The 143153-nt window shown below is 46.4% G+C and overlaps 1 protein-coding gene across 1 annotated transcript; it reads left to right on the top strand.

Annotated features, from left to right (window-relative positions):
* The first annotated feature begins 30178 nt into the window (after positions 1 to 30178).
* GPC4 (glypican 4) lies at positions 30179 to 137050 on the top strand. The gene is made up of 9 exons (XM_045996015.1): positions 30179 to 30346; positions 102157 to 102315; positions 116432 to 116823; positions 127774 to 127939; positions 132766 to 132896; positions 133010 to 133156; positions 133923 to 134059; positions 134694 to 134869; positions 134971 to 137050. Exons 1-9 carry the CDS (start codon positions 30187 to 30189, stop codon positions 135171 to 135173), a joined length of 1671 nt encoding a protein of 556 aa, XP_045851971.1. The 5' UTR covers positions 30179 to 30186; the 3' UTR covers positions 135174 to 137050.
* Positions 137051 to 143153: the final 6103 nt, after the last annotated feature.

The following is a 143153-nucleotide window of genomic DNA, read 5'->3' as shown; positions in this document are numbered from 1 at the left end:
GTACGAAATAACATATGTAAATTGCCCAGCATAGACCAGGGCTTTGATAGTGAGCAGCTGCTGTTACAATTATTATTACTCTTATTATTATTATTACAAAGCAGGAAAGGATAGGGGAAGACCCTTAAGAGGAAAGCTTTATCATTCCTTTCCCTGCCCGGAATGCTGAGCTCCAGATGGGTGGACCTCAAAGGCCCATTCAGTCATCTCAGCACGATATTGAGATATCCCCATCGAAAGTCAATGAAGTCCGCACAGTCGTCAACTGGATCCCGGAGCCAGAAAGAAAGAGGAGGCTGGCCGGCCTAAAGTTCCTTTTAAAGGCTCCAGACAAAAGGTTAATAAGGAAGTGGGGAGGCCCTTCCGGGAGGGACACAAAGGCAAGGCCCTCCCCTCAAGGAACTTAGACTCTCCCCTTGGCTCACTTCTCTCCCTATTATACCCACTTGTATGTTGTTTTGTAAGTGTCCTTCAATCTTTTCTCAAGAGAGTCACTTGGAGATCCCTAATTAGGCCTGTAAACCGGGTGGGGACAAGGGCCCCTGGCTTTTACTTCTTTTGTTCCCTGTGGCTCTCACAGCAGCTAGAACAGTCCTCAACACAGGGCATAGCCTCCATCGAAGCAGCAGACTGTCTGACCTTGGGGACCTGGTCAGCAGGCTAGTTAGAAGCCTCAGCTTAAGTTGTGTTAAGTGGCATTCACTGGTGACTGGGGCTGGCCAGCCAGACTGGAGCAGGTGGGGGTGGGGGAGGGGGCCGAGGGCGGTGGGGGCGGGGGGCTCAGTCGTCTCCGGCAGTAGATGGGAGATAATTACCTCTACAACACGTGCCCAGATTACCTTCTGTGGCATTGAGTCTTTGACAGCAAAATGCCTGTTCAGAGTGATAGAAGCCGAAGGGAGGGGGCAGGAGGAGGGGGGAGGGGTCTGTTCACACTTGGAGCCTTTCAAAGCCTGACCTTTTCAGGTGTGTTTAAGACTGTAACCAGCTGATACCTTCTGCGTGCTCCCACCACCAACCCAGTAAAGGCACTCACTCTACGGGACTTGCGTGACATCTGCTTCTGGTGGCTGAAGAGTCATCGACCATAGGAGCCGAAGCACAACATTCGGTTGACACTGCAAATTCAGGGCCCCCTTTTCGTCTTGGGGTGGAGGAGAGCTCACCCGGGGTCAGGAAGGACGCCCAGTGGAACCCCTGAGATGGCATGTGATTTAAGGACTGTCGCATCTTCTCTCGGGGGGCCAGGGAACAATGCTCCTCAGGCCTGTTGGGGGTGGGGGGACACAGATTTCATCCCCGTGGTTCCTGAAGGAGCGACGGTGGAAGCTACAAGGAGGCAGATTTCCACTCTATATAAGGAAGAGCTTTCTAACCCACTAGAGCTGTTCAAACCTAAATGGGTTGCCTGCTAAGGTAATGAGTTCTCCGTGTGGGTGAGTGTTTAAGTTTCTGATTTTGTCTTCCTAACCACATATCCTGCTGCTTTGCCCAAATTTGCAAAACTGAGGCCCTAACCACCCACGATTCAAAAGGACTAAGCATGAGACCGTGGCATCCTCACCTCAGTGGCCCACAGGTCCGCCGCCAGTCCTGGCCCAGAGGGTGGGGATTTCTCCCCCTAGAAACCGAGGCTGGGTCTCCTAAGCAGGGATCCCGGAGGAGGTGAGGCTCAGACCGAGCACGTCCTGGGGTGAATTAGGATGGTCCTGCTTTGACCCTGGGGGAGTTGGGCACTCCAGGTGCGGGGCCTTCCTTCTGCTGTTGGACTTTCTGGGTGCCAGGCGGGCACGCTCGTGAAGAGTGGTTTGGACTTGCATTCTTCGGCCCCAAGGAAAAGCTGCCACTGAGCAGGCTTGACAAGTACATACAAGACATTTATAAACTGCCAACCATTTTTCATTAGCTCACCGGTCCCCTAAAGGATGTGAAATTAGCATTCTTGACCTTTGACCCCACACAAATCATCATTCCCTGAAAGAGTGGCTATTCACAAAGCGGAATTCAGCCACGCGGGCCAGAGAGACTCCATCTGGAGATGTGGGCTTTGAGAGGCAGATTTGGAGCTCTGTCTGGAGTGCCATCAAGTTGTAAATGCATTCGGCCCCTAAATGTCTATTTTAAAGAAAACATTTAAGATTTTTGGGTGCTACTTTCAATAATAATGCTTTACACTTGGGAGGGAGTATCCATCTCCATTGACAATTCACAAAGAATTTTCAAGAACCTGGACTTATTAATGAAAGGAGCAAAGACTCAGGCCACCACCGGAACACACGTGCTCTGTGAATCTGAAGATCTCAACCGATTACTCACTGAGGCCCCTTGATTGTTTATATCCTCTCTTGCTGGCTCAGGACCCATTTCGATGCACTTCCATGAATGGGTACAAAGACCCTGTGGGTCCCCTTCCGGCCACCACCCATCTCCCCTTTGGCCACTGAGAACATCAAGAGTGCCCTTTCCATGAGATTGTCTGAGAGTATCAGGGCTAAGGTGGCCGTCCAGGACTGAGCCCTCTGCGAGGGGAGCTGAGAGGGACCTCACTCACCTCTACTCGGGCCCCAGATGCTAATGGGCAAGGGGGGGAGCAGGAGTGGGACAACTGTCTTGGGGCGTAACTGGAAACAGACTCAAAGACAAGAATCAGGGGAGAATCTACTGAGGAAGTTATCCCCTTTCATCCTCCCGCCAGCCCCCTGAAGTTGATGTTACTATCCCTAGTACATGGACGGATGAAGAAACAGGCCCTGAGAGGCACAGGCACCTGCCAGGGGTCACACAGTCACTTGCTTTCCAGACCTTTCTGTTCCTAGGGCTTCGCTGCGGCTCGCCAGCTGCCCCAGCATCACCTGACAGGGAAGAAGGAAGAGACAGATGACAAGAGATGCTTTCCCTTCCAGAGCGTCTGCGGTTCCCACGCACAACACTGAGCCAGGGACTGTCTGGAGCGGCTCTGCTCCCCCCACCCCTGCCCCATACCTGTTGCCTCTTCCTGCACTGACTGCCCCCCCCACCCCCGTACCCCAGGAACACACAGTCTTTAGTTTGCATGGCTCCCTCCTCCCCCTCCCCCATCTGGGACAAGCTGGAGCTCTTATCCTAGAATTCAACCCTCCCTGGAAGCAGGAATCTATGTGCTAATGTGTTAATCCGCCTATTCAAAAGGTCGCTACTTCCCTACTGTGGGGACCAGCAGTGGTGTATAACCCGCCCCATACAGTATTTCTGTCCTGGGGTGAGCCTTGTTCCAGCCTAATTATAGCACAAAGGGGAGTTTAGACCCACTCATGCAGTTGTTTAAATTTACTGGGAGCAAACAGGGCTAGGGGATTTGGAAGGTAGCAACAGGGTCCCGACTTCCAAGTTACTGGAGACCACGAGATGGCCAGAGCGGTCAGGGAAACTAAGGGGACACGGGAGAGTCGTGCCTGTGTGGCCTCGCCAGCAAGATCCCCTGAAGGGGCAGGGGAGCGTGGGCAAATTACCCTACCGCCTAGCTGGGGCCACAGCTGGCCTCCCGGAGGACTGTGGCCCTTGGTCTGGAGTGCCCTGGGAGCCTGGAAAAAGGTTGCCTCCATTGTGGGAACCTTTCCTTCCTGTGTGGGAAAGAACTGGGCTCAGGTTTCAAGCAGGCCATTCTGAGAAGGCCTGGGAAAAAGAAAGCCCAGAAAGAAGGGAATGGCGGGAGCAGGCAAGCGGGCTTTCCGGAGTGATGGTGACGGTGACCTCCCTCACTCACTGGCTGGGGCTTCCAAGTGACACAGGCCAGGTACAGTGACGGGCAATGGGCACTTGCTCCTACTTTGCTCAACAAACAAAACAGAGGAGACTATCTGGGAGAGGATAAGTACTTGGCATTCGCCGCCCCACCCCCCCCCACCCCCGCCCCCTCAATGGGTCTGGGTGGGGGGGGAGGGAGGCAGTGGCCCTCCTCACTGGGCCTGGGAAGCTTCTGAAAGGACCAGTGATTGAGGGGAAGGAGCCCTGGCCTGGGAGCCCTGGCCTGGGAGTCAAGAGGCAGGGAGCCCATCTCTTTCAGTCCCTGGCCCTCTGCTAGGGAACTTCGCAGCTCCATTCTTCCAGAGTTTACCTCCTGAAGAGAGTCTTTAGAAGTTAAAAAACAGGACAGGACAAGAAACTAGAGCACACAGAGGACTCTCCCCACCCCCATCCTCCCCCCTCACCTCAAAACTAGGCGCGCCATGACGGTTGGGCTTGCGGTGGTGAGCAGCCTCACCCCCATGGACACGCTTGTGTCCGGTCATAGATGACCATCCCTGGCTGCTCCTGAGGGTCCCTGGGGGCAGCTGAAGAACACAAGCCTATTGTTGCCCTGTAAGGACCTTCTGACTAACAAGAGACAAGTGCCTTTGAAATCTTAACTCTGGGGGCACCTGGCTGGCTTAGTCTGTAGAGCGTTGGACTCTTGGTCTTGGGGTCATGGGTTTGAGCCCCATGTTGGGTGTAGAGATTACTTTAAAAAAGGGGGGGTGTCGAGATCCTCATGAGCAAGCTGGGCAGAGTGGGGAAAAAAATGCACCAAAATGCATCAGTGGTCATAATAATCTTGGGATGGGGGATAAAGAAGTTTCCATTTTTCCATACCTTTCCAGCTTTTTCAAGGACGTGCCTATGTCAGTTTTTCTAAAAACTGCTTTGCTCAAAGTAAGCTGGCCAGAGGCTCTGATCTATGTGGCAAGGTGACTGGGGCCTTGACAGGGCTGACCTTTAATTTGGAATTGTAATAATCACTAGCTGCACATAGCTAGTTAAATGTAAATTAATTGAAGTGCAGCAAAATTGAAAATTCAGCTGCTCTGTTGCACTAGCCACACCGTGGGGGCCTAAGTGGCTCCCGTACTGGATAGCACAAATATAAAATATTTCCAGCATCTCAGAAAGTTCTACCAGATCGTGTTGCCTTGGAACATCTATGGAAATGGGTTTGAATGGAATGGGTCTGACCTTACTACAGAAACAAAAATAAATTTTTTTTTAAGATTTTATTTATTTGAGGGGCGCCTGGGTGGCTCAGTGGTTTAAGCCGCTGCCTTCGGCTCAGGTCATGATCTCAGGGTTCTGGGATCAAGTCCCGCATTGGGCTCTCTGCTCGGCAGGGAGCCTGCTTCCCACTCACTCCCTCTGCCTGCCTCTCTGCCTACTTATGTTCTCTCTCTGTCAAATAAATAAATAAAATCTTAAAAAAAAAAGATTTTATTTATTTGACAGAGAGAGAGAGAGATCACAAGTAGGCAGAGGCTTAACCCACTGAGCCCCCAAGCACCCCCAGGGACCAAATGTCTTTAAAGCATCTACTTAAGGGGAGCCTGGCTGGATCAGCCACTGGAGCAGATCTTGGGGTGGTGAGTTTGAGCCCCATGTTGGGTGTGGAGATTACTTAAAAAAAAATCTTAAGGGGCGCCTGGGTGGCTCAGTCCGTGAAGTGTCTGCCTGTGGCTCAGGTCATGATTTCAGGGTCCTGGGAGCCTGCTTCTCCCTCTCCTTCTCCCTCTGCCACTCCCCCTGCTTGTGTTCCCTCTTGCTGTATCTCTCTCTGTCAAATAAATAAAATCTTTAAAAACAAAACAAAATAAAATAAAATCTGAACAAAATGAAGCACTTGGAATCCTTTGCTTATAGTAATGGATTGTTCCACTTTATTTCTCGTATTTATTCAAAGAGGCGAACTCAACCTCTTTGGGCAACACTGTGTTAGTTGGCACTGTATGATCGAAAGTGGTAAAACATTAATTGCTGAAAGCATATGCTCTTACTGCTTTTCAGATAGTAGCTAGCCTTGGCACATCGTTCTGGATCCCAGCTTTCGCTCTCATTCTAGAAGACCATCAGTCCGTTCCAGAAGCTGCCCTTTTGCAGGATGTGTGAGATCTCCTAAGAGATCCTGTAATGTCTGATAGGATTCCAAAGCAAACTGTTGCCCCCACAACTTACTCACAGAAAACTAGGCCTTACTGGGGGGGGGGGGTGGAGGCGGGGGCAAGAATGGAGGTAGACAGGAGGGATGGGATGGGTAGGGGGAGAAGCCCAGGCAACGGTGACATTTTGACTATTAGCTGAATGTTTCCAGAAAATGGAAAAAAAAAATTCTTCCTTCTATGGAGATCTGGAGTCCCTAGAGATCCTAGTCTTTCCCTCTGGTTCCTCCCGCAAGTAAGATGCTGGGGTCTCATCCATTAGGTTCAATGTCAGTAGCTGGGCTAGGCTACTCTGGTCAGGCGCTGTGCCAGGCACGAGGGACTCAGAAATGATCAAAACTCAGTCGTCGCCCCCAAGGAGATCCCTCTTGAGCAGGGGGCACAGACTTCTACTGCATCCAGTATGCTGGGTGCTACATACAGACACCGACAGAGTGCAGGGGAGCGGAGAGGAGGGAATGCCGCACTCGGCATGCCAAAATGAGAGGTTCCTAGAGGAGATGCCTTGAGAACTACAGAAAAGATGAGTAGAAGGGGGCACCTGGGTGGCACAGTCGGTTAAGCGTCAGAGTCTGGGATTTCGACTCTGGGTTTTCGACTCTGGTCGTGATCTTAGGGTGGTGGGACAGAGCGCTGCATCAGGCTCCAAGCTCAGTGCAGAGTCTGCTTGGGACTCTCTCTCCCTCTCTATCCGCCCCCCTCCCATATGTGTGTGTGCTCACTCGCTCTCACTTTCTCTCCCTCTCCCTCTAAATCAGATAAATAAATCCTTAAAAAACCAGATGAGTAGGGGCACCTGGGTGGCTCAGTGGGTTAAAGCCTCTGCCTTTGGCTCAGGTCACGATCTCAGGGTCCTGGGATGGAGCCCCGAATCGGGCTCTCTGTTCAGCAGGGAACCTGCTCCCCCCTCTCTCTCTGCCTGCCTCTCTGCCTACTTGTGATCTGTCAAATAAATAAATAAAATCTTAAAAAAAAAAAACCAGATGAGTAGAAGTTAACTGGCCAAGAAGGGGTTAGAGGGGGGTATTCAAGGGAGAGGCCTGGAGCCATCTAACTTCTGGCCTTGGGGAGTGGTGAGCAAAGACAGAAAGCCCATGGCTTCAGCACAGGGCAGAGGTGGGTAGGAGTTGGGGGACACCTGGGTGATGGGGTAGGCATGACAGGCCACAGAGGACCCTATGTGGACTTTGGAATTGATCCTGATGAGAATGAGAACCTACTGAAAGTCATACTGGCCAGAATGGACCAGAGGGGAGTCAGTCTGGACAGAAAATGCTAGTGGAGTGTCAGGGTCTGCTTCTGCTCCCAAGGTACTTAACTGGAATCACTCACTCAAGGTCTCTCAGCTTCCAGCCCCGTTCTATCTGTCTCTACAGCCCATTCCATTGTCTCTGAGCATGTACGGCAGGAAATAGCCTATGAATTAACCAATAGGCTCATTTCCATTTCTTTAACTGGTTTATACAATTGGCATAAGGCGCCAGGCACAGAACTATAAAAGAAGAATAAGGCATGGCCACTGCCCTTAACTCTCCTACTTTTTAAATTTAAAAGCAAAAATGAAAACAAAACCCAGAGGGGTACCTGGGTGGCTCAGCTGCTTAAGCACCTCTTGATTTCAGCTCTGGTCATGATCTCTGGCCTGTGAGATGGATGGGTATCGGGCATGGAGCCTGCTTGAGATTCTCTCTCTCTCTCTCCCCCTCCGCCCCGAACCCTCTCCACATGCACAGTCACACACTCTTTCTCTAAAAACAAAAAAAACAAAACATGACTTCAATAATGGAGAAATATATCAGAGGGTTTGACTGTAATTTCAACAGCAGTGAGTATAACACTGCTCTAAGACCTCTAAACATGTTCAGAATTATAATGACTTCTAACCATAACTTTGGTAATACAAACACCTTTAGGAATTTAGATTTGCTGATTTGCCCCGAGAAGTGAGCCCATAACCAGAAATCCAAGTTAGCCAGTTCCTTCTCTGGCCTTGGGTGTATTCCAAGGCTATGCTAGAAAGTTTACTATCGAGGCCCATTAACTATTTCCATACACACTCATCTACACAAAACATTTCGCCTTTCTGTTCTTTTTTTTCTTTAACCAAAAAATTCCCCTTACTCTATTTCTCAGGAAGATTTGGTTCTCTTTCCCCCTATGATTTCCAGAACATTTCAAAACTCTTCAAATGAAAATATGCGAGTCATGACTTGTGGGTAGCAAGCTAGGACTTGTGGGGACAGTTAGGGGGAGGGCAAACTCTGAGATCTGCCAGCGATTGTTTTCTCTCTTGATTCGAATGAAGGAAAAGATCATGTTATTTATACAGCATAAGGTTCCAGATTTTCAGGAATGAAATTTGAGCCCAGCATGTCAACATATTGGTCTGGTCTGTCTTGGAATCTACAGTAGATGGATTTCTTTGTGCTGGGAAACATTAGGAAGGTCAATATTCTTTTCGGATTTTTTTCTTTTAAGAAAAGAGTTCATTCTCACACTCTAAAGTGGTGGTATTAGATATCATCCAGATAATACGCTCAATGGTCGTGCAGACTTCAGTTTCAAACATAAAGCTCCAGGGCAAACAGCTTTTACGTATTCAGTTACATGTTCTTTACTTTACCGATAATGTTTTTCCACAAATACTCCCAGCCTGGGAGGAGATACAGAAGTGAACAATCCAATGAAATAAAAATAATGGTGCCGTTAATAACAGTGAGTCCCAAATCGCAAGGAACCCAGAGAGGCACCGAGACCGGGGCTTCCCGATCAGGGGAACCTGTTAGAAGCAGGTAGGTCAGAGGCCTTGGGGGGCGGGGCGGGGCGGAAAGAGCGCTGGGCCCGGATCACAGGACAGGACTTCCAGGTCCTGGCCTCTTTCTGATGAGCTCTGCAACAACGTGTATAATCACTTACCCTCGATGGCTTTCAGTTTTCTCATCTTCAAAAGGAAGGAGTTGGCCTGGACCTAGAGGAATGAGCCCCCAGAGCCCAGCACAGCTGGAGGCCTGCCCCCTGGTTCTGCCACTGGCCAATGTGGAACCCTGGACAGACAGACGTCTCTGAGCCTCAGTTCGCCCCTCGTCCCTGTAAAATCAAGGACAATAAACTTTCCTGACGGAGGTACGCTGGGTATTAACGGGATAATGTTTTCAAAGCGTCTGGCCCACAGTAGGCAGCACTCTGGCTTCCTCTAGAATTCCCTTCCAGCGCTCAAACACCCCGGGCCCCCATCCAGTTCCACTGTCTCTAAACTCCAGTCCGGGGCTTAGCAACAGCCCTCATTCACAATCACAGCAGGGGCACACACACCTGAACTGCTGCTTTCAGTTTTCCAAATTGCCACTAAAACTTGCTTCCCGCGAAGTATTTGCCCCAATTGGGCATCCCCTGAAGTGCGCGCCCACACATTTTTGCTTCCCGGACTCCGCTTTCACTTCCCTTCCCCCAGGCAGTGGCGGAGCGGCGCCCGGGTCGGGGCCGGGGACCGAGTTCGGCCACCCATTTCCGCCCCTCCAGGTGTTTCGGGGCCGGCCGGGGATGGGGCGAGTGTTTCCCACGTCCGGAGGGCGCAGACCCGGCCCATCTTCCGGGCACGGGCCTTGGGATTAGCAGATCCCAAAATAGGGTCCCTTGGGGGGTTGGTCTGTTGGCGGTTTGACTGACGTGGCCCGGGGAGAGGGCTGCTGCCTGGTGGTCCTTCTTTGGGACGGGAACTCCTTGCTCGGAATTCCTTAATTCCAGGGAGGCTTCAGATACGTACTTATAAAAGTAACATATATAATTTACATATATTTATAACAGGATTGTAACCACATTAGAGAAACTTTGAAAAGCAGAGCAAAAGAAAACCCCTTCCCCATTTATAATTACAACTGCCAAATACAGCCGCTGGTAGTATTTTGCTGTGTGTTAGTTCTGTTGTGTTCTTTGAGTCCTTTCTCAAAGCTTTCATTTTCTTAGCTCAGTATTCTCACACACACACACACACACACACACACACACACACTTTATGTACCTTGTTTTTCACACTGCAAACTTTTCTACCTAGATGCATCATGGTCCTTATTTTAGCAACTGCAGACTACACCTAAGGGATTCAGTAGGATGTGTGTTACAATTTTGTTGTTGTTGGCCCTTTGAGTGGTTGCCGATGTTCTTCTATTGTAACTAACACAACCAGGAATGCGTATTAGCATAACATCTTGTCTTTTCACCCAAATTTCTTTTCTTTTTTTTTTTTTTCAGATTTTATTTATGTATTTGTCAGAGAGAGCAGGAGCAGGAGTGGCAAAAGGAGAGGGAGAAGCAGGCACTTCTTGCTGAGCAAGAAGCCTGATGCAGGACTGGATCCTAGGACCGCCCCCCCCCCCCATCATGACTTGAGCTGAAGGCAGACACTGAACCCACTGGGCCACCCAGGCATCCCTTCACCCAAATGTCTTACCATTCCCTTAAAGTCACCTCATAGAATTGAAATATAAGGTTAATGAGTATGAACATGTTCATGGTTCCATCACTCTTGCCCGGATGCGTTCCTAGAGGTTGAACCAATGTAGGCTCTTAGCTAATGGCGGGTGAGCATCCTCTCAGCCCCCGGTCCCGGCGTGGGCTCTCACCTCTGTAAAAATGTTAGTTGATTTTTTCCTTCCAGGGTAACTATGCTGTGATTTACAGGGAGAGGAACACTTTATCCCCCTTGAGTTTGATTACTAGTTGTCTGTGTTTTAATTTTAAGCAAGCCTTTTGAAGTGAGTGGGATTTGAATGAAAAAAGATGGCTTAGTGAATAAAGCCTGGGAGGTTGTCCTGTCGTCATATTTAGGGAGACGTGGTGAGTGTGGGGAGGAAGGGACCAGGCAGTGTGGGATGAGTTTGGGAGGGAAAAATGGCGGTGCCAACCTCTTCGATGTGACCCAAGTCACAGGTGCAAGAAGGATGGATTTTGAAGCAGCAGGTTGGACCAGTTAAAAGAAAAAGAGCCTGGGCTCCAGGCATGAGACCAGCATCAAGGATTTGGTGAAGGGATGGAGGAGGCATGAATTTTGGATAACAGAATCTGTCAGGTAATGGGGAGGGAATCCTGCACTCTCTTGAATACTTTCCCTGTGCCCATGGTTTGGAGGCTATCTCAATGAATAATAACCCAAGGAGGGAGGTAATATCATTATCCTCATTTTACAGATGTAGAAACTGAGGGTCTGAGGGGTTCCATGTCGCAGCCAAGGCCACAGATGTATATTACAAGTGGCAGAAAGGAGGATTTGAAACCATGCCTTCCTACTTCAAACCTAGGGCCTTCAGGATCAAGAACAAGATTTGGACAAAGGACAAAAGAGAAACAGCATTTATCCTGGCCATGAAAGCCTGGGGTCAGGCCTAGGTGGAGAAAGACCAATGGTCAAGAGACATGCTTTCCTCTCCCCTAGATCAATGAAAGAATGTGTCTCCTGCTCCATTTCAAGTGCCTCCTCTTTCTGTCCCAATTAAAGTAGAAACCGTGTGGGCTTAGAGGGCCTGTACTAGACAAAGCCAGAGTTAAGTTTTTTTTTTCTTTCCTTTTTTTTTAGAAATTGTATTTTATTATTTTTTTGAAGCAAGTTCTCCACCCAACATGGGGCTCGAACTCATGATCCTGAGATCGAAAGTCACACGCTCCACTGAATGAGCCAGCCAGGCGGCCCCAGAGTTAAGTTTTCAAAGGCACTTGTCTCCTAGCCCCTTATTTCAACTTCTTGTTATTTCACTAGAAAATGCCTTTGGGTTTGAAACATGGATTGTGTCAGACGGGTCACCAGTTCAGATGTGTTCTTATCCCCCTGCTTTCTATCTGGCGTATTGTCTTCGAAAGCACGGTTATGTAGTACATACCACATGGAGATCTCAGGGAACCGGGGAAATGTCTTAGTGTGGCTGGTATCGAGGCCTGGGTTTCCAGAGGAAAGGGCTCAGTGCTCAGGGAGGAAGGAAACCCAGCTGGCCCCATTGTCTTCTGAGACCAACAAACTTTTATATAAAATAACAGTAATAACAGGTAATTATTTTGATCTCCATATTCAGATACTCCCTCTCTTTTTAAAGAAGTTTTTCTTTCTTTCTTTTTTTTTTTTTTTAGTAACCTCTACCCCCAAGGTGGGACTGGAACTCACAACCCTTGAGAGTCGCTCCCTCCACTGAGTGAGCCGGCCAGGTGTTCCCCTCCACCGCCTCTGTATTTCTATTCTATAAATATCAAAGAGATAATAATATTTATATTATATAAATGTAAGAGAGAGAGAAACAATGGAAGGAAATATTCCAAAACGTTCGCATCAATATGGTCTGTGGCTGCCCGGTGGTATGATAGCAAATTGTAGATTTTGTTTTGTTTTTCCTTTGAGGAACAAGAGCCGATTTTTTCATTTGTTCATTTCTTGCATTTGAAGTAGCCCTCAATGGCATCCTTGGCCCAAGACTCTTTGCCCTCGTCCTTCACTATAACACAGCTGCAAGCCAGCCCTTTGCGGGGGGGCTCTCCCCCTGTGTCCCTTCCACTGAGGCCTCCTCTCTCCCCTCGTCTCTTGTTGTCATCAACCTTAATTAGGTTGATTTGGTGTTCAGCACAAAGGGCCTCCCCCAACTTGACATACACAGGCTTGTCACAGTTGGATGCAAGCGCACAAAGGTGGGCTTGGCCTTGTGGAAGGCTCTGGCAGCTTTTGTGAATTCCCGGGGCTAGGGCCATCCTGTACCAGGGCAGTCTTCTGCACCCCCTTGTAAAACAGTATTAACGTCCAAGATGCCTGCAGCTGCAGAGCCTTCCTCCAGGCCAGGCCTGGAGCTGAGTCTTGAATGCACCAGAGTCCAGGCTTCGGATCTGCAAGGAGAGAGCTAGCTCTTTATCATACTTTCCTGTGTTTCCCAAAACTGTCCATAACAAGGACGATGAAGTTGATATTTGGAAAAACAGTTACGAAAACGGTAAGTTATTTTTTTTTCCCAAGATTTTATTCATTGAATTGAGAGAGGGAGAGGAAGGAAGAGAGAGCATGATGTGGGGGGAAAGGCAGGCTTCCCACGGAGCAGGGATCCCGATATGGGGCTCAAACCCGGGACCCCGGGATCATGACCTGAGGCAGACGCTTCACCAACAGAACCACCCAGGTGCCCTGTAAGTTATTATTGTTATTTTTTTTTTTTTGCAAATTTTCAACAGGTTTCATTTTATCAATAAAAAGATTAATAATAAAAATAAATTTACTAACTACTGTGTCTTTAATTTTGTGCAGAAATTTAAAGAACTTTCTAGATTAACCTTAGGCTATAATCCTTTTATTTGCATGATTTTTTTTCTAGTCTTTTATAGTTGTCTATCATCCTGATACCCAAAATATGGAAAACGTTTACATCCGTTTTCTAATTTAACGTACACAAGAAGGTTAATATGCCGCATCAGGGCTATCTTGAAAATATATTCTGAAACCAGTCACTTTGCTACACCTCCTGTTACGACCTGAGTCCAAGCAGTTGTAAACTCTCACCTAGATGGCCTTCAGAACCCTATAGGCATCTCTGGCTAAAACTAGCTCAACTCCCTTGAGTCCTAATCTCCTCAGTGCCTAAAGGCGCTTTTCTTGTTTTTGTTTTTGTTTTTTTGTTTTTTTTTTCATTTAAATTGCATTACACCAAAATTCTGCTCAAAAGATTTTTTTTAACCAGCAGGAGTTTTTATTTAAAATGCAGTTTATTAAGCACTATTTAGGGGATCCATCACCTAGCCTATTGTTAGTTACTTAGCGTCTTTTTATTTACCTGGTCTATTTTTTTAATTTTTAATTTTTTCATTTTTAATTTTTTTTTTACCTGGTCTATTTTTATTTAGCATTTAAAATGTGCTGACCTGGAGCTACGCACAGGAGGGAAAGGAGATTCATAGGGAAAGGTGTAACTGTTTCATTGAGTGCCTGTTATTTTGGTATATCTTTTAACTTATTTATTTTATTTTTTTAGATTTTATTTATTTATTTGACAGAGAGCACATGAGTGAGTTGGAGGAGGGACAGGGAGAGGGAGAAGCAGACTTCTCACTGAGCAGGGAGCCCGACCCTGGGCTCAATCCCAGAACCCTGGGATCATGACCTGAGCCAAAGGCAGATGCTTAACTCACTGACCCACCCAGGTGCCCTACGAGGTCCTTTTTTTTTTTTTTCCCAAAGTAATCTCTACATGCAACATAGGGCTGGAACCCACCACCCCGATATCAAGAGTCGCAGGCCATACCGACTGAGCCAGCCGGGCACCCCTAAAAGGTACATTTTTGATGCTTACTCATTTCATCCTTCAATAATCCTGGGAGGTCGGTTTTTACTACTAGATACAGATGACCACACTCGGGGTCCCAAAGACCCTGTGCCATGGCTGAGACCAGACAGTAAGTTAGTGGACATTCTGGGCCAGGAAGGCAGGTCCACCTAGTTCAAAGCTTGTGCTAATTATTGCCGTTTTTCTCCCATAGTATATACACTCATACAGTATGATTCCCGGTCTTTTAGACCTTACAGTCTAGTTGATGATGAGATAAACACACACAACAATACCCAGCAGCCGCTGGTTACTGTTGGTTACGGACACTCATCACCGATGTCCTTGTGTAGCCCAGCGGGAAGTTCCACCTCGTGAGTGTTTGGGGAGGTTGCGCTGGGCTGCGGTGAATTTGGCTTTGCTTGACCCCGGCCTGGCCTCGGAAGTTTTTAGGCTTTGACGGTGTCTGGAACCACCGTTGCTACCCCAGATCATCCAATTGCAAATGGAGGTTTTATTCCGGTCTGCCTTTAACAATTCAGGCAGGGCTGCTCCAGCCGGAATGCACATACCAATCACCTGGGGATCTTATTAAAATGCAGATTCTGAAGGAGGCGGTGTGGGGGTGGGGGCTGGGAGTCTGCATTTCTTTTTTCCGTTTTTTTCCAAATACCAGGACTTTTTTGTTTTGTTTTTGCAAGACTTTTAAAAATTGTATTTACTTCTTTTTAAAGTAAGCTCGATGCCCAATGTGGGGCTTGAACTCAAGACCCCTAGATCAAGGTCACATGGTCTATGGGACTGAGCCAGCCAGGTGCTCCTGGGAGTCTGCATTTCTAGGAAGTTCCCAGGTGATGCTGGTAATGCTAGCTTGAGGGTTGGGGAGGAAACACTAAATGGAGTTAAAGGGACTAACCCAGACCCAGACCGCCATCCTATTTCTGAGCTCCAGGCGGAGTGCTGAGCTGCTCTTCGTCTCCCCACGGGCCAGAGGAAAAGCCCCCAACCCTGAGCAGCAGAGGGAGGGGCCTCCCTTCTCTGAGCCTCTTCTCAGTGAAAGGGCAAGGGGTTGTCCAGGTTGGAGTTGGGGCTGGAAAGGCAGCCCTGTCCCAGCAGAGACACCCAGGCTCCCCTTGGCCCACACGCGTACCAGGCCGGCTTCTCCAGCCCCTCCGCAGCATGCTACCATGGCCGCCAGGCCACAGACAAGGACAAGGAGGCCGCCTCCTCCCTGGGGCCCTCCCTGGTGCGTCTGGGGCGGCACCTGTTGGGCCGTTTCGGCTCTGTGCCCAGTGTCTGGCGGGGCCGCTGGCCTCTCCCTTGACATCTTCAGCCCCCGCCTGGGTGGGTGGTTGGGTCCCGGACCCGCCTGACCACAGGGCACGGGCCCTGGTGACTCTCTGAGGCCCCTTCTCGCACCGTGAGTCAGACTTCCCGAGGGTCCCCCAAGCCCTGGGCGACAGGCAGGCCGCCTTGCTGGGACCCCAGGGGAAGCCGAGGTTGGAGGGCCACGGGCCCAGGAGGCGGCTAGGCAAGAGGGTACCGCCAGAACAGAGGGGCACCGTCTAGCTTGCTTCTCTTGATGCAGAAGGGATCGTAATTATAATACTTGGAATGGGTGGGAGGCCTGCCTTCCAGAAGCTCCAAGCCCAATAAGAGTACTTTAGCTTCTCAGTCAGTCTCTCACACACAGAGGCACGCACACACACTTTAAAGAGCTGGCCAAAAAGTGTTATAAATAAAATTCTAGAACATGAGTGGGAGGAATAAACAGGAAAATTTCACTGTAAAAGATGAAAATGCACTAACTTCTTGAGGGATGGCATCCCTCAGCCAACCCACAACTGTGCTATTAACCAGAACCCAGGGGGCGCCTCGGTGGCTCAGTCGGTAGGCGTGGGCCTTCGGCTCAGGTCATGATCTCAGAGTCCTGGGATCCAGCCCCATATCCAGCACCCTGCGGGAAGCCCGCTTCTCCCTCTGCCTTCCGCTCCCCCTGCTTGTTCTCTCTCTCTGTGTGTCAAATAGATAAATGAAATCCTTAAAAAAAAAAAAAAAAAAAAAAAAGGAACCCAGGCTGTGTATGCTGTTGCTCTGCTCAGGTTCTTTCCTTTCCTTGTCAGTATGTGCTAGAGACCACATAAACCCTGTTGGTTCTCAGGGTAAGGCTAGCAAGAAGAGAAAGAAGACGGCCTTTATGGGGACGGTGTACCCCCATGGCTCACACTTACGTTGCCTTGCCAAGCATTCTTTTGGTCCAGCCCGACAGAGATCCGAGCTGCCAGACACACAGGTGTGGCTCTATGCCCTTCCCTCTTCTCTTTCCACTCTTCCCCAAGCTGAGTAGCCCCGCCTCTGCCCATCTCCCAATTCACATCCTCTAGACCTTTGTGCACACGTGCTGTTTATCTAACAGGTCCACCTAGCCCTTTGAGAACTTCGGTGTGGCTATCTCCCCTCGCTGGGACCCGCCCCCAGAAGGCCCAGTGACCTTACCCCTCCGCCGATTATGAGGACCCCAGCTATCTGGAGCCAACACGCCCTGCCTGCCTTGTGAATTAGTGGTGTGGTCCCTGCCGACAGTGGATGCTTCTGGATTACAGTCCAGCCCTGTGGCTTATTCCCTGCTCATAATATATACTTGACACGTGACCTTTTCCAGAACTTTAAAAAGCAGAGTTGTCCAGGAGGCAGTCCTTGTTTTGATGACTTTAATTGGAGAAGCGTAATTCACTAGATGGCTGTGTAGATGATTCATAACTCCTGTGACATTTCTCCATCAGCTCATTCTCCTCTTGGTCTTTTCTCTCCCCACCCCACCCCCATTTTTGGTTTAGTGTTTGTGATGGGTTAATAATTCATATTTTGGGGGTCAAGGAGTATTCTCCAGAATAATATTCATAGTTCTAGAACTTCTTTCGATTCTTCTACAAACTCAAGAGACGCACACACAGAGGTTGCTAGGAAGGAGAAAGGCTTTTGCATTGGCCTCCACGAATTAGAAATAAAAGAGCCCTTGTGAAAAGATTTGTTCTGAACAGCTCAGAAGAACTCTTAGAGAATCTGCGAAATAATATTTTTGTCTGCTGTTTGTAAATGTGACTCGCTTTGAAACCATCTGTCATGCAGTCCTTTGCAGAGAGCTGAGAAGTATTTAAATCTGTGAAAATGAGTATATTTTTGTATATACCAAAGCAGGATTTTAATGGGTCCCTGCTGCATGCTGTCCAGTGCATTCTTTGAAACATGATTTTACCCAATTGTCAAGTAACATTGAAAACGGAATTCAAAGAAGGGATGTGGCAGTGAATGGAGAGGGTGTGGTGCGGGTTGTAGCTGTGTTTCTGCACAGACGAGCCGAAAGGCTGCAAGGCAGGTGGGGGAACAGGGTTTTTTCATGAGTCAAGGGGCCGGGTTGGAGTTTTCCTCCTGCTTAGGGAAGCGGCCCTTTCCCAGGATGGGCAGGGGGGGGCGGGGGGGCGGGGGGGGCGGGGGGGGGCGAGGAGGGAAGTGGGGCGGGACACTATGGCCAGCTGCTCCTCATTTCCTAGTGAAGTTCTAGCTTTGTGCAGCTGGCTTTGGGCATTACTGGCAATTCAGTGCCCCCACCTTTAATGACATCGCTGTTTTCACTGTTGCCCTTGGTCCCTGTGGCTAATACCCCAGCCGAGCAGAACCCAAGATGCCTAAATGAATGGCAGTGGCTGCAGCTGTTGCAGCAGAAAATTGGAACATCATTGAAAAGTCTTCCTCATGTTGAATGGAGAAAGTAGGCTCGAAGGAAAATTCTCTCCAAACAACTGTGAGGCGAATCACTGGTGTTTCACATGTGCTGTTGTGGGTCATGAGTTGTCTCTCAGGGGCTATGTCTTGTCTGCCCACTAAAATTGTAAGCTGCAGGGTGCCCAGCTGGCTCAGTCAGTAGAGCACACGATGCTTGATCCTGGGGTCATGAGTTCAAGTCCCACATTGCGGGGGGGGGTGGTGGTGGTGCTGTTTACTTGATAAAAAAAAATTTTTAGATAAAATTGTAAGTTTCTTGAGGGCCAGGATCTTGTCTAGGGCAAAAATCAGGTATCAGAACTGGAAGGAACTCCAGAGCCCCAGTCGCACAGGTGAGAAAATTGGAGTCAAGAATAGTAGCAAAGTTAGGACTCAGTCAGAGGACTCTGATTCACAGCCCAATGACTTCTTTTTTTTTTTTTTTAAGATTTATTTATTTATTTGACAGAGAGAGATCATCAGTAAGCAGAGAGGCAGGCAGAGAGAGAGGAGGAAGCAGGCTCCCCGCTGAGCAGAGAGCCCGATGTGGGGCTCAATCCCAGGACCCTGAGATCATGACCTGAGCCGAAGGCAGAGGCTTAACCCACTGAGCCACCCAGGCGCCCCCACAGCCCAATGACTCCTTATCGTGCCATTCTCCAAGCTCTGCCAGAGACAGCCTACTCCACCACTGCCATACCAAAGGCAACAGGATAGAACCTTCTCTTAACAATGCCCAGCCATGGGGCAGCTGGGTGGCTCAGTTGTTAATCCTCTGCCTTCAGCTCAGGTCATGATCCCAGGGTCCTGGGATGGAGCCCGAGCCAGGCATCCTGCTTCCTGCTCAGCGGGAAGCCTGCTTCTCCCTCTCCCACTCCCTCTGCTTGTGTTCCCTCTCTTGCTGTGTCTGTCTCTGTCAAATAAATAAAATCTTTAAAAATTTTCACCTCTTAAAAAACCCCAAAACAAAAAACAATACCCAGCCACAATCCATGATAAAAAAATAATATGTCAAGGGGCACCTGGGTGGCACAGTCAGTTAAGTGTCTGATTCTTGGATTCAGCTTGGGTGATGATCTCAGGGTCATGAGACTAATCCTTGCATCAGGCTCCACACTCAACATGGAGTCTGCTTGAAATTCTCTCTCCCTCCCCCTCTCGCTCTGCCCCTCCTGCTTGTGTGAGCACAAGCTGTCTCTCTCTAAAAATAAGTAAATAAATCTCTTAAAAAAATAGCAGGTCAATACCCAGAAGAATCGGAAATCAGAGGATGAATGGATTAACAGATTATAGTATATAAACACACACTGAATAGCCTTGTGATGATTTGTGCATCTCCTTCGTTATTTCCTTAGGATAAATTCCTGGGTATGCAAAAAATGGAAACACAAATATCCACCAAGCAATAATGGATAAATAAAATGTGTGTATCCATATGAGAGAGTATTATTCCACCATAAAAAGGAATGAAGTATTGATGCCTGCTACAACACGAATGAACCCTAAAGGCATTGTGCAAAGTAAAATGAGCCACACAGGGACCCAAACTGTAGGATTCCACTGCATTAAATGTCCAGAACAGACAAATTTATAGAGACCCGAAGTAGGTTAGAGGTTGTAAGGGGCTGCTGTGGGGCGGGGGAGGGGGTAAGGGGGAGTGACTGCTTAATGGGGATAGAGTTTCTCTTTGTGGTGATACACATTTTTTGCACCTTAGTAAAGGTGGAAGTTTTACAACCTTGAATGCTTTCATTCATAGTACCTAAAGTATCTACTAAAACCAGCAATTTTTCAAGATCATACCATTTGTATACATTTATTAAAGATAAATTAAAATGAATCCAAACTCTAAAGGAAATAAAGTCAGGAGTATAGAAATTAGATTTGATTATTTAAAATCAGAAATTGGACTTCTGAAAATTAGTTTTCTTTTCTTTTATTACTTTTTTTAAAGATTTTATTTATTTGACAGAGATCACAAGTAGGCAGAGAGGCAGGCAGGCTCCCCGCTGAGCAGAGAGTCCCGATGTGGGGCTCCATTCCAGGACCCTAGGATCATGACCTGAGCCGAAGGCAGAGGCTTTAACCCACTGAGCCACCCCGCCGCCCCTGACTTTTTTAAAAGTAGGCTCCACACCCAGCACAGACCCCCCCAGTGCGGGGCTTGAACTCACCACCCCGAGATCAAGACTTGAGCTGAAATCAGGAGTTGGAGGCTTGACTGACTGAACCCTCCAGGCGCCCCAACTTCTTTTTTAATGTAAGGTCTGCACCCAACATGGGGCTTGAACTCATGACCCTGAGATCAAGAGTCACATGTTCCACCAACTGAGCCAAGCCAGGCACTGCTACAAGTTTCTCTTGATAAATTTTTTTTTTTAAGCTGCCTCCTTCCCTTGACCCTGAGAAGTCAAGGAGAAGAAAGGCAGGGTTCTCTTAGAGGTGGTGGAAGTGAGCGGGCATAAGCCCCTTCCTGGGTTCTACCCGCTTTTGCCATCACCCCCCCGCCCCCCGCCAAACCCTGCACGCTGGAATACAGCACTGGGTACTCTGAGAAGTAAGACCATGTCGGTTTCAGGGGTGTCTGGGTGGCTCAGTGGGTTAAAGCCTCTGCCTTCAGCTCAGGTCATGATCCCAGGGGCCTGGGATCGAGCCTCTGCTGAGCAAAGAGCCTGCTTCCCCCTCTCTCTCTGCCTGCCTCTCTGCCTAATTGTGATCTCTCTCTCTGTCAAATAAATAAATGAAAATTTAAAAAATGTTAAAAAGAAAAAGAAAAAAGACCATGTCGGTTTGAATTATCCAAAGTCAGGCTGGGTAGGAGAAGTGTGTATACGTGAGCATGAGCAGGGAGGGACATGGGAAAATCCAACCCCCACCCCCATGCTGTGTGCGCAGCCTGGATTCAGCTAGATGCTCGGAAAGTCTGTGCAGGTTCCTAGTTTCCTCGCTCATTTGAATTCATTATTGTTATAGCAACAGTGCTGTAGACATCACCCATCAGTGGTTAGAAAATGACAAATGTCAAACTATGTCTGACCCTGACTCTCTTCAGCTCTTTTTATCCGTGGTATCTCTTTGGAATAAAAATGCCTACTCCCTGCTGCGTCTTCTTAAAAATGCACATTGTCTCTTCACATAAAGGCAGGGATGATGGTGCTATGGAAAAAGAAGAAGAAAAAGAAGAGGAGGAGGAGAAGAAAAAAGAAAAGGAATGCCATCTGACTTTGCAGGTTTAAAGTGCAAGTCTCACTACCTGTAGGGCTCGACTGGCATTTCATTAAGGACTTTCTTATGTCGCTTAAAACGTTCTGTCACTTTCTAACGGAGCCTGGGTTTTGTGGCTGGGTTTTCTGATCCTCACAGCAGGGCAAGGGAGTGGGGTGGCGGGCGGAGACAAGGTTTCATGATGTTCAGGGCCAGAGTTGGGGAGGACACTCTTCAGATCCTTGGAGTCCTGTAAGTGGGGGGGGGGCAGGGGTGCTGCCCTAGATCGCCTGTTTTTCCAAACAAGGTAGAGAATGGACATAAAATGCAGCTTATGCTGCCACGTGTCCTTTGCAATCTCGAGGAGCAACGTGCTTGAAACCTAGAAACCCTTGTTCCCTCTGAAATCCTGACTAGAAGGAACAAGGATAGAAAACACCATCACTATTGCCCCGGTTCTAGTCAGAACCTATGTTTTGCCTCTGACTGTCTTTCCCGGGCTTGAAATTTCAAATGCAAAAGGAAAGGTCAAGGTTGAGGTGGATGGACCAGATAAATGTCAAGGTCCCTTCCAGATCTCACATTCGAGTAGCCTCTGCTTGGGCAGTGCTGGGCTGCCGGCCTCTCCTCTGTCCTTTCGCTCATGCAATTTTCTCATTGGCTGCTTGCGATGTGAACAAGCTGTACAGACAATTTTGAAAAATGAATGTTTCAGAAGTACCTTCGCGTGTACTGGTAGTTTTATTGAATCAAAAGGATATGAAGAAATAATTTTCTTCAAATGAATGTTCTATTTATGTCCGATGGGCAAATTAGAGAAGAAACTCTCCCAATTACATTGAAACGCATGTTTTACATTTAAAGCTGTAGGTCAAATCGTAGGCCACAAGCTAGAGTAATGAATATCTATGGCAACTGTTTTTGCCATCATCAGGAAATGCACCCACTGCAAAGTGAGTCCTTTTTTTCAGTGCTTAGAAATGCCCTTTATAAATAGACTATAGATAACAGCTTAGGGATGGAGAAGACTAACCGGCTTTCCATGCAGAGTTTGGTCTTTGTTCTCCCATGAGCGTGAGATATGAGTCGTCATTTTTTACAGAAGTTACAAACTTCCTGAAACCTTTGCCCCAGTAGTAAAGTATGAGAACGTATCAGTAACAGCGACATGAGAATGTCCATTTTACTCTTTGGGCCTCTGGTATCTCACCGGGAAAATGGGCACAAGAAACATCTTTCCTGTAGTGAAAGAACCCTAGCAGATAAAAGTAACTCGATCCCTTTGTGTTCAACAACTCGTATCATACAACGCTAACTGTGGAGACCAATACGGATATAATTCATGCGTTCTGATACAAAATTATTAGACCAAGGGGTGCCTGGGCGGTACAGTCCATTGAGTGTCTGGTTCTTGGTTTCGGCTCAGGTCGTGATCTCAGGGACGTGAGATTGAACCCCAGATCGGGCTTCAAGCTAAGTGGGAGTCTGCTTAAGTTTCTCTCTCCCTCTCTCTGCCCTTTACCACATCCCCCCATATTCTCTCTCTCTCTCAAATAAATAAATCTTGAAAATTATTAGACTAGGGGGTGCCAGGGTGGGCTCAGTCGGTTAAGCATCTGCCTTGATTTTTTTAAAGATTATATTTATTTATTTGACAGAGAGAGAGAGACAGCGAGAGAGGGGACACAAGCAGGGGGAGAGGGTGATGGAGAAGCAGGCTTCCTGCTGAGCAAGGAGCCCAATGCGGGCCTCAGTCCCAGGACCCTGGGATCATAACCTGAGCAGAAGGCAGATGCTTAACGCCTTAGTCACCCAGGCACCCCAAGCATCTGCCTTCAGATCAGGTCATGATCCCGGAGTCCTGAGATGGAGCCCCATGTCAGGCTCCCTTCTCAGCAGGGGAGTCTGTTTCTCCATCTCCCTCTGTGGGCTCACAAGTGCTCTCTCTTTCTTTTCAATAAATACATACATCTAAAAAAATTATTAGACAAATATGCTATCGTACTAAATAGCATTTCAATGCTGGCTGGGCTGGGTCTGAGCAAACTGTGAAGTGGATGGAATGTCTAATAACCATAAGGAGAGTATTAGCTAATATTTACTCTATTGAGCCCCAACTTTTAGGCCCCATGAGAGAAGGGATACTGTTTTATTCGTAACTGTGCTCCCAAAGCCTTAAAGAGTGTCGATCCCAATAAATACTTGTTGAGTGAAGGAATGATCAGATGGATAGCAAATGAGGGCTTTGTACCGGGCACGGTGCTAAGTGCTTTCTGATGAAGTCCCTGTAGTTTCTCCTCCATGCCTTGTGCTGAGGGCATAGAAATGCTTTTCATATGTTTTCTCTTGTAATCCCCGAGGGGTAGGTGTGAGAAAAAAAGTGAGGCTCGGGGAGGGTAAGTTACTTACGTAAGGACCCATGGTCAGTAAATGGCAGAACCAGGACTTAACTCTCGAGGTGGGTGGGGGGTAGCCCCGCCACCTCACCTCTTTCACTACCTTTCCCTTTGTGTCTTTTATGCATTCATTTTCTGGTCTTCATCTGGAATCCCTGGATGAAGAAATGCCGGGCCCTCACCACCGCTGCGGCTGCTTTCAGTCCATTCCGTGCCCCCTCGCCGCCTCCCCAGATCATTGTTTCTAAGGCACCACTTCTGTCTTCTCAGGCTCTGTTTATATATCATCAGTGTTGATGGGATCAACTGGCACCTTCTGTCGTGCTAGTCTCTCAGATGAACCTGGACTCAGCTAAAATCGGGTCTTCACTGGCCCTCACTGGCCCCCTACATCCCCACTCCTCTGCCTGGTAATTTCTCCCCGTCCTTCTGGGTCCAAAGGCAGTCCTACTCTCTCCCATCTTTTACCCATTAGCCTTGCACTGTCTTCTAAGTTTTCCTGGGTCTGTTTTGGGCTTGGGGCACAGTGAGAAGTGACTGTAATTGAACTTGGACTCAGAGGGCCTCAATTTAAGGCTCTGAACCATTTTCCTCACCCATAAATTATGGAAAATAATACATATTTCACAGATAATACATGTGGAAGCAATTCTTAAACTCTGTAGTACTAAGCAAATATCAGTTATTATTATGAGATTGGCTTCCCACGGAAGAGTTTTTAGGCAAGGAATGGGAAGCTTATAAATGATGCTATTAGGCTGATTGTGTGACAGCCCCTGGGTGGATGGATGGAGAGAGAGAGAAGGGTCAGAGGCTAGAGGACCTGTTAGGAGGTTGGCTCTACAGTCCAGACAAGAAATAATGGAACTGGACAGACCCTCATCGCCATGGAGTGAAAAGGAAGACTTGAATTGTCCAGGTGATTACAGAAGAAAAAGAGAGCACAGTGGGGACCAAACAGGCACAAACAGGAAGTAAGGTGGCTGGGTACCTGCTGCCTATGTTTAAAGTTGTGAACACAGATGAGCTCTCTGAGGGAGAAGGAAAGGTAAGGCAGACTTCAAGTATTAGAGAAACTGAAGGGAAGTATGAAATTAGGAGCCAGGAACAGACTACACACATCAACTCTTTCCAAGTGACTGATCCTTCAATTACTGGTACTTCTGTAAATTTCCAAAGGGACCGAGAGGAGGTTGACAACCATAGAACAAGGAGTGGCTTGGGATGACCCATCCTGGGGGACAGGCATTGCCCTGTGTTACCCTCACCATTTCTACACGCACACATAGATCTCACCTCCTCAAACAGGCCTTCTCAGAACCCACCTTGGTACATAGCAAGTGGTCAGCAGGTATTACTCTCTTGGCTGCTTGAAAAGGAAAGTCACGGTGGTGGGGGGTGGTGGTGGAGAGAAGGTTACTTGGTGAAATCTAGGCTGAAGACAGGCATAGTTTATCTGGCAAACTTTCATGATTTTTTAAGATTTTATTTATTTATTTGACAGACAGAGATCACAAGTAGGCAGAGAGGCAGGCAGAGAGGCAGGCAGAGAGGCAGGCAGAGAGGCAGGCAGAGAGAGGAGGAAGCAGGCTCCCTGCTGCTCAGAGAGCCCGATACGGGACTAGATCCCAAGACGCTGAGATCATGACCTGAGTCGAAGGCAGAGGCTTAACCCACTGAGCCACCCAGGTGCCCCCAAACTTTCATGACTTCTTAAGTGGTCACTAACATTTAAAAATCAGGAGATTTCAAATACATGTCTAGGTCTTTTATTCCCGTGGGAGACTGGCCCGGCAGGTGAACCTGTACTCTGCAGGCAATAAGCATTCAAATAAAAAAGAAAACCTGAGAGAGGGCTTGCGGAGAAAACATGGACAACGCATAGTCGTGCTGGTGCTGAACTGTTTGGGAATTGATCTGGAAAGCGATGGGGTACCATGGGGGGAGGGGCAGGGCTCAGCAGCGGAGGGCACCGTTCAGGGGCACCGTTCAGGGGTTCGGGGGTGGTGTCAGAGGCTTGCTCAGATGGCTGGGGGAAAGAGGGATTGGGTAAAGGGAGAGGCTAGAGGGCTGTGGGACAGTACCTACCCTAGGAAAGGAAGTCATGTTCTACTTGCCATCCCTGTGTTTGGCAACCAATCTAGCTCCCATCAGGCCAGGAGATGTAGCCCCAGAGCCGAGAGAGTGGACCTGATTGAGCTCGTTCTTGGCTTGGAGGAGCGCAGCGGGCAGTGCATACGTTGTTCTCTGCCAGCCGGTGAGCGTACCCCAGTGCCTTATCAGGAGAAATGCCTTGCCTGGGAGAAGCAGGTATACCGTAAATGTATTCTACCTAAGCGAGCCTTTGCGTGTGGGTCTGACCCAGTGCATTCGACTGTAAATGCCTTGTGGTGTGTATGTCTTCCCTCCCTCTAGGGATGGGCAGCATTTGGCACATAGTAGGTGCTCAGTGAACATTTAATTGTCAGAAATAGGGATGCTCCTGTGGGATGTAGATAGTTACACTTTCACAGCTGACCCTAAATGAGACCCATGGGATTTGGTCAGAGGCCTTAAAATTTTCAGTCTTGGTTCAGCTACTCAAGATTTCTGTGGCTGTGAATGAGCCACGTAACCTTGCCGAGACCGTTTGCTCATCTATTTTTATTTATTTTTACTTTGTATTTTATTTTATTTTAAAGGTTTTATTTGTGAGGGAGGGAGAGAGGGAGAGAGAGGGAAAGAGAACAGGAGCAGTGCAGGGGAGAGGGAGAAGCAGGTTCCTGGCTGAGCAAGGAGCCCGATGCTTGATCCCAGGACCTTGGAATCATGACCTGAGCCGAAGGCAGAGGCTTAACAACTGAGCCAACCAGGCGCCCCTATTTTTATTTTTTAAAAAAGATTTTATTATTTGGAAGTGAGAGAGAACCCAAGCAGGGGGAGAGGCAGAGGGAGAGGGAGAAGCAGACTTTCTGCCTGAGCAGGGAGCACGATGTGGGGCTTGATCATGGCCTGAGCCAAAGGCAGACCAGATGTTTAACCAACTGAGTCACCTAGGCGCCTGTGCTAATCTATTAAAACACACACACACACACAAATTTTCTTTTTTTTAATATTTTATTTATTTGTTTGACAGAGAGAGAGGTGACAAGTAGGCAGAGAGGCAGACAGAGAGAGAGGGAGAAACAGGCTCCCCACTGAGCAGAGAGCCCGACGCGGGGCTCGATCCCAGGACCCTGAGATCATGACCTGAGCTGAAAGCAGAGGCTTAAACCACTGAGCCACCCAGGCGCCCCCCACACACAAATTTTCTAATAGAGGAGTGCACCTGAAGGGACTGTGCAAACGGTAAAGTACTATATGACCCAATGTAGCCTATCTATAAAATGGAACACCATCCAGCCACAGAAAGGAAAGAAGTCCTGATATCTGCTCCCACATAGATGAGTCTTGAAGACCTGATGCTAAAGGAAAGAAGCCGGACACAGGTCACATATGGCAAGACTTCATTTATACCAAACGTCAGAATAGGCAAATCCATAGATCCATAGAGCAGATTAGTGGTTTCCGTGGGCTGAGGGGTGGGGAGAAGGGAACAGACTTTCCTTAATGTGTATGGTGTTTCCTTTTGGGATGATGAAAATATTCTGGAGCTACATGGTGGTGATGATGGCACACCTTTGTGAGTGTGCTAAATGCCACTGAACTGGATACTTAAAAATGGTGAAAATGGTAAAACTTACGTTTGCGTATTCTACCACAATAGAAAAGCTCCCACAAAAGTGCTATATGAGAGTTAATCATCTTGAGAAGCTGTTGGTTCTTATATTCTAAGTGCAGTATCCAATCCATTTTTTTTTTTTTTTTTGGCATTCAGATAACTTACAGAGTAGAGGCATCTCCACTAAGGAGCCTCTTCCTAAGAGAAAAGCTGGAGTGGGGGTGGGGGGAGGAAAGGAGGAGCAAGGGGCCATCTGAAAAGGGAAGCTGGATGGTATTTGTTTCGTAGATTGCCAGTTGTTCACCCTGTTTGTATTTAAATGAAAGGAGGCTTTGAAGTGGGAGCCGCCTCTGAGCACGGCTTGGGGTTCCTGTCTTGTGTGGTAAAGTTCAGACTTGTCCAGATCCGTTTCTAGCCAGGGGTTACTGTTTCTGGTGGAAAAGACTCAAGTTTTGGTTAATAATACATGAGCAGGAAAAACAGGAGTAAATTGGGCAGGACGGGAGAGGGGGGCAAGGAATGAGTTCTCCCTGGACTTTGGAAAAAGCAGCTTTCAGATTTGGGCTCCATGGTTTTGGGGAGGATCTTTTTTTCACTTATGGTCACTGGATTTCATTTTATTACCGTCGGCTGCTTCTCAGATTGTATCATCTTTGGTAAAGAACATCTTTCAGTAAATGCATCCATCAGTGAAAGTTAAAAGTGCTGGGCTAAGCCCTAGCGATAATCTGAATGGTATCGGTTGAGAAAAAGGTGGACTAATTGAAAGTCTCTTGAAAATGGCAGGAAATTCACCTGGAGGGGAGTTTGCATATTTAGAAAAACTCCTCTGCTAGTTGCAGGGTTAAATGTTCTGCGGACCCACAGAAATTGTAAGTTTCATAATAGGTCACAGATCTGTTTACCTTGATGATCTCCAAGAGTTAATAAAATCTAGAAGAGTGTGCAGTGGGCATCCCAAACAATAGCTGACCTAAGTTTCTACAACTCCACAGAGCCAACATGTCAATGTGGTTTACAACCAGCAGTGGACGAAGTCTCAACAAACCCTATGAGGGTGATAATTGTAATGATGGTTCATATCTTCACCCTATGTAATTTTATGGGAATTGAGAGTCTAGCCAAATAATAAGTTCCAGCCCCTTTTATCTGCCCAGTTCCCAGCACACTCCCGAGGTGTCTGAGGCACTTCTCACCCTAACCTCTTAAAGCAGATTGTAACAATAACAAGGGTAATGACAAGTTCCCAATCTGCACAGTTCCCTTCATTAAAGGAGCCCTGGGAGCTTCAAAAACACTCATTAATGGAATCTGACAAAGCTGGGAAGGTGGGAAGACTCGCCTATTTCCAGTTTTCTGGTGGCTAAGTGGAGACTGGGTCCCAGAGAGGTGTGAGTCTCTCTCAAGAAGCTTGAGGGCAGAAGGGGCTTGGGGTCTTGGGCTACCTTAACTCCACGTGACCTGGGAGAGTAAATCAGGGTTCTGGACCCACACCCCAGCTGCATGCTATTAGCAAGTCTCTCCCTTTATCTACGCCTCGGTTTCCCTACATTTACGAAGAGGATTTGGGCCAGGTTTCCCAAGTCTCGGGGGTCATCCCTGAATGTCCCAACGCCTCGATCCTGGGGTGAGGGGGGAGGGCTCTCCCACTTCAGGGTTTGGTTAGACTTGTAGCAGAACCAGGCGTGGCAGGGGGAAGGAGGGGGAGGAGAATGCCTGCCGGGGGTTCGGAACAAGTCGGTGCTCATGGAGCACCGTTGGATGGGAAGCAGGTCTGAGAGGGCCAGGTGAGGGTCTAGTGCTAGCTGAGAGTCCGAAGTCCCCTGGTGCCTGCAGCGAAACAATGCGATTCATGCCAGCGCCTTCCGCTCCTGGCCCAGGAGCTGTTAGGGGCGTCTTCGGGGCTGCGGGGCGGCTGGGAGGACAGGTATCGAGGCGGGAGGGCTCACCCGCCTTTGGCCCACGGTCAGCGAGTCAGGTGGCCGCGCGCAGATAGCCTGTGACTCGGCCGTAGGCTTCGGAACAAGTGCCCAGGCGCGCAGTCCCCCCAGGACTTCGGCCCTTTACCCGGGAGAAGTTAGCCCCCCCTCTTCGGGTGGTGGGCGGCGGGCATCTCCCGCCTCCCGGGGGAGGGGAGGAGGAGCGGAGGGAGGAGCCCCGCGGGGCGTGTCGCGCGAGGGAGCGCCGCGCGCCCGGTGCGGCCCCCTAGGAAGTGGATTTGGCCGCTCCGGATCCCAGCCCGATTCCAGGTTTTCTCCCGTCCCGGCCCTGCGTGCTCCCGCCTGTCTCCGGCCCCCCCCCCTCGCCGCCCGCCCCCCTCCCCCTGAGTGCCGCCCGCTGGGCCAAGTTTGCCGAGCGTCGCCGCGCACGCCGGCCAGTCAATCAGCGGCGGAGCTGAGGAGGGCACAGTCGCGCGGCCGAGGGCAGAGTGAGCCGAGCGGAGCCGAGCCGAGCCGAGCCAGGAGAGCGGACCCGCGCCGGGCAACCCCGAGCCGCGCGCAGCGAGTGCCCGCCGCCGCCCACGCCCTCCGCGGCTCCGGCGGCGCCTGCCACCTTCCCCTCTTTCCCCGCGCTCCTGTCCCGCTGCCGGCCAGCGCGCCCCGTCCGCCGCCCCGCGGAGCCCACCGGCCCGCGCCTCCGCTCGCGTGGGCCGCGCACCGCCTCCACGCCCTCCGCCTCCTCCCCGCCCCCCGGCCGGGAGCCTGGCACCGGGGACCGTTGCCTGACGCGCGAGGCCCAGCTCCACTTTTCGCCCCACGTCTCCTCCCGCTGCCCTCCCAACTCCTACCCCAACTCCCTCGCCCTCTCGCTCCGCTCGCGAGTCCCCGGCCCAGCGCCGCTCGGCCTGCGCTCGCCACTCTCCCCCGGTTCCCAGAGGTGGGAGCGCGTCAGCCCCGGCCCGCACCATGGCCCGGTTCGGCTTGCCCGCGCTTCTCTGCGCCCTGGCCGTGCTCTGCACCGCGCTGCTGGCTGCCGAGCCCAAGTCGAAAAGTTGCTCGGAAGTGCGACGGCTTTACGTGTCCAAAGGCTTCAACAAGAACGATGCCCCCACGCACGAGATCAACGGTAGGTGGGGGCCCTCGGGAGGCGTGCGCGGAGGCAGGCACCCCGGGGAAGGGGCCGCGGAACCCCCGCGCGGCCGCAGGTAGCCCGGGGCGGCGGCGGGGTGGGGGAAGCCATGGGCAGGCGGGAGAGAGCGCGAGAGCGAGCCCCGGCGCAGCGCGGCCCCCCGGGACTGCGAGGCGGGGTGCGCCGCCGCCGGGCCGGGTGCCACTCCGCATCTGCTCCCGCCCCACCGCGTCTTCCCGGTCCCGGGGAGTCCCGAGGACTCTGGCCCGCAAAGTGCGTGTCACCGGCTCCGTCGCCTGTTCCGGGTCGAACTCCTTACTGGGCTCCCCGCTTTGTTGTGCGGGTGACGAGAGGCCGGGAGGGGGTGAGGGTCGCCGGTGGGGTGTTTGTGTGTGTGTGGGGGGGGGGGGGGTGGCGCAACCTACAGCGTGCCAGCTTTCCGGGGACGCCAAACGTGGAACTCCAATGGAGGTTTCATTGATGTTCTTTTAAAAACCCTCTCCCCGCCTCTCCTCTACCGCTGACGCGGATTAGGAGTTTTAGTAGCTACAGCGGCTTTAGAAGTCGCCTTTAAAAAGCAAACGACTCTCCACCCCTCCAAACCCTGAATTTTGGGAACTCTCCTGCTTTCCAGAAGGTCCTGGACGGGAAGGGTACTTCCACCCCCCCCCCCTTTCTTTTTTCTCACCTCATTTTCAGGGTTAATTGCACATTCAATTACAAACCTTTGAAAGGACTGACTACAGGAAACCTGAATCGCAGTTTGGAGATGGTTATGCAAATGGAGAAGCCTTAGCCTGTGAAAAAGTTCACCGGATTTGGGCGCTGGGGGATGCGTGGGGTATTGGTGAAAGCCCTTCTCGGAGTGCCGGGGAGGCGGCTTTTCGGCGGGCGCCCTTCGCCCCTCCCTGCGAGGCGGCGGCAGCGGCCGCGGGTCCCCTCCGTGTCGAGGTCTCTCATTTGCGGAGGGCAACTGTTGCGCGCAGCCTCGCCGGCCGCACTGGAGCCGGCGGCGGCGCAGGTAGCCCGTTCGCCCTGAGGGTTCGGAAAGAACCACGGATCTAGCTGGCGACTGGCCAGCGTAACCTAACGGAGGAGAGAGCAGTTCGAGCCCCCGGGGGGCCAAGCTTCCATTCCGAACCTTTCATGGAAGTGAGGAGAGTGTGCCTTTGCCTCGCGGTGCTGGTCACCCGGGTGGGGCGGGCAGGGGGCCGGCAGCCAGCAAAGGAAATACTGTAATTTTAACCAGGCGCTTCCAGAGGCTTAGGAAGACGTGGGGGTCATTTTTTGGAAGGGCTATTAATAACCTTGGAGATTAAGTGCAGTCATCAATTACATATAAATTACAAAGGTAATTGAGGGAAGTCGCTGGGCACTTTCCCAGTGTATTCAGCATCCGTCTAGAAATAGAAGTCAAGAAATTGCCGGAGCAGCCTAGGAGCCCGCTGCACCTTGGCAGTTATCAAATGACTCGCACACGACTGATTAGAGACTATTTGCCCTTGAGCTGCCTGTCTTTTTGGGAACTCAAGTATGTCCTCACAGCCGTACGATTTTATTGGTTGTGGAGCCCTGAAAAGCTCTCTTTCTTTCCCCTCTCCCTCCTTCCCCGCCAGAAGAAGTGAAGTGAACCAGCAGCCACTGAAGCTTGGGGGCTCCACAGGTCAGACCTGGGGTCTTTGTGCCCTGCACGGTTTGGGCCTGGGCCCAGCAGAGATGATTGGCGTGAAGGTTACAGTTGTCATTCCCACATTTTGAAGGGCTAGAGGCAGCGATGCACTTAATGGGAATGTGACAAGTTTTCATCTGCTCCTGCAAACAATATGTGCCTTTGAGAGGGACTGGAGGCATTCAGGGAGTGGGTTGTGAGATTGCCCTCCCCGCTTTCTCCAACTTGGCTCTGGGCAGGCTCCTCATGGCAGGACACCTTCGCAGCCAGCATCTCAGGAAAAAAGGAAGTTTGAAGGGTGCTCAAGGACTCTGCTAGGTGTTCCCTTTGATTGCCCTGGTGGCCAGCAAACACCTGAGCGGTATTTTTGCATGTATGTCTATCTGGATATTTCCCCCAAAGATGGGAGAGTTATTAGTGACCAGCAGCAGGAAATGGAAGCTAATGTGCTCACACCCAAAACATTTTATTCTTTTTGTCTTGTCCTTCATCTCCCTCCCAGGGCTGCTGCTTTTATTTCCCCTTTTGAATGACCTACTGGACTGCATTCTCCTGAGGAACAAAGGAAGTGCCTTTTTAGCTGGAATCCTTGGAAGACCACCAAGGACTTTAGCTCATGCAGTGCAATTTCGCACCACTTTCAACAATAACAAAAATGCATGACTGAATGGCTCAAAAATGTGGAGTGTTAGAGGCATTCATTTGAGTCTAGGACACTGTCACAACACAGACAGACCCAAGTAAATACCTTTAGATGGCCAGTAAAGAAACGGGGGGTAATCTTTACCATCACCCTGGCCTGTCCAGATGCATATACATGAGCCTTGTCTTCCCTGAGCTACGCTCAGATAATTTTGGTCATTTGGGGGAGCGTAGTCCATACGGTGACTTGTGTACAGCCCATGTCTGAATGAACTGCCAGGCACTTTCCCTGGCCAGGGGTCTGTGTCAGTGGTGATGGTGCTGGTGGAGGGGGGTGGGATGGGAATGATGATCTATTTTTTTTTTCCTATGTGAAAAGTTCAGGATGGTTTTTCAGGCAAAGGGTCATAACACCTGGCTGCCTAGCACCAGACTTAGCCCAAGTTTAAGGTTTTATTTCTGACAGCCTTGTACTTGCCTTCTAGAGCTTTGAACAGGCTTTAAGAATACTGTGTTTTTAAGGAGGCTCAGTCTTTTGAGATCATAATTAAGATAATTTTGATGTGCTCTCAAGGGTGTCAGGGAGTACATCATGCCAACAGGGCTCTGGGACCCAGGTGAGGTCCCACATTGCCTATCCGCTTGACCCCTGAACTTCCCAAACAGTGGGGAGTTCAGAAGGGATCTTGAACACAAAGGATAGGTATTTGTTCAGCTTTCAATGGGCATATCTTTTTGGAGCACTTACTATGTGCAGCATTCTGTGCTGGGCATTGTGGAGGCAACAAGAAGGGCCGGAGGGGCCTCCGGCACTAGGACCTTTCCAGGCAGCAGAGGGACAAGCCACACGTGCAGAATCCGAATGTGACATGGAGTAAGAGAAGTACCATCTAAGTGGCACAGATACGGAGTAAGGAGCGCCCACAGACTTCCAACGGAGAAAGGATTTGGGGCCAGATTACCAACTCGGTAGTGCTAGTTCACTAGTAAATTTCAAAATGTAACCATTTTCATTGTGCCTCCCTTCCATAAAGACAGGGTTAGAGGGAGGCAACCGTTGGCATTTAATTTTATTTGTAATTTTTAAAAAAAGTTTTTATTTAAGTGATGTTTACCTCCAACATGGGGCTCGAACTCACGACCCTGAGATCAAGGGTCACGTGCTCTACTGACTGAGCCAGCCAGGAGCCTCCTCAGCCATTGGGATTTTATTACTAATCTGATGTATGCCAAAATTGTCTTTAAGAGCAAGGCAGTTGGTTAGGGGTGTTCTTAAGCCTGCCATAGGTCTCTTTCAGAGGGACGTTGAAGGATACCAAGGAGAACTTTGTGCCATGGTGGTGATAGTTTTTTTTTTTTTCTTCCTGTTCCCATTCATGTTTGTGAGCAATGCACTTGCACACGTACCACACGCACAATGTATGCCTCAGAGGGTTTGGGGAATGACAAGCTATGTTAGGGTTACGTGGCAGAAGGTGTTTGTGTGTGCTGGAGAGGTAGGCATCCTTTTTGATGTAGAGTTGCTTACTCCGTGTAAGACACAACATATGTCCTCAAGATTTGCATTTCCTCTTTCCCACTTGAAGTAGGTGGGTTGGATTTTGCAGGGAACTTGTGATCTTCTATTCTGTTGGAATCTTCAGTTTGGTTCCCTTCGTTTTATTTAAGAAAGAGGGTCTAACTGAGCCCCAGGACCTGTCAGCATAGAGATCGTCCCAAGCAGTATAGGAACTACTTCCTGGACATGCTCAGAAAAAGACCTTAATAAAAAGTTCTGCCTTATGCAGCGCAATCTCTAGTTAGAACATACAAATACAAAATGTTTGATTCAGCATAATTACTATTTTCCTTTTTTATTTGACTCACATTGGGTTGCATGCAATTTCGGGATTAGCCAGAGACTAGACTGAGGAATGAAAAGGAAGTTTCTTGTTGTCTCTACAAGGGAAACAACATCGGCGTTAATCTAAATCAGTTGGAAGGGAGTGTCTGGCTCCCCAGGAACGTTAACTGTTTTACCACTGAGATTTTTCCTGCATATGTTCACAAAAAATACATTTTGGCCTCAAGGAAAAGAGCTTGCAGCTATTGGTTGCTTTCTCTGGACCTGGTCCTAAGCTAAGAGCTTTACATATTCTGTTAAAATCCGCAACAACCATACTAAGTCAGAAGTATTATTCTCTTCATCATTTTCCCCCATTTTATGAGATGAGGAGTCAGAGATTCAAAGGGATTTGGAAATAGGTTCACTGGCTCACAGCTGGTCAGTGGTAGAGGTGGGACCTGAACCCAGGTCTTTTTTGGCCCAGAATAGCGGTCCATGCATTGTTGTATAGGTCATAAGACAGAGTGCCTTCCCGAATCCCATGGAGGGCTGGCTTCAAAAATAGAAGCTACAAGAGGACCATCGAACAGCAAAAGACCATCCCAGCCCTATTCTGATGCTGTGGTAGAGAGCGGATCCAGCCCTGTGCTTTGCAGCCAAGTATTAATACCCAGACACAGACAACCTAGTGTTAACAGTAGAAGGAATATAAATTGTATTTCCTGGGCCATGGGGAGCCGGTGATGGTTTCTGGGGGCGGGGGGAGGGGAGTGTCCTTAGTGAGAACTGTTTCAGGAAGAGAACTGCTGTCCCTGCGTGTTAAGGGTCGGTGAGGCAAGGGGAATAAAGGCAGTGAGAACTGTTTTAAGTACGCAGTTCTCTTTAAAAAACGATTTATTTTAATTCCAGTAGAGCGAACATACGGTGTTCTGTTCGTTTCAGGTATGCAATATAGTGATTCAACAGAAGGATGCAGTTCTTGCCTTCCTCTCGGCTTGTTACCCTCTTATTCCATGCTGAACAGCACCAGCTTGGTTTCCTTGCCACGCAGCTTTGAATGGAGTCCTTCCTCTGAGCTTTGGTGGCTTCAAGTATCACAAATGATACTTTCATTAAGTCACCTCTGAACTCCCCTTCCTCCTAGCTCTTTGCTTGAATCAGATCGATGGTCTTCGTGCAGACTGTGTTGTGTTCTAGTTAATGGTGCGTGTGGTCACCTGTGTGCCTTATCAGCTGTAAGCAGCTGGAGGACAGAGAGGGCAGCTCCTGGTGTTTGGAGTACTAAGTGGGACAGCTCAAGGCAATATTTGGTAAATGCCTGCGGGGTGAGGGGTGGGGGATAGCATAGATCATTCTTTCGCTTTCTCTGCCAGGATCCCAGTGCCATGATGGGGTTTATGCTGCCTTGATGATAGATTGTCATCCCATGGTCTCTTGCTGTCCTGGGAGTCTTCTGGAGCTAAACATTTGAGGTGAAATAAATTTACAGTAAATCTCCATGATACGGCGGTATAGCATATAATAAATGTTTTTATTCCTTTTTTGGGGGGAGGATGGAGTGTTCCTCTTAACCACTTCTTTAAAATCCAAGTGCTACAGGAATTTTTCGACAAGATCCAGAATTGTTTTTCTCGCTGAGATCTCCTCCTCTAAGGAATAGATAACTGAGACTTCTGTGTTAGGCAATTTGGAGCGAATTTAGAAGAGTGATTTAGCACATCGGATTTGGCATGTAGAGCTGTTCAGTGCACACTGGTTACCTTTTAGAAAATAAAATCTGAAGTTTATTGTTTTTACCAAGCAGAAGGACACAGGCTTAAAGATATCAGGATATTTTATATAAGCAGACCCACTAAAGCACCCACAGGTAAGAACTAGCATTTCAATTCCACTTGGCTAAGCATCTGTTGCTTACTACAGAGAACATGAAAGTGCAGAAAATTCATGAAGCGATTCCATCCTGGAGGTAATTTGAAATGTTATATTTAAGTTCTGATGCATTTAATTCAGCAATCTGGTGGGAGAGAAAAATCAAAGCGATCCATCAGGCAGGTATTCAACTTTTGAAAAAGAAACTCTAACAAATGTTAGAAATTAGGGAAAAAATTGAATGGGAGAGGTATCCAAAAAAAAAAAAAAAAAGTCCATAACCTCCAGGAAGCCTGGAAACTATGTAAAAACATCTTATTGGAAGCCCAGATAAATGTGTGCCAGACATCAAAAAGACCAGCTGCTTGGGGGAAGAAAAAAAGAAGGCGGCATGACTAACTGGCAGAGTAAGAGAGGCTGCTTCAGGGGAAAAGGAATCTTCCACAAAATGGAAAGAGCTTTGGCCAGGGGGATAGGGGGAAGGCCACGAGGTTCGGCAGGGCAGGTACAGACTAGAAAGTGAGCTAGCCGAAAGAATTGGAGGTGCACCTTGCAAGGGGTTTGAAAGAAGGCCTAGTGACACATGAAAAAAAGGGTGGGCTGAGGGAGGCCAGCCCATCAGAGGCAAAGCAGGAAGGCTTCTTTAAGGGTAAGCCATGCCTGATGAACCTCTCCACCAGAAGACATAGTTTAGGTTTTCACGAATTATGCAATGGGATTCCAAGGCAAAGAATAGTCAGAAAACGCATTTCCTTTGGGATAGGTGTAGGAGTAGTTTTTACACAAGGAGGATGTGGTTTCCTGGCAGGGGCAGTCCTAGTTTGGCCTTGACAGATTCGATGTCTGATACCTTTGCTTGGGTTCTTTCTCCATTGTCTGAAAAATGGGAGCAGGGATTGTTGACACTGGCCACACCTTAGAATCACCTGGAAAGCTTTGAAAATCTAACGCCTGGGCACCACCCCCAGACAAATTAAATCGTACTTTCTGGCAGTGAGGCTAGGCCGTGATCATTTTTAAAAGCTCCCCAGTGGTCCCAGTGACCCAGCTCCCCAACACAGCCCTGGTTGAGAACCACTGCCCTAGATTATGTCTGAGTCCCTTCCATCTCAGATTCTACGATTCTAAATTTTCCAATGAAATTCATCATAAAGTGTTGTCTCAGAGGAGAGCTTTAATTTAGATGCAGTGTGCACTCATTTTAATTTTGGCTAACTTGGATTTAAGAGGAAGGTCTGAACTTGGAAAAAAAATATTTTTTAATCAAGATGCAAGTGACGCATAGCCTGTGATGCTTTGCTGCGGGCAGAGAAGTAAGCCTAGGCCATTGAGAGTACTTTGGAGAGAATTAGAAAGGAATCCAGTCTTGCTTGTCATTTATTAAGTGTCAGTGTGCTAGGTGATATTTCTTCCCTTTCTCTTTATTGGTAAAATAAAAAATCTCTTTATCCCTTACTTTAATGTCCTCTTTGCCATGTGTTTATTCTCTTCAAGTATCTTATCAAGAAATAGAAGTACAGTAAATCCCTAGGCTTCTGGCCGGCACAGCCATCCAGAACACAGCTGGGAATGTGGAAGTAAGCAGAAAAGCTACAGGATGGAAACAGCTGTCATAAGGCCCGTGCATTCTACTTGGAGACAAGGCCTTCGGGAATTTATCATCAGCAATCAATGATTGAGTAGCTCTTCTATCAAGAGCAAAATGCTAGGTGCTCGGGATTCAAAGAGGTTTAAAAGGAACTAAGCTTTTGAGGTGCTTGAGTTCAAATTGGGGGGGGGGGATGGTGAGAAGATAGAATGGTTATCTGCCTTCCCAGTCCCTGGCGGATGAGAAGTAGCCAGTAGTGCTGGTTGGGGAGTGGAAGGGTCATGGGGTTGCCGGGGTGGGGGGATGATTTTAGAGACAGGCAAGACTTCTGGGAGAAGTGAGAGTGAAACAGGGCAGGGACAGACCCAGGACTTGCTGATCTTGGCCGTTCCTTTCAGTCCATTGAGTGCTTCTAGGATGGGGCCAGTGGCAGAGGGAGCTCCCTAAGCCCTGGGGCACTAGGGTGTTTGGGGCAGTATTAAATCAGAGTGCTTGGTATCATTACCTAGTTAGAGAGTAGACCAGAGAAAGAGTAGGCCTATTTGAAATGCAGACTTGCCCTTGAAAGAGAGGAAGGTTCAGTTCACTTACACATTCACCCTGATAGGGCACCTCGTTTCCCAGCGCTGGATCGATAAGGAGTCCATTCTGTGTCACTTTGTCCTTTTCTTAAAAAAAAAAAAAGTTAAAGACTGTGTATTATTAATTTAGTGGCTTATTCACTTCAGAGCTTTTGGTTGGTGCTCTCCTAAGTCCTCTAGAACATCCAGGTTCCATTTGGCTCCTAACTAATGCTACTGCCTGGGGGGCTCTGCTTGGGACACAGGCATTCTGACCTGAAGTCAGAAGAGGCAAGAGCTGGTTTTTGGTTAGAGGGGACAGGTTTAAATATTTGAATATTGACTTCCCTTTTAAACATTTACCAAAGTGAGTAAATGGATAATGATAATTAGAGAAGCACTAGAAGTTACGGATAGGAGTACACACATTGCATGGTCCTTGTCTTTGACCATGTGCCTCATTTGAACCTTTAAAAAAAAAAAAAAAGCTCTTCTTTGCCCCATTGTGCCGATCTAAGGCCATGGATCTCCAGTTTCTGTCACAGGGCAGGTGTTCGAGCCACGTTTGTGGCTCGAAGATAAGTTCGAGTGAGCTTTTTGACTTCTGTGTATTTTGAATATTTTCCTATATCTCCCTTTTCAGTGAACTCATGCGAAGCTGTTTATTTTAAAATTTCTGCATTCAGTCCAGATGCCTAATAAGAAAGGGCAAAAGACCGAATCGTCTTTTCAAACCTGGAAACTGAGTGTTACTTCTTGCTGGGAGGTGGGAGCGGAGTACTTGATGTGGTTTGTTTTAATCCTGGGGGACAAATGGTTACTTCTTCTACCGTCCTTTCCTGATGTTAAGAGGAACTCCGCTGTACCTGCGGCAGTGCCTTTAGGAAAGGGAGGCTGCTTTGGCTCCTGGTCCTTGCTTCCAGCTTTCTACCGGGAGCTCACTTCCTGCCACATCCTCGGGACCGGGGCGGGGGCGGGGGGGGGGCAGCAGGCCCCTGGGCAGGCTTCGTTTCATCTAGTCTACCTCAAGGTTACCTGTCCTCACTTCATCCCAGCCATCCTTTCCATTCTAGTCCTTTCTTTCCCCAGCTACTCTCTCCCTTGACTTTTGCCAGCCTCCTTAAGCCTGGCTTCTTTCTTCTCTGCGGGGTTTCTGGGTTGCATGGAGTGCGGGCTGGAAAGTGGTGGCTTTTGGACCACAGAACTTTCCTTCATTCTCCAAAGCCTTGACGTGGGCATCCCAGCGAGCCTTAAGGCATAGGACTACTCTCTTTTCTTCCTTCAGTCGTTTCTATCCCACCACAGAGTCTGTCTCCCGTTTGCGTTTTCAGCCTGGGGTTTGGTTAGAGACTGAAACAAAGCGCCGTGTCTTTGCAGACTGCAGTGTAAAGCGTGTGGTTAACAGTTACTACTTGCCATGGTCCAGTCTGAGTGGGAGTGTCATTTTTCTTGGCAGTCACTTCACAGAAAGCCCTGCTGCTTTGGTGCCAGAATAAGCAGTCATTACATTCCTTACAATTTATAGTCAAATTATTATCTGCTATTGTTAAAATTGCCTTAATTATAGAATATTTCCCCATGCTAAGATTCTCAATTGCGAAACAAGGCAACTTTTCGCGGGTGGACTCTGAGAACCCGTGCTGCATAGTCGCTCCCCAGCCGGGATGCTGGAGGCGCTGAGGAGGAACAGTGTTTTGTGTCGATGGGGTTCCTGCAGGGGGTTCGCTTTTGACTGACTTTGAACCGAAGGCCCCCCAGTTGGCTGCTTCGTTATTGGTCGGCCTCATGTTTTCCCCAGTTGGGAGCTAATTCTTTCTTTCTCCTGCCCCTTCAGGTCCGCGGGGGCCTAGACAAACTGGGGAGAAGGCTCTGCCGGGTGGGCATTAAGCCGTGTGGCAGTCTCAGTAGATGGCCTTGGAGGGCAGACCAGGAAGTCACAGCCTTCCGAAATAAGGGCCTGGTCCGTTTTCTCGTGATCTGAGCAGAGTCAGGGTGGGAAGCGGGTTCTGTGGAGACGCTCTTGCATAAGCTCTACCTTTGGGCACCGCTTTCGGGATGCGTCCGGCACCTGGCCTCCTCTCACCACCTGGGCGGCTACTGTCCTGGCCGCCTCTGCCATCCCCTCTTCCCCTGTCCGGTCTGTCTCCGCACGTCAGCCAGTACCGTCCTTTTCTGTTAACGATGACTTAGACCATATCATCCTCTCCTCAGAGGGCCTCAGGGGGGCTCCCCTTGCCATCCAGAGGGAAAGCCAAAGCTTATGAGACCTTATGGCATCTACCCATGGCCCCCTCCCATGCCAGTCCACACTGTCTTTTCTGTCATTTCCCCCAGTACCCCCCCCCCCCCCCCCACATGCCAGCCTCTCTGTTTCTTTGCCCTTATCTTTGGCACCTAGAACACCGCTCCCACATAGCAGCATGGCTCACTCCCTCAAATGTTTTGGGGCTTTGCTTACCTATTCCATCAACTAAGAAGCCTTTCCTGATCTCTGTGTAAAGTTGACCCCCCACCCCAAACACACACACTTCCTCCCTCTCTGCTTTAGTCCTGGCAATTACAGTTGGGACAACTGTTTCCAAGGAGAAGGCCTTGGTCTTGGGAAATGATGATCAGGGTGGAGCACAGTTCAGCATTTATCCCTGTAGGGCTCTTCTCGCGTCCAGGAGTAGTACTTTGGACCCCATCAGGAGAGCCCCCACCAGACACGCGAATGGCCAGGGTCTTGTTTCTGTCATTGGGTCCCCAGGTGAACTCTGGAGTACTTGGTGAACAGAACAGGGGAGAGGGGCCAGGCTGGTAAGGCTTATGTGGAGCACTGTTCTCAGGTAATAAACCTCAGCCATCGTTTTAGGGATTGGGGTGGCATGCGCACCCCAAAATGCAGATGAGCTCTTGTGTCCTTCTTTTTCCGTCCTCGGAGTGGGCTGCAGAGGAACCATGCCAGTACTGAGAGTCCTGAAGCCTTCAGGTTTCTGGGAAAGTTTGGCGTCCATTTTTAAGCCCATAGAGATCACAGAAATATAAGATATTTTGAACGACGAGTGGCCCAAAATGAAGCCTTCTGGGCCAGCTGTGATTGCTACAGGATTCTGGTTCAGCAAATTGTGGACCAGGTGCGCCTGTCAATTGCTAGCAATATTCCTGCCCTCTCCAAGGGTGTGTCAATGGTGACCAAGCATGCAGAAGTTGCCCAGAGGGAAGGAAGGAGCCGGCTTGGGGAGCAAGTGCCCAGGGAGATAGGATTATAAGCAAATACAGCCCCAGCAGTAAATTTGGGAAGGAGCATCCCTACTGTGCACCTCAGCTCTGAGAACAGGGCTTTCTTCATTTCAAGAAAGATAGGTTTTCAGATGACTTATTATTATTATTATTATTATTATTATTATTTTTAAGTAGGCTCCAAGCTCAGCGTGGAGCCCAACTCGAGGCTTGAACTCAAAACCCTGAGATCAAGACCTGAGCTGGGATCAAGAGTCAGATGCTTAACTGACTGAGCCAGCCAGGTGCCCCTCAGATTACTTGTTTTTAAAATTGAAATATGATCAATATTTTTCAGAAGTTTATTTTTAAAATTAATCTCTGTGCCCAAAATGGGACTCGAACTCAGAACCCTGAGATCAAGAGCCTCTTGGTCAAAAGAGAAAAAAAAAAGCCACATGAGACAGCCAGTTGCCCTGTGATATTTTTCAGAAGTTTAGATTAACATGGTAAATAGGACCCTGTTTTTGTTAGTTTGTTCAGAAGCTTAGAGGCCTGATGAGGAACTGAGGCTTGGAGTGTGTATGGGCTTGACCTGGCGGGTTTACTCAGAGGGCTATGAGGAGTCATGAAATGCCAGGATTCTGTGTTTCCTGGTGACAAGCCAGTGTTTCTAGCCATCTTCTAAGTCAGACCCATCCAGTTGTGAAGGGCAGTCTGCATGGCAGTGACACAGAGAACTGACTGCGCTGTAGTAAATTGGGGGCATATGTTTATACGCAAGGGCCAAGTCCTGCTTGGACACGGAGATTAAAGTTGCCCTATTTTACTTTATTTTTTTATTTTTTCAAGTAGGCTGTATGCCCAACGTGGGGCTTGAACTCATGATGCTGTTGAGAGTTTGCTCTACCAATTGAGCCAGCCAGCTGTCCCTAAAGTTTTTATTTTTAATATTAATTAATTAATGGAAAGCACACAGGTTGAGAAGCAAAGAGAAAACATTAAAAAAAACTTTTTAAAGATGATATTTATTCATGGGGCACCTGGGTGGCTCGGTGGGTTAAGCCTCTGCCTTGGGCTCAGGTCATGATCTCAGGGTGTTGGGATCAAGCCCCACATTGGGTTCTGCTCCCCTGCTCCCCCTCCCCCCCGCCTGCCTCTCTGCCTACTTGTGATCTCTGTCAAATAAATAAATAAAATCTTTAAAAAAAAGATTTTATTCATTTGACAGCACAAGTCAGGGAGCAGCAGGCAGAGGCTTCTGCTTGCTGAGCGTGGAACCCGACATCGGACTCGATCCCAGGACTCTGGGATCATGACCTGAGCCAAAGGCAGATGCTTAACTGACTGAGCCACCCAAGTGCCACAGAGAAAGTAATTTTTTAGAATGAGGATGGGACATCTGGCAGGTTCAGTTAGTAGAGCATGTGAGTCTCGATGTCCAGGTAGTGAGTTTAAGCCCCACATTGGGCACAGAGCTTGCTTTAAAAAAAAAAAAGTCTGAAAAATAAAATTGCCCTATTTTGAATATGAATTTAAATATAATGATTATGCTCTGTGCCCTATTTAAAATACTTTGGCTTGCTCTCATTATAAGGAAAAGTTGCCTGATTAAGGCTAGAAATAAGCGTTTTGTTTTTTTTTTTCTTGTGTGATCGATCAAATGGTCTCTGTGCTATCAAGTTCTCCTGGTACGGGCTAAGATGCATGAGTTCATGATAGGGCAAGCCAGTCCTTAGCGGTCTAAACATAGCTTTAACTTTGGGGAGGAGTGATCGTCTCTGCTTCTCTTTATTTTTTTAGAAAAGATTTTATTTATTTATTTGACAGACAGGTATCACAAGTAGGCACAGAGGCAGGCCGGGGGGGGGGGGAGCAGGCTCCCTGCTGAGCAGAGAGCCTGTTGCGGGGCTCTATCCCAGGACCCTGAGACCATGACCTGAGCTTTAACCCACTGAGCCACCCAGGTGCCCCTCTGCTTTTATTTTTTAAAGCAGACACAACATGTACTGTTTTCACCAATAACCTTTTAGTGTTTCTCTTGGAGCCCTGAGATTTCCTTGGTTGCTTCTAAGCTTAAGAATGAAGTAAACCTACATGAGATTCTGGGATAGTGGGGGCTGAAGCCAAGCTTGTTCAGCCCAGCTGGGTCTCTAATAAAAAGTTTTGTTAGGGCCACCTGGGTGGCTTAGTGGATTAAGCCTCTGCCTTCAACTCAAGTCATGATCCCAGGGTCCTGGGATGGCGCCCCGCATCAGGATCTCTGCTCAGCAGGTAGCCTGCTTCCCTTCCTCTCTCTCTGCCTGCCTCTCTGCCTACTTGTGATCTCTTTCTGTCAAATAAATAAATAAAATCTTTAAAAAAAAAGTTTTGCTAAAAGCACATGAATAGCCTAGATAGAGTATTAGGAGATGTTTGACTCCCTAGAGAGAGGAAGGGAGTATTTCTGAACACTTAGGAACAACTGTTTTAATTGAAACCGATGTGTTACCAGTATATCTCTGCTTGTTAACGTAAGTCTCTAAGTTGCTTCGGTTGCGCCTGCTTCCAAGGGCAGGGGTCACTTAGTGCTTGAAAGTGATAAGTGTGCATTTCTTTTTTTTTTTTTTGAAGATTTTATGTATTTGACGGAGAGAGATATACATGGAGAGAGGGAACACAAGCAGGGGGAGTGGGAGAGGGAGAAGCAGACTCCCGCTGAGCAGGGAGCCGGATGCGGGGCTCGATCCTAGGACCCTGGGATCATGACCTGAACCCAAGGCAGCCGCTTAACGGCTGAGTCATCCAGGTGCCTCAGACAAGTGTGCATTTCTTTGTAGAGATATTGTATAATTGTAGAGGTATTGTAAAATATTAGATAGCTGAGCCCATATTCCCTTTAATTAGCCAAATGTATAGAAGGCATTTCTATAATTGACTGTATTAACAGGAGAGACTTGTGGCACGTATGCTGTTAGGATAGAGGATTTGTTTTCCTTCTTAAACTTCCCGCAGCTGTTATAGCCTCGTATTTTGCAGAAAGGGAAAACGGCCCCCAAATTGAGATGTGTTTTTAATGCGAGAGGAATGCAAGCTGATCACTAAGAATAAAGGGAAATGATTGCATTTGGCACAGTTATTAATTTCAGAAATGTCTTTGAATCTGTGCTGTATGTTTGAGCATTATGCCAATGCTTTGTGGCTTCCTGGGGTGACATTTAAGAAATGTAGATTTAGAACCTACATTTCACCAAATAGAAATTGCCTCAGGTATTAAGTATTTTTCCTAACAAAAATTGGTTGTAAAGGCATTTTTTACCATTTGCAACAGTTAATTTGATGCGTGATCAGAAAGTATGTCAAACCTTAAATTTGTATAATGTTGTGTATTTAGTAGTGCTCTTGTGGAAGAAAGTGTAACCCCCAACTGCACACAGTTTCCAAGGGCCCATTAAAATGTACTTTAAGTATTTCAATTATGATTATCATTTTTTGAAATGAAGGGAAATTTTGGTCAATTTAAATAAGGAGGAATAGCAGGGCATTTTACTCCAGATAAATGTGAAATGTTGGAAATTTCTTCAGATGCCATGTAACATAAGTGTGTTTTTTTAGTTGTATTGAATTTTGTCCACTGAAGCATTCGGTTTAGTGCGGGTGTTCCTTTTTATACAATTTATCATAAACCTGACTGGGCCTTTCTCATCTCTCTTCTCTTTCTCTCCTCATATTTGTTTCGTTTAATCAGTCAATATTGATCATCTTCCCCCATTTAACAAAAACAACCAAGAAGAGACTGGCATGATTTCATCAGCCTTCTAATTGCTTTACTAATGAAATCTGTTGGTCCTTAAACATCAAGGGTGCAGTTTTAAAAGGAGCTAGTGACCCATCCCTTCAACCATATGTCATTAATTTTTTAAAAATCTGGCAGGGCCTGACACTTTAAGAAGTTGTGTCATTTTCTTCCAAGGTTTTTGAATTTTTAATTGTGATATAAACCCTACCTACTTGAAATTATTTGATCCATATTCAACAAGATTCCTACAATCCTGGCGATGAGAGTTGTTGATAAGGGTTGTTAATTATTATCTTAGTAACCATAGATAGCATTTACTGAGCCCTCACTGTGGGTCTTTTTTGAATTCATTATGTAGATGAACCTATTTCATATAAACAGAAAAGAAAAAGACCCATGGAGGGAAGATGGAATAAAGAACTTGATAAACAAGGCCATCATTACAGGGAATGAACCATCCACACTTGACCCGTAGGCTTTGCAGTTAGCAGGCTTTGCCGTTAGCAGAGGTTAAGACATTAAGCCAGTTCTGCATTCTCTGTTTATCTGATCAAAAGAAACCTTAACAGCTCCTTAGGCGAGACATTTCCTCCTTCTTGCTAAATCTAGAAAGTATTTGTTACAGAGATTCTTAGGTCCAGCAATAAACAGTGTAAAATCAGTGTCGTCAGTGATTTCATTTCTTGTACCGTAAAAACCCCAAGAAACAACCCTTGAGAAGTCCGGTCAGGCTTTCTAGTCCACGTCACTGTCTTCGGTCTAAAGAATCAAACTCTTCTTATCTTTATTGGTAACTGCTTTCTTTTTGTGTATGAATTCATATCTCTTGATCTCTGAGTCCAAGCTCTCATGATCATGATAACAGCAAACACAGCCACCTGGAATGACCAGAAAACCAGAGTCGCACACCAGGGGAAAGGTGACCTGAACCCGCAGGCTGAAGCCACTTGAGATCTAGGAATTCAAACTGTTTGGGGGATGTGGATAGTAGTTCCTCTGCTCCTTCCGCCGTTTTTCTTTTCCTTGCCCCAGCTCTGCCCTCTGGACTTTGAACCTGGCACTGAGTTCCTGCAGTGTCTTGGCCTCCAGAGTTTATGGTTTATGGTAGGTTACGGTTTTTTCCAATTGAGAAGATGGGATGACAGCCATGACAGGGAGCAACTTCTAGATCCTTTGCTTATCGCAGTCTGTTCCCTCGCACGTGTATCCATTTGCACTTGGTTTAAAGTGTAGACCTCAAGATTGGGTGGATCTGTTCTTTTTTATTATTTTTTAAAAGATTTTATTTATTTATTTGACAGAGAGAGGGAACACAAGCAGGGAGAGTGGGAGAGGGAGAAGCAGGCTTCCTGCTGAGCAGGGAGCCCGATGCGGGGCTCGATCCCAGGACCCCGAGATCATGACCTGAGCTGAAGGCAGACGCTTAACGACTGAGCCACCCAGGCGCTCCATAGATTTATTCTTTTTAACATGATATGAAAAATGCCTCAATAGTTCTGTACAGTTACAGTTCGAATGGCTGCATAATATTCCCCAAAGTAAATCCACCATCTACAGTCCTCTATTTTGGGCTCCCCATATGGACGTTGAGATTATTTCTGGTGATTTGTAGGTGTTCATGTTTGTGTGTGTGTGGTTTCATACCGATCACAACAGCGAAGATCTTTATTCCTCCGTGGTTGGCTTCTGTTGCGAAACTTCTTGGAAGTTCAATTTTATGATGAGTTTCTTGTTTGCTTTTTGTTTTTGAACTTCCAGAAGGTGTAAAAGCATGCAACTTCCTCTTGAGCCCAAAGCCTAGGGCAGCCCAAGCCAGGTCGTTGTGCTCCAGGTCTTGCAGGGGGAGAGAAAGGGGAGGAAATCAGGTTTCACTCAGGTTGTTGGTCAGCTCTAAGAGTTCGCTTTTTCCCCAGCATTTCCCAGATGCACCCTCTCTGAGCTCTTGCCAGGAAGGAACCTGCACCTACTTTGGTTCCTAAAAATTTCATTCAGCAATATTCCCAGAAACAGCTGAAATGTTGGCCGGCGGGAGGGGATTCAACCCGAAGGTGAGTACACATTAGTTGCCTGAAAGGCAGGGCCTTTATTCTGTGGTTCTTCTTCCCTTTGCAGCAGAATTTCCCACATGTCTGTGTGTCTCCCTTTAAAAAACAAAACACAACAAAGGGGGAAAAAAAACAAACAAAACTCTTCCTAAAACATTTGTCATCTAAACAGAACTTCCTAGAAAGCAGTGTCATTGTTTCTAAGAGGAGGCGCTCGTAATAACTCTCCATTCACCCTCCTCCCACTTTTTTACAATGAAAAGATTTTATGACTATTAGTTGTGAAATGGCTTAATTCAGCTTCTTATTCTTTATGGAAAATAACTTTGCTATGCCTAATGTCTGCCTCTGGTCAAAGGGCGTTTCCTGTGTCATTGGCTTCCACGGTTTGTCTGCTCGCAGCTTTGTGATGGGTAGGGTACAGTCTCGCCTTTTAAATTGTCTGCTTCGTCTTTTATCTTTCAACAGGTCCTGGAAAGAAATCGTCCAACGGCTTCTTTCCAGTGTCAGTTTTTGAAAGATCCGTGGCTTGCTTTATTTTGACAGGTGGCTGGTGAAAGAGGTGCTTTTAAAGGGGGCAGGGTGGGGGAGGAGGGGGAAGGGGGTGGGGGGAGGGCGAGGAGCTGGTGTAGCTGCTGCTTTGGGGGCTGTCTGACAAATGGCGGGTGATTAGTATGCTCCTTTCCCTCAATGCAGCCTTGAAAGGGAGTTTGCCATTAAGGCCTGCAGTTGGAAGACAGCTGTACCCTTTTAGGACTGGCTTTTCTGCCTTTTACCGGGGGACCCTGTGCGGAAACAATGAGGACCCAGGAAAGGCGACTGGGTAAATGAATTTCCTGTAATGCACAGGAGTGATAAGTCCTTCACAACCTCAGTATCCTTATCAGGAGGCGCTGTCCCCTTGGGATTCCAGGCCAGCATGGTGTCCCACTTGGTGCCATAGACCCTGGTGTTCAGGGCCGTCTCCCAGTAGCCCTGACTTGCCTTTAGCTGTGCTCTTTTCAGTTGAGACTACCTACCAGGGATAGCCAACTGGCAAATGAGTGGCTCCTGGATGAGATAGCACTTCTTTGTTAAAAGCGAAAGCACTCCCCACCTCTTGGAACCTTTGGTTGTTGGTAGCCTCCTGAGATCGTCATAATTGTTTGTGGGACTTAATGATGTCCTAAGAATTGCAACTATGTAGGTATCCCTTTAAATCTTCCCTCCTGTGCCAGACTGCCCCCACCCCACGCCTCTCCTGAGCCATTTATGTTCAATTTACGTCTTGTTTTATGTGCACAGCACAGAATTATACAATAATAATCCAGGTGGCTTGAAGAAAGGTTGAATTTTTCTGATTCCTGTGTCCTTCCTCTGTACGCGATCAATTTTTTTTTTTTTTTTTGGGGACCGTGGACTACGGTACATTTAACAGATTAAAGCCTGTTAATAATTAAGAGCAGGATGTAGGGTGTGAGCGGAGTTAAAGAGGGAACCAGGAGAAACCACAGCAGCTATACTAGTGCATAGTAAATAAAAGGATCTGGGATCCAGGCAGTTCTTTTCCAGACCCCCTTTTCTTGTGCTCTCCCAACCCTGGCTTACCGGCGGCCTCTTGGGAAAAAATGGAATGCTCAGTGGGGGTGAATATAGGGAGTGAAATCTGTCCACATTTGCCTTTTTTGTGCTAGAACTCGGTTGCAACAATGAGTGGAAAGGGGGCCATCTGCTGAGGCCAAGAAAGCTCTCTGTCCTTGAAGGGAGGCTTGTTGCATGGTGTTTTTGAATTCACTGTAACTTCTAGAGCCCCAAAACTAAAGATGTCTCCGTCTGGTAAGTGAGGGCAGTTGATAGCAATAATAATAAAAAGGTGATTAGGGAGGGGGTTCTAGGAACTTGACAACATATATAGAGCTTTTAATTCTTTGTACTGACCTTTGCAGAAGGTCTAAGCTACTGTCTTTCCAGTTTGATGATGAATTTCAGAATTGTTACACTCTAAGCAAGCTGATTTTTGTCTTGTTTTGTTTCGCTGTTCTTTAAGTGGACACAAGCTATAACACAAGCACATAAGCATATCCCTGCCAGGAAGGAGGAAGCTTTGGGCCTGGAGCCAGGAGACCTGAGTGCTGTTCCCTGCCCTGCCACCCACCGGCTGGGTGATGGGCATTCAGGAAGTCAGCGTGTTAGGGCCCTGTTCCTGGTGTTCAGAAAATGAGGGCTTTGAACTTAGCTGGTCACTAAGATCCCGGCCAGCTCTGATACTCTGGGTTTCACTGCAAAGGCGTTGAGAGCTGATGAGGTGATCTGGAAAGATAAGAGGAGTCGAAGGAAAGCCCTTTCCTCATTGCATATGTATTCTTGAATACAATAAAACCTTGAAATGAGCAGTTCTGGGTAGCTGAGCTTTCTGAATGGTTTTTGTCTCCCTCCTTGCCGTCAGCTGTCATTCTGCACTGCTGTCAGCGTGCCTGCTTTTAGCCACTTCTGTCCCTCCTTCTTGGCTGCTTCCCTTGTGGTTTCAGAAACCATAGCATTAAGCTTGGCAGAACTCTATGCCAAGTAAGCGCACATAGGTTGTGAGGAAGGGACTCTCCTATGACTCCAGCCCTTGGACTTGGGCTGACCGGAGCCTTTGGGGGTTTATGTTTAGGCTCCAGAGGGTCACTATATCCCCATCTGTCTTAGGCTAGACATTAGTGTAGTTAACAAGCATATTTCTCCTCTGTGCTAATTAATTAAGAAGGAGAGCAGGTGGGTAAGAGTAGGCAGGGGAACAGACCCAGGAGAGGGGGCTTGGTGGGGGGAGCAGGACGCAGCCTGTCCCTGGGGCCAGCCCTCTAGCTAGACCCGCATCAGAAGACACCTCGTTTCATAAAAGAGTAAAAGAAAAAAAAAAGTTTGAGGTGAAGAGCTGGGCCAAGGAGCTCTTTGAGAAAGCTGGAGGCCCACTTTTGAAGCTTGGATTCTAAAGAGAAAGCTGGCTGGGGGGTGTGGCTCTGCCTAAAGCCAGGCGCTGGGCCCTGCAAGCTGCCCCAGCTAGTGTGTGTGTTCATGGTTTGCTTATCTGGCTGGTGCCTGGCCCTTCCCACGCAGGCTTCCCAGAGGCGGCGGAGACCCCATTCCCCTTGTCTCGGGGCGTAGGCCCGAGTGGGAATTGGAACCAAAGTCCTCTTTCTTCAGAAAGTTATAAACCACAAGGCATCAACATTCAGATACGTACCCCTATTCCAGAGTTTCTTTAAATTGCCCGTGCACGAAACCAAACTCAGATGGTCAGCCACTGTGTTCAGAATAGTCTCTCCAGCCGTCGGACCCGTCGCAGGATGGACCCACCAGCTGTGGTGCTGGCCACGTGTGTATTTTGTGGTTGCCAGAGTCGCCCTTTACTGCTCCCCCCACCCCTGATCTTCCTACCTTTCCAGTTTTATGTTCCCCTCTTCCCACACCTCGTACTCTGTCTACACGTAGCCAAGTCAGACTGCTCATTTCCAAGGACTAGCTGGGACTGTCGCCTCTTCCTGCTTCTGCCAGTGAAACACTTAGCGTGTCACACGTAGACCTTGACCTCCCATTTTCTCTGATACCCCTGAGTGGACATCTCATTCACAGCAATCTGCCGTGAATGAGTAAGTGGAGAAATGAATGGACATCAGGATAGTGAATTGTTCACTGATTCTGCAAAGATTTTATTAAACATCTTCTGTGTGCCCTGCTAAGTGTCCGGTACTTGGTATATAAAAACAAATAAGATATGTGCTGTATGTTAGCTACCAAGATTTAAATAAAAAAAATGAATAGGACAGACACGGTCTTGGTTCTCAAGGAAATAATACGTTAAATTTGAAATTTGAAAATAATACGTTTTTTACGTATTTGAAATAATACGTTAAAATTGACTGTTGGTTTTTTGTTTTTTTTTTTTAAGATTTTATTTATTCATCTGACAGATAGAGATCACAAGTAGGGAGAGAGGCAGGCAGAGAGAGAGAGAGAGAGGAGGAAGCAGGCTCCCCGCCAAGCAGAGAGCCTGACGCGGGGCTCGATCCCAGGACCCCGGGACCATGACCCGAGCGAAAGGCAGAGGCTTTAACACACCGAGCCACCCAGACTGTTGGTTTTATTGCCTCTACAGGATCGTAAGCTCCCTGAAGTTCGGTATCGTGTCTTGCTCTGCTTTATAATCCCGTTGCGCCTTGCGTACAGTGCAGGGACTCACTAAGCGTGTATTAGCTTGATCTGAAAAGTATCCATCTTCTTTCCCATGACAACAAAGGGCATACATTCCCAGAAGCCCTTTCCAAGGTGACATCCTTGGCGGAGTGCTTTGATCTTACGGTGGGGATGTTAGACTTCGAAGCACGTTCTTCCCTCCATATCGAGTGGACTGAAAACACTGAGGATTAAGACTGCTCATTGCCAGGTAGAGGCAAGGTCCTCTTCCCAGTGTGAAGCCTCAGAAGCAAGGACTTCTGCCCATTTGTGCTCCTGTATAAGTGTATATTCCAGCCTGCCACCTAACTTGTTGCACCCAGAGTTGCTAAAGTGCCTTTAGCTGCAAACCTATGTTTATCCTTTGAAAGGATCTGATGTCATCTACAAAGATGCAGGAGAGCCCAGCTGTAGAATCTTCCCAGGAAGACAGTGGCTTTTAGACCACATGTGGGTGTTGGAAGGCAGCTCCTGATCACCTAGCTCTTTTTTTTTTTTTAAAGATTTTATTTATTTGACAGACAGATCGCATAGTAGGCAGAGAGGCAGGGAGAGAGAGGAAGGGAAGTAGGCGCCCTCTGAGCAGAGAGCCCGATGCAGAGCTCGATCCCAGGACCCTGGGATCATGACTCAAGCCGAAAGCAGAGGCTTTAACCCACTGAGTCACCCAGGCGCCCCGATCACTTAGCTCTTGAGCTTGAGTCTACCATGAAGGCGATAGAACTGGGGATCATTCACACTGAGTGTAAATGGATGTTCAGAGTTAGAAAAGGGACGAGCTTACTAGGGGAACTCTGTTCACGCATTTGAGCCCTCCTGTATAGGGAACATGCAGGGCTGCAACCTCAGAAGTCTGGCGTACCATGTGATTAATAATCAACAAACATTTCAGAGTACAAATGATAAAATTAAATCCAGCTCTCATTTATAGGAAACCCTGCCTCTAGTACAAATTATAGACTTATTAGGTTTATCTGGCCGTGCCTGTCCTTTAAGTGGTGTGTAATTATTCCTAAACCTTTCAGGAAAGAATTTGAGAATAACATTTTAAACCCATAAGCCCTAATTCACTAACAAGGTGGAAATCTCATTTAGTCTTCTTGGACTCTTATTTATTTACTTGATATTCAGATATTAACTTTTATTCACCAGACTCACTTCCCATTCGCTGCTGTTTCCACTCTGGCGGTGATAAACAACAAGGAATTAATATCACTACAAAATGCTTTAGGAGGGGCCCCTGGGTGGCTTAGTCGTTAAGCGTCTGCCTTTGGCTCAGGTCACCATCCCAGGGCCCTGGAATCGAGCCCCCTTTGGGCTCCCTGCTCAGTGGGAAGCCTGCTTCTCCTTCTCCCACTCCCTCTGCTTGTGTTCCCTCTTGCTGTGTCTCTCTGTCAAATAAATAAATAAAATCTTAAAAAAAAAAGAAAAACAACCCGAAATGCTTCAGGAGAATTATTTGCAGTATATAATTGGAACCTACTGCTGTCTTTCATGCAGCAGAACTACAATAACAGGAAATACTGCGAGACCAAAGGAGAACCTTTCAGCCCACCCCCAGGATAACTGTAGGCTTTCGTCCATGAAGCCACTTGCTCTTGTGAATGGAGGCTGATGGCCTTGTGAAAGCAGGGGCCTGTCAGGATCTGGCTGATCATAAGTCAGTGTGGATTTAAGCGGCCTGTTCACTGGGGGTGCAGGGGCCCCTCCTTTATGTGCCGCACATTCCAACTTCTGCCGCCACCACCGTGCCACATTGCACAAGGAGTCCCTGGGTGAGGGGACTGGGGGCTCCTGGCTGCTGCCCCCCACCCCCCCACCGCCCGAGTATTAAGATAAACTCGGGTCTCTAATCGCCATGAGAACAAGCTTGGGGTCCCAAAGCACCGGCTAGATTAACATGTGAGTCATTTATTTTTTTTTCTGAAATCTAATTCTGCATCAAATTAGCTCTGGTCTCAAAAACAAACTAAGCAGACCAGAAACTGGACGAGGGGGGGAGTCCTTTGTACTCACAGAATAGGTACTTTTCCTTCAAGTGTGTCAGAGCGAATTAGGACTATTAATGCCTTAACAGCTCTGCCGGTTATTGAGCTGGTCCTTAAAACAAGGGAGGCAACGGGGCTCTGAATAGACAGATCTCTGACTTAATAGCCACTTCTCAGGTTGTTCTTTAGTCTCTGAGTATATGCACCTGCCTCCCATTTCCATTAATGGCATTAAGAGCTGCATATCGCGTGTAATACAGGATCATCAGGGTCTTTATTGCCGCTCTTTGAAAGGGAATAAAATCATGTCCCTTTCATTCTCTCTGAAACATTACGTGTTAAAATTAAGAGCCCTTGTGCTTTGCCCAATTACTTTCCAGATAAAGTTTCTCGATAATACGCCTCGAAGTAATTTTAATTCGAACAAGCAAATATGTATTCTTTGTGTAACCATTTTTCAATTCCATTTGTGTCCCTGCTAGAATTCCCTGAAAGAACTGCTTAGATGAAAAAAAGAAAGAAAGAAAACAACAACAAAAAAAACCCCAAGTAAAATGGACTCCAGTGTCCTCACTGTTGTGGAACAGCTTCCCCTCCCCCTGCAAGGCCCTCGCGTAGGAAAAGCTGCGGCACAAAGAACCAGCATCCGTGCCCTCAATGCAGCTGAAATCCCAGTCCTAGCCCTCTGCCAAGCTGGTATTATTTTAGAAATGTCCTTTAATTTTAGCATTAGCTTAATTATACTGGCGCATCTATAACCCATCCACAAATCAAACATTAGCTTTGGCGGGGAGGTGGACGGTGGGGCAGCTCGCAGTGTGAGGGCTTATTTTAGCTAGTACTGCAGTGCCCACCCTGGGTTAAGCCAAGGGTGGGTGGGGAGTGGTGGGGGCCGGGGTATTGCAGTATTGACCTCCTGCGCATCTTCTCCCAACTTCACAACCCCCTTGGAAGACGATTGTCATCTTCATTTTTCTGATTGGAAACCGAGCCTCAGTTTCCATGACTGTAAAACAGGATCATGCCTTCAGAGCTTATGGGGAGGCCAGGATCATATGTGAAGACACGTTCAGGGCCCTGTGAATGTGAGACGTCGCTGTTGTTAACACAGTTCCTTCTGGGCGCGCCTGGCTGGCTCAGTCTGTAGAGCCTGAGACTCTTTGATCTCAGGATTGTGAGCTCGAGCCCCACGTTGCCCACAGAGGCTATCTTGGGGGGAAGAAAAATCCAAAAACTAGTTACTTCTGTTTTGTTTATAAGTGCTTCTAAGTTGAATTCAAAACCAAAGAACTAATTCTTTTGACTGTTCCTGATGTTTAACAACTGAATTCTTGATGTTTAACAACTGAATTCCTTAGTGTTCCCTACGACCATGGCGATTATGACCAATTTTATGTTCCCTTTCCCCCGCCACCCCATAAAAATTGATGAGCAAGCATTACTGGGTCCCCCAGGTTGCGAGCAGTACTGAGTCCTCCAACTAAATGCTCTACCACCAAGGCAAGAAGACCACGTTCCCATGAGAAAGTGGTAAGCCGGAAATTGATAAGGAAGGAGTACTAGGCTCTTCGAGGCATCAGTTATCCGTATCAAGATACATCTTAATATTTTTGTGCAAGCGGAGGTGCGTTTGGTATGAGTCTGGGCATAGGGTTCCAGGCCCTGGTAGGGGGCGCTGAGTTTGAGAGGGCTTTAAGGGGAGGCTGAAGGGCAGTGCTTCCCAGCAGGGCTAGAGACTGTGCTGAGAAAGCCTTCGCTTTTAAGCCAGTCCAGATACTCTTCCTGTTTTGTTGGGAACAGAGCAAGTGGTGGGTGGGAAACGGGAGAGCTGGTGCTGGCCAGTGAGAGATTTGAGGAGGGGGAGGGTGCGAATGGGTGTGCGTGAGAGCAGACATCGGCCGGTAGCTCCTTAGGGCCCTTGATTCCTGTTAAGTTCTTTGATGACACCCTTGAGGAGCGATTCCTGACCTGGGACCTTTCAAGGTCCCTGCTTGTGCACACAGTTCACCAGCCCAAGGTCTGAAGCCTTCCGGAAATGCTTTACGTGTGCCAAAGACAATGTCCAGAGTCTGCTTTTGGCTTGGGCTCTCCCTCCTACTCAGGTAATTGTGCCGCCTTATGTAACTTTTCAAACCGAAGACAGACACATTTATAGCAACCCTAAAGTTCCTCTCCTCTCTCTTTCCTCTTTCAAAGCTTGAACTTTGAGATCCTCAAAAAAAAAAAAAAAGCCTTTCTTTTAAAAGAAATAACTTTAATTCACTGGAGATTTAACAACAGGGTATAGCCCCACTCTGGTCTTCAGCTGAAGGACAAGACTTCGTGTGACAAGGATCCCTGAGACAGGCTTAACTTTTAAAAATTGGATAGTGCTATTCTCGCCATGGAAAAGAAAGAGAAACAGGTTGTGTGGCTCCCTTTTACACAGGAGTCAAAATTGTCACAATGAGTTAGGCCTTTCACATTTTATCTGTGCATGGCCATTTGCCCCAGATAGTGGGTTCAGTTGGACACATTAAAGTGCAATTCTTCGTGTATTTTGAGTTGTCTGGAGAGAATTCTCATGTTGCATTGTCACAGTGATGAGTGTACATGTTTCTGAAAGGACTTTTAACTTTTAACTTTGATTTAAGAGGTCTTAATATTTTTAATGGGCATTAGTTTTTAGAGAAATTTTGGCTCCTAACAAATTTGAGCAGAAAGTACAAAGAGTTCCTATGGACCTCCCGCATAGCCTCCCCTTTCGTCAACATCCTGCACCAGAGTAGGACATCTGTTACAGTGGACGGATCTACACTGATGTAGCCTCGTCACCCAAAGCCCATTCCTTATATTAGGGATCACTCCTGGTGACGTACTTTCTGTGGGCACTGATGTAGCCTCGTCACCCAAAGCCCATTCCTTATATTAGGGATCACTCCTGGTGACGTACTTTCTGTGGGCTGGGACAAATGTGCAATGACTTGTATCCATCACTGTGCTATCACACAGAGGAGTTTCACTGCCCTGAACGTGTGCTCTGCGGTTCATTCCTCCCTCCGTACAACCCCTGGCAACCACTTAATCTTTTTACCGGCTCCACACTTTTGCCTTTTCCAGACCATCCTATAGTAAGAATCATCCAGTATGTAACTTTTCCAGTTTGGCCTGTGTCACAAAGTAAGACAAATTTAAGCTTCCTTCGTGTCTTTTCAAGGCTTGATAGCTCACTTCATTTTAGCCCCGGGTAATATTTCCTTGTCTGGATTGCCACAGTTTAGTTCTCCCATTTACCTGCTGAAGGCTCTGTTGGCTGCTCCCAGGTTTGGGCAATTCCGTACAAAGCTATAAACATCTGTGTGCAGGTGTTTGTGCAGAATAAATTTTCAGCACATTTGGATAAATACCAAGGAACATGAGTATCTTCAGTTTTGTAAGAAACTTCCAAGCTGTCTTTCAAAGTGGCTGTGCCATTTTGCATTCCCCCCAGTGACTAATGAGAGTTCCTGTTGCTTCACATCCCCAGCACCTTTGATGGTGTCAATGCTTTGGATTCTGGCCGTTGTCATAGGTGGGCAGGGGTATAGCATTGTTTTCACTGGCGATACCCCAGTGACCTATGATGTGGAGCATTTTCTCATATGCCATCTGTAGATCTTTTCTTTCTTTTAAGATTTATTTATTTATTTGACAGCACAGCTTGCGAGAGAACATAAGCAGTGGGAGGGGAAGAGGGAGAGACTGAAACAGACTCCCCGCTGAGCAGGGAGCATTATATGGGGCTCGATCCTAGGACCCTGAGCTCATGACCTGAACCAAAGGCAGACGCTTAACCGACTGAGCCACCCAGGTGCCCCCAGCCATAGATATTCTTTGAGATACCTGCTCAGGTCTTTGCCCCATTTAAAAAATCAGGTTGTTTTCTTATTTATTCTTAATACTGTTTCTTCCTGTGACAGATGTGGACTTCTGATTGTCAGCTGGAAAGTGTGATTTTGGTTACTTCTCCCACTTAGATACATAGCGTCTTGGGTAGACCGTGCCTGGTATGCGTTCCCCTGGGTTTGCCGAAGGGTTCACTTCATTAACCCGAAGTTCTGGTGGAAAGGGCAGGTAAAAAGTTAGTGATCAACTAAGTGTGCAGCCAGCGCTTACCCTGTGGACTGCACAGACTTTGCAGGAAAGTACAGTCAGTCCTGTTGTAACACAACATACTCATTCCTAAAGATCATTGTGCTCTGCGAAATCGGGCAGTAAAACCACAGGTGTGGGACGATTGGGGTAAGGGTACGGCACTAAAAAACTTGACTGGGGGCACATTTGAAAACTAAGGAACCTAATTAAAAACAATAGCGTAGATTTGCACATGCTGGGTGATTAGGAAATCCATGAATACTACAAATACGGTGCGAGGAAGTGAATGTGAAATTCACATGCTCATGGCTTCCTAAGAGATTAATCACATTGGAACGAATTCACATTTTCAAAATGAGCATTGGAGCCTAGCAGACTCATGACTATCCTTTGACGCATTTTTTTTTCAAAGATTTTATTTTCTGAGAGAGAGAGCATGCCTGGGGAGTGTTGGGGCATGGAGGGGGACGGGAGGGGCAGGAACAGAGAGGGAGGGCGAGGGACAAGTGGACTCTGCGGAGCTCGGAGCCCGACTTGGGGCTCGATCTCAGGACACTAGAGATCATGACCTGAGCTGAAACCAAACCAAGAGTCAGGTGCGTAACCAACTGAGCCAACTCGGAGCCTCTCCTTGAGCATAGTAGGTCCCTTTCATTCTAAAAGTAGCTTCTCACAAATGACCACCTTTGTCGGTGCTGCCCGAAGTGCTGCCGTCCGGGTCCCTGACCACAGCTCTCCTCACCAGACTGTCCACTCACCAGGGGCCTCTTGGGCAGCTTGCGGGGCGGGGAGGGGGCGGCAGGTAGCATGCAGAGGTTTTTTATTTGCTTTCTCAAAACTGCTGGTGTGATGAAGCATTGGCCGGTGCCGAAGGGCGAGAAGGCTTCCTTGGAGGCAGGCGGACTAGGGCCGGCTGCCAGCTTGGGCCCTCTGACGCACGCTCTTCACAGAGTCATTGGAAACGTATTAGCAGCAGTCTCTCCAGAGCTTGCCATAGATTTTCACAGGCCTGGATTCAGTGGTGTCTGCATCTCTCTTCTGTGCATTTTTCCCCTGATGGATTATAGAAACCGTTTCTTCCCAGGGAAACTTTCGATCATGCTAAAGACTCATTTTCAAAGGGAAAACAACGCCTTAGAGAGGCATTTGTTTTCAAAAATAGACATTCACATCGCATATAAATATATAGACAAGCACTCTGATGACAACAACAACAACATGCCGCCCTTCTGTTCTGGGAAGGAAGTACCTTATTTTCTGTTTGGAGGGAAGGGTTCCTCACAAACTGCGAATGCTCCGTTCTCTGTGTATCCTTCCCTGTTACCCCCCTGCCCCAAAATGCTTTGGACTCAGAGTGACTCTGCTATTCTCTGGAAGCCTTGGCTGAGATAGATACTTAGCCTTAAAACTTTATGCCATCCAGAAGCTACATCAAATTTATGAGGCTGCTGTGCTTGATTGGGAATGGGTCCTTGGAGGTGGGGTCTGATGTTTTAAAAGGTTTTGTAGAGAAAATTCTAGATTTTCCCAATCTCCAGGTCAGAGCAGTCCTGTTTTCATGGAGCCTCCCTCCATGAAAGGATTTGCTACTTAGGACCACTCTGCCGTCTCCGCAGAAATGTTGACAGAAATGTCACTGTTTTAGGTAGAGAATAGGAACTGGTATATTTGCTCAGAGTGAGTGCAGTGGTTTTGATCTGTGGCTCACCAATGGCTTCTCTTACTTGAGAACTTTCTGTGTGTCAGTACTGATTTCCATGTGTTCCCTCCTCAGTTCTCACAAAAACATGCTTAAATCTATTTTGCACTTAATGGGAATGCGACGTCTGCCGTTTGTGTGGGATCAAGCAGCATGAGCTTCGAACCCAGGATTTAAAAATAATTTTTTAAAATGAAATCTCTACCCCCAACGTGGGGCTCAGACTCATAACCATGAGACCAGGAGTCACACACACCACCAACTGAGCCAGCCAGCTGCCCCAGTATTTTTCCTTTTTCTTTTTAAACATTTTATATTTATTTGAGCACAAGTGCGTGTGTGATTGCAAGACTGGTGGGATGGGTGGAGGGAGTGGGAGAGGGAGAAGCAGTGTGAGGAGCAGGACATGGGGCTCAATCCCAGGACCCTGAGGTCATGACCTGAGCTGAAGGCAGATGCTTAACTGACTGAGCCACCCAGGCCCCCCAGGATTTTCTTTTTTTTTTTTTTTTAAAAGATTTTATTTATTTATTTGACAGATAGAGATCACAAGTAGGGAGAGAGGCAGGCAGAGAGAGAGAGAGAGAGGAGGAAGCAGGCTCCCTGCCAAGCAGAGAGCCCGATGCGGGGCTCGATCCCAGGACCCTGGGATCATGACCTGAGCCGAAGGCAGAGGCTTTAACCCACTGAGCCACCCAAGCGCGCCCCCCCCCAGGATTTTCTTTTGTAACTTTCTTTTTAAAAGCATTAGCATCTTTTTGTTGTTGTTATTAAGATTTACTTAAGTGATTTTAGAGAGAAAGAATGAGCACACATGGAGAAGGATGGGGGAGAGGGAGAGAGAAACTTGAGCAGACGCCTTGCTGATCTTGGAGCCTGGCACAGGGCTCGATCTCATGAACCTGAGATTATGACCTGAGCTGAAACCAGGAGTCAGATGCTTAACCAGTGGTGCCACCAGGTGGCCCGTTTTTTAACTCTTTTATTTATTTAGTTTTTTATTGAGGTAAATTTCACATAACAAAATTTACCATTTCAACCATTTTAAAGGTACAGTTCTGTGGCGTTTCGTGTATTTACAAAATTGTGCAACTGTCAACAGTCAACACTCTCTAATTGTAGAACATTTTCGTCCTCAGAAGTAAAATTCTATTAAGCAACCATTCTTCATCTCCCACCCCACAGCCACTGGCAATTATTAATCTTCGTTCTGTTCCTATGGATTTTGCCTGTCCCGGATATTGCGTGTTAATGGACTCCTACAACATCTGACCTTTTCTGCCTGGCTTCTGTCACTTAGCATGTTTTCAAGGTTTATCCCCAATTGTTGCATCTTTTGGCACTTGATTTCTTTTTATGGCTGAATAAGATTCCATTGTGTGGGCATACCGTGTTTTTTATCCACTTGTCATTTGGTGGACACCTATTGTGGATAGTGCTGCTGTGAACATTGGGGATCATGACCTGAGCTGAAGGCAGACACTTAATCAACTGAGCCACCCAGGTCCCCTGGCCATTTGTGTTATCAGTGAGGTTTCTGGTCAAGAGTAGGCTATTAGTAGTTAAGTTTTCAGGGTATCTAGTATTCAGCAGATTTTTGACTGCGTTGGTGGGGGGTGGGGGTCAGTGCCCCTAACCCCTACATTGTTCAGGGGTCAACCGTGTACATGTAACTAGGAGTGGAGTTGCCTGGTCATATGGTAATTCTACGTTTAACTTTTTGGGGAACTGCCCAGCTGTTTCCCACGGTGGCTGTGCACCATTTTATGTTACCGTCAGCAGCGTGTGAGGTGAACACAGGTTTTCCCGACTCTAGAGGCTGGGCCCATTTTTCTTGGGCCATGCTGTCTCCCTACTAACTCCCCAAAGGCTCCAGCACCGCCCCCCCCCCAGCAGATCTCACCTCCAGCCAACAACAGAAGCACGTGCACAGGTCTTCTGTTTTGGGGAGAAATTGTTGGTATAATACAGATTTGGCTTGGGGAATGCCAACCCAAATCTGTTTTATATGATATATCTCGAACCCCCCATTTTGAGGGTTTGAGATTTGTCAGTGGACATCCTCCTCTTCCTCAGTGTCCCGTGGTGGTTGAGAGTATAGGTTCTGAACCATACACTGTATGATTCCAGTTCCAAGAAAAGGTCCACAACCAGCAAATCTAGAGTGTGTAGGAGCAGTGACTGCTGTCCAGCTGCTTACGACCTAGGAAGTGATGTGTTGACTATGGTATGGGGTTTCTTTTTGGGGGTACTCTTGATTGTTGTGGTGGTCACACAACTCTAAATATACGAAAAGCCATTGAGTCGCACACTTTAAATGGGAATTATATGGCATGTGAATTCTATCTCACTGAAACCTTACAGAACAGCATAGGCTCTGGAAGCTTCCTGCCACTTACTGGCTCCGATCTTAGGCAAGTTCCTTAGTGACTTCCAGGCTTCACATTGGTAGAAGGAGGTAAAATAATAGTTAGGTATGTACCTCATAGAATTGTGATGATCAGAAGAGCTAATACAGATAATATGGTGCTTGACTTGGTGCCTGACACAACAAGGGCTCGAAGCATGTTGCTCACCATTAATATTAGCGTCATAAAATATTTTTGAAGGTCCAGCTGATAGATGGTATTCATGATAGTGCAACAAAGGCAGGAAATGGGGAGAATTCCTCTTAAAACTTAAATTCTTAGTTCAGCCCTGCTGCCAAGGGAAATGAACAATACAGGACAATGTAATGAGGCAATGATTCGGATAGTAATGAGAGATGAGGTCATGTGGCGGGGATGCTGGGTAGACCTAGGGGCTAGAAAAAGCATATCGGTGGTGATGCGGGAGAGGAAATTGTATTAAAAACACTTCTCTGCCCTCACTGACAACAGATGTTGGGAGGTCTTGGGCTCTGGGCTCCAGGGCCTCTGACCCCCTCGAAATTCTCTCCAGTTCCTTTGGAGGTCATGATCCCACAGTTGGAGGAGTCCTGGTGTAGATTAGCTTCCTTGGGCATGTTTTCCTCTCTCTTTCTTGAATGCCTCCCTTCCCCAGGCTTTCGAGGACCTTGGAGGTAGGTGCCCATGCTAGTAAAGAAATCAGCAGCTTTTCGAGGGAAATGGAGGAAAAGTCCAGGATGGGGGCCGCCCACCGGGAGTTTGGGTGACAGGGATCTTGTGAGTGCCAGGAAAGTACTCTGAAAGCACTCTGTAAAATGAACAAAGCAGCCTGTCCAGGCGCTCTCAGGTTGAAGGCCCTCCCCTCCAGAAAGAGCGTGCCACCACTGTCTGTGCTTGTCCTCGCAGGCTCCAGGCCTCCCCAGGTAGTGTCCCTGGTGGGGAGCAGACAAAGGCCGAGATGATCAGCCTCTCCCCCCGCCTCCCGCCCAGCTCCTCGAGGTGGCAGGCCCAGAGCATGCATGGAAGGGCTGGAGAACCCTTCCAGATGGCCAGAAGTGAGCGTGGGCGGTCAGGGCCCTCGCAAGCATCCTGGGGCAAGATCCATCATCCAGGTGGGAAGGAGTCCATCACCAAGGTGGGAAGGCCGTGTTGTCCTGGACGCGCACTTGGGCGGTGGGGGCCCTCATGGGCAGCTCAGGGCCAGACGGCCGGGGAGTGGGAAATGCCACTGGCAAGGAGCGGGCAGCCCTGTCCCCCTGGGGAGCTGTCTCTGGGCAGTGGGAGAGGGCCCCGGGGTCAGGTGTGTGGCTTCTCCCTGTCCCCCTACCCCCCATCCCCGGCCTGCTGTCTGTCCATCAGCTGCAGGGCTGTCGGCCGGAGCATGCGGGCTGCTCCTTGGCTTTGAGCCAGTGGCGAGTTGGGAGCCTGTGACTTTGAGACTTGGCCCTTTTCAGTTCTCTTTGTTCAGAAAAAAGTTTCATCCTGGCTCTCTTCAGTGGCTGCTGAGGATTAGGAGAACCCCGGGGAGACTTGGCTATAGGACAGCTCTCAGAGCTGTGCTGGGAAATTTTGAAGAGAGGCCATTTCTTCCCGTCTGATTTCAAGTTACATTCTTCTCTCCCTTCCTAAATGAGTTTCTACTGTTGCAAACTCTACGGCATAATCCCCTGCAGCTACGGAGGGGATTAGACCAGTAACTGGACCAATAAAATATTTTAAGGACCTTTATAATGGACAATATGAAGGAAAGTTCAAATCTAGGCACTCGTTTTTTAAAAAACCAGTTAGAGCCACTGCTTGCTTTCCTGGGTTAGCATTTCTCATTCTTCGGTGGGGGGAAAAAGGTCCGCTTTTCAGTGGCTGGAAAGCAAAAGAAAGAAGGGAGGCTTTGCTCTCCTGAAGAGAGCTTGGGAATTGGATTGCTAAAGGGCCAAGGGCAGTGGTATTCCTAAGTACAAGTGGGCCATTTTTAAGAACGTGTAACTACTTGTAGTTTTCTCCAGTTAATATTCTTCAGAAATGGAGATTGCCTCAGCTGTAAAGTAGTTTCCTAGTAAGCTAGCTTTTTTTTGGTGGCAGTGGTTTTTTACCTTTAAAAATGCTATGTAGTCTATGATTATGAAGAAATTGTTTTTGAGAATCTGGTCACCACAATAGATGGGCAGATTTTTGCATTTTCCTTAAGCTGCCCTTTGGTATAAATCTACAAAAAATGCCTCTATCCATCTTGTTACCATGTTTCTTTTGGTTCTCGGGGAGAATTTTACTGTGAACTGCTTCCATTAAAATTATTTCCTTGAGGACCCATTAACAAAGCAGAAAGCTGTGGACTACTACATATACACATACCAGGGGTGGGTAGTTGGGTTTCTGTAATCCCACAATACACAAATGTTGGCAGGATTTCAATGATCGTATTAATCCTGTGAGATTCTTTGTCATGCATGATAGATGATATTTACAAATTGAGGTCCGAAATGGTCAGAAGCTTTGAAGACACTTTATTATGCAGTATGTGGAAGTGTTTATATTACTTGTTTTAGATGATATTGGCCAACCAGGCAGCAAAAAATATACAGTCTCCTAATAGGCTGCAACAGTTTCATAACAAACCTGCAGGTTCCTGGGGAGTTTTTACAGCCTAAACCAACAAAGTTTGTCAAAGGTTTTGCCAAGGTCTTAAAACCCTGTGGATACTTGGAGGGTTTTGGTATCTCCTGTGAAATGCTAGCCCATTTATATGCCATCCATATGCCTGTTGAGTGACTTTCTTAGGAAATTTCTGTATTGGGAACTTAGAGTGGAATCTGATAGCCCCGCCACGAAGAGCTCCTGGTTCTTTAAGGGCTCTGCTTGATTAATGGGAAAGGATTTGAGCATAATTAGGAATCACAGTGCGTTTGAAGACTGGAAGTGGAAGCCCAAGAAGGGTCACTGATTTGTTCTCAAGGTCCTAGAGGCAGATTGACTTGTTTCCTCCCAACATGTGTAACCAACTGTAGGTTGCTTTTGTTTGCCCTTTTCCGCACCCCCCATCTCCGCACCCCCCCTCCATTTTGGGTACTTCTAAGCTTTTAAAGGTTTCCGTGATCAAAGAAGCTGGGTTCACCCTGGCCATACTCTTTGTGACTTTGCACATTTTATTTCTCTCTTCTTTTTTTTTTTTAAGATTTTATTTATTTATTTGACAGAGATCACAAGTAGGCAGAGAGGCAGGCAGAGAGAGAGGCAGAGAGAGGAGGAAGCAGGCTCCCTGCTGAGCAGAGAGCCCGATGCGGGGCTCGATCCCAGGACCCTGACATCATGACCCGATCCGAAGGCAGCGGCTTAATCCACTGAGCCACCCAGGCGCCCCTTATTTCTCTCTTCTTTCCCTGTCTCTCCCACTGGGCTTCTACCTTCCTGTGACTTTTTCTTTTTTCTTTTCTTTCTCCCCACCACCCCAGCCCTTCTCTAGAAAGTCTCTTCCATAGTGTTCCTGAGTTGTAGAATAACATGGTACTCTGGACACGATCGAATTACCCTTTTGTAGAAAGAGTGGTGCTGTGGGGGGGAGGTTTTGGTCTTTCTTAACCCTTCCTCATCATGCCAGGCACTTGCAGCCACAACAGTATGTTAGATTGGTGGCTTTTTCTTCCCGGTTTTATTGAAGTATAAGCCATATGCTATAAAACTCACTCCAAGTGTACAATTCAGTGGTTTTAGGATGTTTCCAGAGTTGTGTGGCTATCTCCACAGTCTGTTTAGAACTTTTTTGTCACCCCAAGAAGAAACTTTGTACCTTTTAGCAATCAGTCTTCATTCCCCTTCTCTCAGGCCTAGGCAGCGACCAATCTTCTTTCTGAGTGGAGATTGGCGTCTTGGGAGCCCAGTAGCAGTCCTTCCTTGGGATGAGAGGTGTCACTTGGCCACGCACTCGCTCACCTTGGTGGTGGCCTTCCTGATTTTGGCCCATTCTCCCTTATTAACTGGGCCTGCTGCTGACTGCTGTAGTGGCAAGTCAACTTGAATGAAGACGAGTGTATTCTGCCCTGCCGTTCCTCTGCTAGAGGTGCCAAAATGGGGTCTTGGAGAACCTCTGTGAACTTTCTCTCTGACGTCTGACTTCCTGCAACCTCATTTTTGTCAGAGGACTGCTTACTCTTTGCCCCTAAGCTTTGGTCATGGGAAGCCCCGGACTGGAAGCTTCCTCAAGGCAGGGACTTTGTAACCCAAGCTCCAAGCTATTAGTACATTTCTGATCAGTACCCAAAATGGAATACAACAAGAATTTATTCTGATACCTGCTTTACATGCAATTTTTTAAAATGAATTCTACAGTCAGGTTAATGAAAGAAAAGCACCCAAAAAAGCACAATGACAACAAAGAAAAGGACAGCAGCACAAATGAGCTCAAATAGTTAACAGGGACAGGTTTGTGTCAAAAAGCTAGGGTAATTCTGGGGTGTCTGGCTCTTGGTTTCAGCTCAGGTCATGATTTCGGCCTGCCTGTGACATTAATAGACACTCAGGGTTCACTGAGTGAGTGAACTTCCACACTGATAGTAACGATGGTTAAATTACTCTACTTTTCTTTTTTTTTTTTTTTAAGATTCTTTTATTATTTGACAGAGGGAGAGCAAGGGAACACAAGCAGGGGGGAGTGGGAGAGGGAGAAACAGGCTTCCCGCTGAGCAGGGAGCCGGTTGCAGGCCTTGATCCCAGGACCCTGGAATCATGACCTGAGCCAAAGGCAGACGCCCAATGACTGAGCCACCTAGGGGCGCCCCTAGTTTGTTTGTTTTAGAGTTTATTTATTTATTTATTTTAGAGAGCGAGCATGGGGGTGGCAACACAGGGAGAGGGAGAGTCTTAAGCAGACTCGGCATTGAGTGCAGAGCCCGACATGAGGCTCGATCCCATGACCCCGAAATCATGACCTGAGCTGAAACCAAGAGCCAGATACCCCAGAATTACCCTAGCTTTTTGACACATACCTGTCCCTGTTAGCTAATCGAGCTCATTTGTGCTGTTGTCCTTTTTTTTTTTTCCTGTCATTGTGCTTTTTGGGGTGCTTTTCTTTTATTAACCTGACTGTAGAATTCATTTAATTAAAAAAAAAACACGTAAAGCAGATAATCAGAATAAATTCTTGTCATATCCCATTTGGGGTACTGATCAGAAATGTACTCTTTTCTCACTACCTTTTGTTTCCTGTCCAGGAGCCAACAACATGAGGCTCTGTGAAGTGTCAAAGGGGGAAGGATAGTAGAAGGTTTAAAGGACCAGTTGTGTTTTTCCTTTCCTACTAATGCTATAGAAATCTGTGTGCCAGGTAACCGCTTTGATTCTTCGTAGCTCCTCTTTATCTGCGGACGAGCATCTGGTAAGGAATGCTTGTGCTTGCAATCGACTACATGCAGTCAGAAAATAAGTGGGAGTGAACAGTTTCTGTCCCACATTCCTTGGATTGCCGTCCCCAAGGGCCTGGCATAGAGGTCGAGAAAGTCCCAGTAACTGTTAACGGGGCTCCCCCAAGAGCTCAGGGTGCTCTGAGCCACAGCACACCCTCCCCGCCCTCCGGCAGCCACAAAAATTCAAAAGTGAAGCCCATTGGGTCATTCGGTTTCAATGTTGCCCAACAATAGGATATTAAAAGCCGCACACTCAGGAGGAGAATATTGAAAATTGCTTTGAACTTTTAAAGCTGGCTATCTAAAATATCCCGGCAACTATCAAAAAGTGACAAGCAGCCAGTGCAACGGTTCCTAAGACATGTGCTTGCTCTTAAGCAAATGCCTAAAATGTTCCTAATTTGTACCAGAGACCTTATCAAAGGGCTTTGCAAAACTTCAGTTCGGCAATTACGTGTATTAGTTGAGCTTAACCTCTTGAGTCATGGGGCGGGGAGGAGGGAATTATCATTTTGTTCTACTTTCAGCTATGGAGGCAGGTGAACCTTTCTAAGAGTAGACGGTGGCCTAGTGGGAAAGGATTTGATAAGAAAAGGAAGGGAATTTGAGAGGATCCTCTTTTAGAAGTTGGCACGGCTCTCCTCCAAGAGCACTGTTCCAACTGTGCGCTGAAGACGCGCGCGCGCGCTCCAAACAAAAATGTTCAAACCCCAGCAGTGCAAACCACCTCGTGTTAAGCTTTAGATTTTCACTGCTCCCACCCTCAGGCCCCATTTTAGCTCTGATCCAACTAGGAAATGAGCCTTTTTGAAAAATGGCTTCCACTGGCAATTCTTAGGAAAGAATGTTTAACAGTCCAGGAGACAAAACTGTGTGTTAGGAAAGTAAGTGACGTGCATCTTCGTGTCTGTGGCCTTTATGTAATAATAACTTGTTGTCCCAGAATTAGGATCTGTGTTTCTTCAGGAGAAGCTTTTAAGTAGATTATAAAACAGAGGGTCAGAGAAGTATTTTAGGCGATGCAAGGTATCTTTGTAAAGACAGCTGTCAGCAACCAGATTTTTAAGTAATGCAACCTTCCTCGGGAAAGATGAAGGGACAGTGGTTTCTGTATCAGTGAACGGAGACCATAGCTGTTTTTCTCTGACATGCGGCAGTAGAGCAGTAATCTTTTACCATATTTTGCCATTTAGGAAAACTTATAATTTACTTTTGGGGTGTGTGTTTGTGTCTGGGAGACAGAGAGGGTGAGGGAGGGAAATATGTTCCCTTTATGTCCTGTGTCTTGATTTTTAATCGTTTCCAGAAAATTTTAGAAACTGGGAGAATTCTGAGAGCAAGCTAATAAGTAGATGTTATTATTGAACCAGAAACTGCATTTTCTGGTGTTTTCTCTGCGAACATCTCAGACTTGTGGTTCCCAGGAGCAACCCCGAAGCTGACTGGAGGTGGGGGGGGGTGCGCTGGTCACTAGTAGGTGTAGATGGTCGGAGAGCGGGTTCTAAGTGTTGAACTTCAGAGTGGTCAGGAGATTTCTTTCCAGAAAATGAACCCCAGGATGTTATGATTACCCTTAATATATACCCTTGGGGTGTGTATTACAAAACAAAAAGATTTTCTGAAATTTAAAAGCAAAATTTGGGTTTCATGTAACCTCTTCCAGGCTGTGGAGTCCGGGTCTGGGTGCAGCAGCTCGATGTTTGGGCGCTGTGATGAAAGAAGGAATGCGCTCATTTAGGGTAGGAACAGCAGTCATTTCTGTGAAATCACCTGCAGCCCCCTTGGCTCAATTTTAGAATGACTTTTAGAATGTCCCAGAAAGTAAATTTCTTGTCTTGGGGCCTCAGTTTCTGTTGGGTGAGTTAATTGCCTTTTCCTATGAGAAACATGGTGACTGGTCGAGTGGCCTAAGGTTCCTTGTAGTAACCAGTTTGGAAGACGAGAAATCAACTCAAACATACTTTTTTTTTCTTACTCAAGAACTGATACACCCGTTTGATAGAATTGATGCACCCATTAAGGACAAACCTCGTGTATAAAGATGGCTTTATTTATAGTTAGAAGTGATGGCTGCAGGCTTTTTTTTGATGAGCTTGAGATGACAAAGTGTGAGCTTGTTAGAGCTTTGGGGCAGGGAAGGCGGCTGACTTACTTGTCCCAAAAGTCACTAAAGCAGAAGAATTTGTAGGAGCGTGTGTGTGTGTGTGTGTGTGTGTGTGTGTCTGTCTGTGAGATTTTAGTCCTGAAACTGAAAGTAAATGAAGATCATGAACACCGTGATTTAAAGGACTGCATATTCGCCCTAAGAACATAACCGAGACGGAGCTGCTGCTTAGCACTTGGTGGTTATGCCCTGTCTTGTTTGTTCCCCTGGTCTTGACAGAGAAGAAGAGGTAGTGAGGCCAGTCTAGGCCTAAAAGTCAAAAATTAAAGTAGGCTTTTAATTAACAGTTTTTAAATTTACCCTGGTTTCCAATTACCTTTATATTTGAACAGGAAGGCAGCTCAGGACTTGACTTCATTCCCTAATGCGCTCCTGAAACGCTGAATGGGAACTCGCTTCTAAAGACTAATTTCAGATGTGTGTAGGTGCACACACGCACGCCCGTCCAGACACAGGGCAGCTACATTGAGATGGCATAGCTTGATGTTTTCAAATATTTTAGCAACAGTTTCAGAGCACTCTTGGAACAAAAGCATTAAGGATTGCTTGTCATAGTTAATAAAGTTTGCTTGGATCTCACTTAATTTTTCTGCTTCACTTCACAAAGTAATCGAAACTTCCTTTTCGCTTCAAGCAAACCCCCCCTCCGCCCAGAGCTACAGTCTGAAAAAGAACATCTCTGTTGGTTAGCAATTCGGTGAAATTTTTCTGAATGTAGAACTAGGTCCTCAAATCGTATTGAGCTAGTGGTCATTCAATCCTTGGAAGGGAAATGAGTTAAATCTGCAAGTGGCTTCTGGAGGCCCAAGAACATCTAAGGAGCAAAGGAGCTTATTACAACTCGAGGACTGAAAGCATCTCTTGAGTAAGCCTGGAAATGTGATCCCGGATGAAAAGTAGAGATGATGGAACTGTCCCTCTGGAACAAATAAGTTAGGAAAAACTGAGCTCCACCTGGCAGCAAAACTGAAGATGAGTAAAATGACCAACTTCCCTGTGCTCCATGTCTGGCTGTTTGCTGCTTTATTTCAAGTGGTTCTCTAGAAAATTGCCTTTTCCAGCAAATAAAAACAACGCTGGAACTCTTAACTGACTCTTGCAAAACAGCTCCCTCCTTCCTCCCTTCCACCCATGTTTTGTTCTGGGTTAACAGTAAAAGACAAAATAGATTGTTGACTTTACGAGAAAATTTTCGGGACAGATTTTGCTGCTGTGGCTGCCTAGGTGAACAAAAACCTCAGATTGCATATCCTCTCTTCCCCCGGCAAAAGCTTATTTTTGGAGCCATGTGGGTGGGTTTTAAGGAGCTCTTCTGTTTTTGTTTTAAAGCATTTGGTAAGAAGACACTTGACTTTGAAATTTTATTTTCATGTGTACTGGCTTGAGAGACCTGACCTCCCACCTCCACTCAATCTACCTTGTCAACTTTCATTTTTAACTAAGTAATCAGCTAGTTGACATAACTTGTGTATTTTAAAAGCAATCATATGGGAATAATTTGGCCTTTTTTTATCAAGTTGAGTGTTAATTATTTTGATCTGCCTCTTGAATGGTGGGTTGTTAATAGTAATATTAGTCACAGCTGGGCTGTGAGTGCTCGATTCCACATTCCTTGGTTGAATGTTTCATAGGTCACTAAACAATTCTCTGTTGAAATGATTTATTTAAACCCCAGTTCTCAACCCCTGTCTTCCCCCCAATCCCTTAGGATAATTAAATACCCAGTCCTGTACATCTAACTAGTTACTTGCTGTTCAAGAATTCTCATTTAAATGTTCATATCATATGCACAGAGAATGATTTATCCTGGGAAGAAGGCATTGTAAACACTGGATTTTTAAATTCAATTTAAATACATTTTGAAGAGAATAGCTCCATGGATTGAGCAGAGTACGTTTATCATCTAAGAAAATATTGAGAAAATTTCTTCAATATAGAGTAATATAATATTGGGTGGCCGACACTTTTTTATTACTTTGACATAGCTTTTTTATTTTTTTTTAAGATTTTATTTATTTATTTGACAGAGATCACAAGTAGGCAGAGAGGCAGGCAGAGAGAGGGGGGGAAGCAGGCTCCTCGATGAGCAGAGAGCCCAGTGTGGGGCTCGATCCCAGAACCCTGAGATCATGACCCGAGCTGAAGGCAGAGGCGTAACCCACTGAGCCACTCAGGCGCCCCGGCTTCTTTTTCCTTTTAAAGAATGTATTTAAGTATTTGAGACAGAGTGTGCATGTGCCTGCACATGTATGGGAGAGTGGGTAGAGGGAGGGAGGGAGAGAGAGAGAGAGTGCTCCAAGCAGACTCTGTGCTAAGTGTGGAGCCCAACTCAAGACTCGATCCCATGACCCCCAGATCCTGACCCGAGCCAAAACCAAGAGTCAGATGCTCAACCCACCGAGCTGCCCGGTCACCCCTACTTTGATGTGGCTTTTTGATTTTGTTCATATATCCAAGTGCACAACCCTACCTTACACATAGGTGTGCAGGCGGAAGGGGTCCTTAATTACAGTACCTTAAGGTACGCAAAACCAAGGAATTAATTGTGACTGCATTATAAGTCACTATGCAAGCGAAGCACTTGGAAAATATTTTGACAGTTTTGACTAGGTTTTCCTGCCATTTTTTAACCAACTGCATCATAATATTAGGTTTCTTTGCTTAGCTCACACTGTCTAAAGGTTACAAGTTCAGTATCATTTAAGACAGACTTGAATTATCTCATGTAAATGATGATGGTTCTGTGAGAACAGTAACTTAACAGAAATATCAGAAAAATAGGAACTAGGGGCAAAAGCCCCACAGGGTATAAAAGGGTCATAACCTTTCTCTGAGGAGGCGAACTTAACTGATGTAATAGTTTTTCTTTTTTTTTTTTTTTTAAATATTTTATTTATTTACTTGACAGAGATCACAAGTAGGCAGAGAGGCAGGCAGAGAGAGAGGAGGAAGCAGGCTCCCTGCGGAGCAGACAGCCTGATGCGGGGCTCGATCCCAGGACCCTGAGATCATGACCTGAGCCGAAGGCAGCGGCTTAATCCACTGAGCCACCCAGGCGCCCCGATGTAATAGTTTTTCAAGAGCACTCGATCGTGTGAAGGAATACGGTCGTGTGAAGGAATACGGTAACAGGATTGAAAGCAAACATAAAGCAATAATAGGGATTAAATTATTTGTACATCCTACTTCTTGGGGGGGATTAAAGCTGTGGTTTTCTATGAAATTATTTAATTGCAAGTGGAATAAAATGAATTCCCTGGTTTTGCCTGTCATAAGGTATTGTAATTTATGACACCTTCCATGTATATATACTCATGTATAAGGTAAGATCTTCTCTTAGATATATGAACAAAATCAAGAAGCCACATCCAAGCATAGAAACACATTACCTGGGGTGCCTGGGTGGCTCGGTTGGTGAAGCATCTGCCTTTGGCTCAGGTCATGATCCCGGGGAGTCTACTTCTCCTTCTCCCTCTGCCTGCCACTCCCCCTCCTTGTGTGCTCTTGCTCTCTCTCTCTGTCTGTCTCTGGCAAATTAAAATTTTTAAAAAAGGTGTTACCTAATATTATATTACTTTATATAGAAGTAATGTTCTTTTTCTTTTTTTTTTTTTTTGGAAGTAATGGTTTCTTAGATGATAAGATTACCGTGCTCTTAAAAATCTCAAGAGGGAAGCTGTAAATGAATCAAAAAAAAAAAAACTTCTTAGATGATAAGGAGTAGAAAACACATGGACACACAGCTGATGTTTTTTTTTAAAGGTTTTATTTACTTATTAGAGCAGGAGCAGGGGTGAGTGGGTTGGGGAGAGGGAGAGGCAGAAGCAGACTCCCCGCTGAGCAGGGAGTTGGCCCTCAGGTTCCATTCCAGGACCCTGGAGATGACCTGAGCTGAGGGCAGATCCTTAGCGAACCGCACCACCCAGGTGCCCCTGAAAGATGGCTGATTTTTATGAACAGCCCTTTCATGAATCAAATGGCCTCTTAGACTTCGCTGTGGAGGATGGAAGGAATGAGGGCCACAGTCAGTGCGGATGTTGGGAGCCCTGGGAAATGTGCTGTATTGTTGTCTCTGGAGTGCCGTGTTCAGGGAGACCTGCATTCTCGTTGAAGGGCCTACATGGGCCTACATTGGCCTTCCTGGTAACTGAAATGAGATTAAGACTTTTGTGTGCAGTCGGGAAAAATACCGAGCACACCCAGTTCTTCTCCGGTTCAAGATGATTCACAGCTGGAAGAGATGGTAAGGAGTTATGTGGCTTTTTTATTTTCCCCTTTTTCTTTGAAAGAATCTCAACAGAAGATGATTATAGGTAAGAGAGGGGCTCTTTGTTCTGGTTGGCCCGGGTGCAGTTCAGGTTCACACCTGTTGTCCCAGCATGATGGTTAGTAGGAAGCCCTTTCACTGTCGGATGCGTCCTGGTGTGGACTGTCACTTAAGGTCACCCTGAGATCAGGAAATGGGATGTTTGCAAAAAGAACTTCAGTTTAAAATGATTTGGGGGGGGGTGCACCTTGGTGGCTCAGTGGGCTAAAGCCTCTGCCTTCAGCTCAGGTCAAGATCTCAGGGTCCTGGGATCAAGCCCCACATCCCCACATGGGGCTCTCTCCTCAGCAGGGAGCCTGCTTCCTCCTCCCTCTCTGTCTGCCTCTCTGCCTACTTGTGATCTCTCTCTGTCAAATAAATACATTAAAACTTAAAAAAAACTTAAAAAAATGATTTGAGGGGCACCTGGGTGGCTCAGTGGGTTACAAGCCTCTGCCTTCAGTTCAGGTCATGATCCCAGGGTCCTGGGATCAAGCCCCACGTCGGGCTCTCTGCTCCGCGGGGAGCCTGCTTTCTCCTCTCTCTCTGCCTGCTTGTGATCTCTCTCTGTCAAAGATTTTATTTATTTATTTGGCAGAGATCACAAGTAGGCAAAGAGACAGGCGAGAGATTGAGGTGGCGGGGGAGCAGTCACCCCGCTAGCAGAGAGCCCGATGCGGAACTCGATCCTGGGACCATGAGATCATGACCTGAGCCGAAGGCAGAGGCTTAACCCACTGAGCCACCCAGGCGCCCCAAATAAATAAATACTTTAAAAAATGATTTGAGATAGTTTTGCTTAAAAAAAAAAAAAAGGCTAAGTGAACTTTAAATTAGCCTAAGGTGGAATGAAGCACCAGCAGGTTGACCTCCTCGCCGGGCAGGTTACACGAATGTTGGGGGAATGCTTCTCAAAGAGGCAAGAAAGCCGTATATACTGCTGTCTGACAAGGAGCCCTACTGAATAGAGTTGAGTCTGATTCTGATGGCATGCCAGGGCCATCGTTGTGAACATCCCTTCTCATGGCCCTCGGCACGCGTGCAGATAGAGTCCCGACTCTGACTCTGTTCTGTTCTGTAGGATTCCTTTTCAGACATCAGTATATATGGTTTTGGCTCCCTCCACGGAGCCTGTGTGTGCAAGTTGAACACATGGTATGCAACCGTGTCCCTCCAGGGCCTGCCAACGTTTTGTTTTTGAAACGAGCAGTAAGGCGAATCTGCTCTACGCACCTCCTCCCAGGGCGGAAGGAGGAGGAGCAATGAAGCACTCTTTCCTGTTTTATTTGTGCACTTTGTTTTTTAAAGCTGTTTACAGTGCTGGAGGCTAAAGTGTGAATTATGGTTTTGTGCCCAGTGATCACATATCATCAGCCTCGGGAACACTGTAAGACCCCAAGCTGTGCAGAAAAGTCCAAATAGTGTAGAATAGGTGTTTTGGAGTCAGATTTATGTGTTTATTGTTATGGCATGTGGTTTAGTGGCCTTGGAGCTAGGAGACTGATTCCTGCACGGTATTAGATGACCCTGGATAAGTCACTTAATCCCTCTGTGCCTTTGGTCCCTTTTCTACTTTCTGAAGCTTAAAGAAGATACAGAAATCCTCTTCTGGGGTTAAAGAAGTGAATTGCTTGCTTCCAGGAGATGGATGCACTTGCTCAGCTTCGTGTCTCACTTGCCAACATAGGGGAGGTCCCGGGGGGCTTTCTGAGTGCCTTCAGCTCCAACCCTTCCCGGAGCAAGCATAGCGCGCTTCAGGATGTGGAGGGCCCCTGGACAATAATGTGCCCCCCGAGTGTAGCGGCAGCTGGGAAGGCCTGCACGATTAGGGCTAGTTCTGGGGGCACTGGGGTGGGTTAGCTCCCTTTCCAGCAAACTGGAGCCTTGAGTGGCAGGCCCCCCAGTGAAGCCATAAGCCGGGGCAGGGTGGGGTCCCAGTCGGCCTTTGCTGATGACAGGGAAACTTCGTTATTTGGGCAGCAGTGGGTGAGGACAGTTAAGCTACTTGCCAGCAAATATCTCCTGAAGATCACTCGATTCCCATGTAGCAGCTGGTCCGTGCCCCTGAAGTAGTGCCGTTTGGAGGGGAGTCGGCGCAAGGAGGAAGGCTGGAGCCACAGATCTCCGGGTTTTGGAAAGTGCCTTAGCTCATAATGTCCAGACTCATTATGTAGAAGTTTTGGAAACCCTCTCAGCATGCTCTGCAGGGAGCCGCATGCCCCTGTGGTTCACGGTCGAGGGCTTCAAGTGTGGACTGTTACGGTGGTGTGAACAGGCTGATTTAGACCTGCTGACATCCGGTTTCGGGGGCTATTAGAACACTTATTAGGATTTTATTATTTCAATCGATTGCAAGTGATTTGCCCGGATTCCTTCGTATTGAAGTCGAGTTGACACACTGTGTTCCGTTGGTTTCAGGTGTGCAACCTAGTGATGTGCCCGTTGTGTACGTTAAGCGGTGCTCATCACGACAGCTGTAGTCCCCATCTGTCACCAGACAACAGTATTATAATATTATTGACTATGCTCCCCATAGGAAGTATTTATTCATTTTGGAACGGGGAGTTTGTGCCTCTCAGCCCCATCACCTGTCTGGCCCATCCTACTGCACACTGCACACACACCTGCTTTATCCATTCATTTTCTTTATCCATTCGTCTGTGGATGGGCACTTAGGTTGCTCTGATGTCTTGGCTCTTATAAATAATGCTGCATCTGTCTTTTCCATTTAGTGTTTTCATTTCTTTGGGCAAATACCCAGTATTAGAATTACTGGAATATTGTCTGTTTGTAATCTTTTAAGGAGCCTCCATACTTTTCTCCACAGTCACTGCATCGATTTACATTCCCACCAACAGGGCAAGAGGGTTCCCTGTTCTTTCTTTTTTCTTTAAAGATTTCATTTATTTATTTAGAGAATGAGCAGGTGAGCAGAGGGAAAGGGAGAGAGAATCTTAAGCAGCCTCTGGACTGAGTGTGGAGCCTGACATGGGGCTCGATCTTAGGACCCCAAGATCATGACCTGAGCCAGACACTCAGTCGACTGAGCCACCCCGTCACCCCGACAGTTCTAGTTCCTTACATCCTTGCCAACACCCGTTATTTCTTGTCTTTCTGATACTAGCCTTTCTGACAGGTGTGAGGTGATATTTCATTGTGGTCCTGATTTGCATTTCCCTGATGATGAGTGATGTTTTGCATCTTTTCGTGTCCTGTTGGCATGCTGCATACCTTCTTCGCGGGGGGCGGGGGGGGAGAGTCTCTTTAGATCCCTTGCGTATTTTAATCAGATTATTATGTTTGGTTGCTGAGTTTTATGAGGTCTTACATATTTTGAATATTAACCTCCTATTGGATATATCATTTGCAAATGTCTTCTTCCATTCAGTAGGTTGGGGTTTCCTTTGGTTGATGGTTTCCTTGGCTGTGCAAAAGCTTATTCTCTTGATGTAATCCCAATCTTTTGTTTTCCCCTGGATTCTTTTAATTGAAAAATTGCATAGAGAAAGACCCAGAATACACTAGAACTGGGAGTAGCCTATAGGGCATCCAGTGGGAAAGGGCAAACTGAGACCCTAAAAGCTAAATGCTTTGCTTGGATACAATTTATGAAATTGCTCTTATGGCCTTAACCGCCATCCTGACAGACTTGCACTGAGGGTAAGTTAGTCTGTCAGTGGCCATGGGAAGAATGTTTTGCTTTAATTCATTACTGCTTTTCGGTCCTTCACCCTTTGATAGAATGGGAATCATATTCTGTTTGTCAGTTGTGTAAGTTTAAATTGGCTTCTAAAGCAAAAGTCTGCAAAGGGGCCCGTTTATTATCTCTACAAATGTCCCCCCATTAGCTTTGGCAGGCTTCCAGCCCTGCAGATGTAATGGACTGAAACCTCTGCCGTTCCCAGCTTTTGGCGTTCAAAGATTGGAATGTATAAACTGAACCACCCCGCGGAGGTAGACATAGCTTTAGTCTCATAATCTATTAAAATACAGCTACCCTATTTAGCCTGCTACTAAATGCAGAATGTAGAAATTGGCCATTGAACTTGGAGAGGCAGGGTTAAGGAAGAGGAAGTACGCTCACTGTGGAAGGAATCAGAAATAATCAGATTTCTCTATGAATCTCTAAGCACCTCAGTCAACTAAGAAATGAAAGCTTGGGTCTGTGTCTGTGGTTCTGAAACCCTTTCCAGCCCTCCCCTTCATCCCAAACAAGTATTTATCGAGGGCAACTCGGTCAGCTCCTGTGGCTCTCGGGGTGCTCAGGTGAATAACAGAAAGCCTTGGCTGCTGGAGAGGCACTAAGTCTGGAGCTCATTGGGGGCTGATGTTCAACCACTCTGCCCTCCACGGGAGGCCCCTGGGTGCCCCTGAGCCACAGAAGCATGGGAACGTAAGATCTTAGAGCTCCTGTGAATGTTGGAGCCAGACAGGAGATCAGAAGTCATTTTACAAGAATGAAGTCTTTGAGAGCCAGAGATGAGGGGACTCTTGCCCCCAGTGTACACAGCCACTCTGTGGCCGCCAGTTCGAGGACCATGGTTTCTCATCGCTTCCTCACGGCTCCTTAAATGATACTGTGTGGGATTGCACTCTTCTGGGATCCAGCAGAATGTGGTTTGGTGTCCTCTGTGGTGACCATTTGCGGAGTACATAAGTGAGAAGGGGTTGCTGTCCTTTTCTAAACTGTTTTGATAATTTGTCTTAAGTGCGCCTGGCTCATTGAATTTTTACTGCAACTTTATCTGCCCACACGGTCTCAGGAACTGGCTGTGGTCTATTTTACCAATGATTGCCCCACGTGGTGTGTTCTATAAGCGAGACAGTCTTCAGTGTGCAGAGTCCTTGGCGGACCTGTAAATCCACAGACTTTGGAAAATACCTCTAAGACCCACAGGGTGGGAACCACTGAACAGAACCATTGAAAACATATGTGTATGCTTTTATGTAATGATAACATTTGGAGCTTGGGTCTTGGAACTTGATATGATGAACTGAAATGCTTTTAAACTTGAATCATCTCCATGCATACCTGCTTCGTGCCTTCACTGCATTTGACCTGAAATCCAAGCTGATAAGAACTTGAGAAGGCCGCTGTGATAGCACATAAACACTCGGAGACCTGATGGATGACCTGCTACAGTATTCCGTCCTTTCTGCACAGCTCCTGAGGGACTGCTTGTGAACATCTCACTATCCAGCCATGTGCCACGTCTGATCTTACTGTTGAAAACGTATGGCCTCTGACCTAACATCTAGGGTAGGACGTGGCTCCAACTTTCTGCAGAGAAAAGCTTGCGAAACAGCTGCAACTATTTAGGAAAGATGAGTAATGCAGAAAATTGTGCATATTTGCAGGTTTTAACAGGCTTGTTTCCTTTTTCTACCAAAAAGTAAAGAAAAACCTACAGGCTGTGATTAAAAAAAAAAAAACACCTTTGAAAATAAAATCATTCTACCTTGAGCTTATTAAATAAGGGTGGAAATGCTTAATATTCTCATATTCTGAAGCAATTTCCCTTTCAATGTTCATATCTCGTCGCAGACGGTCTCCTGGCAACAGGGGACATCTAGATAGCCAGGTCTCAAACTCAACAGGCTCTCAAGATAGTTTTGATGTGGACACTTGGTAGGATGTTGTCGTAACTGGGATGGAAATGGGAAGGAAGGTGCAGGGCTGGCATGATCTATACTAGGCTCTGAGCTCCTTCAGGGCAGAAGTGGCTCATCTCTTGTCCTCGGAATTTGGCACCATGCCTGACACATGAGGTAGCCAATAACTGCTCATTGAGTAGAGAAAGAAAGGAGAGCTCGTGGGAATATAGATAGAGCAAGCATGGGAGTGGTGAAAGGTTAATGAAATTGGGATGAAAAGGTGAAGTTGTAAAAATTCGGTGGAAACCGTGGGGGTGTGCCTTCCAGGCAGCCACCAAAACTATAGTTGAAATGGAATAAAACATTAAGAAACAAGAAACTGGGGAGGTTCTAAAGAATCACTTATTTGGCTTTGGGGCTAAAATTCTGCAGCTGTGATCAGGGAAAATGCTCTGCCTAACAGCCGAAGTAATGAATAAAAATTTTCAGAATGCAAAGAAATCAGCAAGCTCTGTGACTTTCCATAGAAAGGCCCATTGCTGCCCCCCCCCCCAATCTTTGACAAGAATGACCTTTTACCCATCCAGGCTGTCCTCCTCAAATGAGTTGATAATATTTGCATTAGTAGGATCTCTTAATAGAGAATGGGACGGTCTTAAATGTCTTAGTTACCTTAGGAAGTGTACTTTTTAGCTGTGTCAGGAACAGTGGATATTCTTAGATTTTCAACAGCGTTCATATCTAGATCTCTTTGAGGTAATTCATTGTGTTCCAATCCAGAAACTTATGTGTTCCTTTTACCATTCCTGAAAGATATAATTCATATGGGAGTTATTAAAAAAAGGTTCATATCTGATTCTTACCATTTCATTCCACTTTTGCAATTATGTGTTTGTATTGAAGTTCAGAATGCCTTGTCTAAGTTTTAGGATGAAAACAGGAAGTAGTGACTAAATTTAAGTGTGTTTTCTTATTTGAGAGATTTAAACCCATGTTTTGGAGTTTGTTTTGTTTTGGTCATCACTCCCAATTTAAATGTCATTGTTGTTTCTGGTGGCCAGAACAGCTAGCTTGTAGAGACCAATAACTTGTGTTAAGCTCATATCTGTGGCCAGTCCGGATGGAATTCTTAACTCCAAAAGGTCGATGAGCGGCAGATTCTCAAAGTTCAGCATAGACTGTGGTCTGTGTGACCCAGGGCTTCCACTGCTAGGTATGTATATACCTAAGAGAATTTGAAACCCTTTGGGCAAAAAAAGAAAAGAAAAGAAACAGAACTAAGGTTGGATATTATTCAGATTTTAGTGTTGCCATGAGAGTTTCCGGTCAATGTCTGTATCCAACGTCAAAATAAAAATCAACTAGTTTAAGAAATAATTTAACAATGATTGTGGCTGCATTATTCAGGGTTGTAAAAAGGTAGAAACAGTCAAAATATCATCAACTGATAAACAGATAAACAAAACATGGCATAGTCCACACAGAGGAATAACATTCAGCCATAAAGAGAAAGGAAGCACTGAGACACACTACAACAGATGAGCCTTAACAACTTGAGGCTTCACGAGAAAAGCCAGTACAGAAGGACTCCATGTTGTATATTTCCTTTTATATAAGATGTCCAGAATAGGCAAGCCCACAGAGACAGAAGAGAGATTAGTGGTTGCCTAGACCTGATGTACGTGGGTGGGTGGAGGGGATGGAGTGGCAGTGACTGCTAATAGGTATGAAATTTCTTTTTGGGGTGATGCATAAGTTCCAGAATTAGATACTAGTGATTGCACAACTCAGTGACTAAACTAAAACCCAATGAACTGTACTCGTTATAAGTGCATGAGTTGGATGGCATGTGAATTCTATTTTGGTTAAAGAATAGATGGGAAAATATTAAAAAATATTTGGGGCTGGGGGATAAGCAACAGGTCTAGCTCCATGTTGGACTCATGAATTTCCCATTTGCTTTTCCCTAATGGTTAATGTCAGGGTTCACTTGATTGGTAAGGGATACAAAAATCCCAAACCGGATGGCAGGAGACCCCAGGTAACTTAGTAGGCCATGCCGCCTTGGACAGTTTCACCCATGTTTACAGGAAACTTCAGCTTTTCTTTCATAGACTGAGGGACTCCGATCTCAGGGTCATGGGCTTCTTCCAGTTCTTAGTGGTCGGAAACTTTGATAGCCTTTACTTTACATGGAACCTTGGTTCACTGTTTTCCATCCTCCAGAGAATGCGGGCAGTGTTGGCAGGTGAGGAGTGGGTAAATGGCATATTTTCAGAATACTAGCTTGTCTTAGTCTGTTTTGCTCCTATAGCAAAATCCCCGAGACTCTGTGGCTTAAACAACAGAAGTGTATTTCTCAGGGTTCCAGTGACTGGGAAGTCCCAAGGTCAAGGTGCCCTTGAGACTCAGTGTGTGCTGTGAGGGTCCCTGGGGGCCCTTTTATAAGGGCGCTAATCCCATTGATGGGGACTCCACCCTCGTGACCTAACTACTTCCCAAGTCCCACCTCCAACTACCTACACATGTTTGTCAGCATGTGAAATCAGGGGTGACACCGGCATATTCAGCTGATGCAAAGCTACGTGTTTGAAAACAAACAGTATTTGTCAGATCATTGGCTGAGAGCCTGCACGTGTGGTTCATTCCTGTGACAAAATCGTTAATGCTGATGACCCTTACCCTTGCGCCTCTTGACGTCTCTGCCGTGGCCTTCCCAGCTTGCTGTCATGCCCCGGCTTGCTGTCTGAAGAGCGAACCACGACCAGCATTTGTTTTACCAAAAGATCCCTTCCCCCTCCCCCTTCCTACCCTTAGCCAGGCTCTCCAGACTCAACTTACCTGTTTCTTGGGGTGGGAGACAGCAGTGCGGTTGGAAGGAGCTCGAGGGGTCTAGGCCCACAGCAGCACCCACGCAGCTGTGTGAGAGGAAACCAGGTGTTGATAAGCTTTCACTGAAAAGTCACCATTGTGGAGGTTGTCATGAAATAAAGATTGTGTGAGAGCCACTACACAGGGCTGTTTTCGGGACAGCCCTCCCTCACAGAGGATGTTTGTTTCTCTCCGAGCTGCCCGCAATATGGTAAGCTTTTCATCCCTTCTTTTGCAAGGCATTACTCTTGGCGCTCTTAGTGTCTGATCCTGCTAAGAAGTAGGAAATATCAGTGCTAAGTGTCATCTGTGGCCACGCATGCGTTCATTTATGAAATGCCCCGTGAGAGACCGGGAGCAATGATGCGTTTCCATCAAAGTTCAGGCTCCAGACCAGGGCTATTTAAAATTGTAAAACCGTTCTTAACGCATTCTGTACTGTGTTATATGCAGGGCACGGATATGGCGTGTGACATTTTGTACACTGGCAGTTTTAGGATGGAAATGAGTGAGCCGCCGTTTCCCCCTGCCCCTTCTCTGTCCAGTTTCTTTTTTCAGTGTCTTTGTTTCCATTATTGTATTTGATGTGTCCGGGAGTCTTTTCCTTCCTCAGAACCCTGCCTTGTCACTTTCTCTTTTCTGTGAGAGATGAGTAGCTTTTGCATTTGGGTACTCCGATAGAAAGGAGGAGGAACGGTAGAATTTCTGCAGTTTAGTTTTCCAGAAAACGTTGCTATTTTGGCCTTCCGTGCTGTTACCCAGTGTTTGTTCCATTTCATTTCCCTGGAGCAGTTAATACACGTTACAACAAAGACCAGAAATGGTGCTTTTCTGGTGCGCACAGCCGCTTGTCCTGAGGCATGTGGTTTGAGAGCTGGCTTTCCTTGAGTATCTGATTTTCGTTTTCTTCTCGGATACATCGCATCTTTTTCCTTCATCAAGCCCAAGTTGTCTCGAGAGAAAGAAAGAGTGGTGTAAAGTGCAGTTAGCAGAGTCTCTCTTCCCAAAGGGGAAAATACATGTTTGAAGAAATAAAGAAGCCCATCCTGAGAAAGAAATGTTACTTGCGTGTTTACTTAACTCTTTTCTCCCAAGAAGTCTTCTGGGATTAATGTTTTTGGTAATATGAATTGGCTGTTTGATGTCTTTTGAAAGGAAAAAACCGCCTTGCCGCCTGGGTCCATTCTCTGGTCACTTGGGTCTCTGGCAAGGACACCATGGTCAGGTGGAAGTAAAATGAATGTTCTTTTTTGGAACACAAATTCAAAGCATCTAAATATATACAACACAAGTGAGTTTTCCTTAATAAATCACCCTGTTGACCTGCTCTCTGAATACATCTAGAACTTTTGTGAAGCTTTTGAGTTGCATCCTGTTCCAACTGTTGACCTTAATGCTTGTGGCTTTAAAATAACATCTTCGTTATCTTGCCTCATCTGAAAAGGAAATATTTTGAGTAAGAGATTTTGCCAGATAATTACCCTTTCACATATCAAACTGTCTTAAAAAATGTTCTAAACATTTCAATGAAAATATTTGGGGCAATATTTATTCCCCTGGCTTATAAACAGAAGGATTAAAAGCTGTAATCAGTTAAGGAAGACCCACGGTCATCATCATGAAAATCATGTAAGAAATGATGCACTAAAGAAAGCAGTGACGGCCTCAGGGCTCTGTTTAATTAAGGGCAGAACTGAACGTCCAGAAATCAGCAGAGGTGGTTAAATACGCAACTAGAATATTTGTGTGCAAAATAAAGGCTGGGTCCCAGAAGGTGGCTCCAGTATTCTACAGTAAATTCCACAGATTTTGAATGTTTTTTTTCTTGTCCTTTTTTGCGGGGGGGAGGGTAGACCAAGACTTCCTTTGCTTATTGGGTTGTTCCAAAAGTTGAAGCAATGTGTGAGTGAGCCGTCGTTCTGCTTCTAGGGTTGCTGATTGAGTAAGTTCAGTATATCAGGAGGCTATAAAAAGAACACTTTTAAAGCCTCTCCGTATGCTTGATTAAAAGAAATAACATTCCCATCTTTCCACACCGAACCTTAATTTATTTTCCTTTGTCTCTGCCACGTCCCTTAAAGAATTGCCCCAGTCTTTTCAACCAACCTCTGAATTTTGCTGATCTCCTCTCTGTAGCTTAGAAGATTCAATGCCTGGACATAGGGGCATAGGTGCAGGGCAGTCTTTTCTCTTGCGTTTTAGCACTCCTGTACATTTTGTCTTAAGGGTCTCCTTTATCCAGCCACACGTTTTTCTTGCGCTGCGCACCCCAGGAGCTCGGGTTTATTAGATGAAAGTGATCTGTCTCCTTCGCCAAAATATTTGATTTTCTCTTCCCCCATAGGCTTTATTTTTGTAAATGTGCAGTGATTGCACCTTCATTGTCAAGTTTGCCAGCCTGCTTGATAATGGAAATGAGCCTTACTGGTTTCTACTTCCCAGGGTCCCTTCTGGAACCCTTCTTATGAATAGGAATCGAAGTGACAAGCACCAGTCCCTCGGGCACAGTGGCTGTTTGTAAAGACGGCCTACACATGTTGGCCAAAACAATTTCACCCTTGACTTACTTCAGAACTGGCTGGTGGATACCATCTGGTCACAGTGATTTATCTACTCCTGGTTTGTTGATTAGATGTGTTTACCACTATTTGATCTAGTACCTCTGACCTGCCGAGTTCAGTGTTCTGGTTTGGGAATGCAGATCTCTTTAGAAGACAAAGAATTCATTCAGTCTACCGACCATCTCCTCTTTAGTCCGGTGACTGTGATGAAGTGGGTCCGCCAATGCTCTGAATGGCTTCCGCCCTTTGACAGAGCGCAGCCTCTTACGCTCTTGGCGCACCACTCTCTTGCAAGTTGCTCCTGCCTGGTTTTTAGTTCTGTGGGCTTTTCTCTCTCCTCCGTCTGGACTAGCTTGTTATCTCATCAAAGATACCTTCACTTCTTTTCACTCTGCCTTTTAGCCACGCGAAAGCTTCTCTTTGTTTTCTCTCTGTAGCCTCTCGAAATCTTAAGGACTTGGGAGCACTTACTCTGAGATAACAAAAGGTGAGGCTTGTTTTTCTGTCTATTTTTAAACCAGTCTCCAGGCATCTTTTGTTGTTTACTCTTGGAACCCTTTCTCCCTCAATAATGCCTGGTTTTGCCAGAGCTTCTTAGCCTAAAATAGGAAAAACACATTGTATCAGTTTGGAACTTTTCTCTTCCTCATCACACCCTTGGATTTAATAGTTCCGCCATCGCCCCCACGTGCCTGGTGCCCCTCCGTCCTATATACTACTCAGGACCAAGGCCAGGGTATCTCCCCGAGCACCTGTTCCTCCCTCCCTCCCCGCACGCTCCGCCCACACATTCTTCTAGAAACACTTGTTCAGGAAGCCCTCGTTTTTCATCTTGGCAGGTTAAGCGTTATGTTGATGAGTTTTCTTTTTCTTATTCATGTCTGTGGATCTTCTGTATAATTGTAAGGGGGTAAATGGAGGGAAATCTATGGTACCCGTCTAAAACCTAACAGAGGAAGATGTGTTTGACAGAAATATTTAAGAGATAGAGTATGAAGAGGTGATCGGGTGCTAAACTGACAGACGATCTGAGGTCGATACACTCTCATCAGAAACATCAAAAAAATAGGCACTTAAATGCATCACAATTGTGCGGGGAGCTGTCATTTCCATCTTTGTTCTTCCTTCCTTTGATGTGACAGGGAACAAACTCCCTTCATCTCGGGGTGGGTTCATTGTTTTGTTTTCTCCCCCCTCCCCCCCGTTTCCTTTTTTTTTTTTTTTCTCTGACATACATTTATCCTCAGATATTCCAAATTTTGGAATCATCTACCTTTATTGGATAGAGCTTTTGGCAAAGCCACTGCCATGAGGGAGGAGCCAATGTTTGTCGGGACAGTGCAGGGACAGAGTGCACACCCTACACACACACATTTTTTAAAAAGCAAGATGCTTGTTTAAGGAAGCAAATGTTACTGTCTTTCACTCTTGCGAATCGTGAGTGCAGGAATTCTAGAACGCAAACCGTTCATAGTTGATAGGTAGAGATATTTGGATGTCGATACCAAGTTGAGTCCTCAAAATCCTTGGGCCAGGCTATGTAAAATTGCTTGCTACGTGACTTTTTTGACCTAAAACAATGGAAGTTTCATATGAAGCAACCTTTATTTTACATTAATCTCCAAGGTTAGGACAGGCATTGCAGGACTAAAGAAGAGATTGCCTAGCATGTAATCCCAGAGTGGTATTGCAGTAGTCTGGATTTTTACCAACAGACAGTTTATATTTAGCTAAATAAAGCTAAATTGCTTTTTGGTGGGTAAATTTTAAAAATAAATGCTTTCGAAGATGAAGACGACTGCTAGTAGTATAACAGTAATAAGAAAACAACTTTTAATTTTCTTTTTTTTTAAGATTTTATTTATTTATTTGACAGAGAGAGAGCTCACAAGTAAGCAGAGAGGCAGGCAGAGAGAGAGGGAAGCAGGCTCTCCGCCGAGCAGAGAGCCTGATGCGGGGCTTGATCCTAGGACCCTGAGACCATGACCCGAGCCGAAGGCAGAGACTCTAATCCACTGAGCCACCCAGGTGCCCCGAACAACTCTTTCTTTAAGTATAGCCAAACCTGAAGCACAGAAAGGATTCCCCTTCTGGAGAATAGAGTTCTCTTCTGAGGGCAGTATTTATACTGGCAATAGCTAGTATTGAGTGAGGTACCATATACATTTACTGCTTTTCATGATTCTGTGAGGTAGGTTCTGGTTTTGTCCCTATTTTCTGGAAGACTAAATAGTTTCTGAAGTGAGGACACTGACCCAGAATTGCACAGAATTGAGTTCAGATTTGGTCCTGTTTAACTCGAAAGTCCTTATGCTCTCCGTATCCCATAGAGCCTGCCTACCCCAGACTCAGAGCAGGTACTATGTGTAGAAATCTTTTCTAGTTCCTTTATTTAGTGAGTGTCTTCTCCTACTTGGGACTGTCTTCATTTGTTTTTTACTGAAAAAGCAGCTGGGCTTCTGTCTGCTCTCCCAGGGCCACAAATTTGTCAGTGCTATTATAAGAGTTTTAACCAATAAGCAAAATGCGTCATGACCTTTTTTTTAAAGAGAGAAAAAAAAAAAAGCCAGGCTTATTTCGTAATAATCCCTGGCATAATTTGTGTTTCTGTTTGCTCCCACAAATCCTGAAATCATGAAAGTTCATCTCACAAGGATGAAACCATGCCCTTTTAAAAAAAGTTTTATTGGTTTGAGAGAGAGTGTTCTGACACACACAAGAGTGTGAGTGGGGGAGGGGGAAGGGGGGGAGAGAGAGGGAGAGAATCTGAAGCAGATCCCCACCACTCCCACCGAGTGTAGAGCCCAAAGCAGGGCTTGATCTCCCCATCCACGAGATCATGACCTGAGCCAAAACCAAGAGGCGGACACTTAACCAACTGTGCCACCCAGGCACCCCCAAACCATGCCATTTTATAAGTATGCCCTACACTTGCCCTTACCCATCTGGTCATTTAGGCAAAATCAAAGCTCAGACTTGTGCTACCAAGCACCTCCTCCAATGTTTGTGAAACTCGAGATCGAACTGTGCTTCTTCCCTAAGCTTATGGTAGTATTATCATTCTGTATGATTGAGTTTATCACAGTAGAGTTACTCTTGAGTTAGGTTAGTTGATGACTTTATATTGGGCTGGGATGATATATTAAAAATAGAGATACCCATGGACAGAAACCTAAGTATTTTTCCCTAGCCTGGTCAGACTCATTCTAATTTAGGCCACTCATTTACAAAAAGCAGGGCTCATAATGCTGGACATTTGCTTTCGCTTCAGCCTTTGAAATGGCCCCTTTCCCCCACATTGAAACTGATTTCCAGAATATGATTTAAAGTCTTGCACTGGGGTAATATATGTGCTCCTTTAACCTTGGCTAGACTAGGGATTATGATTTAGTTTCAATTTAAGATTAGGAAGATTAAGAAAAGAATTAAGATGGGATCTTGCATGGTTTGTGATCCTGTAAAAGACAAAGAGAACAAAGTGAGCTCTTCTCTTTCATATGTCTAGTTACTGATACCGTTTAAGTCCATGAAAATATGTACTCATTCCAACAGATAGGCACAGCACCACCCAGTGTTGCCTTTAAACCAAGACTGACGTTTGTCTGTTGCCATTTGCTCTCATCCTTAAAGACTTCATTTGGTTCTTTTAAAGTAGTCTCTACCCCTAACACGGGGCTTGAACCCCCAACCCCGAGATCAAGAGTCCCACGTTCCACCAACCGAGCCAGACAGGCGCCCCATGACTGTTTTAAAAATGACCTCTTGTTGCTTACTGTGGGAGCAGACAAACCAGGAGCTTGTGCAAGTCACACATGTGTCTGCCAAGAGAAGTTTACTCTTTTATTTTCCTTTGAAGTACCCCTAAGTATACTCTTAAAATACACCATGGGCCACATACCATTATTCGTTTTCCACATGGGATAAAACATCTTGAAGGGGAGAAGCTGAAAACAAGGATATGAAACTGAACAACCTTTTTTCTGGCAGAAGGTCCTGGTATGAAATTGGTCCTTGATTTTGCAAAGGAGGCTATATTTGCAGCCTTCCTTTTTCTAAGAAGGGCCATTTTAATAATTTTTGCTCTCACATCAAAGATTTTTCATAATTATAGCCACTAATTGCAGGAGTAATGGTGTGCCATCTGCAGGCTCTGTGTAATGGAAACTAGAGAGGAAAACATGTCCCTCTGCCTGCTGAGAGTCACCGTGGAACCTGAGGCCCCTGTGCCAGATTGCCACCCCTCAGCCCCGGGTCCGACAGCATCTTCCTTGTCATTCTCCCTCACCCGGTTCTCATCCATTCTTTTTCTCTCTCACTCCTGTGGCCTTCATGATGGGTCGCGTTCTGGGGCTGGGGGGAGTGACTGGAGTTTCTCTTGGGGACCAGATACTCCACTGCATTAATTGCTTTACAAGTGAACAGTTGACCCATGACCCCAAAGATTTACGGAACAAGCTGGATACTGACGGAGTGAAACGAGCATCCACTTACCCAGCCTAGGCAAGCTGTCTGATGTGGGACGATGAGCATCCGTCTCCAGCTTGATTTTTGCCCAGGTTTCTGAAGCTCTGCCGCCTGCCTTAAGTCCTACGATGGCACCGTTCTACAGTGACTCCAGGGGCAGCCCTATGACAGCGACTTTCATTTTCTCTTAGAGGCTCAAACTGGAATGGCCTCTTTCTTTTCATCCCCACCCAAAGCAGAAATGGTAACAGGCAGCCCTTCATTCTTGATTATCTGACAGTTCTGCACTCATGAGGGCCGGTCACCTCCATCGCACTGGTGTTTTTTGGGAACATTTGCATCTCTGTGGCCCTGGGGGTAACCGTGAGGCCTCTTATCTGGCAGGCCTGCGCCTGAGGATGGCCAGGAATTGAACAGGCCTGTAGGGACTTGAGTGCAGAGCAAATGCCTGGTTTCTTTCTTTTCCTTGTCACTTGCTGGCAAAGCAGCAATCGCTGTTCCATCCTCTTCTGTAAGGAAGTAAACTTTTTCATGTCATCAATAAATAATCACATTAATACTTCAATTTAGTGCTCAAGATCTGCCTTTACTTCTTCCTGTGATACTTAAGAAATAAGAGTCAAACAGTAGGTGGTTGGCATGGCAGCAGCCCAGCTGAAGAATTCCCTAATTGATACCTTACATTTTGCTTCAAGCACCTTTTTATCAGAGTTTCAGAGCCCAGAACAAACAGGGATTAATCCCACTGTGACACAGAGGAATTGTGTAGTATCTCAGCTCCTTTGCTGTTTGGTGTGTCGATCACTTGAAGGCATAAAAGCTCTTCTCTTGAGACCTCGCTTGCAAAAATTGAATGGGGCATGTCAGTGATTTATTGCCTGTTGGAATATAAGTTTAGGGAAGCTCAGCCTTAAATGACCAGAGTCGGATACTTGTAAAAATTAAAGCACTAACACCGTCTGAGAGGTGGGGTGTTTTAAAATACCTTTGAATGACTAGTGACCTGACATGTCAAGCCAAATAGCTTAAAAAAAAGCATTTGTATGAGCAGTTTTCACTTCGCCGATTTTGCTTTGTTGACCAAGAAAGGTAGCCAAACCCAATCCCCAAGGAGTCTGCTTATTCCTTTCGTCACAGGATTCTGCTTTTGAGTCCACATGAACATCTTCTGTTTTGGACGACTCCGAAAACGAACACAGCGCATCTGGCAACGCATGGGTTGTATTTGAGTCTGTGCAAGTACAAACTCTTTCTCCCAGTTTGTCCAGAGGCACTTCCAAAAAGCCCGTCTGTTGAAGCCCCAGGGTGAGAAGCATGGGTTGGGTGGATTTGCCCGGCATAGTGTCGACTCTCCTATCTTTTTGAACTTGAGTTGGTCTAGGAGAAGATCAGAGGACCTCGGAGATTCTGAGGGATAGGGATGCAGGAATTCCGATTATAGAGTGAGAGGGAGAAAGAAAACGCCTGCGGAGCAACACTAAAATCCGTGTAACTTTCAAGAGTAGAGACCACGCCTTTTGCATTTTCTGCACTGGTGGATGGCACAGTTTCTGTGTTGCCAAATTGGGTCAAAGGTTAGTCTGGGTAAAGTGAACCGTTGTTGATTTAGGCCTAGGGAAAGTTTTAAGGCAGCCTTCTCTTCCCAGATAATCTCTTGCGGTGGACTGTGGAAGTAACTAGTTCCGGAAGTGATAAAGATACTGCATTTTTTAATCCTAAGGAACAGATCAAGTGTAATCAAATCGACAGATCTGATCCTAAAGGAAAGATTCTGAAATGGGGGATCGAGTGGTGCCAGGGAGCTAGTAGATTGCCATTAGGATAAATCCCAGTCAGACGGGGGCTTCCTTCCCTAACCAGGTAAGCTGGGAGAATCTCAGTGAAGAGTGGGACACTGCGAACTTAAGCAAAGTCAGTCTTCTGGGAAAGGCAACATTATTTCTCTGAGGTGGAATCTATGCTTGGCTAATGAATGACCTTGTAGTTTTCAAGGGACTAAAGCATATGTGGACAAAGGGAAACCAGGGCACGTGATCTCCTTGGGCCTTCAAAAAGCTGTTGCACACCAAGCCAAGGAAACTGGAAATAACGGGCATCACCACAGGAATGTGGGACTGTTCCATCAAACATTATACAGCAGCTAACTCCGAGGAAGGAAGCAAAGGGTATGGGTAGAGAATTCTTTGGATGGCTATATTAGTGGTGCCTGCTCCGCAAAATTAGGACCAAGACATTTTACTTAGAGCTCCAATAAATGACCCAGAAGAGGAAGTATACTCTGCAAACCCCGTCAACAGAAGTTTTCTCCGGAGCAAAGAGCCCACTAAAAAGGAGTAAATTCTAGGGTGTATGTCCCCAAAGGCAGCAGGCCCCCAGGGGTTAGGATATTTGATAATGGTGAGGAGAGGAACTTTTTTGAGGGTTGGAGAGACTCGGCCTGGCAAAAGGAGGACCTTGCGCCTCCTCCATCTGCCTGTGCTTAAGCAAGGTGCCGAATTTTTCCTCCCATGTTATAGAAGTTGACCTGTGTTCAGCTGTGGCTCATGTCCGTATGTGTGGAATGGAGACTAGTGAAGAGTCCCTCAGTGCAGAGCTGTGTTAGAGTAAGCTGTAGCTCACTGTGACCTTGAGCAAGAATTTTGTGAAAGTGGATTTTAAGCGAGGCCATGAAGTACAAATACTGTAAATGTGAATGTTTCTTTCTTCTTCACCATTTTATTGATGCCTGGCAAGAATTTTATTTTTTTTTTATTTTTTAAAAATGTTTTATTTCTTTATTTGACAGATCACAAGTAAGTAGAGAGGCAGGCAGAGAGAGAGAGAGAGGAGGAAGGAGGCTCCCTGCCGAGCAGAGAGCCCCATGTAGGACTCCATCCCAGAACCCTGAGATCACGACCTGAGCCAAAGGCAGAGGCTTAACCCACTGTCCTGGCTAGAATTTTAAAGAACGGTTCCTGTGGCCTGAAATCTGATGCTGGGAATCATTTTTCTTTATGTGAGGCAGCAGACTTGGCTCTCACTTAGTGTAAAAGCTGTCTAGATAGCCATTTGGAGAAATATCTTTGGGAGGATTCCTGATTAAGGAGTATGTTGTTCTGCAGAATATGTTTTTTGTAGGAAGTAGATTTACTGAAAACCTGTGGTCATACTTTTGGAGGGAGGAATTTTAGGTGTATCATGGAAGAGAGAGTAGAAAAAAAAAAGTTGAGGGTTTTTATTTTCCTAGGCACCCAAGCTGAAAGCAATTACGAAAAAACGAGAAGCTACTTTAAAAAATGTTCATGACCCACATGACCCATGTAGCATATATGAAATGGGAGATACTGCTATTTGCATTAGGGGAAGTGTCTGTCTGTGAACTCACCCATCCACCAGCTGCATTTTCTTCCACATCTGTGATAAACTTGCGACTCACCTGCTGACTCTTTCTGATCTTGCTACTTAACCTAAATGGCTTTGGCAGGTTATCTGAGAACGGGGCTCCTGGGGGGGGGGCGGGGTTCCTGGAGAGATGATTTAGGAATAATAAGGAAAATCACTCCCTGTTTTTCCAAGGACACTGTGCCCCATCCACTTTGTCTGTAGTCTTAAGTGATTGCCTGCAGGAGACTGCTCACGGGGGCAAACATTAAGACTTGTGCAGACTAGAGGTGTGCAGAGAAAGAGCGAGATGCTGGTGGCCAGCATTCCCCACAGCCTGGAAGTCCCTGTGGCCCTCCAAGCCTGGCCTGACGAGCTGTCTTAGAGATGACGCCACCAAGACCTCGGTCTGCCAGGGGTTGTGATCCAGAAGCACTGTTGGGTGTCAGAGAACAGGATGTTCTAGCCAATGAATGGGATTTTGTCTCTAGGCTACTTTTTTGTGGGTCGCTGAATATGTAACTGAGGCATTCGCAACCCTTTACCTCCAAGCATTCTGTTAAATTATGAGCCCGGTGAAGATTATAAATTGGTGTTGGAGAGAAACTCTGGACCGGAAAGCTGTCTTGTTTGCGGTAAAGCGAGAGAACTCCGACTTTTCCTGCCTGCCACTAGCCGGCCCCCCAGCAGTCCCCACCACAGTCCTGTGAGCCTTCATTAGCACCGACTGCTTAGGTAGTGGGCATCCAGTGGGCATCGGAGCCTCCGAGTCATTGAGTTTTAGGTTAATCACCAGTAGTGCTATTCCTTTTGCGAGTCCTGGGCCTTGAACAAAGGGGTTGTGAATGGGCAATATCCATGCCGGTGGTCTTGCTGCTCTTAAGTGACTGTAACCTAGGTCAGAGTATGCATTTCCCGCCGCTCGCCTGCTTGGGTGATACTTGAGGGAAGCTTTGGTTTACTACTACTAAAAGGGGGTTCCAAGATGGCCCGATAGAAACTTTGGTTCATAATTTGCTTATCATTTAAAAAGCGCTAAAAACCCTGCTGATTTCTGTCGAGTGGATTTGAAGGTGGATCTGAATGCTCGTTGAAATGACGCATGGAGTTGGAAAGTAGCAACCCCGACTCTTCCAAATATACTTACAGGAAGGTATTCTTGGAAAAATATAATACAACTGATTTTCAAAATGTACGTGTTTCTGATTGGCCTTCTCTAGCCCACCTTGCAGGATTAGTGGACCTCACAATAATTGGCAGTCTTAAGCCCTCCAGAGCTGTATTTTGGCAAGGTTTTGCAAAATACTAACTAGCTGCATTTCTCCTACTGATTGGTAGGTGATCTCAAATGCTACATCTGCATAATAACTATAATTTATGTGCTTGCTTTCTAAGGCTTAGGTCAAATGACTGAAGGCTTTCGATGTGCCTCGCACATCCCATGTGGTAATTCCGCTCCTTTTTGCAAAGGGGCGGGTGGATTAATGTATGCGCTGCCCCTGCCCTCCTGGGAATATTAAAACCCTTTAGAGATTTTCTTTCTTTGTTCCTGTGAAGCAGAACATTGTATATTCCTCCTGGGGTTCGTAGGTAGCTTGGAGGCAGTGGAGTTACACAGCAACCTGCTTTTTAGCTCACTTTGTGGCTTCGTGGATTTAGATCTAGAAAGTGAGCAGAAACCATTTTGGTAACTCTTGAGACCAATGGCAAGGAATTGTTTTACTTTTGGAACAAATAAAAATTAGGAAAAGAGTAAAGTAGCAATTGAGGGATTAGGAAAATCACCCCCAGCAAATCATAGCTTAATATAGCTCTGACTAATAAAATTACACCAAGTATTCATATTTTTTTAAAAGCCTGATTAAGTCCCCCCCCCCATATTTATCCCCTTTTCCTTTGGAAACTGAAGTTTGCTTTAAAAAAAATAATAAACTTTTTATCCTAGAAGAATTTCAGATTTACAGCAGTCGGGAGGCTAGCACAGGCAGTTTTCCAGTCATTAGCATCTTAACTTAGTGTGGTGCCTTGTCACAATCAAAACCAGCGTGGCTGCATTATTATTCTTTGAAGTCCCCATCTAATTCTGATATTCTGATATTCTTAGTTTCTTTTTTATTTTACTAATGCTTTTACTGAGATATAATTCAGATCCTAAATGATTTGCCCATTTAAAGTGTATAGGGGCTTTTTTTTTTTAATCTTTTTTTCCTTTATTTATTTGACAGAGAGATCGCAAGTAGGCAGAGAGGCAGGTAGAGAGAGAGGAGGAAGCAGGCTCCCTGCTGAGCAGAGAGCCGGATGTGGGGCTCGATCCCAGGACCCTGAAATCATGACCTGAGCCAAAGGCAGAGGCTTTAACCCACTGAGCCACCCAGGTGCCCCAGAGGCTTTTAATATACTTGCAGAATTATGGATTCACCACCAAAAGCAATTTTAGAAAATTTTCATCATCCCAGAAAGAAATCCCCTACCTTTTAGCTGCAATCTCTCCTTACTTCCCATTCCTCTATGCAACCCACTAACCTCCTTTCTGTCTCTGTAAATTGACCTATGCTGCACGTTTCCTGTAAATGGAATCATACAATGTGTGGACTTTGGCTGGCTCTCTCACTTAGCATAGTTTTGGGTTTTTGTTTTGTTTATTTTTGAGATCCAGCCGTGTTTTAAGACGTACCAGGACTTTGTTCTTCCTCCTGGTGGAATGATCATCATACAGACAGGCCCCGTTTTGCTTGTCCCCATGATCGGACGTTTTGCTATTAGGACGATAGTGGTATAAACATTCACATACAAGTCTTTGTGTGATTTCCTTAGCTTTCCCCCAGTGTCTTTTTCTGGTCCAGGGACCCACCCAGAATATCTTATCTTAGTCCATCATCATGTCCCCTTAAGCTCCCAGGGCTTTGCTTTCCATGGTCCTTGAGATGTCTTGTGTTTCGTTTTCATCCGTTCTCTGTCGCTTATGCGTGCTGTTCAACGCCTCTTGTCTGGCTGTCTTGACTCCCCTCAGATCCACCCTTGAACAAGAAACTTTTCCTGAACTAGCCTGAGGACAGAAGGTGCTGCCCCTCTTCCCTCGGCTGGTAGAAGTCTCTTCCTGGATGACTTCAGTAGCTCATCAGGGTAGAATAGATGTTCTTTCTTTCTGCGTTTCCTCATTGCACTTTTTACATTTATGGAGTGCTTCCTTGTTTACAAAGGGCTTTGTGAGGCTCTGGTGGGTGAGCAGCTTTCCTTGCAGTGGACGTGCCTGCAGTGAACCACGTCCAGGGAGACGTCAGTCCTCTTAGCCCGAGACTACCATTACCACCAGCCTTGCAGAAGGAAAGATCCAGATCACGTTAAGTATTTGGAACCTTTCGAAACTCAACTTCCTAAAAACCCCTTGTAAAGAGCTAAGTTTTCTTCAAAGGCCAAGTGAGGCAGGCAGTCCGTTTCGGCAAGAAGGAGCAATGGCAAATTACAGTCTTCAGACGTTTGCAGTTTATGGAGTGCTTTCTGGTCTGTTCTTCTCAGATGTTCCCCATGGCAGCCCTTCCCCTTAGGGTGCAATTTGTGTCTCTTTTACCAACGGCATTTGGTTGTTTTATTGGTAAAAAACAGTTGGGGTGCTGAGAATGCCCTCCAAATCATGCGGGTGCGGGCGAGCCTGGGTTCTCTGCCACCATGTCCCGGAGAGGTTCCCTCCATCCACAGCCCTGGGGGGACCTAAAGACTAGAATCTCCCAGTATCTCCTACAGATGCAGGAAGCCAGCGCCTGAGTGGTGACTACAAGCATCCTCCTATCACCATTCCCCCCAAATGTGTGAGAATCAGAGAGACATGTTCTTGGCATCCAGTCGGACTTCTAAATGAATTTTCTGAGGAAAACCGAGAATGTAATTGTAAGATACCGTGCAAAATAGTCGAATTGATAGTAAATAAGCAGAGAGTTGGCCTGAGAACTGCTCACCACTTGTAGCACTTTCTAGAGGGAAGTGGGTATGAGCAGCCAAAAATCTGCAGACCGTCGGCTGCACCCCATTTGTACCTCGGAGCCAGCCTTCGGTGAGAGGAAGTGAGCGAGGTAAAACGAGAAAGCACGTGTTCAGATTGTTTGCCCCGAGTCCTGGTAAAGGATGGACTAGATTCCTTATCCTCAGGGTCTACCTCTTTAAACACTGATCTGAAGAGCTTCCAAAAGGAACCAGTAGGGCGCCTGGGTGGCTCAGTGGGTTAAGCCTCTGCCTTTGGCTCAGGTCATGGTCTCAGGGTCCTGGGATCGAGCCCCATGTAGGGCTCTCTGCTCAGTAGGGAGTCTGCTTCCCCCTCTGCCTGCCTCTCTGCCTGCTTGTGATCTCTCTCTCTGTTAAAATAAATCTTAAAAAAAAAAAAAAAAGGAACCAGTACAGGATCGAGTAGTAATTGATGGTGATTGTCTTCGTTCAGCTTTGGGAAAACCAAGGCATTGATACCAAGACTAAAGAGAAATTACATAGAACTGGTGTGATTGAAAAAAGTTAGGCTCTTTCAAGGGATTTTATTTATTTATTTATTTGTTTGTTTTTAATGACATAGAGTTAAGCTTTAAAAGCACGCTTCATTGAATCTCATCCAAGCCTCCGAGGACAGGGCTAGGGGACCTTTTTTCTTTAGAAGGCCACTGACCCACAAAGAAAAATCTAATCAGGGGCCATGTACAAAAAGCAACTTAATTTAGGTGCTTCCTTAGAAAACCGTAAAGCATTCAACTTACCTGCTTTTTAAATGAAGATCAGGGAACTCTAAATCAACAAATTAAAAAAAAAAAAAAAAAAGGAAAAGGAAAAATGCAGTGCTGTCTGAAGCTACACAGGAAGGTGACGAAGAACAGTCCGGGGAGAGGGAAGGAGTGAAAGCAGCCAGGAAACGATACATGGACAGAAGCCTGCACACAGCAAGGGTCATGGAAGGAGGAGGTTGAGCTAGGGAAACCGAGGAAACAAGACTAGCTATAGGTCATGACCCGCTGTTCACCTGAGCCATTGGACTCACTGGTTCACAACTTGCCAGTTCCTCCGTGGCTCTGCTACTTAAGCCTTTCAGGACTAATTCTTACGGCACTGTCTAGCAGAATTACGTAGGGCCTGTAAAGAAAAAAAAAAAGCACATGCCTAGTACTTACCCCCGTACTGTCTGCCCACCTGTGCCACATCAGGTCCTCTTGTCCCTGTGCTCACTCTCTCAGCCCAAAGCAAGCATCGCTCCATCTTTTGTAAGTGAGAAAGTATCACCAGCTTTAGAAAGATGATCTCTAGAAAGAATAGGTATTTGTCTTTCAGATGCAGCATTTTAGGAGCAGTCATGGACAAAGAGAATGTCTTTAAAATAATACATATGCCCTTTTAATATAAACCATTTTGGGCACTTAAAGTAGAAATATTCAAGTTCAAGATCAAGAGTGCTCTTCCAACAGAGCCAGCCAGGTGACCCAGAAATAGTCAAGTTTTATTGATTTATTTTTAAAGATTTATTTCTTTCTTTAAGCGTGGGCTACTATGTGGAGGTTGGGGTGGCTAGGGGCAGAAAGAGCGAGGATCCCAAGCAGACTCTGCACTGAGCATGGAGCTTCAGACGGGGCTCGATCCCATGACCCCGAGATCGCAACCCGAGCTGAAACCAAGAGTGGGACGCTTGACCGACTGTGCCACCCAGACACCATGATGTTCTAAAAACCAAATGAGTGGTTTTAGTTCTTACCAGAATGTGGAGCTCGGATTCCATTTTCAAGTGCACCAAGACTGACCCACCCACCACTTCCTCCTTGTGCTTCCCATCAACCAAAAGCGGTTGCGGCACCAAGCCCCCAGTAGCCTACGCATGTCTAGGGATTTAATTCACAAGTGTGTCTCAGACTGCGTTTGTCTCAGGCAGGGCTTTGGGCAGGGATGTCAGATAACATGTTCAAGTAATGCTTTTTAGAAATACAGACCGAAGAAGTGGTGTGTTCGAGGCTACATGGGCAAAAGTGGCCTGTTGGAGTGGGCTTCTGGAAACCAAGAGGAAGATGACTTTTCCAGAGGCAACATTAGCCAAGTGTCTACCCTGTTGTCATCCTTTACACAAGGCAAGCCTTTTCCCATTAGACAATGTCTTCCTGGAAAGACCTTCTATCTGAAATGAATGCGGACTCTCTTTTATTAGGTATTGCCAAAACAAACATGGACCCCAGTGTTCTGGTATCATCCAGTAGGTCCTGCTAAGGGCCCCTGATGGCAAGATTTTATTTATTTATTTGTGAGAGAGAGCATGCACACAAGCGTGGAGTGGGAGAGGGACAAGCAGACCCTGTCTCCAGAGTGCAGAGACTGACGTGGGACTCAATCCTACAGCCCCAAGATCGGATGGTCAGAAATCAAGAGTCGGCCACCCAACTGACTGAGCCACCCAGGCGCCCTGATACGCCGGACCTTTTAGATGCTCTGCTGTATACATGTGTCTGTGGAAATGGCAGGTTACTGGTAACTTTTATTGCCATTAGACATTTTTGAAAGGTATCTTCTTAGTGTAAAATTCCTATGGGTCAGTTTATACCCATCAATGTCTAGCACCTTCTTAAGTATAGAAAATTATTCTTTCCCACTGTCTGAATTTTTTGGCTTCAGGTTGTGTGTGTGTGTGTGTGTGTCCGTGTGTCTCCGTGTGTGTTATGCATTAGGGGTGGGAAGAAGGTGTACTTTTCCTTGGGTTTAGAAACCTATTTTGATAGCATTCATGAAGTGGCCCCTCGGTTTATTATATGTGTGAACCCTGTTAAGATTCGGTGAACGGGGGCGCCTGGGTGGCTCAGTGGGTTAAGCCGCTGCCTTCGGCTCAGGTCATGATCTTGGGGTCCTGGGATCGAGTCCCGCATCGGGCTCTCTGCTCAGCAGGGGCCTGCTTCCCTCTCTCTCTCTCTGCCTGCCTCTCTACTTGTGATCTCTCTCTGTCAAATAAATAAAATCTTTAAAAAAAAACACTGGCCCAGAAAGCATTCTCTTTGAAAAAAAAAAAAAAAAAAAAGATTCGGTGAACGTAGATTATTTTCCAAACTCATGAATTGTTTTGCCTTGGAAATTCCTTGTGTATCCCCATGGAATCTTTGCAGGCGTTCGAAAACCAGCATGTGATGAATTTTAGCCTGTGACAAACTTAAGAAGTAGCTGCTCCCTTAACTATAATTCATTTAAATAGCCCTGCAGTGTCTTAAGCTCTCACTCTGAGCATTCCAATTAGTTTTCTGTGTGGAGTGTGAGTTTGATGGATTATTTAACCCAACTATAGCAAGTTGGGGTCCTTCATTATTATTTCACATGTCAAGACCGTGTTGGGGGAAATCCTCAACCCTGAAACCTGGAGACGACTGGATAGCTCTCTGTTAATTATGTGCCTCGGTACCAAGGGCCTGCTGTGAACTTGTTAAGGCAGGGAAGAGGGAGTTTTGTTTTTGGTTGTAACAAAGGTGTTTGCAGAAAACCGAGCCTTAGCAACCTGCTTCTTTGGCTAATGAGATCTGAGACACTCTGCAGCTTCACAACTCCTAAACTCTTATACCCGATCTTACCCCCCGTCCCCTGCCCTTTTTTGGTTAGATTGATCTGTTGACCAAGAGTTTCAAGAATGCCAAAAGAGAGTTTCTGCACTTTCTGGATGAGGAAGTTGTTTGAAGATTGTTTCCCTCCACCTTTTCCTAAATCGTCCTTGATTATTGTAACCACCCCCCCCTTTTTGTGTAGCAGCAATATTCTCCCTACTTTTTAATTGTCGAGAAAGAAAGATGATCAGGCACACGTATGATTATGTAATTATTTGCATACATGCCATAGACAGTCCTAGTTTAGTCAGATTAAGTTGCTTAAGTCCCTTTCATCTGCAGTGCCCCACCTCTCCAAAGCCACTGTGGTATCTATCTTAGGTCAAGGTTATTCTTCGAAACACAGTCAGCCAAGAACCAGCAATGGTCAGCTCGTGGGCCAGTTCATTTCCTTGACTGGTGGTGGTTGAGTGGCCCCTCATTCTCCAACCCTTTTTATTTATTGCATCCACTTATGGGAGACAGGTGCATGTATCTTCAACATACTCAGTTCCTGAGTTCCTAAGATCTTGATTCGTTTTCAGACCCTTTGTCTTGCGTGGACCGTGGATGGCAATAGCAGAAGGGCCAATGGCAGTAAGTCCTTGTAAACGTCTGTAAAAATTAGATCACACCAGTTCATGGCGGTGTGGCTCGAGGGGTAAGAACTGTTGGGGGGCAGGTTTCAGTGGCACCCCATCTCTTGGGCATTGTGAGGGAGAAGTATGGTCTCCGCAAAGCACAGTTGTGTTCTGTGGCAGGAGGAACAAAGTGCGGGTGAACTTTGGGATCTAAAAACAAAACAAAAAAAGCCCTCCATACCTTCCTGTCCTAACCAGAAGCAGCATGTAGTTGGTGTAGAGGGAGGGAGATACCTTGTGGGTCGAGCTGCTGCGGAGTGATGCATCTTACGGCATTTCTCTTGACTCCTAGGACTACATCACTGCCTGAAGATGACATTTATTGGAAGCCATTAGTCTATACTGGGATGATTGGGCACGTATCCCGGTATTATAAGGTCAGATGGTGTCTGACAACTGCACAGGAGGTGCTGAACGAGAAAATCTGAAATTTAAGGGTCATTTGCCGTTACCCTTTGTGACTTACCATAGCCTGAAATTACCCAGTGTGAACTCCCATTGTTTCCTTTTGGCCAACAACCTCTTGAGATCTACTTGCCCCTTTGCTTCCCCACAGTATAACTACCGCTGGTGTGTTCGCTCATCATGTATTTGGCTGTCATGTATTTTATTTTATTTTTAAATTTTATTTATTAGAGGAGGGAAGTACAGGGGGAGAGAGAGAGTGAGAAGCAGGCTCCCCTGCTGAGCAAGGAGCCCAGTGCAGGACTCAGTCTCAGGACCTGGGATCATGACCTGAGCCAAAAGCAGACACTTAACCCACTGAGCCACCCAGGCGCCCCTGACATGTACTTTACAGATCGTTCTTCATTAAGGGTACCCTCTCTTGGAATGTAAACTCCCAAAAGCTAGAAAAACTTACGTGTCATTTGTATGACTTGTACAGTATTTAGCATAAAATCTTGAATGATTTCTTTAATAAAAAAAGAAAAAAAAAGTCTGGGTTGATCTTGAATGATAGTGTTTGTTGGCCACACTGATTTTCCTGTAGTGTAGCATTCTTCTTGATTCACACGTTCTTTTGTCTATTGTAGGTGGCTTTGTTATTTTATTTTAGCTTTCCCATAAGGGAATGGGGTGCTTTTAGTCTATTTATCCCCCAACATGGGGCTTGAACCCACGACCCTGAGAACAGGAGTTGCATGCTCTACCCGACTGAGCCTGCTAACTATCTCGATGTATTTAGTTTTCGTAAAACTTTTCAGATTCACACGATGCCTAGGCTTTTGCAGGAAAGGCATGTGTGCACTAAAGCCAAACTCTTCCCTTTTGGACTTAATGAAGGATGATGGAGATTGATAGTCCTACAATTTTATCTTTCAGGTGATCATTTGAAGATCTGTCCCCAGGGCTATACCTGCTGCTCTCAGGAGATGGAGGAGAAATACAGCCTGCAAAGTAAAGATGATTTCAAAAATGTGGTCAGCGAACATTGCAATCAATTGCAAGCCGTCTTTGCTTCCCGTTACAAGAAGTTTGACGGTAGGTATGGGAACTTTGGCCCCAAGTAAGCAGCAGTACATTCTTTGTCCTTGAATCCGTTTGACACCTTTTCTGCAAGTCATGGTTCGGAGGCGACAGTTCAGTTTCCGCGACTGCTTTTTCGGAACTCCCAAGACTTTCTCCTTGTTGGATCCTAGGGCCAGTTAGCCTTCCAGCTTCGCTGCTGGGATCCTTCTGAATGCACTAGAATCTGTATGGTAGGCATTATGGAAATATGGTTGCAAGGAGCCAAAAAAGAGATTGAAGTAGTTTAATTTAAGGGCTTTCATTTATTTTCTTGGGTGAACACAAAATAGTGCTGTTGACGCAAGTCACTTAAAAAAAAAAAATCTCCCTAATAAAAAGCAGGCAGTCATCTGAAGACTTAGAATAAGCATAGAGATTCTGCAGATGCTGGACTTCAAATTAAATTGCAAACTGGATTTCCCAGAGATAACTAGAATTCCTAGAAGCCCCGTAGAACACAGATAGAGTTAAAACTCAGCTCTTGAGCTGGCATGCAGCAGTGACCCAGGAGTAGCTACTATATTTATAATTGTTGTTAAGCTGGGCTTCATCCCTTAGCTGGCACTTTGGCTTAGTCTATCCATGTAAAGCCACGACCAAACCCATTTCAGTCCCCTGTGCCAAACATGAGTTCTCATACGCACGCTGTCTTCTAACAGTGAAGAAATAGCCCATCTGAGCCAAATGAGAGGCACGTCAATCATGTCGGAAGCAATGTTACAGATGATAGACTTGAAAAACTCTGGAGTATGGGTCCGAAACACCTCAGGATTCTCTTCTCTGCTGCTCTTCACTCGGTTTGAAGATTGTTATGAAGTAGATTTAATTTTAATAGGAATGATTTCCTTTGTGCCTGTTTTAAAGGCCATTCTAATTACATAGTACCTTTGAAGCATGCTTTTCTTGACATTATGTGTGGTTAAGAAGTACAAGGCAAATTTTCGAGATGTGAAATGTCTTTGAGTATTTCTGCAAAGGACTTGTTACCATGGTGAGAAGTTGGACTAAATTAGATTTATATAGCTGATAAGGCAGTCCCCAGCTAAAGAACAGGTTGTATTTCAAATATTGACTTTTGAGATTCGTTATTTGAAACTTATAACCTATTTAATAGGTGTTAGGTTCCCAGGCTAGGCCAAGAGAGCATATTGAGTTTGTAATGTAGTTGAAAAAGTTTTCTCTATGTAGCGTGTCATTTATCTTGCCCATTTTGCCACCAGTTACCATGCAAAATTGTATTCAGTCTTGATTTTATGACCTCCTTTTCCTGGATGGATGAAAATGTTCTATGTGTCTATATATACTGTTTATCAGTCCACACCCCCCCCACACATGTGCTGTAACTATTAAAAGTACTTAACAACATGTTAACACCATGCAACGATGGGTGTTATTGTCAAAAGACATCATTAGGCCACCTCTGTCTCTTTTGGTCACTAAACTGTTAGTGTTATTATTAAAAAGGCTGGTGATTTGCTTGACTCTGGCATTTCTCATTCAAGACAGTAACCTTATCATTTTCTTTTACTTTGAGGTGAATACTTAGATAATCAGATGGCCATCTTTGAAAACTTGAGATGCTGAAATACAAAAATGACCCCTTGGGGTTTAATAAGGGCATTTAGATGGGGAAAAGTCCTGCTCTTCACAAATGGTTGGCCCGTTGGTAGCATGATGGAGTGGAGATCAAGCTGTTTTCAAGTTCTGCCACCTCTGAGTGGCCCTATTTCCTGTTAGACATGTTTCCTCCTGGTGCGGAGCCCATGGACATTGTGACCTCTCCCGCCTAAGGGCCTGCTGCTTAAGCTATTCTTTCTCCTTCCCACTCCCCATGGTTTTATAGCATTACTCCTATGATTCCAGTGTGTAGTTTTTAAAAAGCCATACAGAGAAACACTATCAGTAAGTGCTAACATATGTTTTTTTAAAACGGACGGAAAAACAGTTTCTCTGGCCTTTCCCTACCAGGTTTCACATTCAATAAATGTGTTAACACTGTTTCTTTCTCAGTTTCAAAACTGGTCATGAAAATTGATTATGAAACTTTAGTTTGTTTCTTCTGACTTCAAATTAAAACGTGGCGTAGACAATAAAGGTAGTGAGCACAGAGTAAATTTCTTTTGAAGGAATAGGAGTTGAAATGTGTTTGGTCTGGAGATTGGAACAGAGCTGGGATGCGTTGCCTGTTTCCTTCCAACCAGGTTTTCTGGGATAATTGAAAGCTTTTGTATGGTAAAACCCTAGTTGACTGGTATCCAACAAACCATAATCCTCAAGTGGGCACCACGTCTGTTGACTGATTTTTACGGGTGGCAGTTGGGACCCGTCAGCACGCCTCATGCCTAAAGAGGAGGTTGAGTGAAATTGTATAGGGACTGTCTTGATGCTCAGAAATCCAAGGGCAGGGTGCTTGGTCCAAGTATGGTCCAGGCCATTGTAAAGGACAAGCCCGAGGTTATTGATGTGAATGAAAGAGAGGAGGTTGGGCCGAGCAACAAGATGGCCACTGGAGAACCAAGCTGGGGTGGCTAGGTGGCAGGAAGAAGGCTGACAAGTCTTGAGGAAATAGGAGAGGGACACAGGGAAACCTACAAGGTCAGGCAACTTGAGAAGAGCATCTTTTGCCATCTCGAAGCTTATGGTATAAATTTGAAGTGGTGACCCTGAGCCCAGGCAACTTTCTCTACCATCAAAGCTCAAGTCCTGTTGATGAGATACCACTTCTTTCTATGGCCAGAACAGGTTATTTATTTATTCGAGAGAGCGTGCACACAACAAGCGGTGGGTGAGGGCAGGGGCAGAGGGAGAGGGAGAAGCAGCAGGATCCCAGGAGCCCGAGATCATGACCTGAGCTGAAGGCAGACACTTAACCAACTGAGCCACCCAGGTGCCCGTTAGAAACTTTCCAACAAAAATAAGGTTCATAGGCTTTTAGCAGGTCAACCTTCTTTAACTAGAAACCATCCCATTATCTCAAATTTCTGTCATTCTTCCTCAAGGAGCTCCAGAGTTCAAGTGCCAGTCTTGGCGTTTTGGAGCCAGTTCCCTTGTCTCTAAAGGCTTTCTTTTGTTCTACGTGTTTAATTTCTTTTGTACATGTTTAATTTTTTCTTGTTTTCCCATCTAAAGAGATTATACACTCTGTAAATCTATTTTTAAGTTATAAACTGTGTGCATGCATGTGTTTTCAGACCTGGCTAAAGTACAGAAGCATACTTCCTGAGGCAGCATCCCTCCCCACCGGAATTCTCAGGATTCTCCTATTCTAAACTTGTAGATCTGAGATTAAGGCCTCACCTCTTTATTTTTCTACACTGTAATCTCCCTTATGTACACTTAACCTGAGGAAGTTCCATCCCAGAAGTGTACTCTCCTAGGCTAGAGACCTAGAGCCAGAAAGGGAAGTGGTAGAGCTAGCTGCTCCCCCTCTTGGTGGGTTCTGGGAAAAAAAAATTTTTTTCCCTTTTTTTTTTTTTTGGAAGTAGAACTGCTAATTAACATAGCTGAATGGGTTGTCTCATGAATATGCTAATCAGATGCTCAGTTCAGGGGGCTTTGAAAGAATTGCCGGGCAAAGGAGTAGAAATAATAGAAGTGGGGGCATAATCCGTGTTTTAGGACCACAACATAAAGGCCCACCCCAAAATGCCGCGTTTTGTGAGAGACTAGTTGCTTTTAAAAGAAGCATAGTTCAATCAAACAACCCAAATAGATTAAAAAGATTAGAGCTGCCATGTTAAATATATCTCTGAATCACATCGTAAAAATGAAGTAACAAGTATGAAAATACATTTTTGCTTCACTTCCTGAATCAAATGGTTTGCATGCTGAAGAAATCTGAAGGAAATGGAGATGTCTGAGGCCAGTCCATTGCAAAAAGTGTTGATTCCTCATTTTAGGGAACAAATGTAGTAACTTTAGGAAGCAGAGCTCATTGAATTGTCAGCCTGGTTCTGTTGTGAACCCACTGTGACCCACGGCAATTAACTGGGTCTCAGTTTTCCCATCCATAAAATGAGGGGGTTGAGCTCGATGCTCTCTATAAAGACCCTTTCAGTTCTAAAAATTCTGTGAATCTTCTAAGCATGTGACTGGACCAGCTGCTTTAGTGAAAGGTCTCACAAGATGTTAATTAGCCGCCTGTCTGCTACCCTCTATTTTCCTGCTATCATTTCTTAACTCTGCTACTTTCCCCAGGTCTTTGAAAACCCTCCCATGAGCCTGAAGCTTGTTAACTCGAATAATAGTAGAAATTTTCTGAATTAGCTTAAAACGCACATAAAAGAAATAATTGTCTGACCCATCTATCTGTACGGGCCAAGTGTAAATCAAAGTGGCCACCCTTCCCTTAAGCCCTCAAGCCCCCTTGTTTTCTATCATTTCACAAAGGCAAGACGCGTCGCACTTTGCAGATTTAGCCAAATCTGTGTTTTAATCACTGACTGGAAATTTCCCAGAGTTCACAGCGGCCAGCCCTTCATTAGGCCGGTTGGGAAATGAGCGACCAGTGCGGAGGCGCAGGGAGCTAACGGAATTAGCATTCACAGGCCCGTGAAAGCATGACCTCAGTGGGAGGAAGCTGGCCACTCACCTTAAAAGGCAAATGTGCCCGACTAAGCTTCGTGGCCATTAGCTAGGCTGAAATTTCTGGAATTTTCCTGACCTCTGACCTTCACTATTTCTTCAGCTATGCCCTTTTATTCTTGTGCTCTGCACCTCCATGTCAACTGTCTAAAGACCCCCAGGGGAGGTCTTTATGTTTATTAAAAAGCAAGTCTTAAATATCCTCCAAAATAAACATGTAGTAGGAATGTAGAACATACATACATCCTAGGGGTGACTTTTAATTTTTTTTAAATTTTAAAAAATTTTTTTAAAGATTTTATTTATTATTTATTTGACAGACAGAGATCACAAGTAGGCGGAGAGATGAAGAAGGGAAGCAGGCTCCCTACCGAGCAGAGAGCCAGACTCGGGGCTCGATCCCAGGAACCTGGAATCATGACCTGAGTCAGAGGCAGAGACTTTAACCCACCGAGCCACCCAGGCACCTCTAAAATTTTTTTTAACTTTGTTTTTTCAGTGTTCCAAAATTAATTGTTTATGCATCCCACCCAGTGCTCCATGCAGTACATGCCCTCCTTAATACCCACCACCAGGGTCCCCCAACCCCCACCCCCCCTCCCCTCCAAAACCCTAAGTTTGTTTCTCTGAGTCCACAGTCTCTCATGGTTTATCTCCCCCTCTGATTTCCCCCAACTCACTTCTTTTCTCCATCTCCCTATGTTCTCCATGCTATTCCTTATGCTCCACAAGTAAGTGAAACCAGATGATAATTGACTCTCTCGGCTTGACTTACTTCATAATCTCCTCCAGTCCCGTCCATGTTGCTACAAAAGTTGGTATTCATCCTTTCTGATGGAGGCATAATACTCCATTGTGTATATGTACCACATCTTCCTTATCCATTCGTCCGTTGAAGGGCATCTTGGTTCTTTCCACAGTTTAGTGACTGTGGCCATTGCTGCTATAAACACTGGGGTACAGATGGCCCTTCTTTTCACTATATCTGTGTCTTTGATGTGGGGTGACTTTAATCCTCACCTCAGATTTGATCCATTCAGTTGTTTTAAAAAAAAAGTGTTGCTTTTTTGGGGCACCTGGGTGGCTCAGTGGGTTAAGCCTCTGCCTTCAGCTCGGGTCATGATCTCAGGATCCTGGGATCGAGCCCCACGTCCGGCTCTTTGCTCGGCAGGGAGTCTGCTTACCTCTCTCTCTCTGCCTGCCTCTCTGCCTACTTGTGATCTCTCTCTGTCAAATAAATAAATAAAATCTTTAAAAAAAAAAGTGTTGCTTTTTTAAACCTCTGCTGTAGTGCAGTGGACAGCATTTCATGGGACAATATCTTGGAATTGAAGAGAGAGAGACAGAGACACATGCCAGGCCTTCTTGCCATCCTGCAAATGTTGCGCTCTTTCCAGATCCTAATGCGGGGGTCTTTAATTTATGCCAGGCATTTTTTGGCTAACTTTTGATAATCTCTCTGTGAAACTTGATGAAAGAGCCACTGGCAGCTTACTGTAATCAAATCAAGAGCTCAGACAAAACACACACATTTCCGTATTGACAAAGGTTTTCTGCACTTTGGGTTGTTATCTGAAGTTTCACCAATTGTGGCGCTAGTGTTGGCTATCTCGCCGGGCTGAGAAGGCTGGTGAGGCTCGAAGGGAGCCCCGAGCCCCAGCGCTGTGGGCCTCTGCTGTTAGCTTTGACTTCTTAAGGAGTCACAGCATCAGCAAGAGGCATCTCATCTGTTTGGAGGCAAGTAAATAAAATGGAAGAGCGTCAGCTGAAAGCCTTTTATCTACTTTGTTGGTTCACTGCGCTTTGAGCCTGGGAGTGGAGAACGCTGTTGTTCCTCTCTGCCCACCTCCTTCTCTGTGTCTGTCTGGCCAGGAAAAGGGCGTATTTGATCTAGCACTGCCTCCCAACTGATTGACGGGGGGAATTCTCCAGCCAGCCGGGCCTTCCTTGTTTATTGTCCCAGCCCATCTCCATCCCCCTCCCCTGGAAAGAATAGGCAAAGCCATCGAAACTCTCAAAATAAATAAGACTCAGAGTGTTACGTGGGCACACCTTTTCCAGAGGTCAGTGTGTCAGAAGTCTTGAAAACATTCATACCCTTTGAGTTAGTCATTCTACTTTTTGGTACTTATCTCAAAGAAAGAAAGATTTCTGTGCCAGCATGTTCATCAGGGCATTACTTCCAGTAATGACAAACAGGAAATCTGTCTAAATGTCCCATGATGGCTCTAGCCCATCCACATGGTGTCAGGTACATGCAGTTGTTACCAGTGAGGTTTCTGAAGGATCTTTAATCACACAGGAAACACTAAGCTCACGGCGTCACCCGAGGACGGGGTATAGATCCGATCCGATCTCAAGCCTGTAAAAATACATATCTTCATAGGAAGAAGAGAATTCGATACAGTATCATTGTTATGCTTTAGTAGTGGGGTTGTTGGCAGTATGTTTATATTTTCTTTGTATCTCGCCAGACTTTTTAAATTGCTGCAATTTGAATGGGATGTATTTTTTTTTAAAGATTTTATTTATTTATTTGACAGAGAGAGATCACAAGTAGATAGAGAGGCAGGCAGAGACAGAGAGAGGGAAGCAGGCTCCCTGCTGAGCAGAGAGCCCGATGCAGGGCTCGATCCCAGGACCCTGAGATCATGACCTGAGCCGAAGGCAGCGGCTTAACCCACTGAGCCACCCAGGCACCCCTGAATGGGATGTATTTTTTAATGAAAAAATGTAAGAAGTGCTTTGGTGGCATTTTAAGAAAATATTTGGGTGGGTTTTTTTTTTTTTTTTTTTTTTTGCCCCCTAACGTATCACACTGGTCTCTATAGACCATATGTAGATGGAAAGATGCATGGAAACCTCCAGCAATTAAGTTAAACGAATGGAATGAGGGAAATAAAGTACTTTGTGAATACATGAGGGTACAGTATTTTTGTGGTTATAAAATGTCACTGAAAAATTTGGGTGAACAATTTTGAGAAACATTTGTTGAAAAAATTACTCCAGGTCCTGTAACACCTGTTATATTTACGTCAACATTGTATTTGCCTTGTCTTTTTTGTGCAGGTAGATGCAAATTGGAATACTAACAGATTACAGTTACCTTGTGTCCCAGTTTTCCTCTTGATAATAGGTCATGAGCACCTAGACCATATTAGAAGGTTTCTGTGGGAGGTTGTAGAATAGATCCACATAATTAGTATAGGGAACCTCTGGGCTGGCTGCTCCAGCCTCCTGGCTTCCTTAACTTCTGAAGTCAGCCTCCTCTGGGCACCTGAGTGAGAACGAGTACGTGTGTCAAAGGGAACTGGCTAGCTGGTGCAGGGTGTACCCTTGGTACGGATGACATGGGGTTCAGGAGAAGGCTTAAGAGCTGTGACCCCATGTCTCTGGCTACAGTAGCATGAGACGGGTGCCACGGGAGATACCATAAGGACCTTTAGCATTCAGAATGGATTACCCAAGAAAATGAACCTTGCGGACCTTCACAGCCCCCCGTGAAAACTGCAGTTGGCCGTCGCGCTGTCATCCTAGGGGAGGTCTGTGGATGTGCGATCAGTTGACGAGCATTAGTCAAGTATGTGTCTTTTTAGTACATTGTGCCCTAGCAGGCACTTTGGAGGGAGTAAGATCATGCCAAGACAGAGGAAAGTGCCTGCCGGAAACTTAAGCAGACATTTCCGAAAAAGCAAAGCAAAGGGGGAAGATTATCAGAGACCAAAGTGTGCGTCTCTTTGCGTTTCATTTCAGTCGGTAAGATGCTTGTTTCATTTCCTTTTTCTCTTTCATTCGTAGATGCTTACGTTAGCCATTCTTGTGAGATCTCTGGTGAAGGGGTGACTAGAACTCGAGTTTTCTTAACAGGGAGAAAAGTATGATTTGTAGCGCTTACAAGGAGGCTGCTTTTCTCAGGAATTTTGTCGAGGTGGTAACTTACTGTTCGCACGCCATGCCAGGGCTGTGAAGTACAGTCTTTACAGTAAAGGGGAAATTAATCCTTCGACAGAAAAGGAGGTTTCCTAATAATATAAATACAAGGTGGCAATTTATAACACGCAGCCAAGTGGATTGAGTAGAAAGGGCTTCCACTCTCTTAAGGTCGTGGGTTAGTTCTAGAACGTTTTCTAACTCATTAATCAATAGCCAGTCGATTGTTTATAATGGAGTAACTAATGGTGTTTAATAGCAGAACTGGGGTCTTTTGACCTCTGTCAAGAATTTTCAATGTTTGGGGGCGCCTGGGTGGCTCAGTGGATTGGGCCGCTGCCTTCGGCTCGGGTCATGATCTCGGGGTCCTGGGATCGAGTCCCGCGTCGGGCTCTCTGCTCCGCGGGGAGCCTGCTTCCTCCTCTCTCTCTGCCTGCCTCTCTGCCTGCTTGTGATCTCTCTCTCTGTCAAATAAATAAATAAAATCTTTAAAAAAAAAAAAAAAAAAAAAAAAAAGAATTTTCAATGTTTATTTGATATAAGACAAGTGGCCGGGGATAGAGAAGAACGGGATGTTCCTCTTTGTTTTAAAAGACAGGATATTTGTGTAGAAAACTTTTATATGGAAAAGGCGACCTTTCATTCTAGTGTTTCCCATGTTAAACCGATACTGCTGACATTCAGAATAATCCATTTTAGAGCTGGAAAATACTTTCAGTCCCGTAGCTCAGCCCTTGTACTGAGCGGACTTCGGGCAGATGAAATGCGTGGGGGAGGTTTGGGGGTTGACCTGCCGCTTCATTCTTAATTTTCCTTTCCCCGATTCTTTGCTTAACCTTTAACCCTGATCTGTGTTTATATATGTGTGATACTCTCTTTTAATATAAAGCCTCTCCCATGGGCTGAGGTCCCTCCCTTCGGTGTCTTTCCCTTGGTGGTTGCTGCCACCTTTGCAGATGTCGGGGACATTTCAGCACATTGGAAGCTGGAGCCATTAAGCATTTCCTTTACCTAAATTGCTCCCAGTTTTATAAGGCCTTGGGTCTTCTTAACTGACCTCCAGCAGCTTTGGCTTAATTTATGTTCCCCGAGCTGGATAATATTCGACTCTGCCAAGAAGGATAAAAACCAGCCTTAAGAGGTTTTTAAAGTGACTATAGATAGGAAGAAACCCTAAAGGTGACAATAAGACCACTTCGCTGATTATAAGTAGTACCATTTATTGGGGATCTCTGGCATGCGGGGCATTATCCATGAGGTGAGCAGTAACAGCCTCATGTTATGGGTGAGGCCCAAGAAAATCAGTGAAGTTAGATCTTCCGTCCATTCAAGGCCACACAGCTCATAAGTGAGGGATCCCACGCTTTGCCCGTGTTTCACCCCGTTTCGATATGCAGCATGTTACAGTGTTTGTATTTAGTGCTCACCCATGAGTCCTGGGAGTAGCAGTTGCTTGATCCTTAGAATGTAAACACTTAAGCTGTAAGCGGAAGGAGAAATACACCCTGATCACCTTTGACACTCTGTCTTTCACATATCTGTAGCATCCCTTGAAACAGACTCCCTCCCTGGTATTTTCCATGAATACAAGCAGTTGTCACAAGGGAGATCTAATCCCTGATGATCTAAGCTTCTGATGGTTGTGGAGTCCTGAGTACACTGCTCTGGCTGATCCTCTCTTAGCCACCAAGTGTCTTATAACTGGCTTCAGGCATAATGATTAAGAAGGAGTTAGTGCTAGGTGTCTGGGGCCTCTACAGTTGTTCAGTTAAGACCAGACCCTAATCCTGAATTCTGAATAATGGGGGAGAAAAGTGAAGATGAGTGATACAGTGATTAGTGATGTTGCTACTGATGGCTGGGGACCAGGACCGGGACCCGAATGTCTAATTCTGCTCTATTCCTCATTGAGAAGGAGGTGTCCTAGTAGGAAAGGAGGAGTTATATATGAACATGTGGAAGCTCGTCGTTTGATAGGAGGAGCTCCCCTACCCCTACCCCCTTTTCTCCTTTTTTCTCATTACAGCAAATCATTATGCTTTGGGTGATATTGGACCTAACCGGTATGGATTTTGGGATTTAAATCATGTCTGCCATCCTTACACGGTATTTGGGGCAAAAGGTATAGATCAAATAGTCTCATTTAACAGGGTCAGTAAGAATAAGTCTAAAGAGAAGGGAGTTTGGGTCCTTTAGGTCCCTTGGCTTTTGTTCTGTTAACTTCCGTAGGCAAAAGAGATATTTTAAATGAAGGATTAAGGATTTTATAGGTGCTTTAAAAGTCTCTGCACGTAAAAGCACGTGTGGGGGGTTGGCGGTAGAGTAAAGGTGAGTTGGATGAATGAAATAAGTCTTCTCGGGAATGTTGATTACAGTCTGATTGGGCAAGAAGGTTAAGATGCATGATACAACTGTGTGCTTTGATTTGAGCCCGCAATAGCCACTCAGTACGTACTTGTCAAATTGTGTGGCCATTAGGAGGCATTCGTGGATCAGATTTTAACTTGTTATGTCAATTTTATAGAATTTTTGCATATAGCCCACTCAAACAATATTTGTATTTGCAATTATATGGCTATACTAAAGCGTCTTAAAGTGGATCAGAAAAGAAATCAGTGTTCTGAACAATCAAGAGAATTAGAGCATGTATGTAGCACCAAGTTAACTCCTGTTTAAATGAACATCACGCACGGCACACACGCAGTTCCTCGTGCATGCACACACCCTTCCTAGACAGAATTTGAGTCATGGGAAACAGAACAAGTTCCGTGGTGGTACTGGACAGAGAACATGCTGGTTTGAAATCCGTTCTCTTAATTAGATCACTTCTCTTACACTCCAAAGCAGCTACGTTACACAGAGTAACAACCAACCCATGGGTTCTTGATCTCAATGAGGTACTCCAAGACTTTCATTTTTCTTTTCCCCATCACATGCTCAGTGTCTTGGCATTTCTTTGACCTGAAGCCCTTTGGAGCCTGAACAATGAACTCTGACACTCTACAGCTGTTTTAAATTAAAACACCTCTGAAATGCCTCCCTGCCCCCACCCTTAAAAGCTATACAACTGTGGGTGCCATTCCCTAGCCATGCAAGTGTGTATTCAGAGTTCCTTATTAACATGAGTCATCAAAGCACAAGGCAAATAATTTCCAACATCCTACTTCTACCCTAAGTGATTATATTTTATGAGCAATATAATAAAAATCCAATGTTAGGGAAGGACCTGTGGTCGCCTTTGGAATCCTCTTCTGGATTTTGAAATACTAATTGCAGGTGATTGAAACAGGCTCGCGGATAGATCTCAGTGACCAGCCTTTCGTTTCCCAGCGTGTGCGAGCTACGTGTGCAGCCTCCCAGACGCATACTGACATGGCTCGGCGTACCTTCTTTATCGGGTCCCCAGTGAACCAGCAGCTAGGGCAGGGCTGCTAGGGAATTGAGCAAGGTATGGGAAGCAACCCCAATACCCCCCAGCTTTGAATTCTAGGAAAGTGCTACCTGCCATCTGGACACTTAGTTGAGAGACTTCCGTAGAAGGAAATGTATCCCCCTCACCCCCAAAATTATAAATCACACCCAAGAATGCAAGAAAAAGATGGAAAAAACCCAAGTCATTGGAAAGACGTTTTCCTCTAATTAAAACGCTTAACCCGTATGCTTCATATTCAGCACAGCCCTGAGCTGGTGCTGATTGCTGTTGAGGGGTGAAATGGGACACGTTTCCTTGGCTAGAACAACAGTTCTCAAACATTAGGGGAACCAGAGTCCCAGATGGCTGGGCTCCATGCCCGGGGTCTCTGATCTGGTGGGATTAGGGTGGGGCCCGAGAACTTGCATTTCTAACAAGGGCCCTGATGTGCTGTTGCTGGTGGCCTGTCGTGGGACCACACTTGAGAATCACTTGGGATTCTGGAGAGAATTAGAGGCCTCTCAGGTACCTGATTTGAGTAATGCTTTTCGTATGGTTCCCCTAGCTCCTTGTGTACTTTCTGGTCTTCTTCCAGGGAGAGACCTTGGGTAAAAATGCCAGGCTGTGCTTGTAACAGAGGTGAGGAGTTGGACTTGCGCGCCTCTCCTCAGGTCCCCCCCCCCCCCGCCCCTTTTTTAGCTCTTCAGAGGGAATCCATTTTTCCTCTCCTCCCACAGACAAAACACACATAGTTTGGGAAAGTGGAACCCAGAAGACGGTGGCCTCGCGGGCTCAAGCCACCATATGGTAGTGACTGGGGGCCCAAGTATGGAAGCTCTTGGAAGTACGCAGAGTCATCCACATCCCTTCCAAAAGACTTACAGTGTTTCTGGAGCAGGTTTTGAGAGACTACTGGAAAGTAGTTTTCAGCCTCTCGTTTGCCTGCCGGACGTGAGAAGATAATGGATAATGGCTTTCCTGCGCTATTGCATTTCGAGAAGATTGCTAATGTTCTTCTGGCTTCAAAGGAGACGCCAGATTTTTTTCTTCTACTCCATGTTCTCTTGGAGGCACTTTCTTAATGCGGTCCTTATATTTCGCTTTAGTATTTATTACATTCCCTGCTTGTAAACTTAATATCGTGAAGTGTTTATTTTTATACCAGCCATAGATTCGTTAAGAATGATCGTTACAGATACACCATTAGCGCTTTCCTTCTTTGAACTGCCTCACAAAAGCTTCAGGAAAAACTAATTTGCCCTTCGTACTTAAGAGATTAAAATCTTTCAGCTCTCAGGCCAGAAAGTTAATGTGGAATAACCAGGTATTCTTACGTATTTTTCTCAGTTATTGTCCTGTTGCTCTGTAAATACGCGAAATCTGTGGTTGAGTCTGCTAGGCATTGCATGTCTCTCTCCCTCCTCTCCCCTCTCTCCCCCTTTTTCTCTCTCTCCCCCCAACAAAGAATCTCATGATATTACCATATGAATCCTTTAAGAACCCATGTTCAACTTGGATACCCCAATTTGTGCTAATGTCACAGGGAACACCTGAGAACTTCTTTTCAGAAAACCTCAGCACTAGCTTTTGTGGTATTTCATTATGTTTCTTGGCCTCCAGCATGTACTAGGCAGTGTTCTTGCATGTCACGTAGATGTAAGGAGAAAAGAAAAAAAAATGGGTCCGAGTAAAACAACATGTTTTGAAAATACCTGTCCGGGTGTCAGGTTTCAGTTAGGAGGCATCATTAGCTTCGGTTTTGATTCTTGCAGTAGAAAGTTCTGGCAGGCCTCATGTTTTAGATCTCATGTACCCATTTTTATCCAGCTCTTTATTTACCTTGTGACTGAACAAGAGCTGTGTGTGTGTGTGTGTACATGCATGTGTGCGTATTTTATATCGACTCCTGAGAAGTTGTTGGACTAAAATAATTATTTTCCCCCTCTCTTAGGTGTAAAAACGTGTACATGACTTTGTGGCTTGTGACCTGGATTTCCTTTCACTGACATGAAAAGAAATCCACCTTATATATGAGTGTGTTTTCCAATTTCATTTTGTCATTTTTTTCCCCCAGCTTTCAGACTGACCTGAGAGACAAACACTTTGTTACTTAATTACTGAACATCTTTTCTTCCTTTTTTTCTTTTTTTGTTTTGTCTTTAGAATTCTTCAAAGAGCTACTGGAAAATGCAGAGAAATCCCTGAATGACATGTTCGTGAAGACCTATGGCCGCTTATACATGCAAAATTCTGAGCTATTTAAAGATCTCTTTGGAGAGCTGAAGCGCTACTACGTGGCGGGAAGCGTGAACCTGGAAGAAATGCTAAGTGACTTCTGGGCTCGCCTTCTGGAGCGGATGTTCCGCCTCGTGAACTCCCAGTACCACTTCACAGACGAGTATCTGGAGTGCGTGAGCAAGTACACGGAGCAGCTGAAGCCCTTCGGAGACGTCCCTCGGAAACTGAAGCTGCAGGTTACGCGTGCGTTTGTTGCCGCCCGTACTTTTGCTCAAGGCTTAGCAGTCGCTAGAGATGTAGTGAGCAAAGTCTCCGTGGTAAGTGCGAACTGCATCCCACGCCTTTGTTTCTGTTGTTTCATTTCAAAAGAAAGTTTGGGGGGCACCTAGGGGGGGCATTCCGTTGGGCATCAGACTTTTGATTTTGGCTCAGGTCATGCTCTCCAGGCCACAGGTTGGAGCCCTGGATCAGGCTCCACGCTCAGCAGGGCATCTGCATGGGGTTCTCTCCCTCCTTTGTCCGTCTTGCTTGTGCTCTCTCTTTGTTTCTCTCTCAAATAAATAAGTTTAAAAAGAGAAAGTTTGGGAGGTTGGAAAATCAATAGAATTCCATGGGCTGGATAACCATTTTCTCCTGTTCTGCTCTCTTCTTTCTCTTGGCCTTTCCCTCACACACTTTGTTCTGATACAGGTCCATCCTGGAGTTAGGGACCGTGCTGTGATGAACACCATCCCATAACGTCATTCTTTCCAGTGCTTTCTCTGCTAGCGATTCTTGGAAGCAGCATGCATGTTCACTTTGGAACCTTAATTTTCCAAAGTGGGTTTAGCATGGCCGTGCTCTTCAGCTCCTGCTCTCCTTCCCCTCCAGAGAAAGAAGCAGGCGTCCTCCGTGTTTGTTTGTTTGCTTTGAGTGACTGGGTTTGGGGCCCCCGCCTTATAGTCTAGAGCCGTATCGAACGTCCGTTAGTATGGGTTTCCTTGTTTTAAGGTGTACCTAGTGCTCTTTAGAAGGCAGAGCTTTTGATGACGGTTAGTGGGTGCCCCGTGCTCTCGACTTGCGGCTTTGTTTATATAAAGGGTTACCAATGGACCGAATGAAATTGTACTGTGTAGGCAAGAGCAGGTTCAATGAGGCGCATTTCCCTCATTTGTAAAGTGAAAGAACTAGACAGTGTTCTCTGAAGCCAGCTAAGGAGGGCTTTCAGGGGCCTCCTTCCAGAGACGAGAGGCAAGGGAGACGGGGGGGAGCCTTCCCGTAACAGAGACTCCGCCTCTGTGCCTTTCCCTCCTAGCTGCACCGGAGAAGCTTTGCTTTTCTCGCTTTTCAAAGTAGAGGGTGGTTTTATTTTGTTTTGTTTTTAAGATGTTATTTATTTTGAGAGAGTGTGAGAAATCAAGCAGGGGGAGGGAGAGAGACTCTAGACCAGACTCCCTGCGAGTGTGGAGCCCGGCACAGGGCTCGATCTCACCACCCTGAGATCATGACCTGAGCCCAGATCAAGAATTGGACACTTAACTGCTTGAGCCACCCAGGTGCCCCTCAAAGTAGAGTTTTGAGCAAGATTTCAAGGGAGGAAAAGTTCTCCCTGCTTCCCCAGAAAAAAAATGAAATTCAAAAACTTCCTGAAGACCTTTCTTCCTCTACCCTTCCGTGAGTTGATACCAGCAAAGAAACAGTCATCTGGGGCAGGTTACCTTAGGAAGACTGATCTTGGTGCTGTTACATTTCAGCCCTCAAAGGAAAAGCCAGATTGTAATCTCTTCGCTCAAAAACTTGCAGACGAAGGACAAGCAGCTCCTTGTTTTGAGGCCTGAAGGGAGTGGTCAGACAACTGGAATATCACTCTGATGGCCTATGAGAGAGTTCGTTTAGAGTTCGGGTGACCATGGAATGTATGGTCCAAACCAGGATGCTTGCTGTCTAAACTGCAAGGTGCTTATTAGCAGTCCCGCCAAAACAGCACGTGCTGCTACATTTGAAGGAACCAGGGCTGCCTTGAGCAGACCAGGCTTCCGGGTTATCCTAGTTAGAGGGGAAACTTCGAGGTTAGCCCAGTGAAGGTGAGATTCTAAAGAATCGTGTACCGTCAGAAGTAGGTGTTTCTAGGATGTTCCATCCCAGGACTGGGTGAGAAAGGAGGCTTAGCTGATTGGTCGCCTTCATTCTAGCAGGTCTGTGTATTCCCTCTCATCTCCAGGCACCTGAACTCTCAGGGAACGGCAGTTCTTTCCAACATGTTCTTGTTGACTTCCTTTTCCTCCTGATACTCTCCTTATAAATGGTGGGTGAGAGCAAGTCGCCGGCGGGGGCGAGGGGAGCGGTGATGGTTGTAATTAAAGGAATAATCTGATTCCTGAACTTCGGCCAACCTCAGCAGTCATGAATCTTCCAGATGCTCATCTCAGAGCCCTGAAACAAGGCGCAGTTATTTACCTGGTAGCTCACCTAACACACCAACAAGTCCTTCTGTTCATCCTCAGCTGAACAGGCAGGGAGGCAGGGCTGTGTGTGCTTTGAATGAGAGTGTGTGTGTGTGTGTGTGTGTGTGTGTGCATGCAGACACTTGAGCCAACGAGAAAGGCATGAAGTAGAACGTCCTTTGCAAGCATCTGAAAAATGGTTGCTTTCCATTAGCCATCCCTCTTTCAATTCTTGGGAAGAGGAGACCAAGCCAGCAGAAGTCTGGTTCACTTCACTTTGCTAGGAGCCCCCGTCAGAGAGCTGAGGTTCCAGAAGCTCCAGCTCATGCTAGAAGGCAGTAGATGAAACAAGGAAGTGATTTAGAGACCCTTCGTTGCAGGTTTATTTATTTTTATTTTATTTTTTAAAGATTTTATTTATTAGAGAGAGCGAGCATGAGAGGTGGGAGATCAGAGGGAGAAACAGACCCCCTGACTCCAGGATCATGACCTGAGCCGAAGGCAGTCACTCAACCAACTGAGCCACTCAGGTCCCCTCACTGCAGATTTAGAAAGTCAAGGGCTTAGAAGGCTTGATGTTGTCCATCCTACCCCACCTCCCAGGGTAGGGAGAAGGGAGCAGTTGTGGCTTCCCCGTGTCCCATTCTTCTTGACATGGTTCTCAGAATTCATGGTGGGAAACCCGTAAGTTTGGCTTTTGTATGTAAGATTCAAACCCCCTTAACTATACAATAAAGAGTATGTGACTCAGAACAAAAGAGTCACAATTTCTGGTGTTTTTTCTGGTATGAATTTTTTTTTTTTTGCAAGAGATTTCCTGTGTACCTTAGTATTGTTAAGTTGTTTGAGAAAGTTCCTTTCTAAATATAACCCCAAATTTGCTTCAGAATTGATCTGTAGTCTATGTTCATTGTATTTTCTCATATCTGCGTAAGAGATGTTTGCGTAGTTACATGAGAATACGATGAATACAAGCTATAAGCCTTAATTTACTTGGAGTAAACATTGCTTGCCAATTGTTTAGTTAAAAATACTCTTTTATGTCTACTCGAAAAGTTGAATTTGTAACTGGAAACTTTTTAGTACTATTTTGCTTCCCTACTGAGCTGCTGCTAGAGTTAAGGACTAATTTGAAAGCAAACCGTCCAACTAAGTTGGGTCATGCTATCTAAATGACACAAGGATAAGATACTCAGGCATTAGGTCAATTTCTAAAGGAGTTAAAACACAAATTATTGAAAAATCTCTCGTCTATGCAATGTTTCTGGCTAGAATTACATAAGGACCTCTTGGATATTTGAGAAAATACTTACTAACGTTAATTTCTGGAGTATGACTACCAAATAGATTTTAATTTAAGATACAGTGGTATGGGGAAGACAGTAAATGATCCGACTATCAAAACCTTATTTCAAGTTGTGCATGTTGGAAACAAAGTCTGCAGTTGCTGTCCAAGGGTTGTCTGCAGGCAGGACTGGAGCAACTCAAGAACTGGACATTCCTTCTTTTGGTGTCAAGTAGAATGAAGTACCTTGGGCTTGGAAAAGACCAGTCAGAGTGGAGAACGTTAAAGACAGTCACCTCACCCGCCTCATCTACAAAGATGTCTCTGAAAGTCAAGTATGAGAAGCACTGGGTCTTGGGTGTAGTTACCGCATACTTAACTCAGACATGTTCCCACTTTCTCTTTGGAAGTGGATGCCCTGTTTTTCCAGCTTACTTTTGCCACACAAGGGTTGTAGTTAAATGCTGAGCAATGACTTGATTATCACTAAGCCTTTTAAAGGCCATTAGCACCAGTAAGTTAAGCTTAACTTCAAGGGAGAGTCATGGCTCAGTCCAAGTATCCTTGCCTTGCTTCAGATTTTTTGGGCCCAAACATGGAGTGACTGCAGCTTACTCCACTGAGCTCTACCATTGCAACTACAGAAAAGTCCTTTTAATGAGCAACAAATGGTTCAAGAGCACCCTGGCACTCTACGTCTCTGTATGACTTAGCCCTGCGTTATTTGCCATGGTTCACGATGCAGTGCGTATTTACCTGCTGTAGCAGCAGTTTTGCCTCGAAGGGTGAAGTCTGTTGTGGTCGTTGAAGAATGCACGAGTGGTTCCATGCACCATGAAAATGAATAGCTCCTGTGCCAAAGAGACTTGCATTCTCATGGTTTCAGTGAACATTGACATAATGGGACTATGTCTACACCCCCACCCCAAACTCCAGGGGCTATAATTAGAAAGCAGTTCCTTACCATTGTGATGTCTAAATGATTGTCCTGCCTCGAGAACAATTTCCATTCCCCCCGCCAGCCGCCCTTTGATCCCGACTGTTCACAGTGCCCCAACACCTACAAGAGTACTGCACAAGTTATTTTGCCATTTCCTGCATCATTATGAATGTAAATTGTAATAAAGTTCTATCCAAAAAGCTTTTAAGAAGCTGGGTGTAGACGCTTGTTCAACCCTGAGTATTTGTTTACACTCACAACCTTAGACAACCAGAAGAGGAAGGTGGGACTCTGACTGATAGTGGGGAGGAAGTGGGGGCCGGGAGGACCCTGTGGAAAGGGTTAAGGACTTGAGACAGCATGCTCTCAGGACAAAAATCTCTGCAGGGAGGTTAATATAAGGATTCTTCTGTTTTATCTACAGCACATGGACAAATACTCCTGAACGGGCCCTGGTTTGTTCCACATACTTTTTTATGTCTTTAAAATTCTGTTATCAGGGCACTAGGAACATCTCATCCTTCTTTCTTCATGTGTGTGCAGCGAATTCAAACTGGGAAGCTGTTGGGGCACATGGGTGGCTCAGTCAGTTAAGCATCTGGTTAAGCCTCTGCCTTTGGCTCAGGTCAGGATCCCAGGGTCCTGGGATCGAGCCCCGCTTCGGGCTCCCTGTTCGGTGGGAAACCTGCTTCTCCCTCTCCCTCTGCCTGCTCGCTTGCTCACTCTTTCTCTGTCTCGCTCTCAAATAAATAAATAACATCTTAAAAAAAAAAAAAAACAAAATCCTAGGAAGTTGTTGAATAAACGCATCACATCTCACAGCATGTTTGGGTTCCCTATCTTTTTTTTCCCCATAATTTTGGGAAATATTTTCCCTTATTTTTATTGGGTGCTAAATCTAGGTCTTTTTTGTTTGTTTGGTGCGATTGACTTTGCAGACCAAAAAAATGTTGCAGCAAACGTATGTTAGGGACTGGAATAAACTAAAAGGAAATGTGTTTTTAACTTGAGTGCAGCGTGTTGACCGCCGTCCCTGCGCAGTGTGGCTTAGGGCTCGTTCGGAATGACCGAAATGAACAACAGGCCGTACGAAGACGTCTTCTCCAGCAGTTTCCTTTTCCAGGCCGCTTGCAGTAGTTTTCAATGTGGTGGTTGGAAAATGCAGGTTATTGAGTAAAAAGTCTCAATCTATATTAAAAGTCTTTGGGACTTTGGGAAAAAGTCTTTGGGAAGGAAACTTTTCTGCAGAAATGGTGTGCAGATGTCAATGTCAGATGTATATTGGGGGGCAGGAATGAGTGTCTTACAAAAGGGAAATGAGGATTCTTCCCTCTGCACCCCCCACACTCCTACTGACTTTTTTTTTTTTTTAACCATGAAACACGGACAGCCTCCTAAAATCATAAGGCACTTTAATGTTTAGAAGGACCTTGATCCGTCTTGCAGGATTTTAGAAGACTTGGAGATTGGCTGTTAATATCTTGTCATTATGGGTCAGTAACTCAGATAGATTTTGATTTGAGGACATAGAGAAGTATTGAGTCCAGAGGATATCCTGTTTCCACCGTACTGTCCCCCCAAACTAAACAAGTGAAACCACTTCATTCTTACATAAATAATGTCAAACCCCTTTTCTTACATAACACCCCACTTTTTAGTAGAAATTAATCACCTCTGCTACATTTAGCCCCAGTTCTTTCAAAATGTTAAAACTTTGGTGAGATGGGTGTATTGTTTGCTGGCATTTTTGTTTGTTTCAGTGAGCTCTTTTTTTTTTCCACCCTGGGCAGCAGTGTTTACTGGAGCTTTTGAATTCTCTGTGAGCAGAAGCCGGTGGGTGGTGTGTATATATATATATATATTTTTTTTTTTTTTTTTCCTCGCCCCTGTGGTACCTCGACCCATTGTGAAGATAGAGCATTGGCTGAGTAAGTCCTTGTCGTTCATTAAACAGTATGTCATCTCATCCAAGGGGTCTAGTCAAGCACATCCTCCATGTGGGTGAATCCTAACTTGCCCTCCAACATATAAATGATTTCATTTGGTCACTAAATTTGAAAACCGCAAATTCTTGCCAGAAAACCATCCAGCCTCATAGCTGAGCGTTCGCTGTGTGTGGCTCCCCTGTGCTAGCTCTGGGTCCCTACAGAGAAGGACCAGGTTCCATGTGCTGCCCTCGAGTTTCTTTTCATTGTTCCTGAAGTGCAGTTACTCAAGGAAGCCATTCTGATACACATCAAGGAAGCCGAGTGTGTGGGCTCCAGAACCAAAATGGCCACATTCAAATCTTGGCCCTGTCCTTGAAGATCTCCTGTGAGTCCCTTAATCTCTTTGACCCCTGCTTTCTCATGTGTGAAATGAAATGATAATATGCCTCTCACGTGATTATCGGGAGGCTTAAATGAGTTAATACATGCAAAGTACTTAGAAGAGAACCTGGCACATAGTAACTTCGCTTTAGCTATCATATATCAATAAAATCAATAGAAGCTCTCAGTAAACAGGCAATTCTGACGTAGAATATCCTTCTCTTTGGTTTTGACATGAAGATTCTTCATGATCGTGAAACCATAGAAGCAAAGTAAACATTTTTTCCTGAGACCACGGATCCATTCTTTGTGTTAGTGGTTCAAAGGGGGAAGGGAGGAGTGTAGAGCACAGCAAAGCTCCTTTCTTTCTAGATGTCATTTAGAGAAATAACTACTCTGTAAGAGAGGTCTGAAAACATGTACCTTTTAGCAAAGTACTCATAACCCCCCCTCACTCCCAATCCTACTGGCATTGGGGCTCAACAGAGGCTTCTGAACAGAAGGAAGACCTCAAATGTTAGGCAAGAGCTGTAGCACAAAGGACTATATATGTTGAACATTTTAAGCGGCACGTTGGGCCACAGAGCATCAGTGTACAACTGACGATTAAGAGGCGACCTTGGAGTATAGTTGCCCCTTGTGTTAATCCCCACGTGCAGGATCTACCACTTGGATTTGGGGCCCCACATACATGTACTTTAGTAAGTTACTTAGGGACTGCAACAATTGATTTTGAGGCTTACGAGGGAGTGAGATTGTGAATGAACTTGAGTTTCTTTTTTTTAATTTCTAATTTTTTAAGGGTTTGTATTTATTTGAGAGAGAGCTTGCAAACGGGTGGGAGGAGAGACAGAGGCAGAGGGAGAAGCAGACTCCCGCTGAGCAGGGAGCCTGACATAGGCCTCGATCCCAGGACCCCGGGCTCATGAACTGAGCTGAAGGCAGATGCTCAGCTGACTGAGCCACCCACGTGCCCCTGAGCTTGAGTTTCTTTTCAAAATAAATAAAGCCCCAGAATGAAGCCCTTGAGGATTCCAAAAGATGAGCAACCATTTTGTTTCTCCACTGGGTACTCCAGAGCCAAAAGGGAGAAGTGGTCCTGGCATCCTGGGTTCGCCATCCTGAGCTTGGCTGGCTCCATGAGAGTGGGGACCTGGACCTAAGGCCTGGGGGTGGTCACGTTATTGGTACATCTTGGGGGTGAACATCACAGGGGACCCCTTTTTCTTTCTATTTCCTGACTGCGTTAAAATCATTCTCCAGGGGCACGTGGGTGGCTCAGTCAGTTGAGCAGGGAGCCTGCTTCTCTCTTTCCCTCTGCCCCTCCCCCTCACTTATGCTTGCTCTTTCTCTACTAAAATTTTAAAAACAAACAAAAACCACAACGCTTCTCTGTACCAGAGCCTCATTCCCACACAAGGGTAAGGGTCTTGTTTCCCAAGTCTGAATAATGGGAAGTCATGCATAGTGCTGTAGGTAGTGGTCTGATTTTCTCCAGCTGGGTATTGTGCATGTCCTCGCCCATGGCTGTTTTCTTAGAACTTGCAAATCTCTCTTCTCAGTTCCGGCATTTAGTATTTCCATACCGTGTTATAGCTGAGTTCTTCATGATCGTTTTTAGTAGTTAGACAACCGGTCACATGCAGCGCACCAGCCGGTACTTAGCCGGCGAACGAAGTGGAAACCGTCTGCCAAACCCAGTTTCATAATCTTCCTTTAATAAAACTCTACTGTGTCATTTTGTCTGGTCCCCGTCTGTAAACCTTGAGCAGACACCTCCCTGTGTAGTAAACTGGGCCTGCTGCAACACAGATTTGACTTAGAGTGGAACAAAGAATAGAACGGACCATGAAGAGTTAAGAAAAGAAAGCCGGCAGGGGGAGGGGGGAGTGGCGCATTTGTTGAGTAAAACTATCATGATTTTAGATTTTTTGCTTATTTCCTACAGGCCCATACCATTTTGGAATGTGTTTGTGCTTTCGAGAGCAGGTTCCCTGCTCTAATACAGAGATTCCTGCCTGCTACCTAATCACAAGTACATTCCAGAATAATCCCCAACACGAGATAGATGCTCAGTGACTAGTTGTTGACACTTGAGCTTTGTTCATGTTTCTGTAGTAGGGCATGGTTTCTGCTGAAGCAGAGTATCCAACAAATGCCGTGGACTCTTCTCCGATTTCTCGTAGGCATTTACCCACTAACTCTTCACCTCTCTGAAATCCAGCCGGTTAGCAGTATGGTCAGTGTGGACCCGAACCCTAGCAATGGACGGGAAAACAAGTGTGCCCAAGATGAGAGTTTCACAGCCTGTGCTGAAGAAGGCAGGGAAACGTGATCTGTCTGGGAAATGTGTGGCCTCGCTTTTCTCATCTCTTAAATGTGAGAGTCATACGGTGTGACCTCTAAGGCCCCTTCCTACCCTGACTTCTGTGCTCCTGGGCTTCTCCAGCCGCCTCCTCCCTCTAGGCTTGTGTGCTCCTCCGTAAACTGAGGGGGTGGGACGGGCAGGTGTTGAAGTCCTAACTACTGGTGACTTTAAAAGAGTGAACTTTTAGTTATCCAGAAAATCTAGCCCTCCTGACTGGCCATCCCCTCAGGGTATCAGGTAGCCAAGATTTCACTGCCCATTAAAGCACAGTGGAAAGGACTCATTTGGGCCTGGGTTCAAACTGCAGCTGGCAAAGTCCTCCTCCTTGGGAGGGGATGTTGACTTTGACCTACACAATTAGCGCCTTGCTGTTGGAGGCTCCTGCCCTGCCCGGCTTCAGGCCAGCGTTCTGGTGGGGATAAGAGGCGGGGGTGTGTGTCCATCAGATAGGAGCCCAATGGTGTTCAGGTTTCCTCCTGACAGTTCTAATCCCTTGTTCCTGTTCCGAAGGGTAGTGTTGATAAGCGGTGTCCCAAGTCACACTCGGTGGCAGGTGAAGTTCATCCCAGCATCTGTTCCCTGCCGGGTATCTGCTTTCAGAGGTTTGCTCAGGGCCCTGGTTGGTACTGATGGGAGAGGAACGCACTAATCCTCTGATAGCAGCGACTGGGAAAGCAGAGGGCGGGGCGGAAAGAACAGGAGGGCGGGAACCCGGGGGTAGCTGCGGGGTGCGTGATGGCTGGCTACCGTCCTTTCTCAGCACTGATGAAGATGCAGGACAGGTGGCCCGCGCTCCTGTGTGCCTCAGACAGTGTCCCTGGAGAGAGGCGGAGGAGGACACGAAGTCTCATTTCTCCGTGGAGGGTGGCCAGTACCACTTTTACCCTTGCTGTTTCCCTTCCTCGTGAGCTGCCCAGTAGTCTCTGTTTCTGCCTGGTCTTGGTGTGCCTTTCAGTCCTGGCCACGCACACAGTCCTTCCTGGGCAGCCAACCCCAGGCACTTGGCCTTCTCCCTAGTGGAGGTGGTCTCCCTTCAGCTGGCCAGTTAGACCCAACCCTTTCTCCCCAGTGTAACCGAAGCCTTCTCTCTTCCGTTGAGTGTTGCCTGACCACTCTGCTTTACTGTTCCCAGGCCTCAGGAGGCCTTCCCCTCAGCCCAAGTTTAAGTGTATTCTTGTTCTTTTTTTTAAAAAAAAGATTTTATTTATTTGACAGACAGATCACAAGTAGTCAGAGAGGCAGGCAGAGAGAGAGGAGGAAGCAGGCTTCCTGAGGAGCAGAGAGCCTGATATGGGGCTCGATCCCTGGGTCCTGGGATCATGACCTGAGCTGAAGGCAGAGGCTTAACCCACTGAGCCACCCAGGCGCCCTCTATTCACGTTCTTGCCCGCAGAAGACATTGAGTTTTGCCTTCAGCACAGCTACTGGTGCCGAAGGGAGCACACCCTAGGGACTCTGCTACACCTCAGTGGGGGAGCTAAGTGTCCAAGGCAGACACCAGCAGTAGAGGCCACAGCAGGCCATGCACGGTGGGCAGGAGAAGGTCGGTGGGCAGGAGAAGGTCGTCTCTCCTCCTGTGTCTCCTGGCTGATCCTGGAACCGTGTGTGTACGAGGACTTCAGAACGATTGAGCCACATAAAATGAGTGAGAGTGAGCGTGCGTGAGAGACAGAGCAGATGGAGGGAGCATGGGCATCTCCCGGGTGCGAAGTGTGTGCCCTTGGGTTATTAACGGTCAAGTGGTTTTCTTCCCTCTCTCCCCGCCCACCTTCCCAGCATACCCTTTCCTTCCCTCTAATCTGCCTCTTACAAGTAACAGGCCAGGCCTGCTCGGTGTTATCCATCCCAACTCATTCTTAAGTCGAATTCATGGCCAAACCTTCAAGGTCACGGTGATCTGGTACTGCTGCCTCACCACTGTATTTGTCTTCCCCCAAACTAGGTCAATCCCACAGCCCAGTGTACCCAGGCCTTGCTCAAGATGACCTACTGCTCCCACTGCGAGGGGCTTGTGAGCGTGAAGCCATGTTACAACTACTGCTCCAACATCATGAGAGGCTGCCTGGCCCACCAAGGCGATCTTGATTTTGAATGGAACAATTTCATAGGTGAGTGAGGGAGGGAGTTGTGTTGCCAGAGAGAGCTCAGCTTCCGGGCACGGGGAATATTGTAATTATCGTCCATGAAAGTTCTTCTGTGCCTTATTTATGGCATGCCAAGGTTCTAAGTGTACTTGGAGTTTGCACCGTTCTACAGGTAAGTGTTCCCTTGAACTGATGGTGCTGGTATGGTAGACCTCAGGCCTCGCAAATACCAAGCGATCAGAAGGAGAATGTGACTTTTTGGCATTTCCCCCCGAAAGGTCTGTTTTAGTTACATCATAGGCTTGTGTCCCTGTAAATGCTGGAGTACGGCCATTACTGACTGAGCTTTGAAATCACCTGTCACCCTAGGACCGAACCTTCTATATAGTGGTCCGATGCCCGTTGGATGTTTGAACCAAGTGAAACCTGACTTGGGGGGGGGGGGGGAATCTAGGGGTTCTCTTTCCACAGAGGATTTCACAGTAACCTGAGTGCTCTGGTGAGCACGGAGGCCCCTTTGCTTTAGTCATTTTAGAGGTGAGCATCCTCACAGCTCCCTGACATCCAGAATCCAGACAGCAGTGTACGTGGGGTGCCTGCTTTCCAAGAGGATTCATCAGCATCAGTGGGAAAGGACAATTGAAGGATCATTTACGGGTCTGGCCGTCGAGTTCGTTGATGTGCCCTTAACGCACAGCTTAGTCCTGAAAGCTCCGTGATGGGCATGGGGGCTCCTGGTCCTCCGTGCTAGTGGCGCCGTGCTGGCACACACGCACGCACACATGCACACACACACACGTGCATGCGCACACACACACCAACGGCTCCCAAAACAGACTCGGCTCTTCCTCCAGCGCCCAGTCACGTTTGCGTAATTGCAGAACATAAGCACCTGTTTTTCACTTCCTTGTTCACGTCATGGGAACATGTGTGCAATTTGCTGGCACCTCTGGGGCAAGGGATTGGACTCGGGAGAGAAGGCTTTTTATTTTTTAGTCTGCATGAGCACTAATTACCATATTAACTCTGTTTGAAAATGCATCAATAGGGGCGCCTGGGTGGCTCAGTGGGTTAAAGCCTCTGCCTTCGGCTCAGGTCATGATCCCAGGGTCCTGGGATCAAGCCCCACATCTGGCTCTTTGCTCCTCGGAGAGCCTGCTTCCTCCTCTCTCTGTCTGCCTACCTGTGATCTGTCTCTCTCTCTGTCAAATGAATAAATAAAATTAAAAAAAAAAAAAAGAAAATGCATCAATAAATTGGCTCCAACAGATTCTTGAGAACACTGACCTGGGGAGGGGGGGAAAGAGAGAGACATGTGAATATTAAGCACTTCAACACAATTGTAGCCTGAATAGCTCAAAGTGAGAAGACCTGTGAAAGGATAGCCAGAGGCAGCAGAGGCTCTCACATGGATGGCCCAGTGTGCCCAGAAGGAAGCCATGGGAGAAACTGTGGCTTTAAAATCGTTCCCTCCCTCCCCCCACTCCGGGAAATAAAAGCTCATGGCATTTCCAGATCGGAAGTTGATGTTTCAGTTTTCAATTTTCAATCCCACCCTCACCCCCACAACCCAGATGCCAAATTTGATGTTCCCTTCTGCTAAATTCATTTTTGTAAATGTTGGTTTGCCTTTTAACTTTATAGCATCTAGTGTACTCGTTCTCCGGGCAAAGGAGGAGAATTCGCCATACACTACAAACAGCGCAGAGCGACAGCCTTTCTACAGACTGATCACGAGTGAGGTGCAGAGGGCCGTGTCCCTTGCACTGTTCTCTTGTTCCAACGTGTCTGGCAGAAACTGGAACTCATTGTATTAAAATACAAATTCTCTCGCGCTCTTTTTTTTTTTTTTAACATTTTCCCAAAGAGTTTGCAGATCCACATCAAATCAAAACTGCCCTGTGGCTCACTTAATTAATGTTTTCAAGCAAGGAGGAGTGAGTTGCGGTGGTTGTTCTTGTTGAGAATTTTAAAAACTATGTTTGTTCTCTTTCAAGAAACAGAATTAAACCCGAGTGGAAATTGATAGGATTTCTGAATCCATTTTCCTCAGTTCTTTGAAATGATCCTCCTTGGAAGGATGAGGTATATAGTTGTATCTAAACTTAATTTTTAATGGGTATTTTATTCTTTCTGTCCCATAAGCTGATCTCACAGACCAGGGGTAACAGACATTGTTAATCCCCACTGCTTTTTTATGAATTTTCACCAGGGTTTAATTTGCTCTGTGGTTGTAGAATTCAGTCCCAATTTACATGCCTCTGCTCTAATTTTTTTTTTGTTTTTTTTTTTTCCTTCGCAAAGAATTTTTCTTTCCCCTTTAAACGACTGCAGTTAACGAACGGTGATGGGCTTTTCCCCCAACTTCTTTAAAATCAGATCTTGAGGTTAAGTTGGGAAACTGCCTTTTGTTTTCCCAGTGGGTCTCGAGCCTGAAGATGAGGGCTTGTGAATCCTGGCGGCACAGCGGGAAAGGATTCAGTTTGCCTGGTGTGAAGGGGAGTCTCTGTGGACGGGTCGGGATGACCTTGTGCCCATAGCCTGAGCGCCAAAAGCCTGTGGCTGGACCAGACCCCCGAAGAGACAGGCTCAGTTTTCCACATCTGCCTTCTCGCTGCTGTGTCCTCCTTTCCCTCTCTTGAATTGCTACCAGCCTTGATCCAGATGGATCCAAAGAGGTGGAACACCCCAGACTTGGTTTTATAAGAGGTCGGCCGGGATGAAGTCGGTTTCCGGACCAGCTTAAATGCTGCTCGGTTGCACCTTGCTTTCTGTCACGTACTGTGGTTTGCCTTAACCTTCACCTGACGCCTAGCCAGCCTGACTCGTGTCACACGTTGCAGCCTGCAGGACTTCTGTGCTGGGCTGTCGGGGTGTCAAGGCTGCCGGTAGGAGGCAGGGCCCGGTCAGATATCCCGGAAATAAGAGACCTTTAGCCTGGACCCACCATCTTTGGCTCTCCCTCAGGGCTTCTGATCGGGCTGGCCCCTTGTAGGGAAGGACCGCACTGAGAGCCAAGCGGGACTCCCCCCAGCGGTGGGGGGGGGGGGGGCCACTCTGCGCATTCCTCAGCCGCCCCGTGCAGGACGCCATGGCACCGGCCCCAACAAAGGCCCGGCTTCCCTCCATTCCCAGAGTTGACAAAGACGCCAAACAGCCAGAAGAATCGGGTTTATGTTTCCTTTCAGTCTTTCACAAACACATTAGTGATCCGGCCTTTCCTCACCAGTAGGGGAACGAGTAGTTCCAAAAGGCGCTGCATCCCCCACCCTTGCTTAAACTAACTCTGCATTTCGGATGTTGATTATGTGTCTATTGATAATATTTTTATTTGGAGCAAGCGACTTTCTCTGCAAAGAACGCGCTTTCTGTACGTGGCAGTCCTTGACGCTTTGACAATGATGAACACGTTGAAGCTGTGCTCGGCTTGTTTACAAAAGTCTCCCTTTGCTAGCCCATCAGAAGCATTTTCCCCTCTGGTACGATGCTATGTTCATGCCGGCAGCCTTTACTAAGAGGTAGGAAGCGTTACTTTATTGGTGCTTACCGCAGTGCAGTCTGAAACTTCATTTGTGACTGCTTTTCAAAAAAAGTGCGTTTCAGGGAAATCTGCTTGTGGTATGTGACATGACCCCCGTGCCTTCAGATGTTGTGCTGGGTCTGTTCTAGGTGGAAGGTGAAAGGTTGATGATCAAATTGGGTTTCATGGACAGGCTGCTGCCCAAAGTCCTTTGCACCAGAAAGGTGAGGTAGAAGATGGTGGTGGCCTGCAGTCTTCTCTGAGAAGGGCATAGAGGCTTCTGGAAATTAGCCCTCCTTTCTGGGAGCTATCCTCGCCCTACCTGAAGACTGTGGATAACGTGGGCCTAAAGAGCCTTCCCCGCCAGGCCTTAAGCACCAGAGTTGAAAGGAGAGCGGACAAGTAGAAAAGTTCAGTGCTTGTCCAGAGTGAAGCACCCTTTTCCTCATTTCCAGTTTCCTCGAATTTTGACCAGGAAATATCAGGCAACAGTACGAAGCCTCATGATCCCCACAAACATGTACGGCAGAAAAACAAGTACCGCATATTTTGTTTAAGAGATTCAACGTGTACTGAAACATTCTAGACTCCTCCAGAAGGCCAGGGTGACTCGCAGAGTCATCCACAAAGACTCCCACTGGGAGCATGGGCTTTTTGTGGACTTCTGTTGTCTTCTCACCCAAATGAAAAGAGGCACATGTTTTGCTTTAACTCGAGGCCCTTGTGTTTGAAATGGGAAGTTTATCTTAATACAAAATTGCATCTTTCACATTTTCATTATTTGAAAAGTCATTACAATTCCTCGGAACACTGTCATTTGTACTTCCCAACTGTCCACTCAAGGAGCTGAAAGGGTTTCATTTAAAAAATGAAAGAAAGCAAACGATATCCCAGGATTTTAACGGATTTATGTTTCTGAGTCTTGTAAATGGAACCTAAATGAAAAGATCCCAGGAAGTCACTGGGAGAAGCGGCATGTTGTTGCGCCCCCGGCCGCAGTTTGTCTGCGGGAGCTTGTGCAGAGCCTGACAGCAACAGCCAGCAACACACACACGCAGAGAATGAATAATCAGTGTAATAGAATGGTCCTGATTGGGTTTCCTCTCTGTGGAATAAAGCATCCACCTGGCCATTTCACCTTTTAGAGAGCTAGCAGCTTGGTGTTAGTGGAAACGGATGTAAAAACCTAAGTTGATCAGACACGTGCCTTCTTCCCTAAGCCCCTGCCCCCCAGAACAAAGACGGGGTGAGATAAGCAGACTGATGACCCACAGCCGAACTCATGGTTTACTTTTTGTGCTGTATTGTTTTTCCCCAAATGTCCTGGTAGACTCGATGCTGATGGTGGCAGAGAGGCTCGAGGGTCCTTTCAACATCGAATCGGTCATGGATCCCATCGACGTGAAGATTTCCGACGCTATAATGAATATGCAGGAGAACAGCGTGCAAGTGTCTCAGAAGGTAACGGAGGCAGGATAGCTGGCAAGGAGAGGCAGAGCCCTTCCCCCAACGCTTCTTCCCAGCCTCCCCCTCCCCCCACCTTCCCTAACGTGACCATGTTTGCTTCGATGCAGGTTTTCCAGGGATGTGGGCCCCCCAAACCCCTCCCGGCCGGCCGGACCTCCCGTTCCATCTCCGAGGGGGCTTTCAGCGCTCGCTTCAGACCATATCACCCTGAGGAACGCCCGACCACGGCGGCTGGCACGAGTTTGGACCGACTGGTGAGCACTTTGGCGCAGGAACGGGCGTGTTTAATGACAAAGAACCGAAAGCATTTGCTCCAAATGCAGTTTTAGTTGGAAGTCTATCAAGTGCGGGTCTTTCAGGTGAAACTTCCCAAGCAGATTGCATGTGGTTGTCCATAAATCTGCCTCTCATTTTCTGGCTCATAAAGTCCGTACGTCGTTGGGAAACGCGGCGCATCTACGCTGCGCCCATCACTGTGCCCGTTAGAGGGAGGCGCAGAGCCATGGGATGCCGCCTCGTTCTCAAGAAGCCCCCGGTGCGGCAGGGGAAGCAGGCATCCCCGGCTTCACGAGTGGAGATGATGTGCGGGGAGCGCTGGGATGGCGGGAAGGTGGGAGAGAGCTGCTTGCCGTGCGTCGCCAGGGCTAGGGGTCCGGGGGAGGCATGGTGACAGGCACTCACGGTTGCGCAGAGGGAACGGCATAGACGCTGCAGCCAGAGGAGGAAAGTCTTCTCATCCCGCGGGGCCCGGAGGCTGGTGGGCATCAGACGATAGCTGCAAAGAAGGGGGAGAGTGGACGGTGGATCTGGGCCGCTCCCTCGGGGCCTGCATTCCAACCGTTAGTTCATTGGAGTGAGTTTGTTCTTTCTGTATAAATTTGATCTGCATTTCTCTCTTGCCACTCGAGTTGAAAAGGAACTGCCTAGCGTTCTGGAGCTACTTTAGAGATGTCAGAAGACACTTGTGTAGGCTGTTGCGTGTTTTTACAGAGGTCTCTTTCCCTCCCCCTCCCCCATGAGGTTACTGATGTCAAGGAGAAGCTGAAACAGGCCAAGAAGTTCTGGTCCTCTCTGCCCAGCAACGTTTGCAGCGATGAAAGGATGGCCGCTGGCAACGGCAATGAGGACGATTGCTGGAATGGGAAAGGCAAGAGCAGGTGAGCCGTGGGCAAGTGGGGTGGCAGTCTCCCTTCCCACCTGCCTGGGGGGTTGCGGGCCTTTCAGATGGGGGTCACTCAGTTGTCACTCGACGGAGGCATCATGAAGTACTTGATGGTAGGGAGCAATAGCATGCTTGGCTTCTAGATGTTCTAAGGAACAGGCTTTGCCCCGCAAGCCTTGGGAAGGCATCCGGCTGTTTGCGGAGAGTACTGCACCAGAAGTCTGCAATGGTGGCTCTGGTCCAGCACGAGGACTGCAACTCAGCGTTCTGGTAGCATCATCTTTCCAGGATTTTAATGTCTATGGTTCTCAGCCCCCCGGTCTGGCCTCCTAAAGCTCCAGTTCCCCCAAAGGCCTCATTCTCTTCTTGGGTGATGTCTTACGTAGCCACCCTCCGTACCCAGTAACTTTCCTAAGTCCCCACTGTATCGGCCCTTGACTCTGATCCACCTACGTCCGTTAAAAGGGGTAGCTTTCCAAAACGTCCCCGTCAAAGTGGAGAAACAAGAAATGGGACAACTTTCCCCTGAATTGCACTCAGTGGGAATACTAGACTCAAGGCAGAATTCTCTGATCTTCGGCAACTTTGAGCTTTACTAATCATCTTAACGGGGTCATTCCCCATTTCAGATACCTGTTTGCAGTGACAGGAAATGGCTTAGCAAACCAGGGCAGTAATCCAGAGGTCCAGGTGGACACCAGCAAACCAGACATACTGATCCTTCGCCAGATCATGGCTCTTCGGGTTATGACCAGTAAAATGAAGAATGCTTACAATGGGAACGATGTGGACTTCTTTGATATCAGTAAGCACCTGTGGTTTGAAACTTACACCTTGTTCTGTCCACCGTGTGATGAGAACAAGTGGAATGAAATGTCTGTTCCTTTTTTTTTTTTTTTCAACTAGGTGATGAGAGCAGTGGAGAGGGAAGTGGAAGTGGTTGTGAGTATCAGCAGTGCCCTTCGGAGTTTGAGTACAACGCAACCGACCACTCCGGGAAGAGCGCCAACGATAAGGCCAGCGGCGCTGGCGGCCTGGCCGGGGCACAGCCCTACCTTCTCGCTGTCTTCTGCATCTTGCTCCTGGTCATGCAGAGAGAGTGGAGATAATTCTGAATCGTAGAGAAAAAGTTCTCTTCAAAAAGTTAAAAAGGCACCGGTTATCACTTTTATACCATCCTAGTGACTTTGCTTTTTAAATGAATGGACAACGATGTACAGTTTTTACTATGTGGCCACTGGTTTAAAAAATGCTGACTTTGTGTTTTCATTCAGTTTTGTGGGGAAAAGGGACTTGTGTGTATAAAGGCGGTTCCTGCTCCCCCCGAATCATGTTAAACGTGGCTAACAGTGTAGGTACAGAACTGTAGTGAGTTGTGCATTTGTGATTTTATCACTCTTGTTTGTTTGGTTTTTTTCCTTTTTGTTTGTGGGGTTTTTTTCCTCCTTCAATGATGATCTCACCTTGTTTCTTACAAGAAAACCAGGGTCCTTTCTTGGCATGTAACATGTACGTATTTCTGAATATTAAATAGCTGTACAGAAGCAGGTTTATTTATCATGTTATCTTATTAAAAGAAAAAAGCCCAACAAGCAGTAAAATGTCCATTTATCCCTATTGATGGGTTGCCTTCTCTGGAGAGGAGTGGATATGATTTTGTTTTTTTTTTTTTTTTTAATAAGTTAGGACAGGATGTGAAGGCACAAGGGGGCTTCTGAGCCACTTGGTAGGTTGGATTCAGGCATCAATGCAAGAAGGCTGTACTTCACTGATAGCCGGGGCCTGGAAGACACTGCAGACCATATCCGTCTTGGTTGAACTGAATTACATAAACTAAGATCACAGGTCCGTTTCTTGAACCCGCTTATACTTAGAGCAGAATCCACTTAGAAGAAGATTCCTTTTCAGTACACTCTCCCTAGAAATATAGAAGGCATTCAGGATGTCTGAGTTATCACACGTTCGCACGTAGTTTAGGGGGTGGGTTTTTGTCTTTTTGTGTCTTATCCAGGCAAGTTAGCAAGCCGCTGTGTGCTGGTCTTCATGTCCACACTGACCTGCTTTGATTTCCTATCCCGAAGGCAGAAAAAAGTGACCAAGAAGCTCATTTGGTCCCCTTTGTTACAGCATCCCAGATTTCACACCCCACCATGTAGAATAGGGAACTGTCTGGGGGCCAGCCAGATCCGGGGTACAGTCTGGGCACCCCAAATAGCTGTCAGCACTCCAGCAAACTTCTCGTCTGTGCATTTGCGTCTGGTTTTGCATCCCCGTTTTTGTGAAACAAGGTTTCTAAAGTGTCCTGCTTGAGTTGTCTTCCCCAGGCCCATCCGATCAGAAAGGCAAAGGGCTTGCTGTGGGTCACGGCTGCGTGCTACCCTGTCAGCCAAGAAGTCCCCTTGGGGCCATCTGGGTGTCCAGGCTTTTTTCACGTGTTGTCGTTGTTGGGAGGCGGACGGGAGGGACTAGCGAGCCCAGAAGACAATAGCTTAGTGGTGACCCTTAGCCACGATTCCGGGGGCGGTGGGGGGAGGAGGCACGGGGATCTGGCAGAGGCCGGAGCTGTTGGCCCAGGCCAAAGACAGCCCCGTTCCTTGTATCCCTACCAAATGACAGCTTATAAAACCAGGAGAATGTAACAGCTCCCTTTAAAAAGGAGTTCCCAGAAAGTCTTCAAAGAGGGAAGATCCTGCAAGTCTCTTCCTGCGTTCGGCAGCCAGATCTCCGACGCCACAGAAGCTAACACCCACGGAGGGGTGGTTTGTGTTCCTGTTGAATCTTCGGTTGTTAGACTAATTCTCTATTTTTATATTGAAACATAATTACTTGATAGCTCAGGGTCTACATTTCATTCAGCTTTTCACACCAAATTCTTCAAGAATGGTCAACATGGAATATTGGGGGCTGTTGTAAACAGAGGCTTAATTTTATTAGAAGTATGCAGTTATTTATTAAAGCATGATGTTAATAAAATAGGCATATTCTGGCTGGTGTGTGTAAGTGTTTTTTTTTTTAAACAAATCACAGAAGACCTGAAATTGAAAAGGTGCTCCATTTATGTATGAGGAGAAATGGGTTGTAAATAGCTAAGCTGCCTTGTGAGAACTTGGAAAATGTGCTGATACTTAGTAACTACCTCAGTTGTGAGGAATTTCCTTTTTAGCTTAGACTGCTATTACTTTAACTTGGTAGAAATGAATCTGGTCTCCAAAGTGTGGTTCAAAGAGTTATCCCCGTAGACCTTGTGAGATTGTTTTTAATTTAAAACCTTGAACTCTGCCCAGCTGTTTTCTTTCAGTCAACTTCTCTGCACCAATAACATTTTCCGAATTAAATATTCTTGAAGGTTCTTCTAGACTCTCACTGATTTGTTTTCTTTCTTTGCATTTTTTCCTGTTGCCCTTTTATTATTTAAATTGTCTCTTGCCTTTGAACTTGAACTATGAAATAAACAAATCATAGATTTTTCCATTCAGATCCGACTGGATAACACTTGGCTCCTCACCAGCTGGCAGGCTCACCCTTGCACCCTATCCCACCCCTGCCCCAAAAGAAGAATAAATGCAAGCTGAATATTCTAAAATCTTAAAAGAGTTCAGAGTATGAGGTAGAATAAAAGCTTGTTGGTAGACCTGCCTTTTCCAAAGTCTCTGTTAATAGCGTGTGACTTTGTGTTTTACAAAGTCATTTGGAAATTATTTTTTCTTTCCAACACTTCACCACCCTGTACCTCAAGAAAAAAACATTTTAACGACTCTCAGATTTACATTTTATTTCAAACACAGTCCGTAATTAGCACCTATTATTTGATAAAAGACAAAACTACAAAGAATTGACGTGCATTTTAAAACTTTCGTCCCTGCATGTTCGAAACCTAACAGTTTACATGAAGATTTTGTCATTTGTGATTCTAGAACGGACATAAAAATAGATGTGGATGATGATGTGCAAAATTCTGCTTGCCCTTTGGTATCTGCGGGATGCGCCCCCTTGCAGAGCTAAAGGGTGGGAAGTCAGTGACCGGACCTGTGCCTTCTCACTCGAGCACATGCGCAACTACCAAATACAACTCTCTTCATTGAAATAAGGGAACAAGGGCCGAGAACTATTTATTCAGCTTCAAACCTAGTGGGGAAAATACACCTGTGCGTTCTGGGATACACTTTATTGCACAAGTTCAATTTCTACTTTTAATCTCCTAGTTATTTTCTTCTGGAAGCCTTTACAGAGGTGAAGAATCCCCGAAAGATAACCTGTGGTAATTTAGAAATTCCAACCCATCAGTAAGGCCCATCCATGTAGTATTTACTTGTCTAATTTTGCTTTCCATTAGGTAATGTTATGACAGGGTTTAAAAAAAAAATCTACATAAAGGTATAGAGGGAAAGTTTTCCTCCTATTCCCACATCCAACCTGTCCAGTTACCCCACACTCTAAACTTACTAGTTGATGTGTGTGTGTGTGTGTGTGTGTGTATGTATATATATGGAAAATTTGGAAGAAACCATATATGTGTGTATTTGTATAAGCCTATGTATATAAAATGAATTTCTTCCGAAGTTTCCTTATACATAAGCAAATATGAATGGAGATTTTCCCCTGTTTTCTAGGTCAGTTACATTTTTGAGGGATTCCTAAAGATGTTGAGTCCTATTTTAAAGGCATGGCTGCTCAGTGGTACCCCATTTGGGATTTTTACTGTATTTTGGCCCAGTTGAATCGGGGTGATTTGTTTTCAGGAAACAAACCTTGAATTGAATGAGGAGCAGTTGACATCATAGCCCTATAATCCCGGATCACGTCACTAGGATACTTGTCTGTTCACATGAAGGTTTGTTCCTGGTAGTCTGTCTCCATAACCTCACCAGTGAAGACAATACTGACTGGCCAAAGCAATCAGAAAGATCCTCTTAGAACACAGCACGTGAACCCCACTATTAACGTTTGGGAATGGTTCAAAGGAAATGTACCCTGGAAATAAATGACTCCCCTTAGAGTAACATAGTCCAGTCTATGGCCCTACCACCCTGAACATGCCCAATCTTGTCTGATTTCGGAAGCTAAGCAGGGTCGGGCCTGGTTAGTACTTGGATGGGAGAATAATATAGTCTTTGTTTTTTTTAAAGGTTTGTTTTAGAGAGTGAGAGCGTGTGGTGGGAGGGGCAGAGGGAGAGGGAGAATATCAAGCAGCGTGGAGCCTGATGCCAGACTCGATATCAGGACCTTGATCACGATGTGAGGTGAAACCAAGAGTCGGATGCTTAACCCACTATACCACTCAGGTGCCCCCAGGATAATGTTCTCTTAATGTTTCCTCAAGCCCAGAGGCCTTGAACCCGCAGCGGCGTCACGCAGGCTGGAGATGAGAATATTAGGGAAATGCATTCATAGATCTCTGTCACCCCATGAAGGAGCTGTCTGATGGCCAAAGAGCCCTTAGAATATGCAAATGATTGTCAACGTTCTGTCATCACGTTAGGTCGAATCTTTATTCATCAGTGTTTGGAGACACTTTAGTCGGTAAAATCTAGGGGAATCCACTTCTCAGCACGAGTGTCCACATGTGGCATTAAATGCACATTTTACTTTCGACTTTCCCCGGAATCCTGGGCAAAGGCACAGGGCTGTTGAAAAGCAAAAAGGTTTTCATGCATCGGTCCTGCCAGGTAAAAGCAGATGGGAGCTGACCGATCTGGGTAAATAATAAAGAGAACGCGTGTGTGATGCCCACGGTGCTTTTCAAAGGGGTTTTAAGGTATTGTTTTCTCGTGTCTGGGGAAGTTTTGTAGTAACTCTGTTACTGTGTTTCTTACATGAGGCAGAGCTGGAAGTCTGTGTGTGTGTGTGTGTGTGTGTGTGTGTGCGCGCGCGCGCGCGCGTGCGCGCACATGCGCGTGCATACCCCTACATACCTATATCCGGGTTTGTGTCTTTTCAAACACTTAATCCCAGGCAGACCTTACCCTTTCACTTAAGGGCTGCCTTCCCCCTGCTGTCAGTGGTGTGTGCTTGGGGAATGCAGACTAATTTTAATAATAGCCTAAGGGAAACATAATTAGGAAGGTAAGCCTCCTGCCAAGAACAAACTACACACACGCACATATAAAATGCATTCCAGATAGAATTGCTTCGGTTTACTACAGCCTGGGCCTTGCTTTTTTGTACCAACATTGATAACCTGAAGCTGACTGTAACCCCCTGTTCTTGGGGACTCCCCACACAGGCAGTTGGGGTCAGGTCGGCCACAAAGGAAGAATGCTGGTTGGTGGGTAATCTTCTGGACAGTGGCCTTGGGCTCTGAACCCCTTCACTGCACTTGCCTTTCTAGGTCTTGAGGGCCCCTGCCCTCATCGCTTTTAAAATGTAATGAAAAACTTGTTTCAGTTCTGAATAATTTGCAACAAGCTCTGGCCGCAGCAACAGAAAGTTATTTAAACATATTTACTGCTTTAAAAAAAAGTTCTTGTTTATTCACAGTGAAGCAGGATGAACCCGGGTGTGGGCCACCAAAAAAAGAAGTCGCTCCATTTTGCCCATGAGTATAAGGACTCGAAGACATTAGGTAACTTTCCCAAGGGTGGGTCAGAAATTGTCGCAATAGGTGTGTTTCTTCAGGACTGGTCTCAGCGAGCATTAGAAAAGACTATGTCCAACACCAAAACCTGTGCTCGAGGGACAAGAGAATTTGACTCGCCATTTCCCACCCAGAGAGGGAAGCTGGCGGCTTTTGTTGGTTGTCCTTTGAACGCCTGTACTGGCGTTCCCATCCAGTGGTATGTGCTGAAAACAACCAGACAGGTGCTGACCTAGGGGTGCTCAGACCCTAGCGTTTGACCTCAACCTTGATCCGAGATCCAGAAAGAAACCTGGAAGCCAAGGAGAGACCGTGGACTCAGCCTCCAGATGAAAGCCAAGGGATGTCTCACTCGTCTGCGACCATGTTATGCGTACCTAGGGAATCGAGTAGTGACTTACGAAATCAGTTCAGCACAGGTGCTGAAGGCTGGTGGTGATGAGCTGATGGCGAACAAAGTCCCTGGACTCCAGAGGTGGGTCCAGGTGGTTATGGGTGAAGCAGGCAGCCCCTGAGGTGGCCATCAGAGATGGTGTTACTCTTCTTCAACCTGCCTATTGGGCCATTGGCCCACATGTTCAGGGCTGGATGGGCCCTTATGTGCCGCACATTGTCCAAGTTCCTTTTTGGAGAACTATAATTTATGTCCAAAGAATTCAAAGGTCCCTGATCTGTTGAAACACACTCCACAGAAGAAATTATCAGAAGAGGCCACAGCCCTTGGTTAGCAGAGATCACTAATGGCAGTCACTCTGGCTCTGGGTGTGTGTGTGGGTTGCCAAAACCACAAGGGATCTGAGGCAGTAATAGGATTTATTTATTTATTTAGAAATGTATAATTATTAAGACATTTTTAAAAATTCCGGTATCGGTCATGTCCGGTGTCATAGGAGTTTCAGGCATGCAATAGAGTGATTCAGTGGCTCTATACACCACTCGGTGCTCATCACGATACGTGTCCCCTCGGCAGTAATGTCGTTTATGACACCTCTGGCTTTGGTCTCTGTGTGGGAGGACAAGTGAGGGTGTAAGTGGGGTCCTCACTCTCAGGAAGCCCGTCATTCCAGTGGGGACATGAGGGTCACCCAGGAAACATGCCAGTGAATACAGACGTTCTTGGCTGCCCTGCTGATCAAGGGAGAACAGCACACAGTGTGGGGGGCAGGGTGACTTCGGGGGGGTGGGGCTCTAGCTGGACTTGAAAGGAAGTGGGGAGAGGGAATGATCCTGGGAGTTCCTTGTGGGCAGGGTCCATCATTGCTTCTTAGTACACTTTGGATGCTACAGGTTGCCCTGGAATTGAAGGGGGAAGGGCGGACAGGTGGTCTGAGGATGGTGGTGGGCTAGATGTGGCTTGACAAGAGACGGGAAAAGGAGGTGTCTAAAGAATGGAGGTGAAAGGGTACCCGTCTGGCTCAGTCAGTAGAGCGTGCGACTCTTGACTCAGGGTTGTGAGTTCGAGCCCCACATTGAGTGTAGAGATGACTTAAATAAATAAAACTTTAAAAAAAAAAGTAAAAATAAAGAATGGAGGGGTGACTGCGTGGCTCAGTGGATGATGCGTCTGCCTTCAGCCCAGGTCAAGGTCCTGGGATTGAGCCCTGCTCAAGCTGCCTTCTCCCTCTCCCTCTGCCCTCCCCCCACCCCCTGCTTGGGCATGCTCTCTTTATCTCAGATAAAGAAAGAAAATCTTTTTTTTTTTTTTTTTTTTTTTTTTTTTTAAAGAATAGAGGTGAAGACTTGTTAGTACAGGGCCAGAGAAGGATAGGATCAGAGTCTGAAGTCCTCCAAAGCTAGGCAAGGCAATTTAAAATTCAAGTGGGCACCATCTAATGGAAATTCTTGCTTAGGTCTTGACATGCTGCCCAGGGTGTATAAAGATAAACTAAGACGCCTGTGGCATGGATCCCATGGCGTTGACCTTGGGCTTGACAGTGCTCAGCACTCTACTGTCCTGAAGGGTCTCAGCTCCCCTCACACCCCATAAGCTCTAGCCTGCCCCCCCGATCGTCCCAATTAGGAGCTTTGTGGTAAAGACAATCCGGTTCCACACGGTGGGTACTTTCTGGATGTCCAGGCTCACAGCGCAATCAGACACATTACAAGTGGTCCCCCCGGCCCCCCACCCCGTCACACCCTTGGACTGCGGCCAGCCACCTGGCTGTGTTATCTCCATTTCCTCAAGCATTGCTTCCAGCTCACCCACAGAGCCCCAACCCCACAGGCATCCCACACTTGACAGGCATGCTAGGCCACTCTCTTCGGCTCTGGCCTCTTGGTTCTGGAGAGAAACAGAGAGAAGCATCTCTGGACTCTGGTTCCCTAAATGCCATCCCGCAGGGAGTTGGGATTTCAGGGAAGAAGGGAAACTCCCTTCAGCATCAGACAGCTAGCCCGCAGGATGAATGGATCAAATATGTATCAGATTAAAGAGAGGCCCCTCCGATGAGGGGGTCAGAGGGGCAAGTCCTCGACGGCTTATGTCATGTTCCCCCTTGGGTGACCTGGATCACAG

This window comes from Meles meles, chromosome X (genome assembly GCF_922984935.1).
Source record: "Meles meles chromosome X, mMelMel3.1 paternal haplotype, whole genome shotgun sequence".
NCBI classification, from domain to species: domain Eukaryota; kingdom Metazoa; phylum Chordata; class Mammalia; order Carnivora; family Mustelidae; genus Meles; species Meles meles.
The sequence above is the reverse complement of the archived record's forward strand: the minus strand, read 5'-3'. Positions and strand labels throughout refer to the sequence as shown.

Excerpts from the sequence above, each read along its gene's own strand:
- GPC4 (XM_045996015.1), top strand. The coding sequence starts at position 30,187 with ATGGCCCGGTTCGGCTTGCCCGCGCTTCTCTGCGCCCTGGCCGTGCTC. Across the intron at positions 133,157-133,922 it reads GCACGAGTTTGGACCGACTG|GTTACTGATGTCAAGGAGAA; the intron begins GTGAGCACTTTG and ends CTCCCCCATGAG. Across the intron at positions 134,870-134,970 it reads TGTGGACTTCTTTGATATCA|GTGATGAGAGCAGTGGAGAG; the intron begins GTAAGCACCTGT and ends TTTTTCAACTAG.